The 144,179-nt window shown below is 39.1% G+C and overlaps 11 protein-coding genes across 15 annotated transcripts in view; 6 read left to right on the forward strand and 5 right to left on the reverse strand.

Moving 5' to 3' along the window:
* The first annotated feature begins 13,560 nt into the window (after nucleotides 1-13,560).
* On the forward strand, nucleotides 13,561-14,022 carry LOC104430114. Its single transcript, XM_010042877.2, has one exon. It carries the CDS (start codon nucleotides 13,561-13,563, stop codon nucleotides 14,020-14,022), a length of 462 nt encoding a protein of 153 aa, XP_010041179.2.
* A 1,177-nt stretch (nucleotides 14,023-15,199) lies between these two features.
* Nucleotides 15,200-16,168, forward strand: LOC104430113. The gene is made up of 2 exons (XM_010042876.2): nucleotides 15,200-15,682; nucleotides 15,770-16,168. Exons 1-2 carry the CDS (start codon nucleotides 15,200-15,202, stop codon nucleotides 16,166-16,168), a joined length of 882 nt encoding a protein of 293 aa, XP_010041178.2.
* A 24,219-nt stretch (nucleotides 16,169-40,387) lies between these two features.
* On the forward strand, nucleotides 40,388-41,407 carry LOC104420144. The gene has a single exon (XM_010032036.2). The coding sequence runs from the start codon at nucleotides 40,388-40,390 to the stop codon at nucleotides 41,405-41,407; it is 1,020 nt and encodes a 339-aa protein (XP_010030338.2).
* Nucleotides 41,408-48,491: 7,084 nt separating this feature from the next.
* On the reverse strand, nucleotides 48,492-49,454 carry LOC104420143 (U-box domain-containing protein 26). Its single transcript, XM_010032035.2, has one exon. It carries the CDS (start codon nucleotides 49,452-49,454, stop codon nucleotides 48,492-48,494), a length of 963 nt encoding a protein of 320 aa, XP_010030337.2.
* An 18,208-nt stretch (nucleotides 49,455-67,662) lies between these two features.
* LOC104418114 (SAL1 phosphatase) lies at nucleotides 67,663-73,604 on the forward strand. The gene is given in 9 exon segments (XM_010029345.3): nucleotides 67,663-67,993; nucleotides 68,510-68,585; nucleotides 70,393-70,466; nucleotides 70,557-70,762; nucleotides 71,798-71,811; nucleotides 71,814-72,001; nucleotides 72,249-72,347; nucleotides 72,437-72,590; nucleotides 72,993-73,604. Coding segments are annotated over 9 exon segments (1,242 nt in total). The 5' UTR covers nucleotides 67,663-67,726; the 3' UTR covers nucleotides 73,157-73,604.
* Nucleotides 73,605-76,245: 2,641 nt separating this feature from the next.
* Nucleotides 76,246-80,507, forward strand: LOC104418113 (SAL1 phosphatase-like). Its single transcript, XM_010029344.3, has 8 exons — nucleotides 76,246-76,399; nucleotides 76,799-76,874; nucleotides 77,549-77,622; nucleotides 77,734-77,939; nucleotides 78,979-79,183; nucleotides 79,408-79,506; nucleotides 79,614-79,767; nucleotides 80,121-80,507. Exons 1-8 carry the CDS (start codon nucleotides 76,334-76,336, stop codon nucleotides 80,282-80,284), a joined length of 1,044 nt encoding a protein of 347 aa, XP_010027646.2. The 5' UTR covers nucleotides 76,246-76,333; the 3' UTR covers nucleotides 80,285-80,507.
* Nucleotides 80,508-81,519: 1,012 nt separating this feature from the next.
* On the forward strand, nucleotides 81,520-86,952 carry LOC104418111 (nuclear intron maturase 4, mitochondrial). Of its 4 annotated transcripts, none has more exons than XR_005548638.1 (5): nucleotides 81,520-81,624; nucleotides 82,175-82,327; nucleotides 82,909-85,416; nucleotides 85,578-85,868; nucleotides 86,319-86,952. XR_005548638.1 is itself a non-coding variant. In XM_039307614.1 (4 exons), the coding sequence occupies exon 3, from the start codon at nucleotides 83,066-83,068 to the stop codon at nucleotides 85,328-85,330; it is 2,265 nt and encodes a 754-aa protein (XP_039163548.1). In that variant the 5' UTR covers nucleotides 81,520-81,624; nucleotides 82,175-82,327; nucleotides 82,909-83,065; the 3' UTR covers nucleotides 85,331-85,362; nucleotides 86,319-86,952. The 4 variants fall into 4 exon arrangements, 1 of the variants encoding a protein (XP_039163548.1); XR_005548637.1 differs by having other exon boundaries at nucleotides 82,909-85,362; XR_005548639.1 differs by having other exon boundaries at nucleotides 82,909-85,362; nucleotides 85,755-85,868.
* On the reverse strand, nucleotides 86,909-90,402 carry LOC104418112 (2-oxoisovalerate dehydrogenase subunit alpha 2, mitochondrial). 2 transcript variants are annotated; one of them, XM_039307615.1, is made up of 10 exons: nucleotides 90,174-90,402; nucleotides 89,954-90,091; nucleotides 89,241-89,378; nucleotides 88,943-89,125; nucleotides 88,435-88,592; nucleotides 88,242-88,341; nucleotides 87,889-88,000; nucleotides 87,664-87,803; nucleotides 87,402-87,587; nucleotides 86,909-87,204 (listed from the first exon to the last, which is right to left on the reverse strand). In XM_039307615.1, the coding sequence occupies exons 1-10, from the start codon at nucleotides 90,384-90,386 to the stop codon at nucleotides 87,037-87,039; spliced, it is 1,536 nt and encodes a 511-aa protein (XP_039163549.1). In that variant the 5' UTR covers nucleotides 90,387-90,402; the 3' UTR covers nucleotides 86,909-87,036. The 2 variants fall into 2 exon arrangements, with proteins under 2 accessions (XP_039163549.1, XP_010027644.2); XM_010029342.3 differs by having other exon boundaries at nucleotides 89,954-90,307.
* Nucleotides 90,403-107,253: 16,851 nt separating this feature from the next.
* Nucleotides 107,254-109,087, reverse strand: LOC104418110 (NAC domain-containing protein 104). The gene is made up of 3 exons (XM_010029340.3): nucleotides 108,744-109,087; nucleotides 108,163-108,410; nucleotides 107,254-107,545 (listed from the first exon to the last, which is right to left on the reverse strand). The coding sequence occupies exons 1-3, from the start codon at nucleotides 108,862-108,864 to the stop codon at nucleotides 107,381-107,383; spliced, it is 534 nt and encodes a 177-aa protein (XP_010027642.2). The 5' UTR covers nucleotides 108,865-109,087; the 3' UTR covers nucleotides 107,254-107,380.
* Nucleotides 109,088-116,599: 7,512 nt separating this feature from the next.
* Nucleotides 116,600-118,369, reverse strand: LOC120285893 (NAC domain-containing protein 104-like). The gene is made up of 3 exons (XM_010029339.3): nucleotides 118,075-118,369; nucleotides 117,493-117,740; nucleotides 116,600-116,858 (listed from the first exon to the last, which is right to left on the reverse strand). The coding sequence occupies exons 1-3, from the start codon at nucleotides 118,277-118,279 to the stop codon at nucleotides 116,694-116,696; spliced, it is 618 nt and encodes a 205-aa protein (XP_010027641.2). The 5' UTR covers nucleotides 118,280-118,369; the 3' UTR covers nucleotides 116,600-116,693.
* A 24,102-nt stretch (nucleotides 118,370-142,471) lies between these two features.
* LOC104418106 (NAC domain-containing protein 104) overlaps nucleotides 142,472-144,179 on the reverse strand; it is a 1,940-nt gene continuing 232 nt past the window's right edge. Inside the window, exons 1-3 of the mRNA XM_010029338.3 lie at nucleotides 144,076-144,179; nucleotides 143,494-143,741; nucleotides 142,472-142,817 (exon numbers count right to left, since the gene is read on the reverse strand). The exon at nucleotides 144,076-144,179 is cut by the window's right edge and continues 232 nt beyond it. Of these exons, the coding sequence (XP_010027640.1) occupies nucleotides 142,653-142,817; nucleotides 143,494-143,741; nucleotides 144,076-144,179 (517 nt within the window). The 3' untranslated portion in view covers nucleotides 142,472-142,652. The remainder of the gene's footprint in view (nucleotides 142,818-143,493; nucleotides 143,742-144,075) is intronic.

Consider the following 144,179-nt stretch of genomic DNA (forward strand, 5'->3'; position numbering starts at 1 on the left):
TTTGTAGACTTTTGGCCGTAGACCTCTGTTTGTAATTTTGTTGAATTATGATAATGTTATGTTGTGGTTTTGCTTCCTGCTTTTCTATCTCGTATTTCATTATGAGGGGTTTTATAATATGTTCCGCTTGCGCAATAATAAATTAATGGGGTCGACGACGCTACCTGGAAATGTCGCATTTGCATGACCATGGTGGGATGTTGGCACGCTCGAGGTTTGAGGCGTGACATCCCCGTTTAAGTGGTATCAGAGCATGGTTTGTGTATGGAGTGATAAGGTGTGATGAGTCATGGGATAGTTAGTAGGAAGGGCTTTTAATATGCTGATGCATGTGGTTGATAGCTGTTTGGTAGTGTGTTTGTGGGGTCACTCAAATTATAACCTGATGTTGGAATTGGAAATCGGGTGTCTATAAAGATCCTGTAGCATGAGTGACCATGAGTGGAGAACTCCATGTAGGAGGTCGATAGGACTTGTATCTCGAGGTAGGACGCTAACAAGAGTTGGTACCCGACGTAGAGCGCAGGCTTAGACCAGCGCAAGTGTGAGAGTACCGCCGTAAGTCAGTACTATGAGTGTAGCAGCACCGAATAATCCTAGGTTCGGCGGGATCGTTCAGGTGTTAAGAGTCTTTGGAAAGCATTTTGGGTCAGTAAGCTTAGGACCAAGCCACCGTTGTTGCTGTTGTTTCTACCACTGCCAGTGTTGTGATTGTTGTTGTTACCACACCTACTGAGGCCCAATTTGGAGTTGTGATCGAGGATCAAGCCATTGTATCTGAGTCAAGGTTCAATTTAGACAGAGATGGAAATCGATTGGGGAGAAAGGCTGATGTCAGAAGAAATGTGCCCTATTTCACCCAACTGGAAGAGTAGAATTGGAAAGTCAGAGCTCAACTCGATTTATGTGTGTCGTGTCTGTAAGGAAAGACATGGATCTGTTCTGTGCTGTAAGAGGGAAAGGTCTTGTTACAGGTGTCACCAGTAAGGCCATTTGATCAAAGATTGCCTGTATAGACAGATGGAACCACAACTGTTTCTATCACCACCGTTGATAAGATAGAATAGAGGAAGCATGCTTCAGGGCATTTAGTGGGATACTTGGAACGGACCTCAGTGCAAGGAAGGGTGCATGATGTCACTTGTTGAGAAGTAGATGACTCACTGATTGTGTGTCGAGTTTGTGAAAAGGATGCATGAGTCAACCTAGTGTCATAGTAAAAGGGAGCATGATTTGAATATGGCCAGCACGGCCGTCAGGTTAGGAACGGTCCGTGTAAGTCCATGAGAGTGTAAGTACTGTTACTATAGATAAGAAGCCACTAGGATGGCTAGAAGAGCATGAATGGGTTGACCAAGCATCGATCAAGGGAAGAATGTTTTTGAGATGCTTTTATCAGAGTAGTGGAGCAGAATTTTCAGTGAAGGTTATAGGATTTTCATTGTGGTAATAAGGTAATAGAAAGATGAATCTCTGACTATAGTTGTACTTGAAAGGTTTGCTTAAGTATGACTTGGAAGTCATTTATAAAAGGGTTTGGCTTAAGAAGTTTTCTATTGTTTTGAATTGTGGTAGTGATATAATTCAGTTTGTTCAGTTAGCGTGCAAAAATTTGAATCACTGAAAGTCAAAGAGGAACTTCAATCTTTGTTATTCGTCACTAAAAGTGACCTAGTTTTGGTTGTTGGTTACCGAATCTACATGACAACTGTAATGGAGGCGTTAGTTAGGGAGCTAAATATGGAGAACATAATCGTGATACAGGAGTTTTCTAAGGTAAACTCTGAAGAATTGCCGGGTTTGCTATCAGAAAGAGAAATAGAGCTCGTGATTGAATTAGCACCCGGAACAGAGCCAGTCCCTAAGGCTTCTTACGGGATGGTGTTATCCAAGTTAAAAGGACTGAAGGTGTAGATGCAGGAAGTGTTGAATAGGGGATTCATTCGTTCCAATGCATCACCTTGGGGAGCACCCGTTCTATTCGTGAAGAAGAAAGTTGGTTCGCGTTTGTACATTGATATTCTCCAAGATCGACTTGAGGTTAGGGTATCATCAGTTGAAAATCAAGAAGAAAGACATACCGAAGTTAGCATCTTGCACTTGATACGGCAGTTATGAGTTCACTGTAATGCCGTGTGGTTTGACGGACACCTTAGTTATTTGTTGGGTTTATGAGTAGAATGTTTAAGGGTACTTAAATCAATTGTGATCATGTTCATTGAAGTTATCTTGGTGTGTTCAAAGAGTGCAGAGAAGCACGAGAGACATTTGGAGAGGGTACTTCGGACCTTGAGTACTCTTGGATTTTACAATAAGCTTAGCAGATGTGAGCTTTGGATGACTCGTGTTGTGTTCCTAGGTCATGTGATTTCAGGAGAAGGAATCTCCGTAGACCTCATCCAAGATTGAAGCAGTGAACAGTTGGCCGAGATTGACTACAGTGATAGGGATCAGAAGTTTCTGGGGATTAGCAGGATATTGCAGACAATTCATAGAAGGGTTTTTAGCGTTAGCGTCACCGTTGTCAAGACTACTGAGAAAGGAAGAGAAGTTCGTATGGACAGGTAAGTGCAAGTGTAGTTTTCAAGAGCTTAAGCAGAAGCTGACTACCGCACATGTGCTGACTATTCCATCTGGTCCTGGAAGTTATGAGATCTGCAATGTTGCGTCATTTAAAAGATCGGGTTGCTTGTTGATACAGCATGAGAGGGTTGTGCATACGCATCCCGTTAGTTGAGACCTTAGGAGTTGAATATGACATATCATCGCTGAATGGAACTCTTTAAGGATTATGACTATGATATTTTGTATCACTCTGGAAAGGTGAGCAAAGTTGCAGATGCACTGAGTCGAGAGTCCTTAGTTGCATAGGTGGTACTCAAGGATTGGATCTTATTTGAGAAAGTTCGAAATTCGATTTTCAAATCTAAGGTAGGCTACCTTTTGAATCTTATGACCACATTCAAAGTTGAGCCGAAAGTTCATATCAGAATCAAAATGCTTCAGTAGACAGATTTAGAAATTCAGAAGACTCTATAAGAGAATGCAGATAAGAGAGTGGTTGATTCTCAGATTTCTGAAAACAAAACGCTAAGGTTTTAAGGATGATTGTGTGCAATTAACGATGCAGAGATTAAAGAAGAGATCTTATGGGAAGCTCATCATAGCAACTTCAACGTTGTTCAGACAGTACGAATATGAGTCAGAATCTACATCATCGGGATTGGTAGATCGGTATGAAGATAGATATCACCGAGCAAGTTGTAAATGTTGGATGTATCAATAAGTAAGAATTTGGTAATGTAAACCATGAAAGATTTTTCAAGTACTTAAGAGAGCCCTATGTGCGAGTGGAAGTATAGCATGATGGAATGTTATGACAGGCTTATTAAGGAGTCGGGAAGAGTATTGATTCCTTATGAGATTGTGGTCGACAGATGAACAGAGTCAACTCACCTTAGTGCAGCACGAAAAGATCTCGATTAGAATAGGTATACCGAAGTGTGTGTATATCATATCAATCATCTACAAGGAGTGTCGGGGATGAACTGTATTTCAAATCTAGATCAGATGTTCCAAGTTGGCAGAGCTTTCATATGGTTCTTTCTTAAGCAGTGCATAGCAGAGAGTGTAGAATTTCAATTGCTGAGATAAAGTCAGGGAAAGAAATATCGCAGGCCAGGGTCAACACAGTAGTTAGTGATTGCAGTTGTCGAGATCAATGTCAGAGTTATATCGGATCTTGCTAGAGGTTCCCAGTTCAGCAGATCAGTCAGATAGTTTATTTTTAATTAGTGCAGAGCAGAGTGTTCAGAACTCCAGTTGTTGAGTTCAGATCAGAGAATGAGAGGTCACAGCCTTTAGTCAATTCAGTAGTCAGTGGAAGCAGTTGCAAATATTAGTGACAGATTAAGGACCGCTCGAGAACCACCGAAATAAGAAATTAGGCAGTTAAGCGTCGGAAACCTTTGAATTTCAGGTCAAGAATCCTGTTCTTCCTCGGATGTCACCTAGGATAGGGACGTCTCGAATTGTTAGGAAAGGAGAGCCAGAACTATTTAAACGGCGGAATATTTCAAGTTTAGGATCAATTAAGAAATTTGGCTTTAAATGGAAAAAGAATGCAGTTTGGAGCACCGTCAGCGCCTCTAGCTGAGTGGTACCCAAGAAGAAGCGAAAGGTCCAAAGTCAGGAGTTCGAATCCCCGAGGCAGCAGTTAGCTGCTTTATGGAAAAAAAAAAGAGAAAAAAGAAAAGAGGAACCAAAACTTTTGCAACTTTCATTTTTGTAAAGATGGACAAATGCTTAGCCTTTTTGGGAATCAAGAATTTGTCTGGATAATTCAGAAATGTTTCGTCGGCACCGAGGATCTTGGATAGTAGTACGAAGCAGAATGAAGGAGTAGAATTGATGAGACGACAATACCCCACCATTTTGAAGAAGAATTTTTAATGGTTTAAATTTCAAGGACGAAATTTTTATAAGAGGAGAAGAGTTGTGACATCCTGATTTTCCAATTCTATTTTGAATAAATTGAGACGGACATTTCATTGGCACACATATAGTTATTTTCCTTGAACTGATCACTCATGGGATAACTAGTCTATCAGGTGAAGTCGTCAAGAAATTCTAATGCATCAGACTCGAGAATTTGATCAGGAAACGACCTTTCGACCGAGCTAATCTGCAAGGGTCATTACGGCACACTTAAAAATCGATTAGAAACTGGAGAAAGGTTGACTCGACGAGGCATGTGATCGAGTGTGGGTGATTCCACCAGATCGCACAATTCTCGTCGATCGGCATTGGACCGGCTTTTCTGTCGTTTAAGTACTCTGTGTCCGTATCTGAAACCTTGAGATTACCCCAACAATCAAAAGTCGCCAATGTGTTAAATATGTACATTGTGGCTCGAATTAATCAACCACATGTCAAATGCATGAAAATTTCCAAAAGCTGCTCGGTAGATCAGCACGCGCTAGTATCGTGCCGAAGTGACCTCTGCAAGTCAAAGATGTACATTATGACTTCACCTCTGCAACTCCTCAAGGCCAACCAAAGTTATCTGCTTGCTCCGTCCACCAGGGACCTGAAATTTTAATCCCACAACCGAGATGAGACATTGTCTCAGCAAATTCAACCCCTTAAACCCCTATTAGAAAGTAAATATGCCTCAGAGTGGCCTAGCCACAACATCAAGAAGACTTACCTCGCATTAGTCTTCATCTACGGAGTTAGCACGGTTTATATAATTCAACCACATGCAATTATGATAACCAAACAACTATGGCACAATCACATTATCAGAACAATTCAACTACTTGGATCGTCTCAGCGATCAATCGACTCGGCCGATTACATGTCATTCTAGCGAATCAATCGTTGTTTCCAATCACAACCCTATAGGAAGGTTTAACAACCAGTGGCAATCACGGCCCCACTCGGCACGACCTTTAATTAGGTGGTAGATCTCGGCCCGATGGGCACGACCTCTAACAGATGGTCAATCACGGCCCCACTTGGCACGACCTTTAATAGGTAGTCAATCATAGCTCCACTTGGCACGACCTTTAATAGGTGGTCAATCACGGCCCCACTAAGCACGACCTCTAATAGGTGGTCAATCACGGCCCCACTGGGCACGACCTTTAATAGGTGGTCAAATACGGTCGTTCTTCCATCAAATTTTGCCACTTGGGATTTTATAAAAAGAATCCCTATTTATCGCAATCACAATCCATTTGCCACAATCAATCATCAAATTCAAATTCTATATACACAGCAGCGATCAGCACGAAATTCGAGCAATCGGGGTCAAAAATAATTTTTCAATTTTTTTATAATAATATTATTTTAATAATTTCATAATATAATATATTATTAAAAATTCCAAAATTTCGAAACATTTAAGTAAATAAAAAAACCCTATTATGTCCCATCAAGGTTTATTATTAAATAAACTCTGTTAGCCTTTAATTAAACATGCTTTAAATTAAACAAACGTCTTAATCTAAATCACAATTAAATAAACTAAACTAACCACCTAAGCTTACTTAACTTAGACTAAGCACACTTAGGACATCATTAACCGTTTAATCAAGATTTAGTGAGCTAAACTCACTAGATTAGTGAGCCGAGCGGACAAAAACGACGGGGACGCCGAGGGGAACAACTTTCCTCAAAGCGGGCCAAGCATTCGGGGTCGGGAAGCTGGCCAAAACGGGCCAAAACTGGGCTGAGATACCCACAAAACCAGCTGCTGTTTGAGGTCGAACGGAGGTGGCTCAGCGGCGGTTCGGGCGCGAAACTGGCGAAGGAGGACAGTGGCTGCTCGAACGGTTGCTGGCGGTGGCTCTGACGGCTTTCCGGCAGCCTTGGTAATGGCAGCAACAACTGAACAAAGGTGCTGGAAGCTCGGGGCCGTGCGCAGGGAGAAGCAATGCATGATGGTTGGCCAGCGAGCGCGCGCGTGGCGGGCGCGGACGAGCGGCGCTAGTGACAAGTGACGAACGGCGACGGGCGGAGGCATGCAGCTGCTCCGACAGTGCTGTTGGCTACTCCGATGTCTTCTCAAATCTGCTAGAGCATCGAGGATGAGCTAGAGATGGAGGAGAGAGGCTGCTCAACGGACATAAAAGAAGGAGAAAGGAGGAGGCCGACTAACGGCGGTCCGGCGAAGGCGTGCAATGGCGTAAGGCCCGGCGGCTTGCTAGTCGATCTTCGCTGTTGCTGGCGTCCGAAGAAGAAGGTGAAGAAGATGGAGGAGAGAGGATCGACAGGAGAGAGGGAGAGAGGGAGGAGAGAGAAGGAGGGGACCATTTTTTCTCTTTTCTCTTTCTTTAATCCAACAAAATGGCCCACCGATGTCATGCTCCACTATCTCCAAACCTCCCACAACAATCTTCAATGGGTCCAATTCCATCCTCCGCCGTGGCATGATATCTTGTACACTAATTTCTCCAATTCCATTCAATTCTCTTCCAATTGAGTCCAATTGAAGTCCATAAAATTAATCCAATGTCACAACACTTCAATTCACATAATCACTTGACCATAGAACCAACTTAAGTCCCAAAAGCACGACTAAAGGCGGGCCTACTAAGTTCTCGAGCCAAATTAGCCATTTTCTGATTATTTTACTGAAAAACTCGGTTTGCATGAAAAATCTTCTGTATATGAGTCAATGATCCTAAAATGATTTGTGACATGCTCGAACTTCCAATTTCTGAATTCGATCTCAATTCACTGTTAATTTCACTTCGGCACGATACTAGCGCGTCCTGATCTACGGAGCAGCTTTTAGAAATTTTCATGCATTTGACTTGTTGTTGATCAATTCAAGCCACAATGTACATCTTTGACACATTGGCGAATTTCGGTTGTCAGGGTAATCTTAAGGTTTCAAACACAGACACAGGGTACCCAAACGACAGAAAAGCCGGTTTAGTGCCGATCGATAAGAATTGTGCGATCTGGTGGAATCACCCACACTCGATCACATGCCTCTATCGAGTCGATCTATCTCCGATCTCTAATCAATTTTTAATTGTGCCGTAATGACCCTTGCAGATTAGCTCGATCGAAATGTCGTTTCCTGGTCAAATTCTCGAGTCTGATGTATTAGAATTTCTTAACAGCTTCACCTAATAGACTAGTTATCTCATGAGTGATCAGTTCAGGGAAAATAACTATATGCGTGCCAACGAAATGCCCATCTCAATTTATTGAAAATAGAATTGGAAAATCGGGATGTCATAGCCTCTGTCGACGCCGCCGCATCTGTGTCTTCGGCCCATTTAATTGGTGAGTTTAGCTCATAATCCATTGATTAGTGCCTAAACTTGCTTAGGGTTGATTTAATTAATGTTATTCTAGTTTAGGAGATTTAATTAAGCTATATTAGCCCTAAGATAGATGGTTAGATGAATGGCTAAGATTAGTTTAGCTTAATCTTGCTTTATTGGCTTAATGATGCTTATGTGCTTAATTAAGCTTATTTAGCTTTAATTGATTTATTGCTTGTTTTAATTAGTGTTTTTAATGACTTTTGGATTTAATTTATTGGTTATTTAATTCTGGAAATTAACTGTTCATGCAGCCCTATTCACGCACAATGTTCACCCGAGAGTGAAAAGTTGTCTAAATTCATGTGTTTTGACCTTATGAGGTGATTTGAATGTATAAATGCATGGACATCCGCGTGAATTGAGTGATTTTCACAAAAAAAAAATGGAAATATGCTTTGTCTGAGGAACACCGAAATGGACCACCTTTAGAGGAAAATTATTTGAAATTGTATTTGCAAGCATTGTGCATTGGTTAAATGCTCAAAGATAAGAATGGAGTCTTAGTGGTGTGCTTGTGTGATCAAGAAGTGGAATCTGTCACCGACGAGAGTTTGGGGGCGATCCCCAGCGAGAGTCAGAAACTGATCGCAATAGATTCAGAACCAATGTTCCTTTTTGGGGAACTGTCTAAACAGGAGTTTTAGATGTAGCCGTACCCGATGGGACATGACGAAGCCTGATATTTATCAATAGCCTGGTGGGAGTCGGATGATCGCTGACTGGAAAATTAGCCATGGTCAGGAGGTCATTAATAACCAGAGCACGCATGAGTGTTGAGGTCGGTGATCACTGACTGTAAAGTTAGCTAAGGCCGAGAGGTCCTATATAAGTAGAATACGCGTGCGTGTTGAGATGGTTAGGCCTTATTATGGAGTAAAATTGTGTACCATGATATGGGACGTGTCATAACGATTTTACCTTATAATCGGGACACGTGCGATCGATTGACGCATGATGGGTGGCACACTAATATGCAAGAGTATATGAAAATCATGGCATCATTGGTTTTGACTATGCCCGAGTTGAGCACCTTATTTATGGCACGCACACATGAATCGATAATGTGCAAGATGTGGCAATAGCAGGTGAGATCGCTTGTAATGTGACTCGTATGTGATTGATGAACTACATCATTTAATGGCAATGTAGACACCGGCTGTCTTATGTGATATGGTCGATACCGACACGTATATTTTTTAAAATGTTTTTTTTTTAAGAAATAAATTGCAAGCTTCACATTAATATGTTGACAACTGAATCTTGTGCATAAATCCTTGAGAAATACAAAAATTGTTTTTATTATGGGTATTATTATTATTATTATTATTATTATTATTATTATTATTATTATTATTATTATTATCTTCGGTGAGTCAAATGCCAAGAGCGTCAATCAATATTTGGGTTTTGCCAGCACAACACCTTCTCCGCCTTGACTCCTAGGCCTCACCGGACTTGCACTACGCTCAACAAAGCACCACGTGTAAGCAGGGAGCCACGCGTCTCCTCCTCCTTCCCTCCCTTCTAATTCGGCTCGGAATGGAATTCTTCTCTCTCTCTCTTTTAATTTTGTTTTCCCTTCTAACTATACGCATGTGTGGTCCGATTTCTTCCACGAGAGTGGTTCCACTTTTCCTGCGATCGAAAACCGTTGATTAGGGATGCTTGATGAATCGTTTGGAACTCATTTATGAACAATCTATCGAGATTTTTTGAGAAGATAAATACTGTTGTGCTTTGATCTTTCCATGGAATGCCCTTCGACGTAGACTCCAAATTGTTGGCCTGTAACAAAAGCATCTCGATAAAGCATATTGTAGCTGAGGATACTCGATGTGACACCAAAGCACCCTATCTCATGTCTCGGCATAATAGAATTCTTTATAAGTATAAAAGTCAGCTTCTCATGGAGGCCCACAAGCATGCATGCTCACTTTCTACACTATTTCATCACTTCGATGTAGACTCCAAATCGCCGGCCCATAACAAAAGCGTGTCAATAAAACAAATTATAGCTAAGGATGCTATGCATGATGCCAAAGGGTTGTGTCTCATGTCTTGACATGATAGACATGATGGAATTCTTTATAAATATATATGTCAACTTCTCATGGAGACTCACAAGCACGCTCATTCACTTTCCACATTATATGATCTCTTCAATGCGGAATCGCATAAGCTCTACCGAATTCCAATGGCCACCATCCACTCGTTTCGTGCTGCAATGTCACTACATCAGGAGACCTGAGTAACTTCAGGCAGAAAGCAGAGAAAGCGGGACCAAAAGCTTTCTTCTCTTCTATAAGCAAATTCAATTACAGGGGATGAAACCACGTGAAGAGGTAGGGAATCTGAATAACAAGCTTTGACTCGTTGAAATTTGAAAGTCTTCCCTCTTCCTACCCTATTCTGTTAACCATTGCCATTTCTTCATTTATCACTTCACTCCGTGGTTGTTCTTCTCGAGATCCTTCAGTCATCTGAATCTATGAGTCTCTTCGCTTGCTTTGCTTCAAGAAATATCCCAGTCTCTCTCTACCCATCCATCGTTCCCTCGTTCTTGATTTCCTTGGGTTCCTCGGCGTGCCCATGAAAAGCCACCATGAAAATCAAATCGCAAAGTTAGGCTCACGCGTGGCTTAACCTCACGTGAGCTATATATTTTGGCCAGATTCTTAAATATGCTTATTTCTATCAGCAGTAAGTAAAATCCTTCCTTATTAGTGATGGTGCATCTTCTGATCATCATTATCATCGTATGAAAATTAATGCAACTTAAGATTTCATTTGTTTCGCAGAAAATAAATAATGTGAATTTTTTTCCCTAAAAATAATTATTTATATTACTTACAAAAAGAATAAATGAAAAACACCTTTATCTTCCTTGAACATATTTAGATATAAATTGTTATCGACAATATAATTTTTTTATTAACTAATTATTTCAAATGATGTAAGTATTTATTTTTAGGAAAATATTTTCCAAATCATGTATTCTTTAGTGGAACAAACAAAGGCAGAAGACTGTTGGTTGCAGCTCATGGTGTAGTTGCTTTTGCTTTACCTTAAACTTTTGAAATCAATAATGAACGTAAACTGAAAAAAAAAAAAAAAAATTGATGAGAAGATCCAAACGAGTCTTGTCCATCAATGTTTGTACGTTTTGAATGAAAGTTTTGATCGTCTAACATTAAAGACAAAAAAATAAATTTCAAATAATACAAGAAAAGTAAAAAGAAAAAAAAAAGGTGGACCAAATATACTCTAAATTAATGACACATGTAGACAAAATAAGATGCAAACAGCACCATAGAGAAACCTGCGGAAACTTTAGTTATTTTCCTCATGCTCTTTGTGCGAAAGCTTTGAAGCAAGGGAGCGAGGTTTTCTAAGGGCATGAATGGTAACTTTCTATTTCTGTTTTTTTTTTTTTTCTGAACATAGGTTTGGAATAGGAATCCATTTGGTAATGCAATTTCATTTTCTAGGATAATTTTTAGCCAGATATAAGTTTGGAACATAAATGATTTTCTACTTTTCCATTTCTTGAATATAAATGAAAAATTAAAACTCTTCCATCACTCAACCGTCAGTCGCTTGCACACCGATCATTGACTGCCAAGAAATTTTAAGGCCTACTAAAGGAATCTTTGCTTTGGGAATATAAATTTTGCGTTGTAATCAAACATATTTCTACTTACAAACTCGTCTTGGGAACATAAATAAAATCTATTTCTAGCCATAAATTGCTTTCAAGAACATGATGGTTATTATTCATGCCTTACGACTGTGAGATTTTTACAAAGAATTAGTTAATTACCTTTTTTCCCCTAGTGCGAGACATTCTTCAAGTGCTCATTTGATTCTCACTAAACTTGATAGGTTAGCTCATCTCTAATTTCAGAAAGTCCAACAAAACAATTTAAGCTCATTAGTGCATAGAAACCACATGTAAAGTTAATAATTTAAGTATGTCGAATATTGCAACAATAAGCATGGATCAAGTGCTTTGAGGAGTACCATATAATTAGCGTGAGCTCATTTGAATATTATGATCTCTATAAGTGAAACCTAACAAAATTCAAAAGAAATGTAACGTATTCTATGAATTAACTCAAGTATTATAGTGCCTCACAAAGTGTGAGCTCATTAGAATATTATGATCTTTGTAATTGTAACCATCTCAATTCACTCTCTTTAATGCATTTCTATGATTCACTTAGAATATGATGCACACTAAAAAAAGGCATGTGTGATTTTTACCTTTAGGAGATTCACGGGTATTTAATGTGTGAGCTCAATAGATCAAATTCATTAACATGATTGAGTTTATAAGTTCAATATTTATTACTTAATGATGCATTTATCATGATTTACCTCAATCTTTATCTGGTCATGAACTATATATTGTACCTTGCTCTATGATGTCTCTATTATCTTCCATTTTAAGCTCATCATAGGCAATTGTGCTCACTCCAAGTTCTTAAAAGATTTTGGACTATTCAAGTTTCATATTTATGTCTCAACAATGATGGATGTTAAAAAGCAGATCAAGAAAATGCAACTTACATAAGAAAGAATGTTCGGATCGGAACCGTATAGAAATGAAGAGCAAAGCATGTCGATAAAGCATAGCATATCATAGCCGAGGACGCTTGGGGCAATAGAATTCTTTATAGATACATATGTTAACCTTCTCAAGAAGATTTCCTGGGGCAAAGTCCCCCAAGCACGCTAGCTCAATTTCCACGCTATTTCATCACCCAAGCAAGCTCGCTCACTTTCCACGCTATTTTCGTCACCTATGATGCGGACTCCACATCGCATCGCCTCAGACGAATTCCATAGCCAACGATCCACGCGTTTCGTGCTGCGACGTCGCTAGTGGGGGAAACCCGAGAAACTTCGGGCCACACGCTTTCTTCTCTTCCTTAGGCAAAGTCGATTCTTGGGGATCGAGGAGACCGCATTGACTCGTTGACACTTCGAAGTCTTCCCTTCTTCCTACCCCACGCTGTCAGCCATCGCCATCTCTTTGTTTATCTCTTTACTCTTCGGTTGTCATTTCACGAGACCCTTTTAGTCATCCGAGGGTCTGAGCCTCTCCGCTTGCTCTGCTTCAAGAAATATCCCCGTTCTTGATTTCTCTGTGCGGAAGAAACGATGGAAAGAGACCAGCACGAGCTGCAGTTCCTTGGGTTCCTCGGCGTCTACAGAGAGAGCTCCAAGATCATCCTCAAATGGAGGAAGATCTTCGCCCAGATCACGCTCGCGCTCATCCTCCCTCTCTGCGTCGTCTTCCTCTCCCACTCCTTGGTCTCGCATCTCCTCACCTTCAGGATTCTCGACCACGAGGACGACCGGGACTACGCCTTGGAGGGCAGCCAGAGCTACAGGGACCTGTCCCACGTGCTCAAGAAGGAGTGGGTCGCCTTCTGGCTCACCAAGCTCGGGTACTTCATCTTCGTCTTTATCTTCTCTCTGCTTTCGACCTCGGCCGTTGTCTATACGGTGGCCTGCATCTACGCCGCTAAGCAGATTACTTTCAAGAAGATCATGAGCGTCGTGCCCAGAGTGTGGAAGAGGCTCATGGTCACTTTCCTCTGGACTTTCGTGATCCTTCGTAGCGTTCTTTGTGCTGGCTGTTGCGCTTTTGATCGGATGGGTCGCCATCGTGAGGGCATTTCTAGTTGGCTCTGGACTTGCGATTGCCATGTTGGTGATTCTCCTGATCTTGTACGTTGTTGTGTTTGTTTATCTCACCGTGATTTGGCAATTGGCGAGTGTGATCTCGGTTCTTGAAGATGTGTATGGAAGGAAGGCGATGGTGAAGAGCAGGAGGCTGATAAAGGGCAAGATGGGTATGTCGGTTGGGTGTTTTCTTGGTGTCCTGCTGTTGTCTGCCCTGGTTGAGGCACTGTTTGAGTGCCTTGTGGTCTTGGACTTGGTTCAAGGGATTGGAATCAGGATTGCGGTTGGACTGATCTGCTTGTTGTTGCTGCAAATGATGGTCCTTTTTGATTTGGTAGTCCAGACAGTGATCTACTTTGTCTGCAAGTCTTACCACCACGAGAACATTGATAAGTCCTCTCTGTCTGAGCATCTCGAGGTCTATCTCGGAGACTACGTCCCTCTAAAGGCAAATTCTGTCCAGCTTGAGCAACTTCATGTCTGATTTCTATATTCCCTGTGTGAGTTTGGGAGTTTTATGCATCTTGGTCTCCGTGCGATAGAAAAACTTGGAGGTCATGAAGTTATTAGTGTTAAGACAATAAAGTTTGCAGCTTGGAAATGTATGACTGTTTGATATATAATCTATATGACAGTGCGCCTTTTACAAGATGTGCTCTAGTTTTTCGTTGTTTTGCTTTTATATATGTAGAGTTTTTGTCACAATCATGATAGTAAATCTTTCCCAGTTCTAAACCGGATCAGGAAGAACAAAGCTATGGGTTGATTAGAATATATCATAAAATAGAATGTAGAACGAGTTACATAGCAAGTTCCTGTCAGATTCATTACAGGACCCATAGGAGCTTCGGTTATTGCCTGTCCTCCCATTGTGCAGATGAATGAACCGCCATGCCATTGTGATGTTGGCTTTGTTCCTAGGACAGAACAATGAAAACCCTATCAATGTTGATTGAATGAAGTTCAATATTTCAGTAATGATACCTCCGTGTGAGAAGATGATCATTATTGCATACTGATAGGAAGAGATGGCAACCCTTATATTTAAAAATGAAGGAGGCTTTGGGCTCTTTTCATTCCCTTCCTAGAATTCTTTGCATGGTGCACCATCTGGTACAAACTGGAGTCACGCTAAAATAATGCAGACAAAGAATAAAATTGAAGCATAGTTTTATTGAACAATTGTAATTTGCTGTAGTCAAAACAGAGTTATTTTATCATTTGCTCATGCTGGGCGTAGATTCTCACACATTTGAATGGCCGATTTTCCCTTACCACATTGTTAATCAATTTTAATTTTATATTTGGATTTATACTCTGAGAGAGGATAAGAAAAAGGGGGAAAGAACAAAATTTGCCGGAGCATTAGTATGACAGTATCTTTCAGTGTAGGCATATTATAACAGTGAACGACAACAGATCACCCCAGCTAGCAGCTAGCTAGGGCAAGACTTTGTCATTGTCACTGTCTTTTGTCCAAAGAATTTGTTTTGCTTATATTAAACAATGTAGATTGTAATCCATGCAGAGATGAGCAACATGATCAAACTGTCATTTTAGAAGTGAACCTCCGTAGTCATCTACAGAGTCTCTCTCAGCAACATCTGCAGAATTTCTGAACCACCTATATGGAGGACAACATAAGCCGAGTGTCAACTAAGATGGATAGTGACGAAGAGAAGCTTGGATATCTCTGGTTCCTTGGCATCTGCGAGGAGTCGTTCAAGATCATTGTCTCATGGAAGAAAATCTTCACTCAAATCACACTAGCTTTTATCCTCCCTCTCTCCATCATCTTCTTCGTTCAATTCCAAGTTTCTGAGAACCCGAAAGCAAGAATTCAATTTGAAAAATACAGACTTCATCACAGGGGAGACAATGAACGCATGGATGAATATCTATCATCCCAGCGAATAGAATTTTGGCTTATCAAAATAGCGTACTTAGTCTTCCTCCTGGTGCTTTCCCTTCTATCTACTTCTGCAGTCACATACACTGTGGCCTGCAATTACACGGGAAAGTCCATCACCTTCAAAAATATCATGTCCATGGTCCCGAAGTTGTGGAAGCCACTCACCATCACGTTCATATGGAGTTTCTTGTTCCACTTGGCCTACAGCTTATGCATGCTGGGGACTTTCTTTGTGGGAATGATGCTGATCGGTTTCTCCTCGTTTGGGATAGCAATCTGGATCATCCTCTTGATCCTGTTCTTCGTTGGGTTCATGTAGCTGAGCATTGTCTGGCAGCTGGCAAGCGTGGTCTCTGTCCTGGAGGAGGAGAACTATGGGATCAAGGCAATGGTCAAGAGCGTAAGTCTTATTGAGGGCAAGCGACAAGTCACAAGCTTCATCTTCCTGCTGCTGGTCTTGTTCTATTATGGGATCATGATAGTGTACCAGTTGTTTGTGGTGTATTTATGGAACTTAGGAATCGTGGTAGGCATCGGCACCCTCTGCCTCGTCCTGCAAATGCTCCTGTTCCTGTCCAGCCTTGTGATCCAAACAGTGATCTACTTCGTCTGCAAGTCATATCACTGCGAGAACATTGACATGCTGGCCTTGGCCAACCATCTGGAAGCTTTACTTAGTCTGAACCTCAGAGGGAAGCCACCAACGATGTCCAGCTAGAGCAAGGTCATGTCACCACCAAGGAAGATCAAGTTTATGTCTGAAGTTCAAATTGGAGTTCTCTGTACTAGCTGAATAAGATCCGAACCAACATATATGGTCCTTAGCACTAAGTTTGCAAGTGTACCTACGAGTGTCCTATGAGTACATTAGATCTGAAAGTCCTTGATGTGTTTGACGTGGGGAAAGTCAAGGAGATACCCAAATGAAATGTGCTTGTATCAAGAATCAGTACTAATAAATACACAATTACTTTCCAGATTCTTCTATTCTAACTCCTGTGACGCTTTTAAGGTGGGTGTATCTCATCTTTCCTGTTCTGATGGGTTCCTAGGACTAGCAACCCGCTTCATTTGGTAAATTATATTTTTTTTGGTGAAGAAAAATCAATTTGTGACTTATATTGTCGTATATTAAAATCAATTTGATAAATGACGTTCGAGATGTAAGCTAGATGTGGAAATCTTTCGTTGCCTTGATGTGTGTGTGTGTGAGAGAGAGAGAGAGAGAGGCTTCTGATTGATGAAGAACCTGACAGCAAGGCTTCTTTTCTGATACTGACACGTGTATAAGTTGTTGATCAAGCGCACGACATTTCTTCCATTAGATGAGGAGAAAAGACTACCATGTCAAGAGTTAGTCACAGATACTATTCATTTACATTATTTGCCGAGGATATTCTGTGAGGTCTTTTCAGACAATGAGAGGAAAAAGCTCGTCTCATTTCATCTTATCATGATTAGACTTCTCCCTTCTCTTTTCACATGGTTTACTCAAATGTCAAGCAATGACAATTCTTGACAGGTTATGAGAGATTGTGATGATATGCTATGAATTGCCACCCTTAGAAATTTCCTAAGCCGATCTGCTAGTTGCTCTGCTTACCCTTTTGCTCAGGAATGAATGAAGTTGGACACTGTAGCCAATCTCTTCAATTTTTATTTTTATTTTTGTCGAAATATTTTGATAAGTAGAACAGCTTTAATTCTTTGGACTCTTGAATAGTTTTACTGCTAACCAGAAGTTACAATTTATGACATCCTGATTTTCCAAATCTGATTTCAATCGAATAAATCAGGTCTTTCGTCGATGCATCTATAGTGTTATTCTCTTAGCCGATCACTCAAGAGATAACTAGACTATCTGGGAAAATTATTAAGGGATTTTAACGCAAAAGATTTGAGAATTCGACTAGGAATCGACCGCTTGACCGTGCTAATTTTCAATGGTCATTATAGCACAATTAAAAATCGATCATAGATTAGAGATAGGTCGATTCGATTGAGATGGGTGATCAAAATGTGGGTGATTCTACATGATTGCAAAATTCTCATTGATTGACACTAAATTGGTTTTCTATCATTTTTAGTACCATGTATTTGTATTTGAAACCTTAAGATTTTCACGACAATCGAGAGTTGCCAATATGTTGAAGATGTACATTGTGACTCGAGATAAATCGATCACGGGTCAATTGCACTAAAAATTCCTAAAAGTTACCCGATAGACTAGATCACGCTAAAAGCGCGTCGGATTAAAAATAACCGTGAATTTGAACCCAATTTCAAAAAATTGAAAGTTATGTGGTGTCACAAGCTATTTGAGGAATATCGACTCATCATCCGAAGAATTTTCAGAAATTCCGAGATTTTTACGGAAAATCGATACGGACATTGCGGAAAATTAGCAGAAATTTGTACGGGCCAAATTAAAGAAATTTGGACTTCCAAGCCGAGCCTTCGAGTGTCAAGGATTTATAGAAAATAGTTCAGGATTTTTCTTTGACAAACTTGGACTTCAAATTGGAGGAATCGGAGAAGAAATTGAATCCCAAGTTGAGTGCCAAAAATGTGAAATTCGGATTTAAGTTTGGGGCTGCATTTTTGGCATTTAAATTGGATTCTTTATGGATTCCTAAACAATAAAGTAATAGGGGACAATGTGATAAGCTTGAAGACTAAAGGGGGAACCAAGCTTTAATTGGTTTAAGATATTTTGTGGACTTTTTGGACTATTTCTTCTTATCTTCTCGAGCGTCCGCTTCTCCAATCCCCCTCCTGTTATTCTTTTCTTTCATTTTGGTGATGCTCGACTGCCCTCTGAAGCCGCCCCACCATTTCACTCCATCATTTCTTCTCCATCTTCATCCACTCACACGCCCACAACTCCGTTGGATTCTCCTCTGCACGCCACTCGTCCAAGCATCCATTTCCTTCGGTCAAGGCCCAGCAGAAGGCCATTTTTGTTGACCAAAAACTTCAACGCCTACAACTTCATCTCCGTTCCTTCTTCCACCGAGTAGTCCAGTGTCTTCGGCCAAGCTTCAACGTCCAACGAAGCCAGTTGACCACCGAAGCTGCTACCCTTTTTAATCATCGCCAGCGAAGCCTCCACGTGCGTCCGTGTCTTCTCTCCTTTGCCCGCACAAATCCAGTCAACAGAAGCTGCCTCTCGTCTCCCAGCTCAGCCACGAATTCTGCAGCTCAACCCACCGAATAGCTTGGCTTCTTCGCCGTCCCTCACACTATCCTCCAGCTGCCAGCGATTCTGTCCCACCGAAGCCCATGTCTGCCACATTCCAGTCAAATGAAGCAGCGTTGGAGACACCGAAGTTGACCCGTTTCGCTGCTCCGTCTCCGCGTGGGCTTCTTCAGCAACTTCCAGTGCTTCTTTGGCCCAGCTGAGGCCATTTCAAGCCCGCATTTGGCCAGATTCGGCCCAGCTTTCAGCAGCAGTCCACGCTAGGGGTGTCAACGGTTCGGTTCGGTTTTTTTGAAAAACCGAACCGAACCGAACCGTTAGAAAAATCTTCCAAACCGAAACCGAATCAGAATGAACCGGACCAACCGAAACCGAAATTTCGGTTTGCCCGGTTCCGGTTCCGCCTTTTTCGATTTTCAACTTTTGGTTTTCGGTTTCTCTTTGTATCTCTCTTTCGTATATCTCTCTTTGTATCTCTCTCTCGTCCTAGGATCAAACCATTCGAAGAAGGGAAGAGAAGACTCAAACCCAGATGACGACTCGAGCTGAAGACGTCTCCCTCCCCCTCACCCCACACGAGCTCGAGGCGAGAATCATGGTTGAACTGCAGGCAGAATTCACTACTCCACAAGCCCTAGACGAACAGACCCGAACCCACTGCCGAATCGACGATTCACCGCACGAATCGCATGATAAACCCGAGGAACTCGCATCGAAACACCAAATCAACACTAGCATGCGGTTCGGCAAGTGGACCGCAACCTACTGTGGCACGACTCACCCGAATTCATTAGCAATTTGGGACCGCCCCCACGAAGTTGCGCACAATCGAGGGCAGGTTCACGAGGTCGATCGGGTTGGCAGCCTTCTTTAGGTTGTCGGCCACAACCTTCTTCATCTTTGCAACAACATTTTCCCCTTCCTCTCGCGACGGCGTTCCTTCCGAGAGCGCAGCCCGTTTCCGTCGATGGTGGGGAGGAGGACGTCGAGGGGAGCAAGACATGCTCAGGCACATCCCTCAATCGGTTGCCGTCCGTGTCGCCGTCGCCGTCCTTGCCGCCGTCACTGTCCCTGTTGCCGTCGCAGTCACAGTCGCCGTCGCACCGAGAGGAGACAAGAGAGAATTAGAAATAGGGTTTGCCCTTGCCGGTTTGGTTAATGGTTTTATTTTATCGATTCTTCGGTTCGGTTCGGTTCGGTTCGGTTAACCGATAAAACCGAACCGATAAAAAGATTTCGGTTTTTAATGAGAACCGGAATCGAACAACCGAACCGAAAAACCGAATTTTCGGTTCGGCCGGTTCCGGTTCGGTTTTCGGTTCGGTTCCTGACACCCCTAGTCCACGCAAGTCTTGTGGCCCAACAACTGGGCTTGTCTTCAGTCCATCAAGCCCAGCGAAATTCAGATTAGTTGGGCCCAAAAGTCCAGCAGTCCAGTCCAACTTTGAAGCCCAGCAAGTTGTCTTCTTCAGCAGTTTTCAGCCCATCCTCAGTCAATTGAAGCCCAGCCCAAGTTGAAAACAAATCTTAGATTTGGGCTGAGATTTGTTGGGCCTGTTTTAGGCCTGGCCCAAGTCCGCCGACGCCGCCGAAAATTTAGATTTTGGCCGCCGTCGCGTCGTCGTGGTGGTGAACCGGTTTCCGCAATTAACCAGTAAGTTTATACTCTAAACTCTGCTTAGTAGGCTAATGACGTTTAAGGGGTGTTTAGATTTATTTTATTAGGAATTAGGTGGTTAGTTAGATTAAATTAGAAATGTAATTATTTAATTGAGCATGTTAGGTGGTTAGCATAGTTTAGCTAAGGCCTAAACAAATTGTACTATTTATCTATAAGGGTTCAGGAATTTCTCCGAGTCCGTATTGGTTATTAATTTAATGATTATGGCCTAGGTTAGTATTTTTAGAATTTAAATTGATTTATTTAATTAATTTCAGTAATTACTTAATTATTAATTATTTTTCCGGAAATTAGGCCGGGATAGCCGGTGACCGGAATTTCATGCTGATTGCAATGGTGTGGTTAATTTCTGCAATTAAGTATTAAATTATGCAAATTGAGTGCTTATTGGATTTTTGGTATTTAATTCTAAAAATTGTGAATTTCTAATATTTATTCAGAAAATCCCAAGTGTCGGGTTTTGGCACCGAAAATAGTTTTTGTACTATTTCAAATAGTGAGATTTCAAAAAGTAATAATATCAATTTTTCTAGGTCAAGTTGACCGTGTACCCACACACGAGTAATTTCATGTGAATTTCTAATACGAAGAAAAATGCCAGGCTCACCATTTTAATTGAAGCATTTAAGTGCAATGCATGGTGCCCTGAGCCATATTTGAGTGATCGTGTGATGGTTAAGAGAAATCGTCCGGGCTGTTAAGCTGGATGTTATCCCTATTCGAGATACCCCCTGGACAACGGGAAGCCGATCACATTAGATTTTGGACCCTATGCTCTTTTGAGAAAGCCGTCTGATAAAGAGACGTGCCATGCTCAATGGGCTGAGACGAAGCCTGGCAATGCCAAAAGACCGCCGAACTGAGAGTACGCCGTGCTATATGCCGAGATCAAAACTAGGAACGCTTAATGAATTGAGTATTGTGTTCCAATTAATTAAGCTTGAGTGATGCTCTGATTTGTGATATGAATTGTGCTGACCTGCAACATGTAGCTGAGACGAGGTAAGTCTCCTTGATTGTGTGATTGCGTGCTTAGGACGCTTCTTGGCGTATTTCCCTCCTAATTAGGGTTTAGAGCTTAGACTCGCTGAGATGATATCTCACCCTATTGTGGGACAACATTTTTAGGGTCGTCGAGTGGAAGACCTGGAACTGAGAGGAGGTGATTGGAAGCATAGGTTAGTTAGGACCGCTTCTTTTTGGAAGGCTAGTCTTTTGTAGTCTTTTGGCCATAGACCTTTGTACATGACTCAGTGTATATATAAAAGCATGTTTGTTTGTGAATCAATTGTCCTGCTTTTCTATCCCGAGATGATTACTATCAAGGGATTTCTTTTCGCTTCCGCATGTGCAATAAAATGGAAAGGGTCGGCGACTCGTCCTGGGAAGTCGCAAATTATTATCAACCATATAGGGATGGGCACGTGTTCGGGGTTCGGGGCGTGACATAATTGGTTGCATATAAGGGTGAGCAACAACTCAAGAACCAATGCAAAGTGGCCTTACTCGACCTGTTCTAGGTTGATTCATAAGGAGACTGGTCAAATTCTTGGTTCCAAAAACAAGTAATGCACTTTATTGGTTCGATTCCTAATTATATACCCCGAATCTATCAATTAGGTTTGCAAACTTGGAACATAGGACCTAACTAGTTTACCCCTAAACCTAAATAGTTCGTTTACTATTTTCTATAATAGAAAATTCTTGTTGCAAATTAAATATGCTTGACCTACTATCTTTAAGTTGAAGGAATTGTATTCATGTTTGACATATACATATTGTGGATATAATAATATGAGATGAAAAAAAAAAGCCTTGCTTAGTTCTCGAATTGACCTCAGAATTGGTTCTAGCCAGATTCTAAGACAACAAGATCAATTATTGGTTCCAAAAGCTGGGAGTCAACCATAAGTTTGAAATCTACCCACTCTTGAGTAGATCACCACTCTTGTAATTAGGGATGAGCAACCAAGCCAGTTCAATTTAAGAATTGGCTTGAACCTACCTTACACGGCCGGTTTAAGGCCAATTTGTAGGGAGACCAAAACCTAGGTATTAACCTTGACTAGTTCGATTCCTGGTTCTACCTAGAAATGAGAACTTGCAATTTGCAAGGCCTATATCATATTAAGTTGTGTGCAAATTCATGAGTATGAGAAAATCAGCAGATTAGTCCTAAATCTCTTTTAATGAATGGCAATTCAATCATATCCTTTCAATTTTAATCAATGTAGTCCTAAATTTTTATAGTGCCAATTTTAGCTTGAAAATGGTTTCACAGTGATTTAATTATCACCAGCTACCTTATGTGACACACTAGCAATTGACCATGGATAAATTTCATCAAAACACCGTTATTTTGAAAAAAAAAAAAAAATTATGAACTTTTCGAGCGTTTTCCTTTCTTTTTTCATTCCATTGTTCATCGTCTCCAACTTACTCTTCATCTCCAACCTGCGGCGTGCCATAGAGAGGAAATCACAGCAGAAGCTCGGAGTGCTCATCAGGACCTTCGAGCCCATCCCTTTCAGCAGCCTCCGTCGATTTGACCCTAGCCGAGCTCGAGGCCTCTGTCAGTTTGGCTAGTTGTTTCTTCTCAATTGATTCGGATTCAGAGGTTCGCCTGTGGATTCGAAACAGGATCCTATAGATCTTCCATCTTGCGTTCCGAGCACTACGGCATGGACAGCGAGGTGTTCGGGAAAATGCTCGAGAGGAGTGCGGTTTCGTGGAATGCCTTTCTTGGATGCCTTAGTTCAGTTCGGTGAGTTCAATGCCGCGAAGTTGTTTGAACCGGATGGGGACACGCAGAGCATGTTCATTGTCGAGTGCTTACGTCCGGTCAGATAAGAAGTGCAAAAAAAATTTAAAAATAAAAAATAAAATAATAATAATAATAATAATAATAATAAAAAAAAAATAATTAAAATAATAAATAAATAATAAATAAATAAATAAATAAATAAATAAGGAGGCAAAACGACATCATATTGAGAAAATTTGATTAGTGTTAGATTGCCAGCCATGACATATAGGTTATTCGGTGATGACTGGGTACCAATAATTTATTAAGGACTATATTGATAATATTGAAAAGTTTAGAATTGAATGGTTATCCATACAACAGGTTTAGATTGAATTGATATTGCAGCGTAGACGACGTTTTATGATTTGGCAAGTCTCCATCAGTTATCTCCACCGTGTGGTTTGACGCATGCTCTTATGTAGAATTGATCTCTCCAATTTTTAAAAAGTGATTTATTATCTAAATAAATGGTATTTTGTTTCCTAGCAAGTGCTTATTGACATTGACACCTAATAGCATCTGAATGTACTTCTGGAGGCGAACATGGTAAGGCGCGATGGGTTGGAGCAACTTTATTTTTATGGTAATAATTTAACTTTGGGACAGTTACATTGTCTCACATATAATAGGTAATCCATTATTCTTTCAATCGTGAAAAACATAATGAGTTGGACACTGCCGGTAATTGAAAATTCTTGATCAAAGCTAATGAAAATCAATCGCTTCCCCATCACCAGTTGCACAATATCAGCCTCTACCTCTCTCATTTCCTCTAATGGAGTTGTGGAGTCTGATAGGAAAAAAAAATGTTCAAGCAGAGAAACAATTTATTTTGGACAGGCACTTCCTAGTATATCACCGATCCTATAATGTTAAAGTAGTCAATAGGACTTTTATTGCTGCTAATAGCATACATGTAATTTCTACATCAATTACGCATGCCCTAAACTCATGCTATATATAAGGTAATATCTTTTATAGTTGTAATGGTGAAGTTTATAATCCTAGAGCTTGTAACACAGATACTAGTAGTGGAAGATTACCTAGTGCGACATCGTAGTTTTTCCCTTTCCTAATTTTGGGAAGAATTTTCCACGTAAAATTTCTCACTTATTTTTTCTTATCTATTTTTCTCTTTATATATTCACATTCCTACCAACTGGAATTAGAGCCTAATTTTGGCAAAATAGTGGAAGTGAATATGGATGAAGGGAAGGTGACGATTGATTGGCTCCAAGGCAAGGACTTTGGTTTTAGAATATGCATATCGAGGATATGCTATACCAGAAGAAATTGCACCAGCCTCTGTCTAGAAAAAAACCAGACTTTATGAAGCAAGAATAGTGGGAATTGTTAGATCGACAAGCTCTAGGTTTGATTGGTCTCACATTGGTGCAAAACGTTGCTTTCAATATTGCCAATGAGGCGACAATGGTGGATTTGATGGCGGCATTGTCCAACATGTACGAGAAGCCTTTTGCATCAAATAATGTATATTTGATGCATCGTTTTTTCAATCTGAAGATGGACAAGGGTGCTTCCATTACAAATCCCATCAATAAATTCAACGTGATCACAACTCAATTGAGTTCAGTGGATGTCAAATTCAATGACAAGGTAAAGGCCTAAAAGTTGGCGTGCAGCTGTGACTATAGTAAGCAATTCATCTTGTAGGAAAAAGTTGAAGTTTCAAGCAATCCGAGATTTGATTCTTAGCAAGGACATTTGCATAAAACAATTGGGTGAATTTTCAGGTACTACCTTAATACTAAAGCTAGAGGAAGAACCAATCAACGAGGGTGAAACTAGTATCATGGTAAATCGAAGTCTCAAGGGAGAAGCAAATCAAGACCATGTGGAGAAATAATTTGCTAGGATTGCGAAAAGAAAGGCCATTTGAAGCCCCAAAGAAGAAATTTCAGTATGGAGATGAAATCAAGAGGAAGAAAATTCTGTGAATGTAACTCTTGAAGAGACTCATGATAGTGATGCTTTAATTTGAGCATTGGTATCCACTTGAGTCTTGGATTCTTGATTCAAGTGCGTCATTTCACTCTACTTCGTGCAAAGAATTAATGCACAATTTTATATCTTGAAAATTTGGAAAGGTTTATCATGTTGATGATGAACCTTTAGATATTATGGGAAAGGGTGATGTTTATATAAAATCTACTAATGGCTATCAATGGAAGTTGCATGATGTCAAATATGTTCCAGGACTTAAAAGAAATCTAATATTTATAAGTCAATTAGACAGCACATGATACATAATTATTTTTGGGGATGGCTCTTGGAAAATAGTTAAAGGTGCTTTGGTTGTAACATGAGGAACAAAGTCAAGGACACTATATATGATTGAAAGTAGTAGAGAAACTGCAGCAGTTATTGAATCAGAAGCTAATTCAAATTGTGGCACAACAGGCTTGGGCACATTAGTGAATAGGGGATGAAGTTGTTAGCATCTAAGGAAAAACTACCTAATTTGAAGTCTATAGATATTGGTCTGTGTGAATATTGTGCTCTGGGCAAGCAAAAACATGTTAGTTTTTCAAAGATTGAGAGAGAACCAAATAAAGGAAAATCAGAGTTGGTGCATACAAATATGTGGGGATCAACCCCTGTGCATTCCTTGGAGGCTCACGTTATTATGTCATGCTCATTGACAACTCCAACAGAAAGGTAAGGATTTGTTTTCTGAAAAATAAATATGATGCGTTGGCTACATTTAATAGATAGAAAGATGAAGTGGAGAATGAGATTAGCTTGAAGATTAAATATTTAAGGTTCGATAATGGTGATGAGTATGATAGTAAGGAGTTTATGTGATTTTGTGCAAAGAATGGAATCAGAATGACAAGAACTATTTCCAACAGACTGCAATGAAATATAGTTACTGAAAGGATGAATATAACTTTGAATGAGTGTGCAAGAAGTATGAGATTCAGAGATTGCATATAGGATTACCCAAGACGTTTTGGGTGGATGCAATTAACACAGCAGCATATCTGATTAATAGAGGACATTTGGTTCCACTTGATTTGAAGTTACCAGAAGAAGAATGGAGTGGAATGAAGGTAAATCTTTCGCATCTGAAAGTTTTTGGTTGTGTTTTGTATTTCCACATAGATTCCGAAAATAAAGGTAAGCTTGCAAAAGCTAAAAAAATGTTTTATTTTTCATTAGATATGGTTCTAATTATTTTGTTTATCGATTTTGGAATGAACAAAATAGAAAAATAATAAGACCCGCCGATGATACATTCAATGAAAATATGTTGTATAAGGACAAATCCGTGGTAGAATCTAGTGTGAAGAAACCAATGGTGGATAATAAAGAGATTGAATTGGAGGAGGTTTCTAAGAGTGTTGTGGTTGAAATTCATGAAACTATTGCTATGGATTGTGATAAAAAAAACCAAAATAAGAATCATGTACACCTAAATCCACTTTGAGAATATCTAATAGAACACCTAAACCTATACAAAGATATTCTCCGTCATTGCTTTAATTTGCTTTTGACTGACACTGACGAACCAGTAAATTTTCCGAAAGCAATGTAGCTTAAAGATTCTATGGGAGTTAGCAATGCATGATGAGTAAGATTTACTCGAAAAAAAAAAAAAAAAAAAAAACAGAATTTGAATGTTAATTCAGTTACCATATGGGAAGAAAGCATTATAGAATAAGTGGATGAACCTTATGATAGCAAAATGTACAAAGCAAGGTTAGTAGTAAAAAGGATTCAACAAAAGGAAAGAATTGATTACACAGAGATTTTTTTTCGCTTGTTATGAAATTGACTACTATTGAGTTAGTATTGAGTATTGTTGCCACTGAGAATTTACATTTGGTGCAATTTGATGTTAAGACCACGTTCCTCCGAGAGGATATTTACATGATACAATTAAAAGGTTTTTAGGTTTCTGGAAAAGAAAATTATGTCTGTAAATTGAAAAAAAAAATTATGTATGACTTAAAATAGACTCTTAGATAGTAGTACAAGAAATTTGACAATTTTATATGTGGTAACGGGTTCACTAGAATGTGTATGGATCACTATTTTTATTTCAAGAAATTTGATTAATGCTATATTATTTTGCTATTGTATGTGAATGATATGCTCATTGCAAGACTAGCATGAGGGAGATCAACATACTAAAGCATCATATGAAAAGAGTTTGAGATGAAGAACTTGAGCGCAACGAATCAAATTCTTGGGATGAGGATCATGCGGGATGATCCAAAGGAATTCTAAAATTGTCTTAAAAAAGGTACATTGAAAAGATGCCAAACGGATTTGGAGTCAAAGTGCAAAGCCCAAAAGTACTCCTTTAGGAAATCACTTCAAGCTCTCAAAGAAGTAGTCGCCAAAGACATATGATGAGTGGGAGTATATGGCTAAAGTGTCTTATGCATCAGCTATCGGCGGTTTAATGTACTTTATGGTATGTAGGGGTGAGCATGATCCAAGTGGTGGTTCCCACCTTGGAAGTGGGTGGTTCCCACCTTGGAATTGGGAACCACCCACTAAAGACCAATTCCAAAAAATTGGAACTGAGAATAGCCCCTTAGTATCATGGATCTACCTAGGAACTAGATCAGAATTGAACCGCTGGTCCGATCCGATTCCTAGGTGGGTCCATAGAACCAGTCCTCAATCCCTACAAAATTACATTTATCAATTAATATCAAGGTAAGCCTAGTTTCTATTTTAGAGCATCAAAGCTTGTTCGATATTATATTTAAGTTGAATTGTGAGCCATTGATTTTGATTAAGATTTGAAAACTAAATGAGAGAACAAATAGACAATTCTAGTTAGCTAGAAACTTAATTTCTTCGAAGGTTATGGTATAATTCTCTTAGGGTTTCCAAACATTGGGAACATATGGAGAATAAGACTCTACGTTAAAAGTTCTACCCTCCACAAATGTTGAAGTATTAATTGTTTGATCCATATTTTGTTAATATCAACCTAATTTAATCATGGGAATGGCTAAGGAGAGACCTAATTATAGTTTTTAAACAAGTTGATGGCTCTTAATTTTGTATTATGATGACAAACTGCCCCAACATTTATGGACATCTCCAATTGGTCATTTCTTTCCTCTTCGTTTTTTTTTTTTTTTTTTTTTTTTTTTTTTTTGAGAAAGCAAGTGAATAGATTATTAGAATGAAAAAAGAAGAAGAAGAAGAAGAAGTAGGGAGTTAATCCTATTTCATATCCAAGGGACAAAATTAGTCAATAATGTTTAATAACTACAAATATACATATATGTACATATATATTTGGTCAAAAAACTACAAAATAATTAAGTAATTGAGATGGAATATATATATATACTTTATATATATATATATATATATATATATATATATATATATATATATATCAATCAGGTCTAGGTAGATAGATGGACGATTCCACACCTAGAATCGAAGATTGAACCGGTACTCACTAGTTCCGCTAAATTGAAATCAGGAATCAGATGGAGCTAATCGGTCCAATCTGGTTTGGTCCAGTCCGATTCCAAGCGATCTGAGCAATTCTCAAATCTTTTAAACACCCTTAGTGGTATGTACTCGACCATACATAGCTCATGCAATGATAAAAAGAGCACCTTGGGTTATATTTTTACCTTAGGTGGTGTTGCAATTAGTTGGATGTTTAAACTTCAAATGTGTATATCTCTCTCAACTATTGAGGCAGAATATGTTGCTATATCTAAAACTAGTAAGGAGATGATTTGGCTGAATTTTTTAAAAAAAGAAATAGGCAAGGAGCGGGACAACAATGTTCTTTTCAATGACAGTGAGAGTGCTATTTGTCTTGCAAAGAATCTAGTATTTCATTCAAGGACAAGACACATTGAGTTAAAGTATCATCAAATTCATCAGTTGGTAAATTATAGGACTTTGTCATTGAAGAAGATTTTTGGTGCAGAAAATTCAGCAAATATATTAACAAAGGTTGTCACCACTGAGAAACTGAGGCTGTGCATTGCCTTAGTTAGCGTCCATGGTAAGTGATGAGTGATGCCATAGCATTTGGACAATTTGGGCTATAAAGAAGGAGACTATAAAAAATTATTGTTGTTTTTGAAGATCAGCCTCCAAATGGGAGATTGATGGAGTTGTGGAGTTTGATAAAGGAAAATAATGTCCAAGCACAAAAACAATATATTTTAGGTAGGCACTTCTTTGTAGGTCACCCAACCTATAATGTTAAAGCAGACAATAGAGTTTTTATTGCTGCTAATGACATACTAATTATGTATGCCCTAGACTCCTGCTATATATAGGGCAATATCTTTTATACTTATAATGCTAAAACTTGTAACCCTAGAGCTTGTAACACTGATACTGATAATGGAAGATTGCCTAGTGCGGTATTGTAATTTTTTCTTTTCTTGATTTTGGGAAGGGTTTTCCACGTAAAAATTCTCGTTTGTTTTTTTTTTCTCTGTTTTTCTCTTCATATATTCACATTCCTAACATCCTCTACCTTATGCTGGACTTTCCTCGTTTTAGTGCATCATAGAATGGCTTCCAAGAACTGGTCAAGCCAAGAATGCCCTTCCCGGACAAGAGGGAAAGATATGTCCTTTAATGAGTTTTAGCTAGCTCGATTAGGCTAAGGAAAGAATCGATACGAGACAAGTCAAAGTTTCACCATGGATTGCAGGATTCGGGAACTTCGATGTCCTCGTTTACCTTACCTCTCGACGTAGGGTCAATGATCCTAAAACTAAGATGCATCTAATTTCCAAACGTGAGAAAATGCAATGAGAAATGCTGATGCAGGAATATACATAGTAACCCTGTGTTAGAGGTCGAATTCTAACGATATCGAAAGATTTTGTTCGCTAAATTTTGTAATGAGAAATGAGACTTTTTGATCTAATGATTTAGGTGTTGATTAAGCGTAATTTCGGGGGATGCGTGAGGAAAAATGGGCCTTTTTAGGTTGAGGGAGATGAAAAATGAAGGTTTTGAGATGTAAAGATGGTACTTGGCGTGGGTAGCAAAGTTGAGGAATTTGAGGAAAAAGAAATCACGCATACACCCACAGAAATGTACTCTCCCTCCTGTTGGAGAAATCTTCTTAAAGTGTTTTGAAGTTGACAAAACGTTTCTATCGCCCAGTCCGAAGGCTTCAGGGCACTCGCGTTTAAAGTCTGAAGACCTCCGGACAGCCAGACTCAAGACTCAAAGTATATCCTCATTGATAGTCTATAATCCGTTGAAGAAAGGTTATCCAGAACTGTATGTTTCGTTAAGGATTTAACCTTATCAACTGGAGAAGATCTCATGGCTGGAGAAGACATAACGGAGTCCTTTGATTGATTGAAGATTGACTCGATAATTGAAGATCCGGTGATTGCCTAAATATTATTGGAAGATTCTGCTTATGGAAACCGAGATCCTGATTGTATGGACGAACATGATTGATGGGCTATCAACGTGTTCCTTTAATAGCTTGAACAATCTTCCTAATTGATTCCGTCCAACGGGTAGATTGGAGGAATTCCTTTGGTAAGTGCCAACGGGTATGATGGCATAAAGGAGTATATAAGGAAGACTGTCTTAGTTGTTCAAGGTGTGCGCGATAGAAGAATTCCAAAGTCTCGAAGCTCCTTTTTGTTTAGACAAATCATTTGAGCGAATACTTGTATACAAAAGAGAGTCTATATTTGTGAGAAATCTTGAGGAGGTGTGGTAGAACATCTACACTTTGTGGAATCAAGGCAAAGCTGTGCTGTAACTTCTTTTGTTCATAGTGGAATCCAGCCAATAGGCTGTCAGTGAAGAAGAGTGGACGTAGGCTTGATATAAGCCGAACCACTATAAACCGCGTGTTCAATTTTCTCTTCTCTCAGTCTTACTTTGATTAACGTTTCCTTCTATTGTCTAGTATTGTGCAATCGTTGAAGAAAAATATTTTATATACCTATTCACCCCCCTCTAGGTACTCATACTAGCAATATCAATTGGTATCGAGCACGTGTACTTACTTTATTTGAAGTGTTTTACTTAGTAGTGAAAGATCCATGGCTAGTATGCTAGCACCGGGGCTGATGGAAGGGCAAAGCAATACCGGACCACCCTACTTTGATGGAAAGGATTACAACATCCGGAAGAACAAGATGAAAGCTTTCCTTCGATCAAAGGATCCTCTCGGAATGGGACGTTGTAGAAAAAGGAATTACTCTTACCACGCATCGGTCTCGAAAGAGGAAAAGAAACGATGAGACCAAGCGGAATGACTCGGGAAGAAATAATAAAGAGACAAGCACTCGATGCAAAAGCAATTTATTCCTTATATTGTGCTTTGTCACCAACTGAATATAATAGAATATCTTCTTGTGTTACAGCAAAAGAAGTTTGGGACAGATTGCATATCACCTATGAAGGAACAGATCGAGTGAAGGAAACAAGAATCAACATTCTTCTCGGTCAATACAAAGCCTTCAGAATGAAACCAGGAGAATCTATATCTGACATGTTTAGTCGTTTTACAGATATTGTGAATGGTCTTGAAAATCAAGGTCAACCAACTTCGATCCCATGAAGGTAAACAAGCTACTGCGTGGACTCTCCAGGATTGGAATCACATAAAGACTTCGATAAGAGAGACGCAAAGAATTATGCCACTATCTGTCGATGAGCTAATTGGAACTCTTCAGTCTTATGAAATGGAACGGATCAATGAAGATGAAGATCCAAAAGGTAAGAAATCCATTGCATTAAAATCAAATGATGATTCGATGATACGATTCGAAGAAGATATGGACGATGAGGAGCTTGCTCTCATGATAAGAAGATTCAGAAAACTGAATAGAAAAGGAGAAGGTTCAACTCAAAGAAACAAAGCTTTCAAAAACAGCAGACCAAGTCCGTTGATGATGAGGAACCAAACAAAGACGTAGTCTCGCTTTGAATGTAAGAAAAAGGGACACATCGGACCCAACTATCCTCTTCAAGAAGAAGAAAGGAAAAGCTGAAAAATTTCGAAAAGCTCTCAAAGCCGAAACCCGGGAGTGATACGAGTGTGAAGAAAATGATAATGAATATGCCAATCTATGTCTGATGGCACAATCAGACTCAGACTCTGGATCAAACTCAGATAGTGAATTTGAGGCAAGCAATTTTAAAATTCCTGTCAAAGTTTCTAAATACATTGATGAACTGTGTTTTAGTCTTAAGATTTCTCTCAAAAGAATTTCCGAACTGAAAAAGGAAAACTAGCTCTAAAACAAAAGGAAAATGTTTTAGTAGAAAGAGTTAAAAGTCTAGACTTGACTGTTTCCACTCTTAAAGAAAATGAATATAATCTTTTAAAAAAAAATGCTCTTTTAAAAACAGACTTATCAAATATTTCAAAGAAATTTTCAATAGGGTCTGAAAAACTTGAGAAAATTCTTTTAGCTCAAAGACCTTACTTCAATAAGTCCGGTCTAGGTATGACAGCAAAAACAATTCCCTTGATTGATTTTCCTAAAGTAAAAGAAAGAATTAAGAAAAGACTCTCGAGAGAGGCTTATAAAAATCACTTTAAGAAAGTTTTTATAAAATCTGTAGGTAGAAATGCTCTCAAATGTTCAAAATGCAACAGTCCGGATCACTTTGAAAAAGAGTGTCCTATGGTTTGGAAACCTATTAAGAAAATATGGGCTAATACTGCTTATGTTACTAACACCAAAGGACCCAAGAAAGTTTGGGTACCAAAGAAAGCTTGAGACTCTATTTTAAATGCAGGTCACCGTCAAGAAAAAGATAAAGTGGTATCTTGACGGTGGATGCTCAAGACACATGACAGAGACTCAAATTGTTTTATAAAGCTTGCTCAAGTAAATGGTGGAAAAGTTTCATTTGGAGGAACCAGCAAAGGAAGTATTGTGGGATTTGGAACTGTAAAAATTGGAAATCTCACAATAAGTAATGTTTCCTTAGTGCAAGGACTCAATTACAATCTTCTCAAAGCATTAGTCAATTGTGTGATACTTTTGGTTTCAAGATCTTCTTTCAAGAAGGAATATGTTCGGAATCGCAAAGACTCTACTCGATCTTTCATGGGTCGAAGACATGGAAACATCTATCTTCGGATATGAAACCAAATGAATCGCAATGTTTTATCTCAATTCAAGACGAAGCAAGCTTATGGCACAGAAAGCTTGGTCATGTCAACATGAAGCAATTAGTCAAAATCTCATCAAAACAGCTTGTTCGTGGACTACCCAAATTACCTTATCAAAAGACTGATCCATGCACTCCATGTATTCTGGGAAAGCAGGTAAGAAATTCATTTAAGTCAATAAATCATGTCTCTCCTAATCATGTACTACGCTTGCTGCATATGGATCTCTTCGGACCAACCAGAACACAGAGTATTGGAGGTAAGAAATATTGCCTAGTAATTGTGGACGATTACTCCCATTTTACTTGGGTATATTTCCTTGCAAGTAAGTCCGAAACCTTCTCGTATTTTGAAAAATTTGCTAAAAAGGTTCAAAATGAAAAAGGATGTGTCATCTCAAGTATAAGAACAGATTATGGAGGTGAATTTGAAAATCTAGATTTTATAAAATTTTGTGATGAATCTGGATTTAATCATGTGTTCTCCTCTCCATATACTCCTCAGCAAAATGGAGTTGTGGAAAGAAAGAACAGATTTCTTCAAGAAATGGCTAGAACTCTTTTAATTGAAAGCAAGATTTCTTCACGATTTTGGGCTGAAGTTGTTTCAACAAAGATGCTATATTCTTCTTAAGACCTATTCTAGAGAAAACCCCTTATGAGTTATTTAAAGATAAGAAGCCTATTGTTTCATACTTTCATGTATTTGGTTGCAAATGTTTTATATTGAAAAATGCAAAAGATCGAGTTGGTAAGTTTGAAGAAAGATCGATGAAGGTATCTTCCTTGGATATTCTACATCAAGCAAAGCCTTCGAGTCTATAACAAGAAGAGCCGTCTATGGAGGAGTCAATGAATGTCAAATTTCAAGACTCAACGCAAGATGAATCAAGTCGACTCATCAAGAAGAGTCCGAAACGCTCCGCACCTTCCAAAACTTACAACTCAAGAAGCATCTCAGACTCTGGAAAACCAGCATTAGGATGTTCGTGAAGATCCAAACAAAGAGAGAGATCATCAACCAGACAAATCAACAAGCAACTGGAAGCATAAGTCCAGTCATCCCAAAGATCTTATAATCGGCGAAATTAATGAAGGAATTCGCACCAGATCCAAAAGGCGAGAAGAGTCTAGTGATGTGGCTCTTGTTTCTGAAATTGAACCAAAGAACATAGAAGAAGCTTTATCCGATGAAAGCTGGATTGAAGTTATGCAAGAAGAGCTCGATAGGTTCAACATTAATGATGTCCGGGAATTGACATCCAAACCAAAAGGTAAAACGTTATTGGAGCTAAATGGGTGTTCAGAAACAAGATGAATGAGAAAGGAAAAGTCGTACGAAACAAAGCAAGACTCGTAGCCAAGGGATATACGCAAGAAGAAGGAATAGACTATGATGAGACTTACGCCCCAGTAGCAAGGTTAGAAGCTATTCGACTATTACTTGCGTTTGCTTGTTATAAGAATTTCAGGTTATTCCAAATGGACGTCAAAAGCGCCTTCCTAAATGGATTTATCCATGAGGAAGTTTATGTGGAACAACCACCAGGGTTTGAAGACCCAAAGAAGCCGACTCGTCTTCGAGTGAAAAAGGCTTTGTATGGTTTAAAGCAAGCACATCGAGCTTGGTACGACAGATTAAGTAAGTTTTTAATACAAATTGGTTTTGTCAAAGGTAAAGTAGATACGACTTTATTTATCAAAAAGGAGAACAAAAGTTTCTTACTTGTTCAAATATATGTGGATGACATTATTTTCGGATCTTCTAATGAAAATATGTGCAAGAAATTTTCTAAGTCTATGCGGGGATGAATTTGAAATGAGTATGATGGGAGAGTTAACATTCTTTCTTGGTCTTCAAGTAAAACAATTGAAGGAATGAACTTTTATTTATCAAGAAAAATATGTTAATGATCTTGTCAAAAGATTTAGACTGAAAAGTGCAAAAAGACCGACATACCGATGTCAAGTTCTTTGAAGATAGACAAAGATGAAGAAGGGAAGAAAGTTGATCAAAAACTGCATGGGAGCATCATTGGTTCACTCATTTATCTTATCGCTTCTAGACTCGACATCTTGTTGAGTGTTTGCATCGTGCTAGGTTTCAATCATATCCTAGAGAATCCCATCTCGGTGCTGCGAAACACATCATTAAATACGTTGCTTCATCATCAAGCATCGGTCTTTGGTATCCTAAGAAGGAGACTTTAATCTTCCGGGATATTCAAATGCAGATCTGGCCGGTTGCGAGTTGATAGAAAGAGCACTTCGGGAACTTGCCGTTGCTTGGAAGGGGACGGTGTCTTGGTTTTCAAGGAAACAAAGCACCGTGTCTCTTTCAACAACGAAGCGAGTATGTAGCCTTGGGAAGCTATTGTTCGCAAATTCTATGGATAAAACAACAGCTAAGAGACTTTGAAATTAAAGACTCATGCACGGAGATTAATTGCGACAACACCAGCGCTATCAACCTCACCAAAAATCCAATTCTCCACTCAAGAGCAAAGCATAAGAGATTCGACATCACTTTATTAGAGACCATGTTCAAAATGGAGATGTTTCAATTCAATTTGTTGACTCAAAGAATCAAGCGGCGGATATATTCACAAAGCCTTTGGAGAAAAATCAATTTGAGTCTATACGTTCCAGACTCAACATTTTGAGGTATGAGGATATCAAAGTCTAAAGACTTTCGGACTCGGTCTTACAAGACTTTATCCGAAAGATAGTTTTGGTACGACCGTCAGACTGTAAGTCTTTCTCTCTTGAATCTCATCTTGAAAAGGTACGATCGTCAGACTGTGTTTAAATTGTTGCTATATTTAATTGACGTAAATATTGCATCGTTTCATTTTCAAAAAGGAAGTTATTTTTGAAATGGCTATTTTTGCGGAAAAAGACAGTTATTTTGAAAATGCATTTTTTTTATTTCCTCTGTGACGGTTCGTTTATCCCTCTTTTTAACCGATCGTGCACTGTCGATTCCTCTTCACTTTTCTTTCAAAAACCCTAGAAAGCATCGATCCTCCATTCCCGTTTGTCTTCTTCGTTTAATCCTCAAAAAGTTGTCATCTTTCCTGGGAAAGTCAAGCAAGGAATCTTCCAAAACCGAGAAAGATGTCATCTTCAAGAAAATCTTCGAGAATTGCAAGGGGGACCACGGCGGATGAGTGAGGGGCCTACGCTCTTCGATCTTGCGAAGATGAAGTGACTCTAGAACAGCAAGCGAGCCCACAACATTCTCAACAGCGTCATTCTCCTCCATCTAGTCCTCAAGGCGTTGATCATCAACAACGAGGAAGAAATCATCGAGGATGCACTCGTAAGAGTTCAAAAGCCCGCTTATATTTACCGGTTATATCGTGCCCTAAAAGGAATTTGTACTCCTTTGAACTATATTGATGATTTTCTTAAAGACAAAGGACATGGGAATGAATATATCTTTCTGCGAAAAATGGAAAGTTTGGGAATTGCTCGAAAAGGGGTGGCCGAGAAACCCTTGCAAATATCCCAAGTGATCCTCGTGGATCTGGGGGCCGAATCTGTAGATGGGAATGATGATGATAAATTATACGGTCAATTTCAACCGAAAATGGGTGTTGCGGTTGAAAATCAAGGAAAAATGGGATATTTGTTCATATCAAAGGAGCAAAAGGATCCGTACTGAAATTGCTGAAGCGTGGGGTAATAAACCCTAGGAGTGTGGATTTTGATTTTCTGGATCTGTGAATATGAACTTGAGGGAAAAGTTCAGTTATCTTCAACTTGAAAAGTTCCGCTTGACTCTGAGAGGCCTATGCCGAATTAATCGCATATTTCTATTCAAATCTAAGCTTTTTGGATGCGAATAGATTCTCGTTCAGCGTTAAAGACCAAGACTATGTTGTGGATATGAATATGCTGGCATATGTGTTAGAAGTAGAAAGAGGAAGATATCAACCAATCAAAGTTTCCATTGGTCGGGCCACACTTGAACTGGTGAAGAACAGGAGAACAGATGAAAAGATCACCTACTTAAGGATGGGTGCATTCAACATCTTGCTTCACAAGATTGTGATTAATTGCCTCCGACCGAAATCAACTTCCAAGACCGATGTTTCAAGTTCGAGGCCAAGCTAATGTATGCCATTCTCTTTGGAAAAAGGTTTTCTCTCCCTCACACCTTGTGATGTTTCACATGTATAGAGCAATGATGAAGGACAGAGGTCAACTCCCTTACCCAAGCCTTGTTACGAAGTTATTCAGTCATCTAAATATTCAACCTCCACAAATCTTTTGTGTTCGACCATGCGATCATATGGTGGTAGGACTGAAAATGGTGACCAAAATGCGTTTGAAGGAACTGAGCAAGGAGTTGGAGAAATTCAAGGAGAAGACTCGCAAAATCTCATCAAATCTCTTCTCGCACTAAAAGAAAAGGGAATGAGCCCATGGTTGCTCCATCCAAAAGAAGAAGAGCTCTCCTCGTTGAGGATGAAGATGATGAGGAAGACATCACCATCTCTACATTGGCTTTGAAGAATTTAAGTCGTCCTTCCACGTAAAGAATCGGAACAAATGACGAAAGAAGCGAGAGGAGAAGGAAGAAGAAGAAATAGAAGCTGAAAAAGAAACAGAGGAGGAAAGACCTGAAGAAGAAAGAAGAGAAGAAGGAGAACCTGAAGAACACTCTTCTCCACCGTAGGCATGGAAACAAATGGGGGAGATCGGGAGAAAGGAGTAAAGTCTTCATGTCCCGATGCAAGTGAAGGAGTCATCGCTCACCAGCGGACCAGAAGATGTTTATGCATCTCGGTTTCCTTAAGAAGGTCATGAAGTTTCATCGCCAAACCTACAAGATTATGCTAATCTACCATCGTCTACATTTACTCCATCGATCGAGCCGAAGCAAGTATTCAAACCGATAATAATGGAGCAGATTTTCGCAGAATCATGGATATTCTCTTGGAGATGCGAGGTCAAATTTATGCCTTGGGATGCGAAGTTCAAAGCTTGAAGAATGAAGGTCAAGCTTCTTCTTGTTCATTGAATGATAAATTGCAAGCCCTCTCTCAGAATCAGGCAAATGCCAAGAGTGAGGAGATTGCACATCTAAAGGAAGACTTTAAAAGGCCGGGAAGGCATCGTTCGTCTATGGAAGATTTCCAGCTTGTCCGCGTTCCTAAGCAATCTTAACTTCATCTCATCCTTTTTAATGATGACAAAAAGGGGGAGAGATGCAAGATTTGATCAAAAACTTTTCATTCATCAAACTTTTAAATTGTTTGTTAGATTGTTTTGTGGTTTGAACTCTGTTTAACTTTGTTTTGTGTCTGGATGAGAACTGAACTAGACTTGGACTTGACTGCTTCTATTAACTAATATTGATATCTTATGGATGGCTTCATCATATACTTGGACTAACCTATTTTCGTGGTTGCAGATTCTAGTGTTATTCGTTAGCCATTTACCTCTACAAGATATGCATATGTGTTTGAGAAATGTTTTGCGGGTCAAAGATATCTAAATCGCAGGAAAGTTTTGTCACCATCAAAAATGGGGAGATTGTTGGAGAAATCTTCTTAAAGTGTTTTGAAGTTGACAAAACGTTTCTATCAGTCTAGTCTGAAGGCTTGCAGACTCGCTATTTAAAGTCCGAAGACCTCCGGACAGAGACTCAAGACTCAAAGTCTATCCTCATTGACAGTCTCTAATCCGTTGAAGAAAGGTTATCCGAATCGTATGTTTCGTTAAGGATTTAACCTTATCAAGCGGAGAAGATCTCGTGGCTAGAGAAGACATAACGGAGTCCTTTGATTGATCGAAGATTGACTCGATAATTGAAGATCCGGTGATTGCCTAAATATTATTGGAAGGTTTTGCTTATGGAAACCGAGATCCTGATTGTATGGGCGAACAGGATTGATGAGCTATCAACACGTTCCTTTAATAGCTTGAACAATCTTCCTAATTGATTCCGTCCAACGGGTAGATTGGAGAAATTCCTTTGGTAAGTGCCAACGGGTATGATGGCATAAAGGAGTATATAAGGAAGACTGTCTTAGTTGTTCAAGGTGTGCGCGATAGAAGAATTCCAAAGTCTTAAGCTCCTTTTTGTTTAGACAAATCCTTTGAGCGAATACTTGTATACAAAAGAGAGTCTATATTTGTGAGAAATCTTGAGGAGGTGTGGTAGAACATCTACACTGTGGAATCAAGGCAAAGCTGTGTTGTAACTTCTCTTTTGTTCATAGTGGAATCCAGCCAATAGGCTGTCGGTGAAGAAGAGTGGACGTAGGCTTGATATAAGCCGAACCACTATAAACCGGGTGTTCAATTTTCTCTTCTCTCAGTCTTACTTTGATTAACGTTTCCTTCTACTGTCTAGTATTGTACAATCGTTGAAGAAAAATCTTTTATATACCTATTCACCCCCGTCTAGGTACTCATACTAGCAATATCACCTCCCTCTCTCAGGAGCAATACTGTAGAGCCTAGAGAATATCAGCCGCTGGATATTTTATTATCATTATTACTTTAACCATAATTATTGTTCATGTAATTATTGTTTCAGCCGTGCTATTAATTATGTTATCCCACATCCTAATTTAGTTATAATAACTGTCCTTTTTCTGTAAGCAAGATAGAGCTATCTTTACCTTTGAAAATGCTGGATGTAATTTCTTTGACATGCGAATGGCTAATTTGTCCTTGCCTAGCCAATTTCTATTTTACCTCTTGGTTTCATAATCTAAAAGAGGATTAGAAAAAAAGGAGGGAAAGGACAAAACTTGCCGGAGCAATAATATTTAGTATGATGGTATCCATCAGCGTGGTCGTATCATGAAAATGAACGACAAAAATCATCCCAGATAGCTAGAATAAGCCCTTGTCATTGCCGCTGTCTTTTGTCCAAAGCATCTGTTTTGCTTCTCCAACTCTTGCCAAGAAATCACATCAAACAATGTAGATTGTAATCCACGGAGAGACGAGCGACGTATCAGATCATCGATTTTAGATGTTAACCTCCTCAGTCATCTACATGTGTATAAATATGGATGGTTTCTCTCAGCTTCATCATCTGCAGAGCTTCTGAACTGACCTTATGGAGGACCATGTAAGCCGAGTGTTAACTATGATGGACAGTGATGGAGAGAAGCTTCAACATATCGGGTTCCTTGGCATCTTCAAGGAATCGTTCAAGATCATCTCCTCATGGAAGAAAATCTTCACTCAGATCACGCTCCTTTTTATCCTCCCTCTCTCCATCATCTTCTTAGTTAAAGTCCAAGTTTCCGACCAGATGGAACAGAGAATTGACTGGGAACGACTTGACTACGGTCGCTGCGGAGACAATCGCCTGAATGATATCTTAACATACCAGCGTCTGGTATATTGGCTCATCAATATAGCATACTTGGTCCTCCTCCTGGTGCTTTCCCTTCTCTCTACTTCTGCGGTCGTATACACTGTGGCCTGCAATTACACAGGAAAGCCCATCACCTTCAAGAAGATCATGTCCGTGGTCCCAAAGGTGTGGAAGCGAGTGTCCCTCACATTCATATGGAGTTTCTTGATCCACTTGGCCTACGGCTTATGCATGCTGGGGACTTTCTTCATGGGGGTGGTGCTGATCGGTTTCTCGCCGTTCGGGCTAGCAATCTGGATCATCCTCTTGATCGTGTTCTTAGTTGGGTTCGTGTACCTGAACATCGTCTGGCAGCTGGCAAGTGTGGTCTCCGTCCTGGAGGAGGAGAACTACGGGATCAAGGCCATGGTCAAGAGCATAAATCTTATTGAGGGCAAGCGACGAGTCACGAGTTTCATCTTCCTGCTGCTGGTCTTGTTCTATGGGGGGATCATGATAGTGTACCAGATATTTCTACCGGATGGTTGGAACTTAGCATTCCAGTTAGTCGTTGGCATCCCCTGCCTCGTCTTGCTGACGTTCCTGTTCCTGTTCAGCCTCGTGATCCAAACAGTGATCTACTTCGTCTGCAAGTCATATCACGGCGAGAGCATTGACAGGCTGGCGTTGGCCAACCATCTAGAAGCTTACTTTCAGCCTGAGCCTCAGAGGGAAGCCACCAGGGACGTCCAGATGGAGCAAGGTCGTGTCGCCACCACAGATGGCCCCCTAGATCAAGTTTATGTCTGAAGTTCAAATTTAAACTCTCTGCACTAGCCGAACTGACAAACACATATGGTCCTTAGCTTTAAGTTCGCAAGTGTGCTTATGGATGTCGTGTAAGTTGTTTGATCTGGAGCCATGCGTACTTCTCGATGTGTCCGACGTAGGAAAAGTGAAAGAAATTCCAGTGAAATTTGCTTGTATCTACAATGAATGCTAATAAATATTTTCTTATTCTAACTCCTGTGATTATGTTGGGTTTATCTCATCCTCCCTCATCAGGTAACTAGCTAGGATTTAGCAACCCGCTCAATCCAAGAAATGGAAGTTGGAGAAGTGAGTTCAATGTAGAAATCTTCTGAGCAAGTGGGAAAACAAGGCTTTTCCTTGATGAGAGAGAGAGAGGGGGCTTATGATTGATGAAGAACCAGATAGACGAGGTTTTCACTCTGATATCATGACACATAATAAGAGATTGATTAAGCGAGAGAGATAGGCTTATGACTGATGAAGAACCAGATAGACAAGGTTTCTACTCTGATGTCATGACACATAATAAGAAATTGATTAAGCACGCGACTGATCTTCCATTAGATGAGACTACCATGTCAGGAGTTTGAAGTTCGCACAGATATTACTCCTCGACCTTGTTTGCCCATAGATATTCAGCGATCTTATGAATCTTTTCGGGCAATAAGAGGGAAAAGCTCATCTCATCTCGTCATGATTCAAGATTAGTGTTCCTTCCTTCTCCCTTCGTATTGTCTACTCAAATTTCTAGAAGTGACAATTCTCGACATGTTACTGAGGGATTATAAGATATGGTATGAATCGCCACGTCTAGAAATTTCCTAAGCAAATCTGCTAGTTGCTCAGCTTGCCCTTTTGCCAATGAATGCGGTTCATACCTTTAATTAGGAGAGAAACTGAAGCTCAGGAATTAGTGAAGTTGGACACTATATAGCCAATCTCTCCACTCAATTTGAACAGTTCTTATTTCTTCGGACTCCTGAGCAGTTTTAATTGCTAACGAGAGGTTATCGTATTGCCAAGCAACCAATCCTGAGAATAGTGAATTTAGGCTTTTGTTTATTTCATAAAAAATAAATAGTTTGGAAAATATTTTCTTTAAAAAAAAACCACTTTCGTTACTTAAAATAATTAATCAATTAAAAATATTTTCATTATCAACCACAATTTACATCTTGACATTTTTGTGAATGGAAAATATCTTTGATTTGTTCATTTTTTTAAGCAATGCAAGTGATTTTTTCAGGGAAATGTTTTTCAAATCTTTTATCTTTTACAAAACAAATGAGTCATTAGTCATATTAGTTTTCTTGAGAACTAACCATTATTTTTATTCTTCTTCTTCTTTTTCCTAAATACTGAAAGAGTGGCCTAGTTAAATATTGACATGAACATTGTATAATACTTTAAGTGACTGACCAGTCCTCTGTAGAAAAGATTTCTTCATACTTCACAAGTAATAATGCCTATATCATGGAACATGATCGCACTCTTATATCTTTAGAGCACAAACTATCTCACTAAGGTCCTTAATAAAGATGACCAGAAATTAGAAGTCAAAGTTTCAAGAAATGAAAAGAGAGAAATAAGATTTCGTGTGACATCCTGATTTTTCAAATTTGATTTCAATTGAATAAATCAGGCCTTTCGTTGATGCGTTTATAGTGTTATTCTCTGAGCTGATCACTCATGAGATAACTAGACTATTTGGGAAAGTCATTAAGGGATTTTAATGCAAAAGACTTGAGAATTCAACTAGGAATCGACTACTCGACCGTGCTAATTTGCAAAAGTCATTACGGAACAATTAAAAATTGATAAGAGATCAATGATAGGTCGATTCGATTGAGATGGGTGATCAAAATGTGGGTGATTTCACTTGATTACAAAATTCTCATCGATCGGCACTAAATTGATTTTTATCGTTTTTGGTATCCTATGTCCGTATTTGAAACCTTGAGATTTTCACGACAATCGAGAGTCACCAATGTGTCGAAAATGTACATTATGACTCAAGATAAATCGATCACAGGTCAATTGCACCAAAAATTCTTAAAAGTTACCCGGTAAACTAGGTCACGCTAAAAGCGCGCTGGATTGAAAATAACCGCGAATTTGAACCCGATTTCAAAGATTGAAAGTTCTAATGTGTCACAAGTTATTTTAGGAACGTCGACTCATTCTCCGAAGATTCTTAAGAGATTCCGAGATTTTTACGGAAAATCAGTTCGAATGTTATGAAAAATTAACAGAAATTCAGATGGACTCATTTGAAGAAAATTTGGACTTACAAACCAAGCTATATGGCGAAAGGGACTTGTAGAAATTTCGTGGATTTTTTCTACATCAAAATTTGGACATTAAATTGGGAATTTGTTGAATAATCTGAATACCAAAGAGTGAAATTCGGAGCTTGGACTATGGCTGCAATTTTTGTCATCAAAATGGTTAATTTTGGGTTTGATTTGTTGGAAAGTAATAGGGGGACATGTGTTTAATTAAGGAGATAAGATTTGCTGATATTGGGCCCCTCTTTGAGCTTCTCCAACACGTCTTCTTCAATCCTTACCCTCCGCAGCTCCTTTTTCATTTTTCCTGTCCTTCTGTTTCGGTTTTATCTTCTCATTTCCTTCGAGTGCCCCATTCTCTCACACATCAACTCTCCTCCATCATCATCAGTTCTTGCCCTGTTTTTTTTTTGTTTTTTTCCTTTGTCCTTTTCACCAAGCCATCAACGCCTTCAGCTCATGTTTCGTATCCACCATTGGCCGAATCCCCAAGCCTAGTCAACCAAGAGTCCAACAAACCAGTTTTGTTGACTCCTCTTCGTGTGCCTCTCCACGCGTCCTCCACCTTGGCATTACTTCGAAACTCCACCCTTGCCGCTTCCACGAACCTGCATCCACACGGCCTCTTGTTCTACGGCACCGAGTCAAGCCCAAAGAAGGATGGCACCGAGTCAAGCTCCATTCCTCACGAAGGAGCCACGAACGTTGACGTGCAGCTCCATTCCTCACGATTTCAGCCGAGCGTTCCACCGCCGTTGTCCGCATGCCAACAGTTGCCTCCGTCTGCTTCCTCTCCAACTCGACGCTACAGCCCCACTCACTGAGATCTCCATCCACGAGCAGCTTTCCACCAAATTGAAGCCGCGGATTCATTTTGAAGCCCACCAGCCACACGCTCACTTGAAGCCCAACCCGTGAGCAGGCAGCCCACAATTCGGCCCAAGCTTCAGCCCAACAGTTTCTTCAAAGCAAGATCAGCCCAGTAATTTGAAGCCCACTTTCAGTCAAGCCCAGTCTCGAAAGCCCAGCAAATCCAGCCCGCAAAGCAGCCCAACTTGGGTCCAACCCAAATCAAAAACAAATCTTAGATTGGGCCGAGATTTGTTGGGCCAAGTTTAGGCCCGTTCCGAGTTTCTTCGACGCCGCCGCAATTTAAGTTTCGGCCGCCGTCGCGCCATCGTCGCGGTGAACCGGTTTCTACAATTAACCGGTGAGTTTATACTCTAAACTCTGCTTAGTAGGCTAATGACGTTTAAGAGGTGTTTAGATTTATTTTATTATGAATTAGGTGGTTAGTTAGATTAAATTAGAAATGTAATTATTTAATTGAGCATGTTAGGTAGTTAGCATGGTTTAGCTAAGGCCTAAATAAATTGTACTGTTTATCTAAAAGGGTTCGGGAATTTTCCGAGTCTCGTATTGGTATTCAATTTAATAATTTTGGCATAGGTTAGTATTTTTAGAAATTAAATTGAATTAATTAATTAAATTTCGAAATTAATTAATAAATAATTATTTTTCCGGAAATTAGGCCGGGATAGCCGGAACTGAATTTCGTGCGATTGCAATGGTGTGGTTAAATTCTACAATTGAGTGTTAAATTATGCAAATTGAGTGCAGATTGGATTTTGGGTATTTAATTCCAAAAATTGTAAATTTCTAGTATTTATTCAAAAAATCTCAGGTGTCGAGTTTTGACACCGAAAATAGTTTTTAGTACTATATGAAATAGTGGGATTTCAAAAGGGATGAATATCAATTTTTCTGGGCCAAGTTGATCGTGTACCCACATACGAGTAATTTTATGTGAATTTTTAATACAAAGAAAAAGGCCAGGCTCACTATTTTAATTGAAGCATTTGAGTGCAATGCACGGCGCCATGGGCCATATTTAAGTGATCGTGTGATGATTAAAAAAAATCATCCGGGGCTGTTGAACTGGACGTTATCCCTATTTGGGATACTCCTGAACAATAGAAAGCCGATCAGTAGATTCTAAACCCTATGCTCATTCGGGAAAGCCGTCTGATAAAAAGACGTGATGTGCTCAATAGGGTAAGACGATGCCTAGCAATACCAAAAGACCGTCGAACAGAGAGTAGGCCATGTTATATGCCGAGATCAAAACTAGGAATGCATGATTAATTGAGTGTGGCGTTGGAGCTTATTGTTGCTCATGCTCTCATGATGTCTGGGATATAAATTGTACTGACCTGCATAATGGATCTGAGACGAGGTAAGTCTCATTGATTGTGTGATTAGGACGCTTCTTGGCGTATTTCCCTCCTAATTGGGGTTTAGAAGCAGACTCGCTGAGATTATATCTCACCTCGTTGTGGACAACATTTTCAGGGTCGTCGAGTGGAGGACCCGGAGCCGAGAGGAGGTGATCGGAAGCGTAGGTCGTTAGACCGCTTCTTTTTGGAAGGCCAGTCTTTTATAGTCTTTTGGCCATAGACCTTTGTACATGACTCTATATATATATATATATAAGCATGTTTGTTTATGAATCTATTGTCCTATTTTTCTATCCCGAGATGATTACTGTCAGGGGATTTCTTTTCGCTTCCACATGTGTAATAAAATGGAAAGGGTCGGCGACTCATCCTAGGAAGTCGCAAATTATTATCGACCAAATAAGGATGGGCACGCGCTTGGGGTTCGGGGCGTGAAATTCGGTGGGACTTTTTAACTTTGCCCCAAATGCGAGTGATTGAAAAGAATTGAGTAATTATGATCTACTCGAAGTGAATGAACTGTCGGGAGTGCAGTAGAAACTTGCTATCTTCACTGGGTAGACTACCAAGAGAGCCCAATTTGAACCCATTAACATATTTAGTTAAATCTCCTTTCATTAGAGTACTTAAACCAACGATTTATGGGCCAATCGGGGTATTAACTATTGCACATCACGTCAATTTTGCCATTTTGGACTTTTCTATGCGAGCATCATCTCAACACAAACACGTCCAGAAATCAAGACAATCACAATAATGGACATTAATGGTTTGTAGCCTTAGAACAAACAAATTCATCCATTTCTGAAACCCCCAGAATTCCATAGTTACTTTGGAACATTAAAAGCCCCGTATAGATGGTACAATGCCCTCGTGATTTTTTTAAAAAATCCTTGGAGACAAAAAATAATTAAATTAAAGATTGAGTTTCAAGTGGACAGTCCGTTCAGATTTGTACTAACGCCTTAAACGTGGGAGTCAATCTACAAAGTAGAATGAAACTTTGTCGTTGAGCCACATTATTTTAAAGCTCCATTCCCTCTCGCTTTCTTCCTGTTACTAAAAAATCAACCTGTTTTGCATTCATCAAATATGGAAGGGCCTAATTACTTTTTAGCTTTGATGTTCTTAAAAAATTAAAAATGGTTTCATATATAGGAAAAGGTTGGGCGAGCCTAAGCAAGCTCCATAGATTTGGGCGACAAAAGGTTCATAACAATAGACATAGACTGGTATTAATTAAGTTATTATGAAGGTTAATACCACAAAAAACTCATATCGGTGTAACTATGTTACATTTACACCAAACTAATTTTTGTGTCATAAAACTCTGAACTGATATGTTTATGCTAAATTTATCCAAAAGAAAAAAAAAAATCCTTGATTTATTACAATTTGGAGTAACTATGGCATAAGTGTTATAATTTGGGGCAAATGTGGGCACGAGTTTACCAATTCAAAAGTTTTTGTGACACAAAAATTAATTTTAGAATAAGCTGTGATACGGATGTATTAGTTCGGAAAATTTTTGTGATAAAAAAATTAATGTGAGGTAGATATGACACTATATACCAGTTGAGAATTTGTCTATAGTATTATCTCTCATTATAAATGTTCACATTCCTAGAGGGCCCAATGCCCATAAGTGAACACATAAGTCAAATCTTTTGGCTGGAAAGCTCAGTGAGAAGAGGAAGCCCATATGATCACCACCACCAATAAAAAAATCTAATTGCAAGAGGACCAAAGCCATTTGAAATGCCATTCTGAAGTATGAACGATCGATTGACATTCGCATATACATTTCTAAATATGAATCATGATTCATTGAAATGACAGTGGACTTACAAAGTCGTAAACTCCACTTTCTAAGCAATGCACTCGAGACACATGAACTTATTTCCAATCGTTTATGCTTTTGAGAGAAAAAAATACCTATCTCAATGTAAGAGCTTCAAGCAAATCATGTTACTAACAGATTGCTCATATTGATTACTACCGTTTGCTGCACTTATGTCACTATATGACATTATGTAGTAACCATCCCCCGTTTCACATTTACAGTCCGATTCACACCCTGAAGGTAAATGTTAAGAGTGAGTTCAGTATGCATTCCATACATGGTTTTCACGACAGGGTCTTTTGAGAAAGTCCCATATTTGTCCACTATTTCTGTTGTTAGGTGATGCAAACGATGAATTTCATCGGTGGCCACTACATTTTTGGTGGACTTCATAGTTAGGTCATTGAACTTTGATTTCAATAACATGATGCACTAAGCTTTTATTTCTTTGCGATTGATGTTTTTCTATTGGAATCTGGCCAAATTTCTCAATAAGATGCTAACGTAGCAGACGCGACGCGTGGCCAATTTATGTGGATGCCACGTCGCTGTCACGGGGCCACAATGTTGACATTGTGCCAAATAGAGATTATTGTGAGTATAAGATTGGTCTGGTAATTTGTGGTGACATTGCATGTAGGATAATCGAGAAAAATAGTTAGTAAAAAAACACAAAATAGAGATTAAAAAAACTAATTACACATTGTATGGTACTATGCATGTTTTTTGTTCATAGTCCGTTTGGATGATCTAAGCAGTTTGAGAAGCATCCTGGCCTTCGTCTTGGTCGTATCAGCACACTGGCTCTGCAGAAGCAGCAGCAACTGAGTCAGAGCTCCTGCTTTCAGCGCAGCTTCTCTTGCCTCTGATGAATCGTAGCACAAGAGGATGAGCGAATTCACTGCGCTATCGCTTCCTTCAAGATCCGATATTCTGAACAACGTCTTGACCAGAGCACTCGTTATGCCCTGCGGTTCATCAAGAATTGCCTCTTTCGCCTTCTCGATTCCTAGAAGATGCTCGAGCAATCGCATCCCCAACGGCGCCGCTGATGCTCTCTCTTGCGTCTTGGCATGTAGGATGTATGCGAGGAGTCCGTTGATTAGGCCTTCTCGCAGCAAGATTTCTCGGATTGATTCCACAGAGCATAGAGACGATATGGCCTTAATTGCCGCCTCAGAGACCTCAGGCTTTTGGTGGAGGAGGAGGATCATCCCACGTATGAGTCGGAATCTGTGGCCAAGCATAGTGAAGAGCTCTTTGGTCTGGAAAGACGATGACATTGTCTCGACAAGTCGGCACAAACTGATCTTGGTGGTGACTGTTCCGTGCTCGAATAGTGCTAGAAATGATGACAATTTCGACTGTTCTTTGAGCATATTGAGACACTGAAGCTCACCTAGGTCCAACAGTTTTAATATGCAAGATAGAGCTTGGTCCACAAAATGCACGTGATCAGGACTTGGAGCGGAAGGCGCTCTTGATTCCGCGTACCCGAAAATTAGTTCCAACAGCATCGGCAAGAATCCCAACCGGAGAAAAGCAGCACATTTCAAGGGAGATTCTGCGGACAAAACCTGGATTCTGCGAAGTGTATGAACCTTGTCAGCCAAGGTGGACTCAGGGGACTCAAGGCTGTGTCTCAAGGCGATGAGGCCACGGTCAGGATCGATCATCCCACCGGCTTCGCAACTCAATTGGAGCCACTGCTCAATCAAATGCCGGAGAGTGTGGTTGGGACGACGGACGGGTCGTGGAGCCTCTGCATTGTGACAGGGCAGGTGAGGTTACCGGCAGCGAGCCACTTCTCTATGCTTGACCGGTCATATGTCTGCCCTGTGCACAGAGTGACCGGGTCAGTGAACAAGTCTAGGCTAATTGGGCATCTGAACAAATGGGGAACAGCCATTTCTGGGTCTTTCATGAGGAATTTGGATGAGCCCAAATTCTTCAATCTTTCAGATAAAGCAACAAAGGAACCCACAGAGATGGGGGGGAAAGACCAGAATGAGCAATCAATGTGTGAAGAAGCAGATCATAGTGACAATCCAGAAACAAGGAAGAAATGAGAAGGGCTGCTTGGCTTGAAGGCAGTCAGATGAAATGAAAACAGCAAGAAACAAGCACTTTATGAGGAAGTCGAGGACAGGATACAATACACCCAGAAAAGATTACAGCTATACAGAATTATTGTGGGAAATTCTCTCTCTCTCGCTCTCTCTTTCTCTCTCTCTCTCTCACCCACACACACACATATATGTAGATATATTTGTTTTGCATAAGGGAATATTTATGAATACAGTTCGGTCAAACTGACCCACCTAGAAAGAGTTAATGGGGCGTTGTCTTTGAAGTTTGAATCTGCCCCACATGAGTTGAAAATGATAGGGCATGATGTTGTTTTTTAAAGGAGAGGTGCTGGCTTCATTAGTGTGATGAGAGGTGCAAAAGCAATCATCCTATATGAATCACCTTGTGAAAAAGGGAAAAAATAAAATTGTAATATTTTTTTATTTTATTTGGTAAGGAATAAAATTGTAATATTGATCTTGGAGCAACGTCTTAAATAGAACCAATCACAATAAACGAACAAAGAGAGATTTTTCATTTTTGGGTGCAATTCACAAATTCTTCATATATGATTGGCTTGGTATGATAGAACGAGTCTAGATAATAATGAAACATAAACTGGACATCACTGATTCATTAAGCCATGATTGTTTTTGCATAGAAAGGAAATGATAAATAATGCATCGTTCTCACTTGGACGGATATGATCAAAAGTGCCCAACAGCAGATAATATTTCTTTTTCAATAACAACTCGCATTTTTGTTAATTGTTAAAATATTAGTCTTTACTTAGATTTTTTTCAAGAGATACAAATAATATTTTTTTAACACAATATTTTTCAAATTACTGATTTTTCGTCAAATGAAAGCATCGAATAATTGAAATTTGACAATTATTTAGTCATTTGCTTTTTGGGAATTGGAAGAAAATGCTTTGAAATTTGGAATCTTTGAAAAAAATATTATGCTTCGGATTTCTGGAAACTAGGGAAAATTTCACAAAAGATAATGTGCTGACTTTGGCAAAGAATTTTCAGCTTTTTCAATACATCTTTTTGATGCAAGAATCTTTATATTGGATTGATATAAATGCCCAAAAAGAAATAGTGGTATATACATGTGCATGCATCTAGAGAAGAGAAAAAAGAATAAACCAAGAATAGAATTCCATCAAGTGGCTCTACGCAATCACTCTTTTGAATGCTCACACCTAAATTCAGTATTGCTTCTTGTAAATTTATGATCAAATTTCACTTTGCATCTAGTTTCAATTAAGGACATGACTTAATTAAGAATGTCTAGTCCCTAAAGAATAACTGAGAATAGATTATTCCATATTTCAAAGTAAATAAAAGTGATTCATTAATCTCTTAATTGATAATTTTGCACAAAGAGAAAGAAGAATTTATAAAACATTGATTCCAGCTACTAATCATTGATCTAATTGGTTTTGAGGAGCTTAGTGTTTGATTCAATTCACAAATTGAACTGTCAACAAGATCTAATTTGAGACCCAACTTGACTATGTATGTATTTTGTACTATTCCAAAATTGTACCAGTGACTCAAAAATACCTTCCACCATAGATCCGTTCATAAGGGGTTATTTAAAAGCCTTCGTGGCGTTGCTCATGCACACTACCATGTTAGAGTCTTAATGGCTTCACTAGTTCAAGTTTAGGTTATTGAAAATCTTTAAGGTGTTAATGTCTTATAGGGATAAGTTGGGATTTTTGGTATTTTTATTACCCGATGATAATGATGGTACTATTCATTATTATAATGAAATATCCCCATTTAGATATATTGGATCTTAGTTGTTTTATTAATTAAAAGCCAAAAAAATCCTAAATTAGTGACCTTGATATATTTCCACGCTTAGTATTAGACGAAAAGATAAGTCTAAGCGCAAAAGGGAATGATAGAGTATTTAAATATTGAATCCAGCCTAAAATCTCTCGCTATAAATGTTCTTCTTGGTAAAAGGATATTGGCAATAGGAATACCCTTGGTAAGTTCAACTGTCTAGTACAATATTGCAAAGAATAAACTTTGAATTTAGGATAAAATTTACCTTTTAATCGAAATCCTTAGAGGGAGATCAACGGAAGTGAGTACGCTAAGCCAACCTAAAGTTTTTTTTTTTTTTTTTTTTTGGCTCCTTTTGATGTCTAAATTGGGAAAAAGGGCACCAAAATCAAGAGAAAGAAGGGGATAGAAGCGGAATTGTTGAGTAGGGTGAAGATAGAAAATTTTGAGGAAATACTTGAAAGCGGAAATTTTTTCAGGATTGGGCATAAGAGGATAACTTAGCCAAAGACACCCAGCAATATCGGGAAAGTGGCGTCGAATTTCAACTTCCTAGACTCAATTAGAGACCGGCCAAGCAAAAAAAAAAAAAAAGACTCAATTACAGCACATATCTCATCAGCCAAAAAAAAAAATGAAAAGTATAGAGGTGGCTGGGCTTGAAAAACCCAAAAGGGGCCAAAGAAGACACTAGACCTCTTCTCATGCATCGACAGGTGTGCACTCGTCATTCCTTTGTACGGAGCAACAAGAACAAGTCGACCTAATGGGATCATTGTACCCACGACCAAATAATATGCTACATCGATGAAATCCTCGAAAAAACTTTGATAGATAGGTGACAAAAGAGGCACCAAGAGAGCCAATACATAAAAAAGTGTAGAGTGTCCATCATGAGTGACCTCTCCGGAATCTCGATAGAATGTGGTTATAAACTTGGTGTAAGAGAATTCTCCAACTGTCATAAACTTAAACTATTGGCACTTAGAAAAATCATATAGGTCATTAATACTCCATAGAAACGAAGATCGATGACACTAGCTAAATTGAGAAGAATGATCAATATTGGTCATAAGTGATAAGTTATGTGACAATTACTGGCAGCTACATAATGTAGTTTCAACTATGATAAAACTGACTATGAACGATGATTATCGATGATCATGAATTACAGTTGTTAATGCACGATGGCAAATGGTCAATGAATTTCTCACTTCAATGACAAAACCAATATATTGCTAGTTATTAAATTTGGCTTAGTGGTGGACACTAGGAAAAGAACAAAGGGGATAGTGAAAATGTCGATTAACATCATGGATATCAAGCTATGGTGGCACGACCATGTTGCACTTCAGGGTTGTAACCGCTTATGGAGAGGATTAACATGCAACTAGAAAGCCAAGAATTGCAAAGACGCAGTTGTAACTACATTTGAAGTATCAACAACTCATACGTAATCAAGTTTAATAGGCTAAAGATGATGTATGATTATTAGCGGATAAAGACACTAAAAGTGCCATAAGTTTTGCATTGTACTCACTTAGGTAACATAACTCTTTTTTCAATCACTTGAGTAACATGATTTCTTATTTTAAAAAAATTATTTACTTGAGTGCTATAAGTTTCAATCGATTACTTAAATATCATAATTTTTAAAAAACGTTGACATAGGTATTGGAAATTCAACGTGGCCTAACACTTGTGATGAATTTTTTTAAAAATCATGCAACTAAAGTGATTGAATGAAAAGTTATATGTAACTCAAGTTATTGAAAAAATAAAAATCATTGCACTCATGTAAACATCGATATTCAAGTGATCGGAAAAAAAAAAAGTTATAATACTTGAGTGAACGTCATACGAAAATTATAGCATTTATGGTGTCATTTCCCTAATTATTAGAAAGGGATCCATCATCAAGAATAAATATTTCAATGTACTTTTATCAATTCATTAGACTCCATTTCTTTTATAAAAAATGAATAATTTGGAAAATTATTCACAAAAATAATCATCTATTTCACTTACCAAAATGAACAAATGAAATATATTTTCATTCTCCACAAAAATGCTAAATATAATATATTTTTAATAATGAAAAAATTTTCTATTAACTAATTATTTTAAATGATACAAGCAACCATTTTTAAGAAAATATTTTCAAAATTATTTATTTTTCGCGAAACAAACATAGCCTTAATATTAATGCCTTTTCAGTTTTCATCCTTTACAATCTTTCACCTTTAAATTCATTGTTCTTCTTCTTGGTTACACCGATTGAATTCCTATACAAAATCACCACTGAACCCATCTCGTGAAAAGTCAAAAATCAACTTTTTGGTGAAACACTTGGGTCAACAACACCCTTTTTTGGTGAACCACTTTTTATCACAGCTTGATTTGGGGAGTCGTCTCTTGATCTTCGAGCAATTGCGCAACTAAGGTTTGGTCATTATAATAAAAGTTTAAATCTGTTTGGTCACTAAAAAAAGATTAATACTACTAAAACCTCAAACTAGTATAAATGTGCCAAAGTTCATCCAAACTAAATTTTGTGTCATAAAAATTCCCAAACTGGTGCATCTATTTCCCATTTGTCCCAAACTATCTAACTAATATATCCATGCCACATTTACTAAATTGGAGTAAATATAGGATTTTTTTTTTTTTTTTTTGTTGGGGGGTTAAATGTGGCATGGGTACACTAGTTAAATCCTAAAAAAAAATTAACCAATTTAATCTTAAACATTTTATAATTACATCAATTTAGTCCATCCAGCCAATTTCGATTGTTGGCCGGCCGACAAACGTTGACATAGCAATTTTTGTTTTATAATTTTTTTGAATTTCTTTATTAATTTTATTCATTTTCTTTTTCCTTTCTTTTTCTCATTTTTTTCCTCCTTTGGCTTCTTTTTTCTGCAGCTCACCGATGAGCGTGGGAGGGTTGCCAGAGCGTTGCCAGTCACTGTGGAGAAAAGAAGCCAAAGAGGAAGAAGAGAAAGAAAAAAAGAAAAAAAAAAAGAAAAAGAAAAGGGAAAGGAAAAAATTAATAAAAAATTTGAAAAAAATTTATTTTTTTTTTCAAAATTGCCAAGTCAACATTGGCCAAACAGCCGGCCAAAATTAGTCTAATGGACTAAATTGGCACAATTACAATAGATTTAGCCCTACAAAATTTAAGACTAAATTGTAATAGATTTAGGATTTTTTGGTAATTCTCCCCACCAATTTGGGGTAAATATATCTTTTTTTTTTTTTACAAAAATTAATTTGAGATAAAGGTGGCATAAAATGCTAGTTTGGGAGGGTTTTGATGGTATTTACTCTTAAAAGAAAGTCCTGATCAGTATTATCCAGTAGGACTGTGTCTAAGTCAACAAAATTCGTAACCTCTAGTTTATGCTCTCTGTCCTCCTCTGTTTCTTCATGCTGATGGCATTCTATTAGAAATGGAATATCGAAATTGCGATTATTTTAACTTCTTTCCTGTGGGATTCTTTGGGGGTTGAAAGAAAAAGTATATGCCCCACCACTGGTGCAATTTCTATGGAAATAATCATCAATCCCATGTCTAGTCGGGTTGCCATGTTGGATGTTTTGCATGCCAAATCATGTGCTTGAGAGTAAAGTCTTAATTAGTAATCATGGTACGCTGTTAAATCAGGGAATAATGGCATTTCATCATCGCCGCAAGTAGTCAATTTTTTTCATTATTGAGTGGGTTAGGTCTCATCCTATACCATAAGTCATGTTATTTTACTATTTCTTTTCACTGACATGAACACACTATGAGATTCTCAAGATTTTGCAGCGAGGGAAAAAAAAGGAAAAGAGATGAAAAGATTCACAAAATTAAGCGCCCATTGTTTTTGCGGATTAAGGCAAGTTCGGCTAGTCATTTTGCCGTATTTTTTAATAAACGAAAATTGAATTCTAGTTATATGCTTTCTATATACAGTTGTTTACAGTTGTATATATACATACAAGGTCTTCAGGCTTCTTGTAAGGGTGACGCCCCATTGTTAATGCATTTGCTGTATGTACAGAGAAATTTCTTTAGTAAGTGTCACAAGTTTCAATTGGATATTGAAACAAGTAAAGCCCATGTTTTGAACAATTGACCGTTTTAAACATACGATTAGAGGTGGCAAAATGGGTTGTGGGTTAGATTTAGATCATTAAAATTGTATTATATGAGAATGGATCAAAATGGATTGAATGAGTTAGGTCTAACTCATTTTCGACTCATTTGAACCCGACTCAACCCATCAATTTGACAAGTCTATGTGTAATAGAGAATTACCACCTTTACTAAGATTTCTTTGTATAAATAGCATTGCTTGGATGCATTTCTTTGTTGACAATGGTTCATCACATAACCATTTAAAGAGTTGCATTTCTACATGGATGCATGTGACATCAAAGATTATCTTCTATATATTATGTTCGCATATATTATATTATATGTAAATAAAATTACATATTAAATTTAAAGTAAAACATCATTAGCATGTCCTAAGCCCGGTCATGAGCGTAGGTCTACCAAGCCTGACCTCTATGGACTCGAGCCCTAGCACTAGGGTTCCAAGCCCCGCCTCGTTGGGCTACTACCAAGGGCCTAGGAGCAAGTGTTAGGATTCATGTGCCTAAATATAAAGTTTTTGGTTTAAGTTCCCTTACCTAGTCATATTTTGGAAAATCATGTCTGATTTTTAAAGAGAAATCATTTTTCTAAATCTAAATATAGATTTTCCTTTGACTCATTTTCATAAACAATTCAAAAGCCATTAATTGAAAATATTTTCTTGAAAATATTTTATGCTAAACAAACGGAGACCAAGGATGCATTTGTTTTGCAAAAAATGAATGATTTAAAAAATATTATCTTAAATATGATCGCATGAATTACCTATAAACATAAATGAATAAAAATATTTTTATTATACATGAAACTTTTTAGACATAAATTATTGTAGATAATGAAAACATTTTTAATGACATAATTATTTCAAGAGATATAAACGATTTATATATATAAAATATATATTTTCCAAATTATTTATTTTTTGCGGAATAAATGGAGTCTAAGTAATAGAGATTAATTTTGGCAAATCATCTTTATCTCTCATGAATAAATATTTATTGATGCAGTTCAGTCAAACTGACCCACCTAGAAAAAGTTAATGGGGGGCATGGTCATTCAAGTTTGAATCTGCCCACATAAGTTGAAAACGGTAGGTATGTTGTTTTTGAAAGGAAAGGTGCTGGTTTCATGAGCATGATGAGAGGTGCAAAAGCAATCACAATAAAGAACCACCTTGTGATTTGGGAATAAAAATAAAATTATAATTTCATTTTTTAGAAACGTTAGTAGAACCAATCACAACACATATATGAAGTGAGAACTATCAAATCCTTCATGCATAGTTGACTTGGTATAATGGAATGAGTCTCAATAATTGTGAACTATGAGATGGATACCACTCGTTATCAAGCCATGATTGCTCACATTCAGAAAGAAAATGATAATTACACACGGGTCTCACTTAGGTGGATATAATAAAGAATACACAACATAGTAGATATCCCAACGCATTCATATTTCATTTTTTTTTTTTTTATCGGGGCTGAATCAAACTAAGAATTGAAAATTCATTTCTACTGAAGGACCCTAGAATTTGTGATCACTCCATACCAAACTTAAAATTCTCTAAGGAAGAGATAGAATAGATTCTGACCAAACTTCATTCAGTTGAATTGTGAACTAAGATTTTCTAGATTATGTTTTAAGGAACATTTAGCAGTCAAGGAGGCGACTTTGTATATAGGTTAGAGATGATAATTCTAAGTTTGAAAAGGCTCCAAAACTACAAACATCTATTTCACAAAAGATTGATAATTTGAAAATAGTTTTTTCTAAAAAAGTTTTGCAAAAAATGATGGTTGGTATCGCTTCAAAAATTAGTCAATAAAAATATTTCAATTTATCAACAATAATTTACAATTGAACATCTTTGTTGACGATTTGTTAATTAATTTATTCAGCGATACAAACAAACAAGGAAAATGTTTAAGTTTAATCTTCCAAACAAAACCATTCCAATGTGAAGTAAGATTTTGGAATCTTGGGGAAAATAAATCATGCACCAGATTTTTAGAAACTACTATTTTCAGCATTTTCAATTCATCTTTTTGACGGAGGAATCTTCAAATTTGGATTGAAAATGATGGACAAAAAAGATAGTGATGTATACATAAGCATGCAGCTAGAGAGGACCAAAAAGGAGGAGTTTGCTCGAACCAAAGAATAAATCCATGCTCTACGCAATCACTCTTTAGAATTCCCACGCCTAAAAATTTGGTTATCCCTCTTGTCAATTATCTTCATTGATTATAGATTGATCTCGATTGATTACCATAGAAAATGGCCAAGAGAATTGGACAAGAAAAAATATGAAATAGAGTGTACTATATGGCCACAAGATCAGTATCCCATTTCTAATAGAATGCCCTAAGAAGCAAAAAGCAAAGGAGGACTGATGGCCTGAATCTGATATAAAACGATGATGATCATCTTCCTTGATTGATCCTCATTAATTATAATTGATATTGTAATATCCAGTTAGTTTATATAGTTATGCTGCAAACCCTGTAAACATGCTCGTGGGGTCTTCATCGTCATGTCAAAATATACACAAATTTCAGAATTTCGCCTTGTTGCATATCATTTCTCAACACCAGTGAGTCAAGCCATGGCGCCTCCTCCTCCTCCGCATCCACACTACCCGTATTGGTATCCGCCGTATCCATATGCGGCACCTTCGTATCCGTATCCACCGCCAAAGGCGCTCGTGTGCTCTAAAGCGGCTCGGCCTCCGCCTCTGCCGCCAAATTGGCATTGGCGTGGGTGGGTATTCAGAAGAGTGACTGCGTAGAACATAGATTCTATTTTTGGTATAGAATATGTATGTATGTATGTATGTATGTATGCATGCATGCATGCATGCATGCATGCATGGTATGTATGTAGGTATGTATTTATGTGCATTAATATCAATCCCAATTTGAAGATTCCTGAGTCAGGTAGATGAATTGAAAAAGCTGATTTGAAGATTACTGTGTCAAATAGATGAATTGAAAAAGGCTGAAAGTAGTTGGCCAAAAGTCACCACATTTTCTTTTGCGAAATTCCCCTAATTTCTAGAAGCCCGGTGCATAATTTTTTATCAAAAGATTCTCTCAATTCTTATTGAGATGCCTTTATTTAGTGGAAAACGAATAGATTGAAACTAAATTTATTTTTAAAAAATAAAAATAAAAATAAAAATAAATTATTTTATTTAAAAATAAAATGGGGCAAGGGAGGCGGCTGAGGGCGCCACCTCCCCACCGTTACCGGGAAGGGCCGGTGACGGAGAGGAGGGTTGGCCGGAATCATCGGGCCCTAGCCAGGGACCGATGACCCTAGCCAACCAATGGCGAGGGCCCACGAGCCCTCACCCAAATCCGGCAAGAGTCAATGGCCCTCGCCCAAATTCGGCAAGGGTTGGTGGCCCTCACCCGGCCCGAGCCAAGGGCCGCCGCCTGTTGGGGAGTCGCCTCGGCGAGCTGCAGCCCTTGGCCCGATCGGGCGAAGGCTCGTAGGCCCTCATTGCCGATCGGCTGGGGTTGCGGACCCTTGGCTAAGGCCTAGCGATCCCGGCCGACCCTACACCCTCTGTTGTCAACCCTTCCTGATGGCAGTGGGGAGGCAGCGACAATGAGGACTCAACCCTTAGTCACCTCTCTTCCCCTTTTATAAAAAATAAATAAATATTCTTATTCTTATTTTTAAATGGTTTAAATGAATTTAATTTTAAATTAATTTTTTACCACGTCAACACTAAAACGATGTCGTTTTCGCATTGGCTAGCCACGCCATTGTGCAAAATGATGCCGTTTTGCACTTATTTCACCGAAAAATCGCAACGTCAGTATTTTGGCCGGATTAATACTTAAGTGATTCATTTTGCTCCGATTTTGGCACTTAAGTGTCGTTTTCCTAATTTTTATACTTAAGTGTCATTTTGTGTCAAGTTTTGGCACTTGGGTATACTTTTTCTCTTTTCAATTTATGTGGACAGATTCGAATTTCAATGACAATGCCCGCATTAACTTTTTCTAGGCCGGTCAGTCCTCATGTAGTGCTTCTTTCTTGGTGCTTTCATTTCATCTTGACTTCCCTCCAAAGCACGATCCCCCTTTTTGATTCATTCCTAGTTTCTGGATTGTCTCCATGATCTGCTTCTTCACACATTTAACTGCTCATTTCTGGTCTTTTCTCCCCCAATCTGTTTGGCTTCTTTGAGAAACTCACTTTCGTAATTCCCCCTCCCCCGGAAAAAAAAAAAAAAAAAAAAAAAAAAAAAAGCAATGTGAAAACTCATTTTTGGATCATGATTCGGCCGAGGCATGGTTTCAAATGTCCTATATTATAGAAACAATCTGTACGATCTTTCCCACCGTATAATAAATTCAATTAAATAAGATCATAGTTACTCAAAATCATAAAGATTACTATCTGATCATTAAAAAAAAAATCACAAGGATAAAGAGCAAATCTCATCGCATTAATAGGTTTTCACCTGTCCTTCGTTCCAATGGAAAAATAAGTTAGTGCAAACAGAGTCAAAACTTGTAAAATTGTAACATCTAAGGAAGTTTATATTTTTCTTCTCATCTCTTTACCTTGCTTAGTTTATAAAAAAAATTTGACCGAAGTCATAGAGTCGGACCCCCTAGTGAAATCTTCAAAAATAAAAATAAAAAATAAAAAATAAAAAGTTTACATTGACAGCATAAAAAAATTAGTAGCCAAAGTGGGTTGGCTCAGCCAGTGAGATTCGAACTCTCTCTACTCCATGTTCAGGTTCAATTCCCACTGCCGACATTCCTATTTGGTGGGCAATCTGTAAATCCACTATAAGATCTTCTAGGCCTTCGGTATGCCCTGCTCTTAGTACAAGGTAACCTCCTCTTGTCCTAAAATTTTTCATATATATATAACCAATTTTATAGAATCTTTCTATCTCCTCGTGCGCAAAATTATCCCTTGAAAGATTAGTTCACCAATGTTTGTTCTTAACGTCGTGAATATACTCTTTTTATTTGATTGCCTAAATAAAGCATGAAATAATTCTTTAGGAGGCTGTGAACAAAACTTAGTATCAAAGCCTTATCCATTAGCAAGCCAATCATTTCCAAAAGTTAAGTCGCTAGACCATTCCATTTCTCTCAGGATTGCGCATTATCTTCCTAAACTGATCCTGATCTAATTGATTCTATCTGATATTGTACTATTTCATTAGTCTAAATAGTTATCCAGCAGAGCTTATGAATGGGCTCGTGGACTCTTCATTATTAACCATATTGAAATACACACATTTGAAATTCCTCTCTTCCGCATATTATTCCTTAGCACCAGAAATTAAAGCTATGGGGTCGTCCTATTCATATCTGGAGTATCCATATCCGGAGCCTCCTTATCCGTATCCACCACCAAAATGTTGTTTGTATTCTAAAGCGGATCCGCCACTGGCACCGTATTGGCACTCGGTTCCATCTTCGAAGGTGGCGTGCGCTCTGTACGTATGCTGCAATCAAGGATCATCGCGAGTTACTCGACTGGAAGACGTCCAGGTTGTGGTCCGTCGCGCCCGTATCGAGCCTGAACCCGAAAGCCGAAGCATCCGTTATATCCGCTATGATATGTAGATGCCATAGCAAAGAAGGTCAGGCTCGAGTTGAGTGAAATGACCCAAACCCTAGCCATATAGATGGATTCCTCTATTTATTCTATGGGTCCTTCAAGTTTATAGCTGACTGGCAGTAAATAATTGTTTATCGTCATTGGGAATATACTGGGTTTTCATTACTTTGGTTCTTCTGTAAATTCAACGATACAGTTCAAATGCTAGCTAACCCCACATTGTACATCTTTCATCTAAAGAAAGATGACAAGAAATATGGGATTTGCACTCGATTGTGCACTCGGATATACAATAGGTGCCCAAGAAAACTATCTAAATTAACCAAATGTTACAATATCAATCACAATCAATCAAGATTAAGTAAGATAGATAATGCGCAATCCCAAGGAAATATTATTTCTAGCATTACACATATAGAAATCCGATGCAAAGTGAAATTTGGTCATAAATTGACAAGAGGCATAGCCAGAATTTTAGGTGCGGGCATTCTATAGAGTGATTGCGTAGAGCATGGATCCTTCTTTTGGTCCTCTCTTAGATGCATGCCCGTGTTTGTACACCATAACACTGCCTTTTTTGTGCATTAATTCCTATCCCAATTTGGAGATTCCTGCATCGAAAAGATGAATTGAAAAAAGGTGAAAGTGGGCCAAATGTCAGCACTAGATGAGGAAGTCAGGGACACGAGACGATTCACCAGAAAAAGATTGCAACTATGTGATTTAGAATACTGACAAAACAAAAAAAGTGATTCAGAGTAATTTTGTAGAAGAGCATATAGAATAATTATGGAAAAAGTGATTCAGAGTAATTTTGAATAAGAGCATATAGAATAATTATGGAAAAAGTTATTCAGAATAATATTGTAAAAGAGCATATAGAATAATTGTGGAAAATGCTGGCTCTCTTGCTCGCATAAAGGAATATTGTGAATGCATTTCAGTCAAATTGACCCACCTAGAAAAAGTTAAGGGAAAATCTTAAATAGGGATCTAAAGTATCATTCTTTTCTCAAAAAATGACTTGATGTGGAGTTTGTCTTAAATAAGGACCCAAAGTAGTCATTTAATCTCAAATGAGGACCTGATTCGTCGACTTGCGTATAGATATATCTTCGATTCACATTCTGATGGGTTGGTTAGGGATATTTTCATCCAAAAAATGTTCTTTTTTCTTTTTCCTTTTCCCCTATTCATTTTCTTCTTGATCCCATCCATGGTTCTCCAGGGGGTGGGGGGTGGGTGATTGGGGGAGGGGTGTGGGTGATTGCGCTTTGTTAGGGGATTTCAATCTCTTGGCTGTCTCATCATCTTCTTTGTCAATATTGAAAATAGGCATTGCCCAAATCAAGAACACTGGAATTGGGGAATGGCCGGTGATCGGCCTTGTTTAGGGCCAATGAGGGCTCAAAGTGTGATGTCTTGAAATTTGAGCCCTTTTAGGGATGAATAAACATGAATTTCGTCAATGCATTATTGGTCGATCTCACTCGGAATTGATCACTCACAAGATACTGACCTTGAGAGGAAAGGCTAATGAGGACATAACTCATGCAACTAAAGAACTTGACCTGGGAAAACGACTTAACCGTAAGACTTGCGTGAAGACGATCCTATAGATAGGTAGGCCGATTTTAGGGACAACTTTAAGTCAATGGCACGACGGGTGATTCCGTTTACTATTAACAAACTCATGAACGACCCTATGTTGATTCTCGGTAATCGTGTACTTTGAAATAATAATCTATCATCTGCAATTTCATGTAGTCAATGATGTCCATATGTTGAGATGTCTTAAATGTGGTTTGACACGAATCAGTTACGCATGAATTCTCGAAGCCGTCTATCAGTTTAAGTTGTACCAAAATGGCATTAGGCGAAATTGACATGGCATGAGAATTCAAGATTGGACTTTGAATTTTTGGGAACATCCGGGAAGGACCTTTGGATGATGCTACTTCGACAGCCGACAGTGCCAATTGAGCCGAGTAAATGGAAAAAGGACTTACAAAGTGAGGAATCGAGCCTATGAGGACATGGGCCGGGCAAGGCTAGTGTAGGCCTTAGGCCCAAGGTGGGACTGCCACCATGATGGGCCCAAAGTAAGCAAATGAGCCCATTGGACCCAACCAACCATTTTACATTCCAAGTCCATTGTCTAACCTTGAGCCATTTTAAGCCCAACCAATTCCCGAGCCCGTTCCTATTAATTTCCAAGCCCATTTCGTAAGCCCGCCCTTCATTTTCAGCCCAATGCCCAATGGAAGATTAGGAATTGTGCAAGGTGGAAATGACCATTTTACCCCTAGTTGTTGTGAGGAAAGTCAAAAAGAAGAGAGAGAAGATGATGTCACTTGCATAGGGACTTGAAGCATGCATTGAAGGCCCTTAATGAGGCTTGACATCCAGCCCTCACATCACTCTCTCTCCCCTCCTTTAGCTCCCCCATGATCGAACCTCTCTCTCCCCTTGTTTCTCTTCCTTCCTTCTTCTTATCATGATGACATTTCTCCAAAAACCTAAGTTGTTTGTTGCCTTCCCGTGAGAATCACCACCGTGCTCAGGACATCCAAACCGTACGGATGGTGGTGGCTGCTCATGGTCGGTCGAGCCGCCGGTGACCACGGCCAGCCGGCTATAAAAAGCCGCTAATTGGATTGCCTAGTAACTTGCCCGCCTGCACCGTTTCATCATTTCAGTTGTTTTCCTCCCATTCTGACCCAGCCTATGCCTAGCCCAGCCACCAGCAAGTCCCCCTTGACCCCTAGGTGCTACCGATCATCGACCAACCACTCACCGGAGCTCTAACCAACCCACCTAGCTCATTTTCTCCTCCGGCAGCTAATTTTTCAATGTTTTAGTAAGAGGCAGATGTTGTTGCTGCTATTTCAGCCTTAGGATAGCTATGGATCTCTATGGTTGAGTACCTAGTGCATCACCTTCGTCGCCACCACCGCATACGTGTCTCCGGCCCACTTAACAAGTGAGTTTACCCCCATAATCCTTCTTTTAATGCCTAAACTTGCTTAGAGTTGGTTTAGTTATAGCTAATTCTAGTTTAGGAGGTTTAATTAAGTTCTATTAGCCCTAAGATAGGTGGTTAGATAGGTGGTTAAGATTAGTTTAGGCTAATCTTGCTTTTTGTTAATTAATTATGGTTTGTGTTTAATTAAGCATGTTTTACCTTAATTAATTGGTTGTTTGTTTTAATTAATGATTTGCTTAATTTCTAAATTTAATTTATTAATTATTGAATTTGGGAATTATACTGTTCATATTGTATTGTTCACCTATTCACGTGCACTATTCACGCGGTACTGTTTACACACACACACTGTTCATGTGCATTGTTTATCCGTGAGTGAAAAATTATCTTATTTCATGTACTTTGGTCCTATGATGTGAATGTGATGTGTCATTGCATGGACATCCGCATAAATCGTATGGTTTTCACAAAAAGGGAAAAATGATTTATCCAATGGACACCGAAATGGACCACTTTTATAAGAAAGTGATTTTAGGTTGTATATGTAAGCATGTGTGCATTGGCTAGTGCTCAAAGATAAAAAGTAGTGGTATGCTTGCATGATCACTAAATTGAACCCACCACCCCGATAGAAGTTCAAAGGGTGATAGTTGTTTTACCCGCCGCCCGACAGGAGTTCAGGGGGTGATAGTCCGATTTATTGGAGACACCAACAGTGGTTCGGTTGTAGCCTTGAGGGGCAGTAATAATCGGAACACATGTGAATGCAAGAGTGTATGAGAAATATGGCATAATTGGTTTCGATTATTCATGAGTTGATCACATTGTTTATGGCATGCACATATGAATCGATAACGTACAGGGTGGGCAATGGCCATGTGAGATCGCTTGTGACACAACTCGTATGTGATTGATGCATTACATCATCTAACGGCCATGTGAATTGCATATATTGTGCTAAGATATAACGTGCAGGGTATGACATACCGAGTAAGGTTGCATGTGAACTAACTATTTGATTATTGGTTGGTCCCAACTATTGTTATTTATTGGTTGTTGGTCGTCGGTTTGTTTGTGGGGTGGTTTTGAGAAATACCCCGACTTGAGTTGGTGTACTAACCGGAGCTTAAGGGGAGGACTCGCTGAAATTTTATCTCATTGGTTATTGTATAACCACTTTCAGGCCCTTAGAATGGTGCACCCGCTGGTGCGATTTATGATCACAAAGGACTAGGAGACCATCGTGACGCGCCACCGATTCTCAGGTCGGGCGCATCTTTACGAGAAGTATCTCTCCACCATTTGGGTGGATGAGGGACTAGGGTAATGGATACCCCATCGGTTCCTGGCATGGTCATTTGGGAGGAAGATATGTTGATCGGTCCTCTATAAGGTTTTGACGGGCTGCTTGATAAGGGCCCTGAGGATGCCGACTGGGATCCCATGAAGTTATACCCTCCTAACGATGTGGTGGAGAATCCTGCCTCCTCTTCACCAAAGATCGACCCGAACGCCTCTGATTACGACTTGAGCTTGATTACAACTGATTACTACAATAGACCCCATTTCAGGCATCGGGATTAGGGCACGCACACTTGGGTCTTTGATGGACCTAGGCACAAGCATCGAGGTACCTAGCCAAGCCTCGATGGACTTGAGTGTGAGCGCCTTGTTTTGTAAATAATTAAAAACGGAAAGAAGTTTTGGGCCAATTGGAATTAAGGAAAAAGATTGATATAGAAATTTTGATTTAATTTCCTTAATTGAACCTGCACGTAAGGGCACCAACAACCCAAGCCTAAGTGCTGGGACCTAGGCACAGCCTTTGTGGACCTAGTTTCAAGTATCGAGGACCAAAGCTCAAGCTTTGGGGCACCAAGCATGGCCTTAATGGACCTAGGCTTAGGTGTTAGGGATCTGACCTTGGGTATAGGGATCCCGTGCTTGGCCTTTGTAGACCCGGGCCTAGGTGTCGGGGCATCGAGCATGGACACAACCACCAAAGCTTTAGGCTTGACCTTGATGAACTCGAGTGGGCATCGAAGGGTTATATATGGGCACTAAGGTCCTAGGCTCAACCTCAATGGACCTAGGCACGAGTGCCAAGGACCCAAGCAATGGGACTAAGGTTGTAGGCTCAGCCTCGATGGATTCATGCCTAGGCACCCAAGACCTATTGAGGACATAGGAACTAGCGTTGGGATTTCCTTGCAAAGCATAGAGTTTATGATTCAAGCGCCGATATATAATCATATTTTAGAAAATATTTTCTAATTTTTTTTAAGATGAGATCATTTTTTGTTGACTCGGAAAACATTTTGCAGTTGACTCATTATCTAAACCGAATGAAATGCCACAATTTAAGTAAGTTTTTTGTTGACTAGCCAATCACAACCTTTGCCAAGGTTGCAAGCCCAACCTCGATGGAGTTGTGCCTAGGCACCATAGGCTTGTCAAGACATAGGAACTAGGATTAGGGTTTATGTGCCAAAGCATAGAATTTCGGGTCCAAACTTTAATACCTAATCATATTTAGGAAAATGATTTTCGATTTTTTAAAGATGAAATCATTTTATTGAATTTAAGTATAGGTTTTCCAGTTGATTAGGAAATCATTTTTCGTTGACTCATATTCCCTAGTAAATTAAACGCTGGAATTTAAGTATAAGTTTTTCTCAACTAGGCGATCATGACCTTGGCTACTAAAGTTATGGGTCCAACTGTGATGGACTTGTGTCTAGACACCAAAAACATGTCGAAGACCTAGGAACAAGCGTTGGAGGTGCAAAAGCATAGAGTTTTGGATTTAAGCGCCAACATTTAGCCATATTTCAGAAAATAATTTTCAAATTTTTAAAGATGAAATCATTTTCTGGAATTTTAGTATAGGTTTTCCACTGATTGAAAAAAAAAAATTCGGTCGACTTATTTTTTTTTAAGGTCAAAAATTGAGAACAATATCTTTTTTTTTATTTCATAAAAATGAATGATTTGATAAAATATCTTTTTCAAAAGTGATAATCTATACCGTTTATAACTTTAATTATCGATTTTGTAGGTATTATCAATTATCTTTACATCATCACGAAGGATTTAAATCTATCTCGTTCATTTATTTTTTTAAAAATAATACAAACGTTTATTTTTATTCGAAGTTCTTTTTCGAAACATTCAATGTCCACCGGATCAGATGAAGACATTTCGACGAGGCAACGGTCCGCCGTGTCCTACCCCCGGGGCCCGGACCGTTCACGAGAACCACGACGTTTCGATTCCGGAGCCCAGCTTCCGAGGATCGGGCGGGACACGTAGGTTGTAAAAAGGAACAGCGCAATGGCAACCGCGGCCGTGTCAGTGACCTGTCTGAGAGCAGTGGTTGCCTCCTCCTCCTCCTCCTGCTCGTACTCCTACTGCTACTTCTACTCCCGCCGCCACCTGCCCACCACCTCTCGAACACCCAAATTCGCCAAACCCCATTTCGTCTCCCTCCCCTCCTTCGTCGCCTCTCGGCCTCTCGTTGTTGCCGCCGCCGCCATGTCGTACGATAAGGAGTTCGCCGCCGCCAAGAAGGCCGCCTCCCTCGCCGCGCGTCTCTGCCAGGTCCCGTCTCTCTTTCTCTCTCTCTTGGGTCGCATTTCGTTTTTTTTTTTTTTCCAATTTGCCAGGGTTGAGTTGCGTTGTTGGATGTTTGTGGGCGCGGCTGGTTTTGAGGTTTGACTCGATTTGTGATCGTGGGATTGAATTGATGCCCGCCTGCTCATTTGGGTGATTTTTCGTGATGTCGGGTCGAATTGCTAATGCTTATGCTCTGCTTCGATCGAATGAATTTGGGAAATTGGGATGAACCTTGGTTCTTATACCCGGCTTTTCTGCTGATGAACAAACCAACTTTATTGGTGTGATTTTGAAAGTTGTGGCAGCCGCGTAATCAATTGAAATTTGTGACATTCAAATGAACGTTTTTTAGGAGATATGGCACTCGAACAGTTAGAAAAAAAAAGTTGTGGCGCTCAAGCGAACGTCTGCCACTTTTGCTGTGCTTATCTCTTTTTTTCCCTTAGTGAGGGATGATGTTCTCTTTACACAGGTATTTACTCACTGTTCTACCTATTGCAGAAAGTGCAAAAAGAACTATTGCAATCGGATGTTCAATCGAAGTCAGACAGAAGTCCGGTCACGGTGGCAGATTATGGTGGGTCCTCAATGCGATATTTTGTTTTCTCCTTGGTTATCTTGATCAACGGTATGTTGTATAGGTATATAGCTTCTGAAGGCAATAATACAGACGATAACAGATGCCAATGTGGAGATGGGCATTTCTGGAATGAGCATTAGAATCAGGTTGTTCAGTGGAATCACAAGCCCTCAGTAACTAACTTCCATTGTATACATAGAGAACTCCTGTGCTTGAAAGTACTTGACATTTAGTTAGACCAAGATTTTGGTAAAATTTGGAATTAGCGAAATCCTATGAGTTGCTGCTCATAACTGGATAATCAGCCAGTCCTCTGACCTGTTTCTAACACTGGGATAAGCTTTTTGCATCTGATTTGTCTTTCAAGAGCTCTTTAAGCCGGTATACCTATTGTAGTTGGATTTTCTTTTTTATTTAAATTGTCTAATAATTCTACCATTGGCTTGATGATCTTCAAATTTTCTACGAGAGAAATAATTCTAGATGCAAAATGTTCCATTACTCTAGTGAAGTCAGGAGAATGCAGGCAATTGTCATGCCGATGTTCTTATGTGTCCTTCTGATCAAGATGGCTTACAAAGTTCTCTTTTTGCACAGTTGCCTTAAGAATCTGTGCATTCCAGCCTTATTTCTCATTGCCTAATCTTCTTTGCTTTCTTGTTTATTTTTCACGCAATTTCTGGTTAGGAAAAAGATCATGTCCTTCAGAGCTATTGCTTTATTTGAATATTGAGTTGCTCAGCAAGTGAATCATAAACCAGTTGATAATGTGCTGAAATGCATCCTAGAGGTCGGAAGAATCTTTCCTTTTCCTATTTGAAAAACGGAAAAAAAACTATTTCTATGTTCTTCAGGATTAGACATTTTTGCAGATCAAACGCAGTAGAATAACCCTTGACACTTTTTAACTGAAGATATGCAGGAGTTCATTTTCCTCTGTGTAGGATTTAGAGTCACAAGGAGCTTAGCTGAATTAAATAGAACAGTTCTAGCTGTCATATAAAGGCCTTGTCCAGCACTTCTTAGAGGAAAATAAGATAGCTCATGCGGTCAATCTGACCTTGTTGAGTGCATTATATATACACCGTAGACATTGAATGAAAATGGAATGGTCTGACTCACGCATGAGAGCTTTTAGGCATGACTTGTGGAGGACCATGATAGATTCCTGATGGGCATGAACATGATTGGATTTAACCTAAGTGCTTGATCTTTTTGACTTACTAATTGTCCCACTCTGGTGAAAGAAGCAAGCTTCTGATTAACTGCAAAGTATGTTTGCCGATAATGTGTGACTGTGACATTTGGTTATCGAAGGGTCACACTATACCAGCTTGTGGAGAAGCTTTAACCTGTGCATCTTGGCTGTGCTTCTCATTTTCTCCTTTACCTTTTGTCTTATCTTCTCTTTATGGCACCAACCTTTTGTCTTATCTTATTTACCAGAAAATAGGCAAGTTAGTGCATGAGTATCTGTTTGCTTGTACATGTTATAGGTTGCTTGGGGTAATGCATCTGGTCATTTGGACAATCAGTCAATGCTTGTTCGACTGCTCAAATTTCTTTAGTTAATACACATGTAATCAATCCTTTAAGCATGTGCATACCTGAGTTCCCAAGTTGTATACTTATTTGAAGAAGGCACACCTAATAGGAGGATGCATAGACCTTTCTCGTCTATAACATCATATAATATAAGTATCCATCTGTTATCCATTTTTTGTTATGTCCGAAGACAGTAAATTGCTATCCTCCTTCAGTGTTTTGGCCATAATGGATCGATTGTTCTGTTGCTGGTTGACAGGTTCACAGGCTATAGTTAGTTTTGTGCTGGAAAGAGAGCTTTCCACTGAACCACTCTCTTTAGTGGCTGAGGAGGTTAGTATGTTAAAGCATAATGGCTAGTTCTGGTACCTCTATTTTCTGATAACATTAAAAATCATCTTCAAAATCTCTCACTCCTTTCAGGACTCAGGAGATCTTCGCAAGGATAGTGGAAAAGACACCCTCCAGCGCATAACAAAGCATGTCAATGAAACTATTGCAACTGATGGTTCATACAGTGCTTCTCCGCTATCGCCAGAAGATGTACTTAGGGCAATTGACACCGGGAAGTCAGAAGGTGGTTCTTTTGGTCGACACTGGGTCTTGGATCCTATAGATGGTACAAAAGGGTGAGAAACCTGTTTTGACAGCATGTGCTCGTCTTTTATTTACAACTGTCCTCTATTATTTCCTTCTCCAAAATCAGTGTCTGAGGATAATATAGGGCCTTCATGGAAAAACTCTTATGGCAATTTTTATTTATTATAAATGGAATACGCTCTGGCATAAGGTTATTCAAGCCTGACGGATGGTGTTCATCAAAATTTTGAATAGGGAAACTGCTATAAAATGGCATAGCCATTGGAATCCTGAATCCCGGACTCAGCGGAATACACAAATTTCTTTCTTTTTCTTTTGGATATAGGTTTGGCAGTTCTTGATAATTTTGGTAAGAAACGTTGGCACACGATGTATTATCTATAGAGCCAATCAGTACTTACATCAGTCTTTCTATTGTTTAAGATTTTCATATTCTTTTATTTAGAGTTTTCTCATTCATGAACCCTTCATTCTCCACAGCTGCTAGTAGCTGAGAAATTGAGAACTTCTCTTCGTTTCAATTACTAATTGCTAAATTAATATTTTCATCCTCCTTTCCTCAACAAGCAGTGGCAAATCAAACATGTATTAATTCTACTCTGTCTCTATCTGCTGCTGTTTCTACGTACCAAGGTTTTTATACTCAGTGTTCATTGGTGTGTGTGGAACAGATGTTTTCTGTATTAGTGAACAAGTGTTTTGACAGAATTTCTTCTACTAATTGGTGCAAAGTTTTGGTGTGAAGAATCTTTTGCCATACCGCAATATCTGGGTGATGAATGGGCATTTTAGGACTTTTGCGGACTGAACTCAGGCAACACTCATTGGATAAATAATTAATGGTTCTTGGCACTCCAGGAAGTCTCTTTAACAGATATGCAGGCCATTGCACAGTAACAACTACTCCTTATCATTTGTATTCTACAGTGTTGTGGATGCCTCATCATACAGTCAATTTACTTTCGTATTCTATTGTAACTGCTATGATGAAGTTATTACTACTGTTGCCAACTCATTAGGTATCAACTAGTTCAGAAGGATTTATGCAATGAGATTACCTGCAGGTTTTTAAGGGGAGATCATATGCAGTAGCATTAGCTTTACTAGATGATGGGAAAGTAGTATTGGGTGTCCTGGCTTGTCCAAATCTTCCGTTAGCCTCTATCGCTGGAAATGTGACATCGGAAAATGCTGTTGGCTGCCTTTTCTATGCGAAAGTTGGTTCAGGAACTTTCATGCAGTCATTAGATGGATCTTCACCCGTGAAGGTTGGTAAAATTTTCTTCTACAATTTATCATGCAGATACATATCAGTATCCTTGGTTGAATCTCAAAAAAAAAAAAAAAAAAAAAAGGAGGGGGGATTCACTGGGAAAAGTTGCCCAAGGCCCTGTTCTCAAGTGCTGCAGGCAGTGACCTTTTCTCATATAATTTCTCCCTTATCCTTTGGCATGTTCTGAGTCTAACTGCTATTAAACTTTGAGAGGAACATCACTTGTTCGATAAATGTTCCAGGTGCACGTCAGTGATATTGGAAATTCTGAAGATGCATCATTCTTTGAATCATATGAGAAAGCACACTCCATGCAGGATTTGACAAGCTCCATTGCAAGGGTAATATCTCTCTCTCTCTCTCTCTCTCTCTCTCTCAAGTGCAGCATAATAATCTTCAAAAGATCTCTGAGGAAAACTCTCTGTCGCAGAAACTTGGTGTCAAAGCCCTGCCAGTGAGGATAGATAGCCAGGCCAAATACGGGGCTCTTTCCAGAGGTGATGGAGCAATATACATGCGCTTCCCGCACAAAGGGTACCGTGAGAAAATTTGGGATCATGCTGCGGGGTGCATCGTTGTAACTGGTACAGGAATTTCTCTCTAGTGCTTTCACTTTTTAGGATGATTAGTCAGCTTTGAAATTGTCATAAGGCAGGAAGATGCATATGCACCATCTCTCTCTCTCTCTCTCTCTACATATATATATATACCTAATTTACGGAACTTACAAAACTCATGGGTTGGGTAGCCCTATTGTATGGATATTGGCTACTCTGTCAATCAACATACATACACCTTCCAACCCGATCACTTAATTTTGCTCAACTAGACATCTGATGCATCCTAACGCGATTTTTGCAGCAAGGCACTTTTTGCTTGCTCGCTGATGAAAGTACTAGAAAGCTTTTGTTTTGTCCCTTCAAGAATAAGAGGAGATTTATGTCTTAGTTCTTGCGTTGAATGAGACCATCTGTTATTAATCGCAGAGGCTGGAGGAGTGGCAACGGATGCAGCAGGGCAACCTCTGGATTTCTCCAAAGGGAGATACCTTGATTTGGACACCGGGATTATAGTTACCAATCAAAAGTTGATGCCATCACTCTTGAAGGCAGTAAGAGAATCCTTGGAGGAGAAATCCTCCTCATTGTGATGCTACTACCCTACTCTTTTAGCCCCAGCCCATCAATGCAACCCGGGCAATGCGACAGGAAGGATGCGGTCCTTTCTATTTTCTGTCAACAATCAAATTTAACTTAATTTCAAGGGAGCAACTGAAGTGTAATAAGAAAAATGGAGATAAAAGAATCATTCATCCGACATCATAGTTTGACATCATCATACAAGTTGGGATTATGAATGAATTCATTCCATCTGCCGAAACTGAGAATGGTAATAACGGCAAAAGTTGCTCTGAAATTTACTTCAGCTGAGAATAGTTCACCTGTTTGATCTTCACCTTTGTTGTAGAAGTGAAAGGCACAAATCTCTCCTGTCCTTGTGTAACAACTACTTCAGAAGAGTTGTTCGGCCTTTTACGCTTCCTGGCAGAGACAGAGCAGTGGATCATGAACTTTGACGAATGCATAGTTGCTAATGTATTCCGGAATAAGTATGATAGGTTTTTGTTTAATTACATAAGTAATATTAAAGCCAAAGCGCACTAAAAAAGAACATGAGGTGAATGAAAAGCTGGTCTGGATTCTACTTGACTGCTAAATTGAGTTGACAAAGCATGTTTGCCGCTTCTCTTTGGAAGTCAGCTTTTTCATTGAATTTCGTTGTCCACATTAGCATATCCCCTTGGTATTGGTCAAAGAAAATTAGTTTGTCCTATATTTGATACGAGGGAGAATGTTGCAAGGACCATGGTTATAATGAGTAAAAGTACAGGGACTATAAAATATATGGGGATTAGACACAAGCCTTGGGATGCTCAGGTCTCTATGCATCAAGGGCTTAGTTCCGATCGGTGGTGTTTCAAGTTCCATCATCGGTGACCAAAAATTTAGGTGTCGGAATCTCCGATCCGAGGGCCAGGAACTTGGGTTTGAGGGCATGGGGACCTTATCCAGTGTCGTGGCCTGAACCCAACACATGCTCCCTAGACCGTGGCCCGGTGCAGGAGGTCTCAATAATCCGATGGATGACGCTGCGACTAGACAAAGTCCTCGAGGGCCTCAGGACCCTAAAACCCGAACCCACAATTTTTGGAGATTTTTTATGTGATCCTGCCCAAATCTGTCTAGCCAAAGCCAATAGTCAAGACCATATTATTGAATGCCAAAAACTTGAAGCGTCAAAACTTGACATGAGAGGATATTTAAGTGTCAAAAGTTACAAAACTAATACTTAGATGCCATTTTAAAAAAAAAATGGAATACTTGAATGCTAAATCTATCATAGGTGGCCAGAAATCTTACATGAAATTTTTTTAATAATATAACTCACTTATGTAGCACGTTGGAGAGTTAAGTCAACAATGAAGAACCAAAAGGATGGTGTTTGTCCTTTTTTTTTTTCAATTTTAATATAAATATTAATTAAAAAATATTTAAAAATATTTATTAGAAAAAAAGATAAAAAGGAGGAGGCAAGGCGAGGATTGAGCCCTCGCCGCCGCCTTCCCCCTTGTCGTCGACCCTCGCTTGGTGGGCCAAGAGTAGTGCCCACTAGGATCAAGAAGTCGATTGGGGTCACCTAGCTTTGGCCGAGGGCCGATGACACCGGCTGACCTACAGTAAGGGCCTGCAAGCCCTCGCCAAATCTAGGGTGAGGGTCTCTACCCTCCCCCAAATCCAACGAGGGTTGTTGACACTCATTCGGTGAGCCAAGGGCCATCGCCCACCCATTGCCACTAGTTGGCTAGGCTTATCGGCCCTTAGCTAGGGCCCAAGTGACCCCATCGACCCTCCCCCCACCATCGTCGACCCTTCCAACGACGATAAGGGGAGGCGACAACGCAGGCCGAGCCCTGCACTTGTAATCTTCATCTTCTTCCTCTCTTTTTTTTTTCTTTTTTTAATAATATATAAGTAATTTTAGTTTTAAATTTGATTTAATTAATTTCTATATTAATTATCTATCTACATCAGCAATAAAATGATGTCATTTTACACTTGCCTTGCTGAAAAATCACCGTGTCAGCATTTTGGGCATATTTTCTGGCCATTGAATTAACTAATCAATTTTACTTCGATTTTGATATCGTTTTCATAACTTTTGACACTTAAATATTCCCCAATGCTAATTTTTGACATTCCAAGTATTCTTTTGTCCCATATTGCCTAAACTCAACACTTGGCATGGACATGGGACCTGGAGCCTGAACTCCAGCATCTTGACGCAGGTAGATCCTTGGTGCTCGTTTCAGGACCTCAAAGCTCGGACTAGGACTTGGCACAAACACAGGATGCCAAGACTCATGCCCTAAAACCTGGACCTCAATGATTTGACTTGAAACCTCGACTGCCCCCAAGACCTTGAAAACTAAACCCACGACCTCGAATGCCGGACCGAAGGACTTGGCACCCAAGACCTAGACAACTTTAAAAAGTCGAACTTGAGACCTTGCAGCACAATAGGAACTTGGCATAATGAATACAAAGAGACTCGAATGGCGGACTTAGGCCTGAGACTTCGACATCCTGAACTGAACCTAACTCCATGATGGCTGGTCTCGCTTTAAGTTAGATACATTACAATCGATCTATAAGAATGGTCTGCAAAATAATTGCGCATACGTTTTGTACTAGGCGTTGAATGTAAATCTCATTTGACTAGATCCTCAGTTGCAGAGCATTACTGACCGGTTCTAGTGCAGTTCAACATTGCTCGCTTTAAATTTGCTGTACCTTGAAACCGTGAGGAGGAGCATTTTACCAGCATGAGGTGCTGTAAGCGCTTTACCACTACGTTGCATTATGATGTGCGATCTTGTGAGCATCGGAATGCCCATCTCGTTGACTGTTTTAAGGAGCATGACTCGCTTTCGCCATCATTGAGAATGGGGGCATAGGAAACTCTTCGAGAACCAGAACGGCGACAGTGCGAGGTCCTCTGTTTCTCACGCTCGGACCTGTTCGTTCATGAACACTCACAGACATTTCAATTTCTCGAGGGACGTGAAGATGCCGACCGCAAAGTCCTGAGTCAAGAAGCAGGTGGACACGGAAGCAGGTGGACCGCAGCTACTACAAGACAACGACTTTGGCCGTGTCAACTCGCCTTTGGAGAGAAGACCATACAAGACCCAAGTTCGTCAACCCCACATCTCCTCTCCGTCAACTCTCGGTCTTCGATCGTCTCCTCCTCCTCCTCCTCCTCCTCCATGTCGTACGATAAGGAGCTCGCCACCGCCAAGAAGGCCGCCTCTCTCGCCGCTACTCTCTGCCAGGTCTCGTCTCTCTCGGAAGTGCTTACGAGTGGGCACTGAACCCATGAGAGCGGTTGAGGCATTCGTGCTCTCGATCGCTCATGCTCCTGCTCTCCTTCATTCGAATGAACCCGGAAGTTATTCTCTCTTTCAAAGAATTTTATATGGATAATCACTCGTTCTTATCATGGCTTTTCTGCTGATGAAAAGGGTTACTTTTGTTTTCGAAATTCATTACTGTTACTTCTTGTTTCTTTGTAGCATTCCTCAACTTCATTACTATTAGCTCTCATTTTTTTCTTCCTATTATGGGATGACGCTTCTCTTTCAAAATGGTCACATGAAGTTGGTAGGATGTTCTGTTTTGGAGAGATGCTTACTGGGTTCGCCGGTATTTACTCACTGTTCTATGTATTGTAGAAAGTGCAAAAAGCATTATTGCAATCAGATGTTCAGTGGAAATCAGACAAAACTCCTGTCACAGTGGCGGATTATGGTTGGTCTTCAATACCATATTTTGTTTGCTCCTTGCTGGTTATTTCAATCAATAGAAGTTGCTCCATTTTATATTTACATGTATATCTTCTTGAAGGCGACTATATGGACATAGGTGTTTCTGGAATGAGTTATGTATAAGTCAGGTTGTGCTGTGGAATCATAAAAGGCCTCAGTTAATTATATCTATTGTATACATAGAGAACTCATGTGATTGAGAGTACTTGACATTTCGGTGGACCAAGATTTTGGTAAAATTGGAACACTCGACAGTTATTAAGCGAAATCCCAGTGGGTTGCATATTGTAACTGGATAACCAGCCAGTTAGTTCGTGATTAATCCTTGTGCTTCTACATTTTATAGGCTGCTTGGGGTAGTGCATCTGGTCATTTGGACAGTGAATGCTTTTTTGATGGTTTAATCTCTTTACTTAATACACATTGAATCAATCATTCAGTCAAGGAAGCATGTTCATTCCTGAGTTTCCAAGTCGTGTACTTATTTGGAGGAAGGCACACCTAATAGTAGGACGCATGGACCTTTCTCAGTATCACATCACATAAACCAAGGATTCATCAGTTATCCATGTTTTGTTATGTCTGAAGAGAGTAAATACCTATTCTCCTTCACCCTTTTGGCCTAAATGGAGTGATTGTTCATTTGCTGGATGACAGGTTCACAAGCTATAGTTAGTTTTGTGCTGGAAAGAGAGCTTTTAGATGAACCACTCTCTTTAGTGGCTGAAGAGGTTAGTATGTAGTGAAGAAGAAAGCTTAATGGTTAATCATGTCGTGGTATTCTGTTTTGTTATATCTGATAACATGGACAATTCATCTTCAGGTTCTCTCACCTTTTTCAGGATTCAGGAGATCTTTGCAAGGATAGTGGAAAAGACACCCTCCAGCGCATAACAAAGCTTGTAAATGAAACTATTACAATTGATGGTTCATATAGTGCTTGTTCTTTATCACCAGAAGATGTAGTTAGGGCAATTGATCATGGGAAGTCGGAAGGCGGCTCTTTTGGTCGACACTGGGTCCTGGATCCTATAGATGGTACTAAAGGGTGAGTGAACTATTCTGAAAGCGTGGGCTGATCTTTTATTTACAACTTTCCTCTATCGTTTACTTCAGGAAATTTCAGTATCTGAGAGCAATATAGACCCTTGGTGGGAAAAAACTGTTATGACCATTTTTATTTGTTTCTAAATGTAAAACTGTCTGCATAAGGTAACTAAAGCATGAAGGATATGTTCATCAAATTTTTTAAAGAGAAGATGGCATAAAATGGCCTAGCCCTTTGAACCTTTTGTCATAGACTCAGAGGCATAAGCGAATTTTTTCTTTGATTCTTGGATACAGGTTTGGCATTTCTTCTTGATTTTGGTAGGAATTGTGGGCACAAGAAGTGATTTCCATATTGCCAATCAGTATTAACATCAATTTTCTTTTCTTCAAGATTTTGAAGTTTCCTTTATCCCAAAGTTTTCTCATTCATAAAAGAATCTACTTCTTGAAATCCTTGTTTCTCCGCAGCTGTTTGTAGCAGAGAAGTTGAAAATTTCTCTTGTTTCAACTACTGATGGCTATTGAATATTTTCATTCTCCTTTCTTCAACATGGTGGCATTCTTCTCTGTCTCTATCTGCTGTTGTTTCTACGTGCCAAGGTGTTTCGACTTGATATTCATCGGTGCATGCAAGATGATGTTTTCTGTATTTACTGAACAAATGCTTCAAAAGAATTGATCCTACTTATTGATGACAAGTTTGGTACAAAGAATCTTTTGCCCCACAGCAACTTTTTTGCGATGACTGGGCATAATTAGCACTTTTGCTGACCAGATTCGGCCAATACTCATAAGATAAATAGTTAATAGTTCTTGGCACTCCAGGAAGTCTCTTTGAAAGATACACAGGCCATTGCACAATTTTACAATTACCTACCTTAATTATCATTCGTATCCTTCATCCTTGTGGAGCCTCATCACATGGTCAATTTACTTTTGTGCTCTTTTGTAACTGCTATGAAGCTTATTACTTCCTTTTGCCAGCGTTAAATATCAACTGGTATGGGAGGATTTATGCAATGAGATTTACCTTGCAGGTTTGTAAGGGGGGATCAGTATGCAGTAGCATTAGCTTTATTAGACAATGGGAAAGTAGTTTTGGGTGTACTCGCTTGCCCAAATCTTCCATTAGCATCTATCGCCAGGAATGTGCCGTCAGTAAATGCCACTGGCTGTCTTTTCTATGCACAAGTTGGTTCAGGGACTTTCATGCAGTCGTTAGATGGATCATCACCAGTGAAGGTCGTTATAATTTCTTCTCGTCAATTTCTTTCCACCTTTATCGTGCATGAATATCGGATTCCATGGTCGAGACAAAATGAAAAATAATTAACAGGTTCACCTGGACTGGGTGCGCAAGGCCCTGTTCTTGGGTCCTGCAATGTCTCCCTCATCCACTGGCATGTTCTGAGTTGTAACTGCTATTGAACTTCGAGAGGAACATCACATGTTGAGTATAAGTCCAGGTTCATGTCAGTGATATTGGAAATTCGGAAGATGCATCATTCTTTGAACCATTTGAGAAAGCACACTCCATGCAGGAGTTGACAAGCTCCATTGCAAGGGTAATGTCTCTCTCTCTCTCTCTCTCTCTCTCTCTCCCTCTCTCCTCCAACATTAAGTGCAGCATAATAATCTTCAATAGATCTCTGAGGAAAACTCTCTGTTGCAGAAACTTGGTGTCAAAGCCCCGCCGGTGAGGATAGATAGCCAGGCCAAATACGGGGCTCTTTCCAGAGGCGATGGAGCGATATACTTCCGCTTCCCTTGTAAAGGGTACCGTGAGAAAATTTGGGATCATGCTGCTGGGTGTATCGTTGTTACTGGTACTAAAATTTCTGTCTAGTAAGAATGATTAGGCAGCTTTGAAAGTATCAGAAGGCAAGAAAATGCATATTTGTGATCTCCCTCTCCTTTTTAATATACAAAAGTTGCTGAACTGTGGTTTGGTAGCTCGTGTATGGATAGTAGCCACTCTGTCAATCATCATTCATCTACCATTTTTTCGCTCAATTAGACCTTTGACGAATCATATACGCAGTTTTAACAATAATAGCCGGTTGCCTTTCTGCACGCTCATAACTAAAGTACTAGTAAACTTTCGTTTTGTCCCTTCGGGAGTGAGGAGTTTTATGTGTTGGTTCATGCGTTGAATAAGACTCTCTTCTCTGAATCACAGAGGCCGGAGGAGTGGTGATCGACGCGGCTGGACGACCTCTAGATTTCTCCAAAGGACGACACCTTGGCTCGGATACTGGGATTATAGCTACCAATCGGAAGTTGATGCCGTCGATCTTGAAGGCTGTAAGAGAATCCTTGGAGGAGAAGCCAACCTCATGGTGATGCTGCTGCACTACTCTTTTTTTATCCCTGTGGCGTCAATGCAACCTGTGCGATGCGGCGGAAGGATGCTGTCCTTTTGTCTTCTGTCAACAATAAAATTTAGCGTCATTTCAAGGGAGTCAACTGAAGATTGCATTCCCTGTATAATGTGCAGAAACTCCATCTTTTGATGCCCTATAAGATATTGAATCCATTAATGTATGGTGACCGTAAAATAGTAAAACTGGCGGAGACCGTCTTGCACCTTTAAGTTAATGCAGTGGCACACACATCGCACACGGAAGATAATCATATTGCAAAATGGGATTTAGCTGTTAAATCAAACTTCAGACTTAAAGGTGCTAAAGATAGCATTATCTGGTGTGATACCAAACTTATTGATAGCTCTTATCATTTTGTTGGCCACATGTTGATAACAATGTAGGAATATTAACTTTTTCAACATGAGAGTTCCATGATATTATTCCCATTCTTTATCGACCCATGGCCATCGACATTATTATGTACATACTTCCAATTCTAGCCTCATTATACTTGAACGGGCTCTGGCATGTGATGTCGCACCGTGGACCTCTTTTTCTCATGTTAGCGTCATTGCCTCCTCATGTAGCCTATTCTACTTGACAATGCACCAAATAATTTAGTTTCATATGGTTCAAATGACCTTCGTGACACCATTGGCATTGATCTTGAGCTAGAATGTCCTCTAGACATCGATCGTTTCTCTTTGCAAAACCAGTGATTGGTTTTTTTTTTTTTTTTTTTTCTTTTGGGGACAAGCGTATCATATGGGAAATCATCTTGATAGGGATTCGTTTCCGTGTTCGCCCTTACAATTCTTCCCAATCATTGGGTCATTGTGTCTTGATTTGAAAAATATTTTCGCAGAAAATAAACAATTTGAAAAATATTTCCTAAAAAATGATTACCTCTACCCGTCGAAATAATTAGTTAACGGAAAATATACATATTACAAACAACAATTTATGTTCAAATATTTTCATAAACAATGAAAATATTTTTTGTTCATTCACTTATTTGAATAATATAAGAGATCATTTTTTTATTTTTCAAATCAAAAATAAACGGAGTGACAATGTAAAATTAATTTAAAGAAGCACAAAAAATTATTTTTACGACAAGTCCTTAATTAGTAAAAACAATTTTTTTTTATTATTTTCGCGCAACCGGGCGGGGCAACTCTCCAGTAAGCATTATATCCGCCGCGGTCCGGCTCTGTCCGCGCGGCGGTCGTTAACGGTATTAACTGTGGTCGGAAAGGACGGGCAACCGCCAGCTTCCCTTGGTCGGCACGCTCGGAACCGAACATCGCTCCGCCGGTTGGTCTTCGTGCCGTTCTCTTCCCTGGCAATCTGTTCTTTCCCTCGTCTTCGTCCTCTGTAAAACCCAAAAGCGGAATTTGTTGGGGAAGCTTCTCATTCTCTGCATCTGCTTCCGTTTCCTCTCTACTTTCCCTGTCCAGTTCTTATGCCAAATGGGTTCTTGCCAAATGGGTTGTCTTGTCGTCGCGCCGGTTCTTCGGACGCGAGAGTTGCTCGGTTAGAAGGAAAAAGAAGAGTCTTTCTTGAGTGTGTTTTCGAACTTCTTGCGTGAATGCGATTCCCGGGTTTGATCGTGACTTGCCTGTCTGAGAATTACTCCTTATCGGTAGCTACGGTTGATGTCATCTGGCTCGGAATGGTGGGAAAGGTGGGTTTTTGTCTGACTGAAGAAAAATGATTGTTGCGCCGTACCTGTTTGACATTATGTCCATGCGAGGACTAGCTTTAGCATGGCCCGTTTGCATTTTCATCGTCCATTCTGTAGAACTTTAATTTACGTTTTTACCTTATTTTCCAATTTTCTTTTCTGCCCTTTTTGTCTGTGTAGAACTGCTCCTTCAAGAATGCGGCATGTGTGTATAGTCTACAAGAGCGATGGCATTAGTGGGCTTGCGAGGCATTTGCAAGAGAAATCTGCTTAAACTTGTTGATTTGCAGAGCGTGAAGTTTGTTGGCATCTGCTCGTCCTTGAAAATAGCTGGTAAGGTTCTCATACACAATGAGTTGCTGCAGTGTCACAGGCTTCACTGTGCTCGGACAACTTATCAAACTTTACAAGTGACCTCATCTGTTCTCCACATTAAAATGTTGGAACCATTTGATGAATCATCTGTACAAATAGTGATGAGCTCTTTCTAAATGAATAGTGTGGCGTGTTTGTCAGGTGAAGTGGATTGGTATAGTCCTGTGAAAGGATATCAGTTATTGGGAATCTTGAGTTGATGGTTTTTGAGCATATTTGGATTGACTTTTACTTTTGACTTTCTGATTAAATTAAATCTTTCGGCACATGCATTTGACTCCTTGTTTTTTTAACTGAAACTATCATGACCTATAGATGACTTACGGAAAGCATAAATAAACACACCCTCTCTCTGGTTCTTTTACTTGTTTTTTTTTTCTTTTTTTTCCTGGTAAAAGCATATCTACAAGATGTTTTGCAAATGGGGGATTCTGTAAGCTGTTGAATCCCTGCGCTCATGGTTTGTTTCCGAAGTTGATCCTTAATGAGTTTCGCCTCTCATGCTATCACTCAATCTAGAGAATCATTCTGTTCTGCAGGTACACCAGATGAGAGGACAATAGCTCATGCAATGTATTCCGCCTTTCCAATATTAAATACTGTAGCTGATGACGTAGGAAAATTGACACTGGCTCAAGACTTGGCGGTCTTATCAATGAATCTTCCAATCTTGAAGAGAGAAAGCCCAGAGGCCGCATGGAGCTTAAAAGATTTCTTGAACTCCGTATAAAGAAGAGGGTTAAGAAGCAATATGTGAATGGGAAGTTCCATTTTCTCATGGAAAATGTTATTGCCCACCCAGAAACTCTTGAAGATGCTTACAGTTGCATAATGCTCAACTCAAGTGTTGATGTTTCAATGACTAAACCCAACATATCTTTTGTATCCACAGCTAAGGAGCTCTATTCAGGGAGTTTTGATGTCAAGGCAAATACTTACTCCATCTCATCAAGGGGTGCAAAGAAAGAAGTTCTCATTCTTCCAAATTTGAAGCTGAAAGTTGTTCAAGAAGCTATCAGGATAGTCCTGGAAGTTGTCTATAGGCCTCATTTTTCCAAGATATCACATGGTTGTCGAAGTGGTAGGAGTCACTCCTCAGCACTAAAATATATATGCAAGGAGATTTCAAACCCTGACTGGTGGTTTACATTGCATTTGGACAAGAAAATGGATGCTTCAAATTTTGCCCAACTTGTCTCGATTATGGAGGAGAAGATTGAAGATCCCCACTTATGTACCTTCATCCAAGGCATGTTTGAGGCACATGTGCTGAATTTGGAGTTTGGGGGCTTCCCAAAAGGTCATGGTCTACCCCAAGAAGGTATTTTGTCCCCTATATTGATGAATATTTATCTTGACCAATTTGACCGCGAATTTTTTAAATTATCGATGAAATATGAAGCTCTTAGTTCTGGTTCTGATGCTCATCAAAGTGGATCCCCTTCAACATTGCGTCGTTGGTTTCAAAGACAGATGAAAGCAAGTGAAGTAAAGAACATTATCAATGGGAAATCTGAAGCAAGTGAAGTAAAGAACATTATTAATGGGAAATCCGAACCGAGTGAAGTAAAGAACATTACTAACGAGAAATCTGACATAAGAGTTTATTGCTGTCGCGTTATGGATGAAATATTTTGTGCCGTTTCTGGATCTGAAGACATTGCCAATAATCTAATGCATGAGATTATGAGTTATATGCGGAATAGTTTATACCTGGAAGTTAACAGTCTATCTGGAGTTTTACCATGCGATGGACCTCATGGAATTCGCTTTCTGGGTCTTCTGATTACAAGAAGAGTGAAGGAAAGTCCGGCAGTAAGAGCCGTTCACAAGTTAAAAGATAAGATCAAGCTATTTGCTTTGCAGAAGGAAATTGCTTGGAATGCTGGGACAATTCGAATTGGACGAAAGTGGTTGGCTCATGGCTTAAAAAAGGTTAAAGAGTCAGAAATCAGGAATTTGGCTGATGGAGGCTCAGTTTTAAGCCAGATATCTCGCTACAGGAAGGTGGGCATGGAAACGGATCACTGGTACAAGAATTTGTTGAAAATATGGATGCAAGATGTAAATGCCAAATCTGCAGAAAGTGAGGAGATAATTTTATCTAGATACGTCGCTGAACCTTCTCTGCCTAAAGAATTGATTGACAGTTTCCGTGAATTCCAAAAGCATGTAGATGAGTATGTGTCTTCTGAGACTGCTTCCACTCTTGCTCTTTTGCCCAAGTCTTCCAACCCTATCAGCACTACAGAGATTGAGGCACCTGTTCATATCATAGAAAAGCATCTTTTACGATATGAGGTGACAAACTCAAGAGGATATGCTCGTTCTGCAAACCCACTTATATTACAAGATAGTGACAAAATTATTGATTGGTTTTCCGGTATTGTTCACCGTTGCCTTAGATGGTTTAGTGAGTGCAACAACTTCAATGAGTTAAAGCTGGTAGTTTGTGATCATGCAAGAAAGTCTTGTATCCGAACTCTGGCATCCAAATACCGGATGCATGAAGACAAGGTAGAAAAACGATTTGATGCAGATTTAGGAAGAATTCCCTTAACCCAAGAGTTGGATCAAGATGGGGCAAATGAACCATCAGATTCTCACGTCTTTAATAATGATGAGTCCCTAATGTATGGAATTCTATATTCTGGCACCTGTTTACTATCTCTAGCAAGAATAACGAGCCAGTCACGACCTTGCAACTGTTTTGTTGTGGGTTGCTCATCTAGTGCACCAAGGGTTTATACCCTTAATGTGATGCAAAGGCAGAAATTTCCAGGATGGAAGACAGGTTTCTCTGGTTGCATTCACCCCAGCTTGAATAAGAGGCGGTTTGGGTTGTGTGATGAACACTTAAGCGACTTATATCTGGGTCGTATTTCTCTTCAAGCTATCGACTTTGGAGCATGGAAAGTGGATTTTCAACAAATAGACAGCGATAATATTGGAGAAGAATAGCTACGGTTACCACTGAATGATCAAGGAAGCAGGTATTATGCCTTGTATTGCTTAATGTGTTGGCAAAAGCTGGTTCTTCTCATTTGGTATGTACAAGGATTTTCTTTTCACTATTACATACGTTATAGTATTTGCTCTCGGATATTCATTAGCATAAATATGTTCGAGACATTGCTAGCACTGGTTAAGTGTAACTACCTGTTGCTTGTCCCTGCACTCACTACCAAATACTTTTTGTGTTCATCAGCCTTTTACTGCGTCGGTCGTCTGAGATGAGGATAGAAATTTAACTCCAACAAGCTTCTGCTTTGGCATATGTGTTAGAACCTGCAAAGTACGTCAACCATTTCTGTGCAGAATGAGGATGATTGCCTTGTGGCAATGCTGGTTGATCCTCTTCCACTATTAGATTCTTGTATTGCAGCAAAATTCAGTGAAAGAGGGAGAGAACAATTACAGTTATCTATCTGCATGTCGTTTCCAGCATGCAAGAGACAACAACGACAACAACCTAGATGAGCCTGATGAACTTTCGAAGGTCATTGTTCTGCCATGTAGATTTTCTTAACCCATAGATTTTGCATATTGCTGTGGCATATAGATAGTCGAGATGTAACTATAAAATATAAACGTGACACTTGTAAAGTAGTATAGTGTATAGTACAACTATTTTATCATAAGAACTTTTGCGCTTGATTATAGCAACACATTGTAACATTTAAAAAAAAACTTTACAACATGTTAAAACGTTTTTCTATTGAATTACAATGGCGTCATAAAGCTGTATGGTACAATGGGTGTACTATGGAAGAAAGTGTGCACAATCTTACTATTATTGCCCTATCCTGAATATCGTGTCAGCGCCTTCTACTTTTAGTGTCATCTCCATTTCGGCATACTGTGCTTATTATGATTGTTTACTTTCTCGGTTTTTGTTCGACAACTACATCTCTTCGCTTTAACAAAATTATCTGCGTATAGGGTACAGAAACGCACAGAAGCTAGAGAAGGCACACGTCTTCCATCAGAGATTCATCCTGTTCCTGGAAGAAAATTAGTGACAACCATTTATCTCTAGTTTACATGGCTAGCAAGATCATCAAGACCCTTACTTAAGGATGAAGCCATCTACATGCACTCCCGCACGGTCATATATTTTGAGGAAGTACTGGATCGTGCTGCTTAACATGTTTCACTGTAGCCAAACGCTCATCGACGCTGGCACTCTGTCTAGATTCTCGAGAACCAAATTGATCGGTGGTTATTCATGAATCTTTTTGATCGTTTCCATCAGAATTTGATGCCTCGTTCTCCAGCATCTCCGAGGGAATTCTTATAATGGGTAGCTGCACAGTTGTACAGTTGTGTCATCTTCTCAATCAATTTGGTTTATCAGTTCTCACTTTCCTCTTCATTTAAGAGCCTAAATAGTCCTATTTCTTTGAGATAGCTATTTATGCCAATTTACTTCTTAGTAATATACAGAACACTCTACACGATAAAGTTTTGACTTCTTTCAACCGTTTTCTCCCTTTTCATCTACTGATTGTTACCCTGAAGAATGTTAGAGTAGCAATGTAAAGTTGCAAATGAAAGGGAGAGCTGATGGATTATATTGTACACATGAAAGAGCCCTCGAGAATCACATTTTTTGCAGCGAGCTCCGAAGCAAAATAACACCCATTATTGTTATAATTCAAACCCATCTAAACAGGAACCTCCCCTGGATAATCTTGTGGATATCTTTTGATGGTTTCTCTCAGCAACATCTCCTGTTCTCGGAGATTCGATGGAGGCAGATCATAAACATCTGTGAAAAGGTCAGAAACGGGTGGCTTCTCAACTCTCTCTGCCACTTGAATTGCATGTAATAGCTGCATCAGAAGAGCAAAAGTGTACGATTCTGCAAATTAGTTATTTAAAATGAACAAAGATAAGAGATCTTAGGTTGCTGAACAATTGCTAGAAGAAATATGCAGAATTTGTGATCAAAAGCCAAAAAGAGGCTCTGCTCGGCAACTAATGTACCTACAACTATATGTGAGATTCATTCTGGACAGACACTGAGTACCTGCTTTCTAACATTGCTTCTGAGCTCTGACTCAGCCTCGTCACTCCACCAACCATTGCTTTCAATCCATTTCCTAAGTCTACTCACAGGATCTCTAGCTGTTCGCCACCATTCGATTTCATTGGCAGGACGATATTTGGTGGAGTCATCTGACGTTGAGTGGTGCCCTGCTCGATATGTCAGGGCCTATCAACAGCCAAGATCAGTGGAAATTCCAATTGGTAATGGGGCCTAAGAAAAGAAACGAGTGAACCTGTCTTACTTCAATCAAGATGGGTCTCTGTTCACCAATTGCCATGTCACGAGCAGCTCGAACAGAACTATACATGGCAAGAGCATCATTACCATCAACCCGGATGCTGCGTACTCCATATGCCGGACCTCTAACAACAATACCATCGCCTGCAAATTTGTAAAACTCCATTATTAAAAATTTAACAAGATAAAATAAAGGCCAAGCAAAACAAACAGTGGAAGCCCTGTATACTTCGGAACTGATCTGCAGTCGGCGTACTGATGGCCCATCCATTGTTCCTACAGATGAAGATAACCGGGGCCTCCCGAACAGCTGCAAAATTTATAGCAGCATGGAAATCTCCCTGCCATGGCATAGTTGAGTATTAGGAAGCAATTAATAATGATAAATCTGCTAATTTTTGGTGTCCAGAGGATATAAAATATGATAATTGGAAAATATAGTCTCTTTTACAGACTTGTCTTGAAAAAGATCCTAGATAGAATGGACCTCACATATATAGAACAGGACGAATTTATGCATTTGTATTGCCCTGCTCTTAAACCTCAGAAGACGCCACAAAAATGTGAAGAAGTTATATTTACCTCACTAGTACCACCATCTCCAAAATAAGTGACAGCACAAGCATCTTTTTCATCCATCTTCAAAGAATAGGCTGCACCAACTGCATGGGGAATTTGTGTACTGTTGCATGAAATGTAGGTGCCTTTAATCTCCAGGAAAAGGGAAAATTAAGTTCTTCAACAGTAATGTAACATGCAGAAGCTTGTATCTTACGCAATTGTTGATGAAACAGTAAAGTAGTTTAGCTTGTTAGACCCATAATGAACGGGCATCTGTCTGCCCTTTCCATAGTCATCTCTGTTTCCAAAACATTGATTTGCAAATTCTTGTAATGTAAATCCACGCCAGAGGAGAACTCCAGGTTCCCTGTACTGTATTGATCAGAAAAAGCTTCAAAATCAGCATGTCTGTCTCACGTCTTGAACGCCAGATAAACAAGTGAAACGAGAGTTTGGCATATTTTAATAGTTACATATCAAAAAGAAAAACAGATAAGCTAAATCCCATTCTTTTGACTATAAATCATTCGTATTTCAGTTTTAAGCCATCAAACATTCTGTTCTGATCGTTCCAATCATACATTGAAGGCTTTGAGCCATAGTTGATTCCAATCTTCATGGACTCACGTTGTTATGAAATTCTTTTTAACAATTGTGCCATAAAGTGACAAGTCACCTCAAAATAATGTAAGAGTTGGACATTTGGGTGCATCAGATATAACCTGGGGGAAAACAAGATCATCAAATGTGAGGGCTGCTGCAGATGCAATGTTAATAGCTTCTTCTCCAATTGAGGTCACATAAAACGAGATTCTTCCTTGCCTTTGTGCTTCATAGAAGATATTATCCATTGTTTGAAGAGTAACCATCTCGCTATACATTCTTACAGCAACTTGCTCGCTGACCTAGTTCAATCAACATCTGTAAGACTAAAACATACACAGTGGAAGGGAACAAAGGAAAGTCTAATCCACCAAGAAATGCTACAAGCAAGATGATCTATTTGTAACTGGGCGATACCTGTACGAAGCTGCCGTGAACTAGCGGCTGACCATCTTCATCTAGTACCCGGTAGCAATGTGCCCTCTCCTCGGGAGATTCAGATATGAAGCTCATCTTAGGTGTGAATGCAACTTTACCACCAGGAAAGTCCATTGTCTGCGCAAAACCAAACATCTGGTGAATTGGCTAACGCACACTGAATTGCAAAGTCTAACTTTTTACTGAGAATCGAAAAGCTGAGCTTTTGCAGTCTTCCAAGGAGAAAAGCTTCACAGTAAAAGTGGCAATGTTACATTCTACCAACTGGTCATAAAAAAGTTGCCCTTTTGCCACTTCTATCCCCATATCATATTGGCTAGCTGAAAATACCGGTTATTCAGACACATTCAAGATCAAATGGAGTCGCCTCAAGAACTACAGAGACGGATATCTCATGGGCCATGGTGGCTGAAGAACACTAGACACGAAACCAGACATACTAACCCGTCATACTATTCTTACATGAATAAGACAAACCTGCATGAGGTGCAAAGTTAAGATCTTTGCCATTTCTCGGGTGTGCAAATAACATAAATGAATTGGAAAAGGTTTCTTCTTCAAGAAATTATGACCCAGTCGGATCGTGTTCCACCAAGCGATCATCTCTCATAAGCATGGAAAGCAACCAAACGAAGCATGCCCATGAATTGATACACCTCTAAGTTCCCATCGCAGTAACCAAAAAATTTTACCAGATTGCCACTGGCGAACCGCGGGAGCTTCTCGGCCACGGTCGACTCGAAGCGGCGAGGGGAGTAGCGCGGCGTCCTGCCGACCCAGCCGGCGCGCGGGCCGCCGATCAACCTCGCGAGCCAAGAAGAAGAAGGAGCCACCGCCGCCGCCGCCGCCGCCGCAGACATCGGCGCGCCGATCAAGGGAGCCGGCGCCGGGCCGCGGCTCCGCCTCAGGAGCTCGAACTGGGACGCGGCGCAAGGCTTCCGCCGGCACAGCGCCATGGGAGCCGATGCCGGCGAAGACGGTCGGAGTAGAGAGAGAAAGAAGAGAGAGAAAGTAGAGAGAGAGAGAGGGGACTGTACGGGAGTCCGCCGGTCGGGAGGAAGGAAGGAAGGAGACGACGCGCTTTTCGGAGGAGAGCGGCGGGATGATTGCGGGACACGTCAGCATTTCCCCCCCACGTGGCTCGGCGGTCGGGGAGCGATGACGTGTCAATATTTTTCTCTGTTATCCACTCCAAATTCCCAAGTGAAAGGTGGAATCTCCATGCTAGATCGCGCCAAGAAAAAAAGCACAAGGACTATACCTATGATCTAAGTAATATTATTATTGTCACGCGACACACGATACGATATATATGGACACATAATTTCTTTTAAAATAAAGGATTTAGATACGTGAGGACATATTGTGTGTTAAATGTATATTGTTTTGATATTTATTTTAATTAAATTAATTTGATTCAAATTCACAAATAATAAATAATAAAAATTTTAAAATGAATTTACACTAAAAATATTAATTTATCATTTATTAATATCATTTATTATTTCAATTTGATAAATTCAACTTCATTCCAATCATCTATAAAATTTGGAGAGAGAAAAAACAAGCAATTCACATTCGAAATTACATGTCAAACGTGTTGAAAGAAAAGAGAAAAAGAAATTTGGGAGGGGGTGATTTATGTATTATAAGAAGTGAGAGCCAAAAAGAAAAGAGAAAAGAAGAGTATTTTTTCTTTCCTATTTATTATTTTTATTATTGTTTTTTAATTTTTTTCACATATATATATTTTGATCTCTCGTTTATTGAAAATTTTTATCATGTGTTGGAAATTTGTATGTCAAAATTCCGACTTAAGTATCGAAGAGTGTTGGCAAAGTTGGCCAAGTATCCGATTTTTCGACATGTGTTGACCGAGTGTTGGAGAATGTTAGACATGTGTCGAAGTGTTTGACACGATATAAAGACTTCTGAAAAGTGTTGGTGTTTCCTAACTTATGACAAGAGGCTTTTGGGAATGCACTAGTGAAATTTTAGGATTTCCATGGTTGAAGAGATATTGTAAGCTTGATTTCAAATTAGTTTTGGGAAAAATTAGTTTGGGGATGGTTGATGCGGAGGAGCATCGGAGCTCGGGAATCCCATCAACCGGTACACAAGATGACCTTGCTCGAGGTACTCCTATCAATTAATCGAAATCCCATCTGTTGATCATGCAAGCAAAGGCGAATTTCAATCGCAACATGATGCAATGGGTCCCAAAATGCCCAAGATGAAGGTTCTCGAACGTGAAGAGTGAATGCAAATTGAAGGGCACGGTCGGTGGCTGAATTGCCAAGTTGGATAGCCAAAATTCGAGTTCTTGTGTATTTTAAATGCATTATCTAATTCCTATATATTTTATGTTTGGTTGCTTTCTATGTTATAATTCCTATAAAAATAAAGGTAAATTCTTAAATGTATAGATTCATTTTTGAATTTGTTAATACATGAGGTTTCCTCCTCAAGTGAACAAATTTTTTTAAGTTTCCGTTCGTTTCGCGGAAAATGTATCATTTCTAAAATATGTTTTTTTTTTTATGAGAATAACAATATTTTCCGGTATTTGGATAAAATCTTAAAAAGATCAAGGAAAATATTTTCTAAACTTCACCACCTAGACATGCATTGCTTTACCAACCAATATATTCTTTAAATTTGCAGTTACCTTCAAGGCCATTAATGAGGCAAACTTGCTTTGTGTCTCTGTTCCCTCGTGATCACCAAACACCCATCCCTATGTAAGAGTTCAACAAAGTTTTTCATTGAAACCCATGTTACTTGTGGTCAGATCTTGATAGGATAAGCTTACGATGATTATGGATACATAGAAAAGATGTTTAGAACACTACCAATCTTACCAAAATGAGGTATTTGACATTCTTTAGAAGCTAAATTTTGCTTAGTGAGGCATGAGGAAGGGAGAGAGTTCATAGCTTCAGATCTAATAAACAACATGCAATTGCTTTAGAACAAAAGACAAGCATTCTTTAGGTTGAAATGCATAATCAACACTAGGATCACTAGTCATAGAAAGGCCAATACAAATTAATCTTACATCAAATATCAGCTCTCGAAGTACTAATAATAACATTATAAAAAGAAAGAACACTTATGAATATTTTTGCAACAAAGCTCAAAAAAATTTATCACTAATTATGTTCTCCCCTGTTTAGAAATTTATCAAAATTATTGCATTCTTTAATATTCAGAAAACTGATCTACATTGCATCCACAATCCTATCCTTTTTTTAAGCTCATATCTTATTTTCCCCCTTCTCCTCTCTTTGAGAAAGTTGGATTCTTGGATTTTCTCTTTGAAATTCCATTTGTCTATTCATCTCTTCCGTGATAGGGTTATCGGGATCAAATCCTATGATAAAATTTTGAATAATGCAACAAGTTAAGGCAACATCGATATGTGTTCCAAATAACAAAAAAGGGTCAGAATCCAATACATGAAAATGCTCTTGACGCAGATTGACTAGTTCCTTCTCATTTTCAGGTGGATGATCACTGAGCTCCTTCAAATGATATCTAACACCACAATAGAGAGAGATGATGCCATTATGGATTCCACAACAAGCATCGACATATATTTTACTACAAGTTATAAATAAGTTTTTACTAAGATATTAAGCTCAATTCAAACATTGTGTATAAATTCCATTTTCTTACCTCTAGGATGTTTAATCCATCCGGCTTTCAAAGTGCATCAGATAAAATATGTGAATCATGTGCACCGGCTAACACATTAGAGATTCTCAAGTCAATGTAATAGTGGCTAATACATTTTGTATGGTTCCATCCTTCCGACCACAAAATCTTCTTTGAATTTCAAGAGGAACTAATATACATACATGAGTTCCATCTATTGCTAAGACAAAATCCTAAAATAATCAATATAATTACCAACCAAATACTAATGAAACTTCTCGAGCAATGCATAAAGACTTACATTTACAGTAGAACACAACAAGTTACTTACATTGAGTGTCTTATGAAGCTCTCAAAAAGCATTCAACATCATCCATGTTTAATTTCTACAACGAGTATTGCCACTATATAGAACACGATTCATATACAACTCTTTCTTGTCATCCTGATTCACATGAGGCTCTCTCGGTATATGGTTCTCAAAATGATTATAATCATCCAAAAACTAGTGTAATAACTGTCATTATTATTGCAACATCACCCATTATCACCACTTGGATTTTGTTATCATCCATCTATATTGAAGCACGCGGATCATGAAACACAAAATGCAGGTGAAATACTAGAAGGATAATACTAGAAAAGCCATAAACGCATGGGACAATAGAAGTTGTTTCAAAGACAGCACAAATGGCTTTTCAATGTATGTGAATGCATACATTCGGTCATATTTCTACATGAACAAAATAATTAGGTATCTTCTTCATCTAAACCTATTATAAACAATATACTCCTAATAATTCGAACTTCATCCGAAGCTAGAACAACGTTCCTAAAATCAAATCCCCAATGCAATAAACATTATGAAGCTCGTTGATAATCACTAACAATGTACTCAAATAGTGAGATGGGAGGGGGAAGCTAGATGGTTCTCCCTAGGGTGATGTCTTTGCAGTGAATGAATAAAAGATATGCATGAGACATCCCAATGTAAGTCTAACAACATGCCCACTATAGTGAGATTTTGGCCTTAAACACATATAAAGTGTCATATCTAATAACAACAAACTGCATTCTAGTGAGGCATGAAAGATGGTAACTCTGTTTACCAACTAATAGATCAAGCAGAAAAGACAAGTTCACAAATTAGAAAAAAGTAAAAGAGAATATGAGTTGTAAGCAAGGAGATGGTCTAAGATAAATCCCCAATGTCCTATTGATGGTTACATCATTTCTCCAGCAACCAAAAGATAGAGCCCAACTCTGCCAAGCCACAAGAAACTTCTCTGCTCAATTCCATATTTATACACAAGCATACCATGTTAAAGACCAAACCATTTAGCCCAATAGCATGAAGTAAATAATAATAAAAAAAACTTCATTTTCTTACCCAAAACAAGCATACCTGTTAAGTTATCTTCCCTCTTTTTTTTCCCAATCAACACATACATCTTTCAATGTTCAATTATCTTTTAGAACCAACAAAACAAAAGTAGCTCCAAAATGAAACCGATGCATCTTTTATCTACCTTGAATCCTTTAGCCTAAAACACCCATATAATTGTAGTTTATCTAGGTGTGATCCACAAACTAAGATGGTTATAGCCATCACATCATAAAGGTTTCGTTTCAAATTAATAGTATGGGATAGCACAAGCTACTCTAGAAACGTAAAACAAATGAAGAGACCATATTCCATATTCAAAAAACAAAAGAACTACACATTGTTTGTCAAGACAAAAACAAATGGTAGCAGGGCCTTCCATGGCATTAGATGACTATACATGAAGGGGGAGATCCAAACAGAAAATTGGATGAATTGCCAAAACTGCTAATAGTGCCAAATGGAAAGACATTGCTATCAAACTAAACTTGAAGAGCTGGTTTCTGCACTTTCCCTTGAATCAACTACTAAGCAAAGAGATCAATTTACAAAATAAGAACTAATTACAATGATTATCTCATAAATGATGTCTCCATGGGACAAGATTCGGAACAATAAGAAGTGCAAGGGATGAGATGAAAAAGACCTAGGTTGGGTGAGAAAGATGGGGCAAAGAAGCAGCTCTAGAGAGAGGAGGAGAGGAAGCACGAGAAAGAGAAAAAACAAAGAAAACACATGAGTGCGAGTGAGAAACATTGGAAATTGATTCCCAAATTTAGAAGGACATTTTCCATTGATTGGAAAATATTTCTTTGAACACATATTTCCCACCCCAAAAAATTTGGAAATTATGGAAATTTTTCCTCAAAACGAACTGATATATCTAGTTCCTTATTAAATTCGCTTCACTTGTGAACATTGAGTTCTTCATCCTTAGTTGGTGGATTGTCATTTTATGTCTTGGTGGTGAACTTTTTAATCTCTACCTTACTTCATCCAAATACACTTATCCATTGTACATTTATCATCCTTTAATTTTCACCATGCATAAAGTTAGTATTGGTGCTTTAAGGTTGAACTCGTTTTTAGTGATTCCTTATATCATCTATCTTATATATTTGTGTTCTATAATAATGATTAAACCGATTCTTAGAGGCTTAAATTTGGAACAAACCGATAATGAAAGGCATGACCATGCTTTAGAGGATCTCCAGTGACAAATGGAGCGAATCCCCAACCTCCTAGAAAATCAAGTGAGATAAGAATAACTACAGAGACCTTCGATTCATCATCCATGCCATGCTAATCCCAAACCTAGTATAAACACCAATGATGAGCCCATCAACGCTAGAGACAACTCTAGAGATTCATATTATCAAGTTAAAAGAAGAACTAGAAGGCATAAGGATAATGGTGACAAACTCAAAATCTAGGTGCCTAAATTTTGGGAGTAGAGAGAGAGAGTAGAGAGAGAGGGGACTGTACTGCAAGAGAACGGCGGAGATTTTGGGAGTCCATCGGTCAAAGGGAAGGAAGGAAGGAAGGAAGGAGACGATGCGCTTTTCGGAGGAGGGCGGTAGGATGATTGCGGGACACATCGACACTCTCCCCCACGTGGCTCCGCGGTTGGGGAGCGATGACGTGTCATGTTATCCATTCCAAATTCCCAAGTAAAAAGGTCGAATCTCCATGCTAAGATCGCACCAAGAAAAAAAGCACAACGACTGGGCCTATGATCAAAGTAATACTACTACTCCAACACACGATATGATATTTATCGACACATCATTTCTTTAAAAATAAAGAATTTAGATACGTTATGACATTATATTTTATATTTATTTCAATTAAATTAATTTGATTCAAGTTCACAAGTAATAAATACTAAAAAGTCTAAAATGAATTTACACTAAAAATATTAATCTACCATTTATTAATATCATTTATTATTTCAATTTGACAAATTCAACTCAATTCCAACCATCTATAAAATTTGGAGAGAGAAAAAACAAGCAATAAACATTTTGAACTTACGTGTCAGATGTGTCGAAAGAAAAAGAAAAAAAAAATTGGGGAGTGATTTATGTATTATAAGAAGTGAGAGCCAAAAGAAAGAGAAAAGAAGAGTATGTTTTTTTTTTTTTTATTTCCCTATTTATTATTTTTATTATTATTTTTCACATATATACATTTTGATCCCTCATTTATTGAAATTTTTTATCATGTATAGAAAACTTATATGTCAGAATTCTGACTTAAGTATTGAAAAGTGTTGGCAAAGTTGGCCAAGTATCCGATTTTTCGATATGTATTGACCGAGTGTTGGAGAATATTAGACATGTGTCGAAGTGTCCGAGATGATATAAAGACTTCTGAAGAGTGTCGGTGTTTCCTAACTTATGACAAGAGGCTTTTGGGAATGCACTAGTGAAATTTTAGGATTTCCATGGTTGAAGAGATATTGTAAGCTTGATTTCAAATTAGTTTTTGGGAAAAATTAGTTTCAGGATGGTTGATGCGGAGGAGCATTGGAGCTTGGGAATCCCATCAATCGGAACACAAGATGACCTTGCTCGAGGTACCCCTATCAATTAATCGAAAGCCCATCTATTGATTGTGCAAGCAAAAAGGCGAATTTCAGCCGCAACATGATGTAGTGGGTCCCAAAATGCCCAAGATGAAGGTTCTCGAACGTGAAGAGTGAATGCAAATTGAAGGGCACGGTTGGTGGTTGAATCGCCAAGTTGGATAGCCAAAATTCGAGTTCCTGTGTATTTTAAATGTAGTATCTAATTCCTATATATTTAATGTTTGGTTGCTTTCTATGTCATAATTCCTATAAAAATAGAGGTGAATTCTTAAATGTATAGATTCATTTTTGAATTTGTTAATACATGAGGTTTCCTCCCCAGGTGAACAATTTTTTTTTTAAGTCTTCATTCGTTTCACGAAAAATATAGCATTTCTAAAAAAAAAAAAAAAATTCATGAGAATGACAATATTTTCCGGTATATGGATAAAATCTTAAAAAGATCAAGGAAAATATTTTCTAAACTTCACCACCCTAAACATGCATTGCTTTACCAAACAATATATTCTTTAAATTTGCAGTTACCTTCAAGGCCATTAACGAGGCAAACTTGCTGTGTGTCTTTGTTCCCTCATGATCACCAAACACCCATCGCTGTGTAAGAGTTCAACAAAGTTTTCATTGAAACACATGTTACCTATGGTCAGATCTTGATAGGATAAGCTTACGATGATTATGGATACATAGGAAAGATGTTTAGAACACTACCAATCTTACCAAAACGAGGTATTTGACATTCTTTAGAAGCTAAATTTTGATTGGTGAGGCATGAGGAAGGGAGAGAGTTCATAGCTTCAGATCTAATAAACAACATGCAATTGCTTTAGAACAAAGGACAAGTATTCTTTAGGTTGAAATGCATAATCGACACTAGGATCACTAGTCATAGAAAGGCCAATACAAATTAATCTTACATCAAATATCAGCTCTCGAATTACTAATAATAACATTATAAAAAGAAAGAACACTTATGAATATTTTTGCAACAAAGCTCAAAAAAATTTATCACTAATTATGTTCTCCTCTGTTTAGAAATTTATCAAAATTATTGTATTCTCTAATATTCAGATAACTGATCTACATTGCATCCATAATCCTATCCTTTTTTTTAAGCTCATATCTTATTTTCCCCCTTCTCCTCTCTTTGAGAAAGTTGGATTCTTGGATTTTCTCTTTGAAATTCCATTTGTCTATTCATCTCTTCCGTGATAGGGTTATCAGGATCAAATCCTATGATAAAATTTTGAATAATGCAACAAGTTAAGGCAACATCGATATGTGTTCCAAATAACCAAAAAGGTTCAGAATCCAATACTTGAAAACGCTCTTGACGCAGATTGAATAGTTCCTTCTTATTTTCAGGTGGGAGAGATGATGCCATTATGGATTCCACAACAAGCATAGACATATATTTTACTTCAAGTTATAAATAAGTTTATTACTAAGATATTAAGCTCAATTCAAACATTGTGTATAAATTCCATTTTCTTACCTCTAGGATGTTTAATCCATCCGGCTTTCAAAGTGCATCAGATAAAATATGTGAATCATGTGCACCGGCTAACACATTAGAGATTCTCAAGTCAATGTAATAGTGGCTAATATGTTTTGTATTGCTCTATCCTTCCGACCACAAAATCTTCTTTGAATTTCAAGAGGAACTTATATACATACATGAGTTCCATCTATTTATAAGACACAATCCTAAAATAATCAATATAATTACCAACCAAATACTAATGAAACTTCTCGAGCAATGCATAAAGAGTTACATTAGAATGCAACAAGTTACTTACATCGAGTGCCTTACGAAGCTCTCAAAAAGCATTCGGCATCATCCATGTTTAATTTATACAATGAATTTTGCCACTGTATAGAACACGATTTATATACAACTCTCTCTTGTCATCCTGATTCACATGAGGCTCTCTCGGCATATGGTTCTCAAAATGATTATAATCATCCAAAAACTAGTGTGATAACTGTCATAATTATTGCAACATCACCCATTATCACCACTTGGATTTTGTTATCATCCATCTATATTGAAGAACACGGATCATGAAACACAAAATGCAGGTGAAATACTAGAAAAGCCAGAAACACATGAGACAGTAGAAGCTATTCCAAAGACAACACAAATGGCTTTTCAATGTATGTGAATGCATACATTTGGTATGCAAAATGCTCATGCATCCATTTGGTCATATTTCTACATGAACAAAATAATTAGGTATCTTCTTCATTTAAACCTATTATAAACAATATACTCCTAATAATTCAAACTTCATCCAAACTTAGAACAACGTTCCTAAAATTAAATCCTAAATGCAATAAATATTATGAAGCTTGTTGATAATCACTAACAATGTACTCAAATAGTGAGACAGGAGGGGGGAGGGGGAAGCTAGATGGTTCTCCCTAGGGTGATGTCTTTGCAGTGAATGAATAAAAGATATGCATGAGACATCCCAATGTAAGTCTTGAGAGTGCTAGTATGAACAAAATAAAGGAGTTAGGGAAGAGAATAAGAACACAAGATTTATAGTGGTTCGGCTTAATCCAAGCCTACGTCCACTCTCCCACGCTAACAGCCTTCTTGGCTGGATTCCACTATGCAATCAACAAGAGATTACAACTTCGAGTGCAAACACTTAGTAGTAGATCACACTATCTCACTAAGTCACTCTTTTGGTATTTCTCTCACGATTACAAACGTTTAAGCTCTCAAGAGACAAGTATATGATCTAAAGTCGCTCAGACTTTGGAATTATAAATTATACGCTCCGTCTCTTACTTGCTCATCGGTCCATAATCTCCTTAAATACTCCTCCACTTCCAAACTACCCGTTGGACAGCATCCCGGAGAATCGTCTTCCAATATACCCATTGGACAGCTACGTATCTAGAAGATTTGGTAGCCGTTGAGTGACAAAGGTAAAATCCCAAATTGATTCCGATCGCCCATACAAACGAAATCTTGGTTTCCATAAGTAAAGCTTCTTCGTATAGAAAGTTCTTGTCTTCAACATCCAATTGTCAATCAATTAGATTGAATCAATCAAATCAATCTTGATGTGGAATCCAAACCCCGAGATCACTAGCCGTTATATGATTGGGCTTGAGTTACGTTTCATCGAATCGGATGTAAAGTCTGAGTCTGTAGACTTTACAATATGGGTCTGTAGACTTTACAATCGGGTCGAACATATCTGCTTCGAAGCAGATTTAGCTTTAAGGTCGTACCCGGTTCGGCTTCGGCATAGAGTCTGTTTTCTGGTTCAGCATTCACGTTCAGTCTGGAATTTGTCAGAGTGAGTAGACTTCTGATGTAGAACAGACTTTGACACTAAATTCTGGTAGTCTTCAGACTTTGAGTCTTGAGTCTGGCAGTCTTCAGACTTTGACACAGAAGTCTGGAAATCTTCAGAATATATTTTGGACATGTGTTACGTTCAGTCTTACGGTCGTCTTCGACTTTGATAATATCCTTTACATGTTCTAACATCTGCATGGTCTATTACTTAACCATTAAACATGTTAGTAGCCTTTGATTTATTTTGTCATCTTCAAAACATCATAAGGGATTTCCTAACAATCTCCCCCTTTTTGATGATGACAAAACAATCTCTGAATATGCAGATTTGTAAACATGCTTTTATTAATTTAAATCAAAGGATATCAGAAGATAACAAATAGATTGAGCATAATAATATTTAGAAAATAATCGCAGCTCAATATTATGCCATAGATAATATAATATTAACCAATCAGCACATATGCATATTCATAACAATCTCCCCTTTTGTCATAATCAAAAAAGCGATAATGATAGTTCACGTAGAGAATATGACATATAATTTCAAAAGATCAGCTTTTATAAAGTAAATCGAATATTGAAGATATGCAATATAGCTCACTTCGATCATATATATCAGCAAATATTCAATAAAAATCACGGATGCATCATAAAATGCACGTACCTTTTTGTCATAATAATATCAATAAGAGATTTGTTTAATGACAAAAGGTAATAAAAGATGCACTAACCGGATTTTTAGAATAAATTCTGACACATTTACCTTTCCTTCCATCCATAATAAGATCATAATCAATCCAAAAAGATTTTTCCATAATTGATCAATGCTCCCCCTCAATTTGTTGCCTTTTTGAGATGATCACGATTCTTTTCCTTTTCTTTTGGATTTGCTTTCTCCCCCTCCAGAAGATAGAATAAAATCTTCATGGTTTTCTGATCGAGTTTTCCAAAATCCATATGGAAGATTCTTTTGTGACCTGCAAATTCTTATATAACAGATAATAATCTTTGCAAAAATGTCACGTAATATCTTCCTTTGATTTGCGGATCAAACTTGCTAGATATAATAAATCTTCTAAGAATATAGCAAGAATATCCATGAATATGCAGTAATATATTTCGAGATCAAAGTGATTTCCTTGAGCATAAATTTCAGATATGCATTTTGCATAAGGAAAATAGATATTTCTGTCACGTGCCAAAATTGCAATATCTTATATTTATGACAAAATATATTCGCAATATAATAAACAATCATCCAAAATGCACGTACAAATTTGCAAGGCGGGATGATAAAAAAATTTCTCTTACCCAGGTATATGTTTCAAATATACCATTGATAAAAAAATCATTACCAATTGTCGCAGGAGATATTTTCTGATTGCACCAAAATTTGCGTAGATTCGCAATCATCCTTCCCTAAAGAATTTCCTGCAATCAACTCATTTCCTTTTTGGTATCCATTAATTTGGATCCTTCCATGACGTTAGAGCAGAATATATAATCTCCAAATATTCTTTCTTAATTCATCATAACAAAGTATTCAAAGAAAGAATATTATGCACAATGATATTTTGAAAAATAAATTCTCACTTAGTCATAATATGATAAAAACAGAGAGAATAAAATTAAACCAAATAAATTATTTTGTCTTTAAGCATGATATCAAAAATGATCACACGTATCAAATTAAATTTCGAATCACAAAAACAAATCATGCAATTCTTTCTTCAATAAAACAAAATATGATCATTATAAAATCTGAATCAATCAATGATATATCAAATTTCAAGCATAATGAGAATTATGTGCCCAAAAACATTCCTTACCAACTTCTTCTTTTCCTTTATTTCCTCGATTTCCTCATCGGATTCTGAGTCTGTGTCTAAGTCAGACTCTGATTCTGAGTCTGTGTTTGAGTCAGACTCAGATTCTGAATGTGCCATCAAGCATAAATTTCCTTGCTCATCATCTTCTTTTATTGTTCTTTTCTGGCCATTCTGCTTGTATTGTCTTCTTTCACTAAACTTCTTTCCTTTTCTACTTAGCTTTTTGAATTTCTCGATCATAAAAGCAAGCTCTTCGTCGTCCATGTCATTTTCTGAGTCTGTTTCATCAAAGACAGCATTAGATATTAAAGCGATGGACTTCTTACCTTCGGGATCTTCATCGTTAAGTTGCTCCACTTCATAGGATTGAAGAGTGCCGATCAATTCATCAACGGTGAGTGGCATAATCCTTTGAGTCTCCCGGATTGAGGTCTTGACATGGTTCCAATCTTTTGAGAGACCTCGCAAGAGTTTGTTGACCTTCATTGGGGAAGAAATTGGATGATCTTGATATGCCAAACCGTTTACAATTTCTGTAAAACGATTAAACATATCTCCAATCGACTCTCCTTGCTTCATCTTGAAGGATTCATATTTGCCGAGCAAAGAAGTTTACTTTTGTCTCTTTTACACGATCGGTCCCTTCATATGTAACATGAAGTTTATCCCAAACTTCTTTTGCTGTTTCACATGAAGAGATTCTGTTATATTCAGCAGGAGACAAAGCGCAATATAAAGAATAAATTGCTTTCGCATCAAGCGCTTCTCTTTTGGACATCTCCATCCGAGACATAGGAGCGATGGGGTTGATTCCTCTTTCCACAACATCCCATTGTAAGAGATCTCTGGATCTTAGGAATGCTTTCATTTTGTTCTTCCACACGTCGTATTCCTTTCCATCAAAATATGGTGGCCTTGTGTTGCTTTGCCCTTCCATAAGTCCTGGTGCCAACATACTAGCCATAAAGAATCTTTAACTCAAAAGTAAAAACACTTTTATAAACTGAGCACTTGGCTCTGATACCAATTGAGAGTGCTAGTATGAACAAAATAAAGGAGTTAGGGAAGAGAATAAGAACACAAGATTTATAGTGGTTCGGCTTAATCCAAGCCTACGTCCACTCTCCCACGCTAACAGCCTTCTTGGCTGGATTCCACTATGCAATCAATAAGAGATTACAACCGAGTGCAAACACTTAGTAGTAGATCACACTATCTCACTAAGTCACTCTTTTGGTATTTCTCTCACGATTACAAACGTTTAAGCTCTCAAGAGACAAGTATATGATCTAAAGTCGCTCAGACTTTGGAATTATAAATTCTACGCTCCGTCTCTTACTTGCTCATCGGTCCATAATCTCCTTAAATACTCCTCCACTTCCAAACTACCCGTTGGACAGCATCCCGGAGAATCGTCTTCCAATATACCCATTGGACAGCTCTGTATCTAGAAGATTTGGTAGCCGTTGAGTGACAAAGGTAAAATCCCAAATTGATTCCGATCGCCCATACAAACGAAATCTTGGTTTCCATAAGTAAAGCTTCTTCGTATAGAAAGTTCTTGTCTTCAACATCCAATTGTCAATCAATTAGATTGAATCAATCAAATCAATCTTGATGTGGAATCCAAACCAGATCACTAGCCGTTATATGATTGGGCTTGAGTTACGTTTCATCGAATCTGGATGTAAAGTCTCGAGTCTGTAGACTTTACAATATGAGTCTAGACTTTACAATGGGTCTGAACATATCTGCTTCGAACAGATTTAGCTTTAAGGTCTGTACCCGGTTCGGCTTCAGCATAGAGTCTGTTTCTGGTTCAGCATTCACGTTCGATCTGGAATTTGTCGAGTGGCGGACTTACGATGTAGAACAGACTTTGACACTAAAGTACGGTAGTCTTCAGACTTTTAGTCTTGAGTCTGGCAGTCTTCAGACTTTGACACAGAAGTCTGGAAATCTTCAAAATATATTTTGGACATGTGTTACGTTCAGTCTTCTGGTCGTCTTCTGACTTTGATAATATCCTTTACATGTTCTAACATCTGCATGGTCTATTACTTAACCATTAAACATGTTAGTAGCCTTTGATTTATTTTGTCATCTTCAAAACATCATAAGGGATTTCCCTAACAAGTCTTACAACGTGCCCACTATAGTGAGATTTTGGCCCTAAACACATATAAAATATCATATCTAATAACACCAAACTGCATTCTAGTGAGGCATGAAAGATGGTAAATATGTTTACCAACTAGTAGATCAACCAGAAAGGACAAGTTGACAAATTAGAACAAAGTAAAAGAGAATAGTAGTTGTAAGCAAGGAGAAGGTCTAAGAAAAATTCCCAATGTCCTATTGATGGTTAAATCATTTCTCCAGCAACCAAAAGATAGAGCCCAACTCTGCCAAGCCACAAGAAACTTCTGCTCAATTCCATATTTATGCACGGGCATACCATATTAAAGACCAAACCATTTAGCCCAATAGTTTGAAGTAAATAACAATGAAAAACTTCATTTTCTTACCCAAAACAAGCATACTTGTTGAGTTATCTTCCCTTTTTTTTTTCCCAATCAACACGTACATCTTTCAAGGTTCAATTATCTTTTAGAACCAACAAAACAAAAGTAGCTCCAAAATGAAACCGATGCATCTTTTATATACCTTGAATCCTTTAGCCCGAAACACCATATAATTGTAGTTTATCTACGTGTGATCCACAAACTAAGCTGGTTATAGCCATCACATCAAAAAGGCTTCGTTTCATATTAATAACATTGGATAGCACAAGCCACTCTAGAAACGCAAAATAAACGAAGAGACCATATTCCATATTCAAAAAACAAAAGAACTACACAATGTTTGTCAAGACAAAAACCAAATGGGAGCAGGGCCTTCCATGGCATCAGATGACTATACATGAAGGGGGAGATCCAAACAGAAAATTGGATGAACCGCCAAAACTGCTTATAGCACCAAATGAAAAGACATTGCTATCAAACTAAACTTGAAGAGCTAGTTTTTGCACTTTCCCTTGAATCAGCTACTAAGCAAGAGATCAATTTACAGAAATATGAACTAATTATAATGATTATCTCAGAAATCATGTCTCCATGGGATGAGATGACACCAATCGCAGGCAAGGCTCTCCTTGCCTAGATCTAGGCTAAGCCGCCTCGCCCGTAACCCTAGGCGAGGCCGAGCGAGGGCCGCAACCCTTGCCTCCACCCCAGCGATGGTCGCCATGGCCTCGCTACTCGTGGGCGAGGCCGCCTTTGCCCACAGCAAGGCCAATGCGAGGTTGGCCTCGCTTAGTTCCGAGCAAAGCCACCTCGCTAGCGGCCCTAGGAGAGGCCGGGCAAGGGCCACGACCCTCACCGGCAGCTGACGAGGGCTTTGCGGCCCTCACCCAGTGGCCAATGAGCCTCACCAAAGGCTCGCCCGGCCACCGCCGGAATAGTCCAAGGAAGAAGGGAGAAAAGAAAAAGGAAAATTAAAGAAAAAAGAAAAAAATTAATAAAAATTCGAAAAAATAATAAAAAAATAATAAAAATTGCCACATCAACGTCCAACCACCGAACAACGTCCATGTTAGTGCCAACCGGCCAAAATTGACCAGATGAACTAAATTGGTACCAATATTAAAAGGTTTATGACTAAATTAGTTCAATTGAAAAGTTTATGACTGAATTGGTACCAATGCAAAGGTTTAGGAATTTTTTGATACTTTTCTTGAAGTGAGGAAGAAGCATTATTCTCACTTAAGTCGAGTTTTCAAGTCTTGAGGAAATAACAGCTTTATAATAAGATGGAAAAACATCGGTCCTCATCTTCAAGCATTGTATTCCTTCACTATGATGTTTACAAAAAAGAGGACCTTCATTGACCAATCCTAGGTGGAATTGATGTAGACATGGCCAATCCTTAAGTTCTAATGTAAAGAGCTTCCATAGTCTTGCCTTTTTCTAGCGGTGACTTATGAAGAATTTCAACACCATCATGGCTCCCATTACTAAATGCATGAGCAAGAGATCTTTCAAATGGTCCAAGGCTGCTACGATGCCTTTGAATCATCAAACAAAAACTTTATAGGTCTATTGTCATAAGGTATTTATAAAATATTTGATGTAGAATGCGATGTGAGTGGAGTTTGGCATCGGCGTTGTTCTTTTACTAAGCCCAGAAATATTTTTAGTGAGAAGTTGACAGGGTTAAGGAAGAACTTTTCCTCTTGTGACAGAGAGTTCTATGCCATCATGAGAGCTTTTGATTACTAAAGTAACTACATGAGGCCTAAACAGTTTGTTTTTCATTTGAATCATGATGCTCTCAAACATATTAGTAGGCAACACAACCTCAATTCGAGATATGCCAAATGGGTAAAATTTCTTTAATTGTTTCTTTCGCCTTGAAATATAAACCTAGCAAAACTAATGTTGTAGTAGATGCACTATCAAGAAGATATTCAATGCTTGTCGTTCTTGATTCTTAGGTTATTGGCTTCAATTTGATCAAAGAACTACATTATTTAGATCTACAGTTCTCTTCCATCATCCTTAATCACAAACACTGAGCTCATGGTACTTATTCAATCAATGACAGATTTCTTTTAAAGGTAATGAGTTATGCATGCCAAAAAGTTCTTTTAGAGTTTTTGATCTGAGAAGATATTTGATGTTGGTTGAGAGTTTTTGCAGTAAATGCACCATTAAAAAGATATTCCATGCATGCTGATTTTTAATTTTATTTTTTCAATGAAATTATTGAAATTAACAGTTTGACTCTCCTTAACCTTAAACAGTTGAAATATTTTAGGGTATTTAAATATTTGAAAAATAAAAATCTTTTCGTGATCTTTGTGAAGCATAAATAGTACTTTCATTTTAAGATATAAAAGGTGAAGTGGCCGGTAAATATTTGCCCACGTTTTAGGTTGTATTGATCTAGAAATTGAGTAAATACTCGCCCGTTGATCGTCATCATTTAGTCATATATGCATCATTCAAATTTAACATGTCTATGTAACGGACAAAGAACAAAAGTAACCTAACAAAATGAGTAGCCTACCAAAGACTATTGTTTGAGAAAAAGTCAAATAGCAAACCAATCATTCCGATCGACAAATTAAACAATGGTTAGCTCAATAGTGTAAGTTAGGGTAGGGCAAGAATTTAGATAAGAAGACCATATAAATACATCACAGCAATGCCCAACCACTAAAAATTAACTCGTTAACTCGCTAACACGCTGACGATGGTCTGCATTATTACTAAAGATGCCTCGCATAGTTTATGTATATGTCATGGGTATGAAAATGTTCGACACGGACATGCGTACTTAATCTCCCGAACTTATATCATCAAGATCCTCGTCTAATAACATAAACATCTCGTCCATGTACGAGAGATCAGTCTCACTATCCTCATCTCCTCCTGAGCGTAAGCTTTGTCCATGACTTGTCTTGCTTTCATGAACTCGAGACAGAACCAGCGAACCGAGTTCCTGTCACATGTACAAAAAATATGACAATACGTTCTAAACTCCCCAAGTAAGCACTCAAGAATTTAATCAATGTCGAATCTCATTTGAGCTGTGATACTACGCTCTGTCGACATGCCCATAAACCAGAAATATTTCACTGGTGATCACTGCAATTTGGGGCATCCGCAAAGAGGTCACTGGACTGTGATTCGGTTGCAGGACATGCATTAAGTTTTCATTTCTTTTTATATTTGTTGCATTTCTAGCGAAGTGTCGACATGGCGACCCTTGTAGAGCTAACATGTAAAGTCCAAGTGGATGCCACCTTTGAAATTTTTTAATATCTCGGGCTTGGGTGGTCTCTACTTGGACCATATGCCCTGTCGCCTCCATATCAGCACTTTGCTTGAGAAATAAGTCCGAGTTTACAGTCAATTTGCCTTGGTTGCAAAAAGAAAACCGAAAGCTTATCACAGCAAATGATTGAAATCAAAATCAGGCGACATGATTGAAAAAATGTGTTGCAAGCGAAACTTTTTTACACATGGTGTACGACAAACGAAGTCTCGTGAAGTTTTTCAAAGATATATCAACTGACAATCTAACTTTCAACATTTCTAAGGAATTTTTGCACTCACTTGTGTTGGATTAGCCAATTGATGGAAGGACATGAGATGATACTCCTGCATCATCCAATTTGTCTCTTGACCTGTTGGAGCCTCTCCAATGTGGAAAGTCAGAGATTTCTTCATTCCTATCATTTCTCCAGCTTCACCAAACACTGGCTCTTCCATGTCTAAATCTTTCCAGTACCCATTTTCCGTAATTCGATTGTTCATCATTCTGCTGAAATAGAAGTAGTGGGTTCCATTCCACAGTGCCTTTCCTGTGCATTCAAAATCTAATTTCAGTTGTCGAAGCGGAACTGATAAAAGAATTCTGTTACAGCAAATCAGACATGATGATATACCTGTTAAGATATTAACCCGGCAAATCTTTGCCAAGTTACTTTTAATAGTCATTTGACCGAAGGAAAAACCATTTACTCTCAAAAGTCTCGCCTTCGAGATCTTGACAAGCCCATCATAAGATATATGAAGGCAATCGGAACTCATTTTTCTATACCTCTTTATCCAAAATTTCTTCTAGCTAGGGCACTGCTTCCTACTAAGCAACTATACATATGGAACAGAAGCAAAAATTGCTCTCTCTCGCTTACCGTGGAGGTCCCAAGGATCATGGTGGTGAGACTTGAGATCAGGAACCAAGTGAAGCATAGAGCGAAGACACAGAGGCCTGCTGCTTCTTGGGACGCAGAAAGTGAAGGACAAGTTCTTCATCCGTCGGCAAGAACCGAAATCCGGGTGGTAGTTTCAGCATCTTGCCATCATCTTCTTCCTTTTCCTTTATATCTTTCATAATCACAAGCCAAAACCAGCAAAATTGAGCAACTGCTGATTATCCTACGTATAGTAGTTCTTGATGATCTTTCCTTTCTTTACTAATTTCTCTGATTGAAATCCACACGCGTCTATATATGAACAGAGAGAGAGAGAGAGAGATAGAGAGAGGCGGTTCTTGGAGGGCTATGACATATTGAGTGGAAAGGCAAGTACTGACATTGCATGTCTTTTAAAGGCAACAAGAGGAGAGAGTTGGATGATCTGGGCTGATCCCTCTTCTTGCCAGTAATTTTTTTTTTTTTTGGTAAAATTCTTGCCAGTAATTTTTCCCTTCTCTTATAATCCAGAAACACAATTATATTATGCTTTCTTATTTCTTTTTATGGTCATTTTACAAGGTTAAAATTAATTACCCTATGATACTCATTTGACTATATATCTAATAATTCAAGCTTTTGAGTAGCTTTTAAATTTTAAATAATGGATCTCATGTAATGGATATATTATTTACATGGTGCAAGAAGTCAATCATTCTTTAATAAAGTGATTGAGTGCTAGTACAAAAAAAAAAAAAAACCCACTTTTTATCTTTTGATTCTTGAGATTGTGAATGGTGACTTTGTTGTTTTCTAAATATGATAAATAAGATACTTTCTCTATATAAGCGTGCCATGATCATACATGGTATTGTGTTAAATTGGTGTCAGTTCACTTTGTGTCCATGTTACAAGATATATGAGAGAAAATATGCTTGACTCATGATCTTTTTCATTCAAAACTAGGCTTTAATCTGCACAAGAAGTTTGGTGAGCTGATAGATTCATCGAATAAGTTGCAAAGACCTTTTCACGATTCACACTCCTTATCCTCAAGACCCGTGTAAGGGACAGCATAACATATTTGAGTACTAGGGTTTAGTTATGCGATGAGCTTTCTTCGTAAGATTAGACTCAATCTACTAAGATTTACTAATCTATGACACAGGACAAATTGACCGCAGTCCAACTCATTGAAATCAAGTTCTTGCTTAATTTATTTAATGGGTCAGTTCAAAGGTCAGAAACCGAGCCTAATGACATGTAGTTTTCAGTTCGGAAAATACAGAATCAATCACGAGCCAAACTGACTAATTCAGGAGATTAAAAATTCGACCGGTAGGGGTCTGTGTATCATTTCTCAGGTAGGACCAAATCAGGGGCAGACCCCTACTTCGAGTGCGACGGGGAATCCAATCTGAGAGCTTTGGTTTGGTTATTTTTGAGGTTTGTGACAAGTTTGTCGACAGCAATCTAATATAAATAAAACATTCGTACGAACGAAAAATAAAATTGCGCTAAAAGACAAAAGCAGAAAAAGCTCTTGATGATGATGTGCAACTAAACTTCAGGTTTCGTCCGAATCTCTAGTTTGGGGATTAGTTTGGCCGTTTGCGAAGAATTTAAAATGGGATAAGGAGCTGAAAGTAATCAACTTTTGATGACCGAGACCGGATGCATGACATTCGAACTAATCTTTTGGTTTCATTATTTTCTTATATAATATATATATATATACTTTTTTTTTTTTTTTTTTTCAAAGTGGAACTGCTCCTTGAGAAGGGCTACATCCCATGTACAGGACGAAAATAAATCCCTTCAGTTCAAATGAGTGTTTTTCATCATCATCATGGATGGATATACACCTTAAATGACTAATATGATATACCTAATAAGTATCTGTTTAACTCAGATAGGTGGCCCGACCATGAAATTATTCGTACTTGGCGGTTATAAGGAGAATTGAGCTTCTATGTCATCAAGAATTGTCCAATTCCACTTGTTCAAGATCAAATATCTGAGTAACTTGCCATTAATGTCAATTGCTTTTCTCAAATTATCAGTGTACCCCAGGGTTATTAGCTATCAATCTTCTTGCTTGATCCAAGAATTTCTTCTTTGCATGAAGTTACATAAAATCAAACTCAAATCAAGTGATATTACTTAACTCTCAGCCAAACAGAAGTACACATTCAACGAGGGTTTTTATCTTGGCAATCAACCCATCCACACAGGGAAAAAAGCATAGGTGACGAGTCCAATTTTGAAGTAATTGAACTGTACATACCCTACTCATAAAGTCCAAAAACACTTTCAAGGGTTTTTCGGAGGAACTATGAAAAAATCTTCAAGGAATAGCTTAAGTATCATGACAAGTTTCGTGCACCATGCATGCATGAGTATGAGCCTTTAACTTTCTTTGAAACTCCAGAACCGGACACCCTAGCGGGCGCAGGTGGAGTGTGCTCTTGTTGTAAATGCGATCTCCTTTCGTACGTTTGACCTTGCTTCAATCATCCCTTTTTTCTACGCGTCGATATCTCGCGCACTCCATGACCAGCCCCTCCCCTGTGTCTTCTCTTTCTCCAGACGCATCATTTCAAAAGGTCTCACCAACTAAAGCAAGCAACAGTTCCGGGTCGAAGTGACCTCTAAAGCAAGCAATACCATTCTGAAGCTGCTGTGAACTAGTGGCTGACCATCTTCATCTAGTACCCTGTAGCACTGTGCCCTTTCCTCGGGAGACTCAGACATGAAGCTCATCTTAGGTGTGAATGCAACTTTACGACCAGGAAAGTCCTGTCTGTCCAGACCAAACGTCTGCTAAATTGGCTAACGCACACCAAAATGCGAAGTCTAAATTTTTAATGAGAATTAAATGCGGAGCTTTTGCAGTCTTCCAAGGAGTAAAGCTTCAAAGTAGAGTGGCAATGTTACATTCTACCAGGTGGTCATAAAGAGTGCCCTTTTCCACTTTCATAGCCATATCAAATTGGATAGCCGGATATATTGCTTATGCAGACATATTCAAGATCAACTGGAGTCGCCTGAGAACTACATAGACAGATATCTTATGGGCATACATACACCAGTTCCCATGGTTGCTGAAGAATATTGGACACGAAACCAGACATACTCACCTGTCATACTGTACTTATTTGAACAAGACAAACCCACCCAAGGTGCAAAGTCAAGATCTTTTGCATTTATCGGTTGCGCAAATAAACATAAATTAATTGAATTTTTTTTTTTTTTTCTATAAGCAATCAGAAGCTAAACAAAACCAATTCACAAGGAAATTAGACATATCCGAGCATCACAATGCACAATGGTGACGCTGAAGACAAGGCAGTCTTTCTGTATGACAGTTCACGAAATTGAAGAGGATGGGTGTATCTGTAATGTACACAGTGATGGGGTTTCACCCCTATTTTGATGGAACATAGTCACATGCAAAGTCAAAATGCATCTTTTAGCCAGTATTGCAAAGTCGTACTTGTTTTAAGTTTTAATCCATTTAACGTGACGTGGACCATATTTCAATCGTATACCAGAAAGCTTTATAAAGAGATGAATTTCGATGGATTATGTCAGTCGTTAAGTCAACAATCACAGACCGATACAAGTTCATACCAAAAAGTGCAGAGCTTGATGGAACTTAGAAAAAGAACATCACCAACTTTCGTATTTTTAACGCATTTCGCACTTCCTTTTTGAATGACTATAAGTATGCAAATGATCATTCAATTCCTTGGGCTCCGTGTTCCCAATAGCAATCAGACTAACGTAGTCACAAACCACTTCATGGGCCAGCTATTTTCACCATCCGACAATTTCGAACAGCATTCCGAAGCTTCAATCTAATTTGTCCCGTTGCTAAACAGTTAAGGCAGGCGATAAGCATCAACTCTAAAGAGAATTACAAATTCGATGATAAACATACTGAGCAGTAGCTCTCAAAACCAAACTTCAAGCACAATGCAGCCAAGCTCGAGGCCACAAAGGGTTCCACCGAGCGATCATCTCCCATAAGCATGAAAAGGGACCAAACGAAGCGTGCCCATGAATTTAACACCTCTTAAGTTTCCATCGCAATTATCAAAAATTTTACCGGATCAACTTCGCGAGACAAGAAGAAGAAGAAGCAGAAGGAGGAGCTGCTGCAGACTTCGGCGCGCCGATCAAGGACGACGGCGCCGGGCGGCTCCGCTTCAGGAGCTCGAACTGGGACGCGGCGAGGACGGTCGGAGTAGAGAGAGAAAGAAGAGAGAGAGAGAGAGAAGGGACTGTACTGGCGAGAGGATGACGGAGATTCTGGGAGTCCGTCGGTCGGTGGGAAGGAAGGAGACGATGCTTTTTGGAGCAGGGCGGCAGGATGATTACGGCACACGTCAGCATTTACCCCACGTGGCTCGGTGGCGGGGGCAGATGACGTGTCATGGCATCTATTCCAAATTCACGTGCGACTGTTGCAAGTGAAAGGTCGAATCTCCATGCTAGATTGCTCCAAGAAAAAGCACAAGGGACTGTAGCTATGACAAGAAGGTCTTGGGAGTGCACTGGTGAAATTTTAGGATTCAATGATTGAAGAGATTACTAAGATTACTAAGCTTGATTTGGAATTTCGTTTGGAAAAAATTAGATTGGGGATAGTTGATGTGGGGGAGCATTGAAGCTCGGGAATCTCGCCAATCGAAACACAAGACCTTACTTGAGGTCCCCTATCAATTAATCGAAAGCCCATCTATTGATCGTGCAAGCAGAGGGGAATTTCGGCTAAAACATGATGCGTTGGGTCCCAAAATGTCCTAGATGAAGGTTCTCAAACGTGAAGAGTGAATGCAGATTGAAGAGTACGGTTGGTGGTTGAATTGCTAGGTTGGAAGTCGAAAGTTGAGTTCCCATGTGTTTTAAATGCATTATCTAGTTCCTAATTCTTTAATGTTTGGCTGGTTTCTATGCCATAGTTCCTGTATAAACATAGATGAATTCCTAAATGTAAAAATTAATGTTTGAATTTGTTAATACATGAGGTTTCCCCCTCAAGCGAACGAATTTTTTAAGTATCCATTCATTTCGCGGAAAATGTAGCATTTCTAAAAAATGTCTTCTTAGGAGTCATTTTTCATAAGAATGACAATATTTTCCAGTATTTGGATGAAATCTTAAAATGATCAAGAATAATATTTTCTAGACTTCACCACCTGGACATAACTTTACCAACCCATATATCCTTCAAATTTGCTCAAGGCCATTGACTAGGCCAACTTGCTTGGTGTCTCTGTTCCCTTACCATCACCAAACACCCATCCCTATGTAAGAGTTCAATGAAGTTTTTCTATCAAAATCATGTTACCCGTGGTCAAATCTTGATAGGATAAGCTTACGATGGTTATGCATACATAGGAAAGATATCATAACATTACCAATCTTATCAAAATGAGGTATTTGACATTCTTTAGAAGCCAAATTTTGATTAGTGAGGCATGAGGAAGGGAGAGAGTTCACAGCTTCAAATCCAATAAACAATATCTAATCGCTTTAGAACAAAGGGCAAGCATTCTTCAAGTTGAAATGCATAATCGACATTGGGATCACTAGTCATAAAAAGGCCAATACATAACAAACTTACATCAAGTATCAGCTCTTGAAGTACTAACAATAACATCATAAAAAGAAAGAACACTTATGAATTTTTTCACAACAAAGCTCAGTAAAATGTATCATTAATCATCTTTCCCTTTGCTTAGAAATTTATGAAAATGCGTTCCTTAATGAATGAATTTGTGTTTCAAGAGGATTTACCATGAAAATTACCTCCCTTGAAGGGAATTGAGCATCAAATCAACTCACTTCACGGCACTTCTCTCCTTAACGGGGTTGCCTATCACTACAATCCAAAGGAAATCAAGAAGTTACAAAGGCAGATGGACAAGCTAATTGTAGGAGGATATGTAAAGGAAAGCATGAGCTCTTATCTGGTTTCAGCCTTACTCGTGTCCAAGAAGGATGGTTCTTTAAGAATGTACGTAAATAATGGAACCATCATCAACATAACCAGTAAGTACAAGTAGTCCATACCTAAACTTGATGGAATGCTTAATGCATCATATAATTGTCCCGTATTCTCCAAAATCGGTTTGAGGAGTGACTATCACTAGATTGGAATGAGAGAAGGGGACAAGTGGAAGGTAGCCTTCAAAACCAAAAGGGAACTCTAAATGGCTAGTTATGTCATGTGGATCTAATGCTACAATCACCTTCATGAGGCTTATAGATGAAGTCATTTGTCCTTTTATTGGTTCCTTTGTGGTTGTCTACTTTAATGATATTCTCATGTAGAGTAGGAACAAGGAAGAGCATTATTCTCACTTAAGACAAGTTTTCAAAGAATTGACGAAATAACAACTCTATATTGAGATGAAAAATGTCGGTTCTTATCTTCAAGCATTGTATTCCTTCACTATGATGTTTACAAAAAATGGGACCTTCATTGACCAATCCAAGGTGAAATTGATGTAGACGTGGCCAATCGCTAAGTCCATTTCTAATGTAAAGAGCTTCCATGGTCTTGCCTCTTTCTAGTAGTGACTTAAGAAGAATTTCAACGCTCTCATGGCTCCCCTTACTAATGAGCAAGAGATCTTTCGAATGGTCCGATGCTGCTACGATGCCTTTGAATCATCAAACAAAAGCTTTATAGGTCTCTTGTCCTTGCCCTTCTAGGTATTGATAAAATATTTGACGCAGAATGTGATGTGAGTTGAGTTGGCATCGGGGTTGTTCTTTTACAAGCCCAAAAATCTTTTTAGTAAGAAGCCGACGGGGTTAAGGAAGAACTTCTCCTCTTATGACAAAGAGTTCTATGCCATCATGAGAGCTCTTGATTACTAAAGTCACTACTTGAGGTCTAAACAGTTTGTTCTTCATTTGAATAATGATGTTCTCAAATATATTAGTAGCCAACACAACCTCAATTTGAGATATGCCAAATGGGTAATATCTCTTTAATTGTTTCTTTCGCCTTGAAATATAAAACTAGCAAAACTAATGTTATTAGATGCACTACCAAGAAGATATTCAATGCTTGTTGTTCTTGACTCTTAGGTTCTTGGCTTCAATTTGATGGAAGAACTCCATTATTTAGATCCAGAGTTCTCTTCCATCATCCTTAATCACAAACACTGAGCTCATAGTACTAATCCAATCCATGACAAATTTCTTTTAAAGGTAATGAGCTTTAGATGCCAAAAAGTTCTTTTAGAGTTTTTGATCCAAGAAGATATTCGATGTTCATTGAGAGTTTTTGTAGCAAATGCACTATCAAAAAAGATATTCCATGCACGCTGACTTTTAATTTTATATTTTCAACGAAATTATCAAAATTAACGGTTTGACTCTTGTTAACCTTAAACATTTGAAGTCTTTTAGGATATTCAAATATTTGAAAAAAAAAATCTTTTCGCGATCTTTGTGAAACATAAATAGTACTTTCATTTTTAAATATTAAAGGTAAAGTGGCCAGCAAATATTTGCCCACGTTTTAGGTTGCATTGATCCAGAATTTGAGTAAATACTCGCCCATTGATCGTCATCAGTTAGTCATGTATACATCATTCACATTTAACATGTTTAGGTAGGGCGCAAAGGACAAAAGTAGCCTAACGACATGAGTAGCCTACAAAAGGCTATTGTTTGAGAAAAAGTGAATTAGCAAACCAATCATTTCGATCGACAAACTAAACGATGGTTAGCTCAATAGTGTCAGTTAGGGTTGGGCAAGAATTTAGATAAGAAGACCATATAAATACATCACAGCAATGTACAACCACTAAATTAACTCGCCAACATGCTGACGATAGTCTGCATAATTACTAAAGATGCCTCGTACAGTTTATGTACATGTCATGGGTATAAATATGTTCGAATGTACGACACGGACATGCATACTTAATCTCCCGAACTTACATCATCAAGATCGTCGTCTAATAACATAAACATCTCATCCATGTACGAGAGATCAGTCTCACTATCCTCATCTCCTCCTGAGCGTAAGCTTTGTCCATGACTTCTCTTGCTTTCATGAACTCGAGACAGAACCAGCGAATCGAGTTCCTGTCACATGTACAACAAATATGACAATGCATTCTAAACTCCCCAAGTAAGCACTCAAGAATTTAATCAATGTCGAATCTCATTTGAGCTGTGATACTACGCTCTGTCGACATGCCCATAAACCAGAGATATTTCACTGGTGATGCAATTTGGGGCTTCCGCAAAGAGGTCACTGGACTGTGATTTGGTTGCAGGACATGCATTAAGTTTTCATTTCCTTTTATATCTGTTGCATTTTGATTGGAATCCCACGAAATTCCTAGCAAAGTGTCGACATGGCGACCCCTGTAGAGCTGACATGTACGGTCCAAGTGGATGCCACCTTTGAAATTTTTTTATATCTCGGGCTGGGGTGGTCTCTACTTGGACCATATGCCCTGTCGCCTCCATATCAGCACTTTGCTTGAGAAATAAGTCCGAGTTTACAGTCAAATTGCCTTGGTTGCAAAAAGAAAACCGAAAGCTTAGCACAGCAAATGATCGAAATCAAAATCAGGCGACGTGATTGAAAAATGTGTTGCAAGCGAAACTCTTTTACACATGGTGGACGACGGACAAAGTCTCGTGAAGTTTTTCAAAGATATATTAACTGCCAATCTAACTTTCAACATTTCTGAGGAATATTTGCACTCACTTGTGTTGAATTAGCCAATTGATGGAAGGACACGAGATGATACTCCTGCATCACCCAATTTGTCTCTTGACCTGTTGGAGCCTCTCCAATGTGGAAAGTCAGAGATTTCTTCATTCCTATAATTTCTCCAGCTTCACCAAACACTGGCTCTTCCATGTCTAAATCTTTCCAGTACCCATTTTCCGTAATTCGATTGTTCATCATTCTGCTGAAATAGAAGTAGTGGGATCCATTCGACAGCGCCTTTCCTGTGCATTCAAAATCTAATTTCAGTTGTCGAAGTGGAACTGATAAAAGACTTTCTGTTACAGCAAATCATATATGATGATATCCCTGTTACGATATTAACACGGCAAATCTTTGCTAGGTTACTTTTGATAATCATGTGACTTCAGGAAAAACCACTTACTCTCACAAGTCTCGTCTTCAAGATCTTGACAAGCTCATCATAAGATGTATTAGGGCAATCAGAGCTAATTTTTCTATACCTCTTTATCCAGAATTTCTTCTAGCTAGGGCACTGCATCCTACTAAGCAACTATATGTACGATAATAAAGCAAAAGTTGCTCTCTCTCGTTTACCGTGGAGGTCCCAAGGATCATGGTGGTGAGACTTGAGATCAGGAACCAGGTGAGCATAGAGAGGAGACAGAGAGGCCTGCTGCTTCTTGGGATGCAGAAAGTGAAGGACGAGTTCTTCGTCTGTCGGCGAGAACCGAAATCCAGGTGGTAGCTTCAGCATCTTGCCATCATCTTCTTCTTCTTCCTTTTCCTTTACATCTCTCATGATCACAAGCCAAAACCAGCAAAATTGAGCTACTGCGGATTATCCTATATATGGTAATTCTTGATGATCTTGCCTTTCTTTACCAATTTCTCCGATTGAAATCCACGCACGTATTTATAGAGGGGGATGGGGGGTTGGAGAGGGGGAGAGAGAGAGAGAGAGAGAGAGGGAGAGGGAGAGAGAGCGGCGGTTCTTGGAGGGATATGATATGTCGAGTGGAAAGGCAACAAGAGGAGAGAGTTGGATGATTTGGGTTGATCCCTCTTCTTGCCAGTAATTTTTCCCTTCTCTTATAATCCGGAAACACAAATACATTATTCTTATTTATTTCTGTTTATGGTCATTTTACAAGGTTAATGTTAATTACCCTATGATATTCATTTCACTATATATATAATAATTCAAGCTTCTGAGTAGCTTTTAAATTTTAAATTTAAATAATGGATCTTAGGTAGCGTATATATTATTTACATAGAGCATGAAGTCAATCTTCTTTAATAAAGTGATTAAATGCTACTACAAGTAAAAAAGAAACCCACCTTTTATCTTTGATTCTTGATATTGTGAATGGTGATTTTGTTATTTTCTAAATATGATGGATAAGATGCTTTCTCTGTATAAACGCATTATGATCATACACAGTATCGTGTTATATTGGTGTCAATACACTTTGTGTCCATGTTACAAGATATTTGAGAGAAAATATGCTTGACTCATGATCTCTTTCATTCAAAACTAGGCTTTAATCTGCACAAGAAATTTGTTGAGCTGATGGATTCATCGGATAAGTTGCAAAGACCTTTTCACTATTCACACCCCTTATCCTCAAGACCCGTGTAGGGGACAGCAGCACAAATTTGATTACTAGGGTTTAGTTATGTGGTAACCCTTCTTGGTAAGATTGGACTCAATCTAATAAGATTTACTAATCTATGACACAGGACAAATTGACCGCTGTCCAATTCATTGAAATCAAGTCCTTGCTTGAGTTATAATGGGCCAGTTCAAAGGTTGGATACCGAGCCTAAAGAGGTAGTTTTTGGTTCGGAAAATCCGGAATCAATCACGAACCAAACTGACTAATTCAGGTGCTTGGAAATTCGAGCTATATGGTTCTATGTATCATTTCTCAGGTAGGACCAAATCAGGGGCAGACCCCTACTTTGAGTGCGACGGAGAATCCAATCTGAGAGCTTGGTTTAATTATTTTTCAGGTTTGTGACAAGTTTGTTGACAGCAATCTAACATATAAAAAACATTCGTACCAACGAAAAAAATTGCGCTAAAAGACGAGCGCAGAAACAGCTCTTGATGATGATGGGCAACTAAACTTCAGGTTTCGTCCGAATCTCTAGTTTGGGGATTAGTTTGGCGGTTTGCGATGAATTTAAAATGGGAGAAGGAGCTGAAAGTAATCAACTTTTGATGACCGAGAGCGGATGCATGACATTCGAACTAATCTTTTGGTTTCATTATTTTCTTATATAATATATACGTACTTCTTTTTCTTTAGTGGAACTGCTCCTTGAGAAGAGCTAGATCCCATGTACAGGACGAAGATAAATCACTTCTGCTCCAATGAGTGTTTTCATTATCATCACGGATGGATATACTCCTTAAATAGCTAAGATCATATACCCAATAAGCATCTCTTTAACTCTATGAATAAGGTAAAACGCAAGTTTATAAACTCAGATAGGCAGCCCAAACATGAAATTATTCATACTTAGGGTGTATACGGAGAATTGAGCTCCTATATAATCACGAATTGTCCAAATCCACTTGTTCATGATTGAATATCTGAGTAACTTGCCATTAATATCAATTGCTTGCCTCAAATTCTCAGTGTACCCCAGGGTTAGTTATTAGCTATCAATCTTCTTGCGTGATCCAAGAATTTCTTCTTTGCATGATGTTACATAAAATCAAACTCAAATCAAGCGATATTACTTAACTCTCAGCCAAACAGAAGTACACATTCAACTAAGGTTTCTTTCTTGGCAATCAACCCATCCACACAGGGCCAAAACACAGGTAACGAGTCCAATTTTGAAGTAATTGAACTACACATACCCTTTTGCTATAAAAAAAAAAAAAAAAAAAAAAAAAAAAAAAAAAAAAAAACTATACATATCCTACTCATAAAACTCAGAAACACTTTCAAGGGTTTTTCGGAGGAACTATGAAAAACATCTTCATGGAATAGCTTTAGTATCATGACAAATTTCATGCACCATGCATGCATAATTATGAGTCTTTTTAACTTTCTGTAAAACTCCAGAACCGGACACCCTAGCGGGCGCAGGTGGAGTGTGCTCTTGTTGTAAATGTGATCTCCTTTCGTACGTTTGACCCTGCTTCAATCATCCCTTTTTCTACGCGTCGATCTTTCGGGCACTCCATGACCAGCCCCAACTCTGGGTCTTCTCTTTCTCCAGACGCATCATTTCAAAAGGTCTCATCAACTAAAGCAAGTAACAGTTCTGGGTCGAAGTGACCTCTAAAGCAAGCAATACCTGTATGAAGCTGCTGTGAACTAGTGGCTGGCCATCTTCATCTAGTACCCTCTAGCACTGTGCCCTTTACTCGGGAGACTCAGATATGAAGCTCATCTTAGATGTGAATGCAACTTTACCACCAGGAAAGTCCATTGTCTGTCCAAACCAAACATCTGGTGAATCGGCTTATGCACACCAAAATGTGAAGTCTAAATTGTTAATGAGAACTGAAATCCGAGCTTTTGCAGTCTTCCAAGGAGTAAAGCTTTTCAAGTAGAGTGGCAATGTTACATTCTACCAAGTGATCATAAAGAGTGCCCTTTTCCACTTTCATCACCATATCAAATTGGATAGGCGAAAATACCGATTATGCAGACACATTCAAGATCAATGGAATCACCCGATAACTACATAGACAGATATCCTATGGGCATACATACACCAGTTCCCATGGTGGCTGAAGAATATTGGACACGAAAGCAGACATAGGGTGCGTTTGGAAAGACTTTTGGGGAAAGTCTTTAGGAAAATGTAAAGATCTTTGAGTTAAATGTGTTTTCCAAAATGCAAACTGTGTTTGGTAAATTATAATTTAAAAGCCCTTTGTGAAGTACCTTTGAGCAAAATAGCGTTTGGGGGACAAATGACTTTTGTAAAAAAAAAATATCAAAAGAAAAATAAAAAAAAAATGAAAACCAGCAAAGGCAGGCGGCATTCCACGACTGGCGGCGACCCCCGGCGACCTCCGGGCGACCTCCGGCGACCCGGATCCGGGCCGGCGACCCACCGCGCCGCAGGTCGCCGGCGACCCATCTGGTCGCGCGTGAAGGTTGCGGCCGGCGTGGTCGCGACCAGATCTGCGACCAGATGGGTCGCGCGAAGGTCGCGACCTCCGCGGAGGTCGCCAAGCACGGCCGGCGACGCAGATCGCGTCGCGACCTCGCGAAGGTCGCCCGAAGGTCGCGGCCGGCGACCCATCCGGTCGCAGCGCGAAGGTCGCGGCCGGCCACCGGATCTGCGACCAAATGGGTCGCGGTCGCGACCTTCGCGGCGACCTCTCGAGCGGGGTCACGCGACCCTCGCCGAAGGGTCGCCGGCGAGGGTGGTGCTGGCGCGGTCGAGGGCCAAGGCGTCGCAGTGGTCAGCTGGCTCGGGTGCCGGTGCGGGTGGTGCCGGCGCGGCCGAGGGCCGCCGGCACAGCTGGCCGGCGCGAGCAAGGTCTCCCGAAGAAGATGAACAAGACTCCAAAAGAAGAAGACGATGAGAGGGCAAAACCGGAAAAACGAAGAAACAACAAGGATAATTTGGGAAGAAAATTTTTTTAGCCCTCGCCCTCAGCATTTTCGGCATGCTGAAAGCCCAAGGCAGCCTCCCACCTGCCTTGGGCTTTCAGCCTTCACAAGGCTGACATTTTGCAAAGGGGCCTTGAAAATTCTTTGCCAAACACCCCATACTTGGCTCAAAGATCCTTGGGGCTTCAAAGTAGCCTTGAGAAGCTACTCCCAAACGCAGCCATACTCACCCGTCATACTATACTTATTTGAACAAGACAAACCTGCACGAGGTGCAAAGTCAAGATCTTTTGCATTTCTCGGTTGCGCGAATAAACATGAATTATCACCAAGCTGGATCGCGTTCCACAAGCGATCATCTCTCAGAAGCATGAAAAGCGACCAAACGAAGCATGCCCTCATGAATTAACACCTCTAAGTTTCCATCGCAGTTATCCAATTTTACCAGATTGCCGGCGACGCCGTTGGCGAACCGCGGGAGCTTCTCGGCCACGGTCGACTAGAAGCGGCGAGGGGAGAAGCGAGGCGTCCTGCCGACCCAGTCGGAGCACGAGCGGCAGATCAACTTCGACAGCGAAGAAGAAGAGGAAGAAGGAGAAGGAGCCGCTGCAGACCTCGGCGCGCCGATCAAGGAAGACAGCGCCGGGCGGCTCCGCTTCAGGAGCTCGAACTGGGACGCGGCGTGCTCGAGGGCGCCGCGAGGCTTCCACCTGCACAGCGCCATGGGAGCAGATGCCCGCGAGGACGGTCGGGGTAGAGAGAGAAAGAAGAGAGAGAGAGAGAGCGGACTGTACGGCGAGAGGATGACGGAGATTTTGGGAGTCCGCCGGGAGGAAGGAGACGATCCTCCCCGGGTGGCTCGGCGGTGGGGGCAGATGACGTGTCATGGTATCTATTCCATGCAAAAGAAAGGTCGAATCTCCATGCTAGATCACACCAAAAGAAAAAGCACAAGGACTGTACTATGACAAGCAGCTCTTGGGAGGGTATTAGTGAAATTTTAGTATTTTCATGGTTGGAGAGACATTATAAGCTTGATTTCGAATTTCGTTTGGAAAGAATTAGTTTGGGGGATAATTGATCCGGGAGAGCACCAAAGCCTAGGACTCCTCTCGACCGTAATGCAAAACCTTACTCAAGGTCCCCTATCGCTTAATCAAAAGCCCATCTGTTGATCGTGCAAACAGTGGCGAATTTCGGCCGCAACATGATGCAGTAGGTCCCAAAACACCCAAGATGAAGGTTCTCAAAAGTGAAGAGTGAATGCAGATTGAAGGGCATGGCTGGTGGTTGAATTGCTAGGTTGGAAAGTGAAAATTTGAGTTCCCATGTTTTCTAAATGCATTATCTAGTTCCTAATATCTTTAATGTTTGGTTGATTTCCATGCCATTGTTCCCGTATAAACAGAGGTGAATTCTTAAATGTATAAATTCATTTTTGAATTTGTTAATACATGAGGTTTCCTCCTCAAGTGAACAAAGAAAATGCAGCATTATTAAAAAAATATTTTTCTAAAAGTCAATTTCCAAGAGAATGAGAATATTTTCTAGTGTTTAGATGAAATCTTAAAAAGATCAGGGAAAATATTTTCAAGTCCTCACCACATAAGCATGCATTAATTTACCAACCCATATATTCTTCAAATTTGCAGTTACCTTCAATCCCATGATAAAATTGTGAATAATACAACAAGTTGAGATAACATTGACATGCGTTCCAAATGACCAAAAAGGTTTGGAATCCAATACTCGAAAACACTCTTTCAATGGTAGTTCTTAGAAATAAATTATGCAAATTGAATAGTTCCTTCTCAAGTTCAAGTGGGCAATCATGGAACTCCTTTTAATGATATCTAACACCACGATATGGAGAGATGATGCCATTTTGAATTCCACAACAAGCATCAGCAAATATTTTACTACAAGTTATAAATAAGTTTATTACTAAGATACTAAGATCAATTCAAACATTATGTATAAATTCCATTTTTTTACCTCTAGAATGTTCGATCCATCCAGCTTTCAAAGTGCATCAGATAAAATACGCAAATCATGTGCACTAGCTAATACATAAGAAATTCTCAAGTCAATGTAATAGTGGCTAATACATTTTGTGTTGTTCCATCCTTCCAACCACGAAATCTTCTTTGAATTTCAAGAGAAATTGATGCATGTACAAGAGTTCCATCCATTGCTAAGACACAATCCTAAAATAATCAACATAATTACCAACCAATAACTAATAAAACTTCTCAAGCAATGTATGAAGACTTTTTTTTTCTTTCCAAATTTTATACCTTGAAATACGGATAAAATTTTGACTATGACTTATCTCAAGAGGAGTTGAATTGCTTATCTTTTTCACCACATGTTTGTATAATTTCAAATTTGCTTGCATGACGATTTTTAATTTTTCCAATATCATTAAATAGCATGGCCCTGGGGCTAAGGTAACTCAAGTGGGAGAGCCTTGTTATGGGTAACCTTATTGCATAGTTCAAAGAGCACTTGTGTATGTGATGCAAGTGAACATGTATGAAAAAGCTGTCATAAAGTTTTGAGGGCATACTAACGAACAACTGAGTCCTCTCCAAACCACAAGAGATAGTTGCCTATCATACGGCTCACCAACTTCGCTTCCCTCTATGACTCTAAACCTCAAATTATGTCCAATAATATGGCAAAATACCATAACTTGCTCCCTAATAATACATTTACAATAGAACGCAACAAGTTACTTGCACTAAGTACCTTATAGAGCTCTAAAAAAGGATTCCACACCATCTATGTTTGATATCCATATACAACTCTCTCTTGTAATCCCAATTTACACAAGGCTCTCTTGGTATGTGGTTCTTAAAATGATTATAATCATCCAAAAATTAGTGTGATAACTGTCATAAGTGTTGCAACATAACCCATTACCACCAATTTACACAAGGCTCTCATGAAATACAAAATGTGGGTGAAATACTAGAGGGGTAATACTAGAAGAGCCAAAAACGCATAGGACAACATAAGTTGTTTCAAAGACAGCACAAACGGCTTTTCAACGTATGTGAATACATACATTGGTATACAAAATACTCATGCATCCACTCAGTCATACTTCTATATCTACATGAAAAAAAAAAAAAACAATTAGGTATCTTCTTCATTTGAACCTATTATAAACAATATACTCCTAATAAGTCGAACTTCATCCTAAGCTAGAAAGACGTTATCCTAAAATCAAATCCTCAATGTAGTAAACATTATGACGCTCGTTGATAATCACTAACAAGGCACTCAAATAGTGAGGGGGGAAGCTAGATGGTTCTCCCTAGGTAAAAGAGTGATGTCTTTGCAGTGAACTAATAAAAGATATAAACAAAACATACTGATGTAAGTTTTACAACATGTTTACGATAGTGAGGTTTTTGCCCTAAGGACATATAAAGTATCATATCTAATAACACCAAACTACATTCCTATGAGGCATGAAAGATGGTAACTATGTTTGCCAGCTAGTAAATCAAGCAGAAAGGGCGAGTTCACAAATTAGAACAAACTAAAAGAGAATAGTAGCTATAAGAAAGGAGATAGTCTAAGATAAATCCCCAATGTCCTACTGATGATTAAATCCTTTTTGCAACAACTAAATAATAGAACCCAACCTTGCCAAGCCACAAGAAACTTCTCTACTCAATTCCATACACAAGCATACCATGTTAATGACCAAACCATTCAGCCCAACAGCATGAAGTAAATGACAATGAAAAACTTCATTTTCTTACCCAAAACAAGGAGTGTCAGACAACTAAAGTGTCAAAACTTGGCACAAAGGAACACTTAAGTGTCAGCAGTAAAAAAATCCACCAAAATGCTAACGTGGCAATTTTCCGACGAGGCAAGTGCAAAACGACATCGTTTTGCACGGACGTGCGGACCCCTAAAGTGCCATAACTTTGCATAAATAGACACTTAAGTGCTATAACTTACGAAATGTACACTTAAGTGCCAAAATTGGAGTAAAATGGATCACTTGAGTGCCGATCTGGCCAAAGTCCGGTAAAAATACCGACGTGGCATTTTCTGCGAAGCGAGCTCAAACGACGCTGTTTTGCGCGCCGACGTGGCCAAATAATGCAAAAACGGCGTCGTTTTCGGCGACGTGGTAAAAAAATAATTTAAAAATTAATTAAATTAAATTTAGTTAAAATATTAAAAAATAATACTCGCGAGCCCTCACCCTAGATCGGGAGCTAGGCCAACGAGCCCTCGCCCTAGATCGGGGGCCGGGCCAGGGCCGCGACCCTCGCCGGATCTGGGCGAGGGCCGCCGACCCTCGCCGAATCTAGGCGAGGGCTGCGAGCCCTCGCCACCGGCCACGATTTGGGGAGGGTCACGGTCCTCGCCTAGATTCGGCGAGGGTCGCAGCCCTTGGCTCGGGCTGGTCGAGGGCCGTCGACCCTCACCGGATCTGGGCGAGGGCCACAAGCCCTCACCACCGGCCACAGATCTAGGGAGGGTCGCGGCCCTCGCCCAAATCCGGCGAGGGCCGGCGACCCTCACTGGATCTGAGTGAGGGCTGCGACCCTCGCCGCCGGTCGACCAGGGTCATCGGCCCCTGGCTAAGGCCCGGCGACCTCGGCCGACCCTCCCCCCACCGTCACCGGCCTTTCCGGCAGCGGTTGAGACCCGATCCTCGTCACCTCCCCCTTTTTTTAAAAAAATTTTAAAATTTTTTTGTAATATTCTAACTAAATTTAATTATTATTTTTTTACCACGTTAGCCTAAAACGACGCCCTTTTTGCATTATTTGGCCACGTCAGCATGCAAAACGGCGTCGTTTTGGGCGCGCTTTGCCGGAAAAATGCCACGTCGGCGTTTTAGCCGGACTTTGGCCGGAGTGGCACTTAAGTGATCCGTTTTTCTTCGAATGTGGCACTTGAGTGTACCTTTCGTAAGTTATTGCACTTAAGTGTCCCTTTGTGCCAAGTTATGACACTTGAAGCGCTCTTTTATTGTTTTGCACGCTAACATGGCTAGATGAGTGCAAAAAGACATCATTTTGCTGCTGATGTGATAAATAATTAATATAAAAATTAATTAAATTAAATTTTAAACTAAATTTATTTAAAACATTTAAAAATTGTGGCATCCTAAAATTTCATGGCAATTTCTGGAGGCATTACAACCTATGAAAAGGTGATGGAAGTGTCATTGATTCATGTTGTGATCATTAGACCAAAGAATTGTAATAGATTAAGACTGAGTACTTTAATGGAAGTGTATCTTGTGTTCATGGGTAAATCAAGGTTGGTGCTATAGGACAATTTGATAAGGAGGATTTTGTTCTTGACTATGCACCTTATAGATTTAATTCTTATGGTTTAATGTTGCAAGTTTTTGGCCATATTATTTTGTGATTTGGTATTTATTTAAGTAGGAAATTAAGGTGGGATTATTTAGAATGATGGTGGGCTGGATAATTAAGAATCAAACCAGCCCATAGCCCCACCATTCGGCCATTTAGGCCTGGCCCGCGAAGCCCAAAGGAGGAGGAGCTGCCGTCGACCAAGGCTAGCCCAAACCCAGCCGGATGAAGCCCCTCTTGCATGAAAATTGCCAAGTGTTTCTCCCTTAGAGCCAAGTGGCGCCGGCATGCAAGATCAATGATTGTTAATCATTGAAAGGAAGAAAATTAGAGAGGAAGAGGGGGGCGGATTAAGCGAGGAAAGGGAGAGAAAGAGAGGGGTGCCGCACGAAGAGAGAGAGGAGAGAAAGAGAGAAAGGAAAGGAAGAAAGGAAGAGAGAAAAGGGATACCGTGCGTGCGAAAGGGAAGGAGGAGGTCCGTTCGCTGTCGTGCGTGCGCTGAGTCCCGCCGTCGAGCTGCCTTGCCCCTCAGTTCGTCGCTTGCTGTGTTCGCTTGGGCTAGAGGCAAGCAGAGTCCATTAACCTACCATTTGCTTGCTGTGCTGTGTGTGTAGAAAATGGTTAACTTCAGTTGTGGTGAAAGTGATGAAATTTCGAAGCCCCGGGAGAAATTTGTGGCCTAGCATGCTGTTTTCTGGAAAAATCAGTCCGACCCTTCATGATTTTGTGAGCTGCATGCAATTTTTTAGTTGGAATCTCGCTTTGATCTCTTAATTAAAGTTGTACAGAACATCTTGAGAAGTAACATACTAAAATTTGAGATAAAACAGACAAATATTTCTTGGTGAAACGATTTTCCTTTATAGAAATTAGATCTGGAATTTGTTGTGCTGACCTTTAGTGATTTCGTGGACTGTAAAGTAGATTTCTTGTGAATATATTACTTTTATTTCTTAATGAAAGATGTAGAGGACTTCTTGAGGTAAAACATATAAAAAATTTAGAGGAAATGAACAAAAATAGGTCGGTGAAATCGTTGTCCTTTGAAGAAACTGGATCTGGGAAAATGCTACCTCAACCTAGTATGATTCTGTGATTTTTTATAAAATCATCCATTTAAAATATGATCGTGTGTCCTTAATAAAAGTTGTAGGTAATATTCTGAGGAATAACATACTAAAAATTTAGAAGAAACGGACATATGTAGGTTGGTGAAACGAGTTTCCTTTGAAAGAAGATAATCTGGAAAAACGACACCGAGAACATGAGGAATTAATCGTCTATATCTATTAATCTAGAACGATTTCGGTTTCGATTTCTGCATGAGATATTTAAATTTAGGAATTTTCTATAACATATCAAAATTTTAGAATTTTTGGAGTTCCTTTGGGTATTTAATTTAAATTATTTCTGAAATTGTGCAAGCTGAAATGTTGAAATTTTGAAAACTGTGATGCATGGACCGTACTGTTTTGTGTGAGATTCTTTTGGTATGGTGTTTTTCATGAGATATCTGCCTTTAGGTCTTGTCTATAACATGTCAAGTTTTCAAAATTTATTAATACCATTTACTAATTTTTCTAGAGTTTTAACTAAAGGAGTGCATTCTGTTTTATCAGAAAATTGATGCGTTTTCAAAAATAAATGAATTTTTCCATGTGATGTAATGTTTTGAGTGGTTGATTTTGCTGCACATGTGGTGACATATGGCATGTTATATGGCATCAAAAGCTGGTTGAGACCCTTGATATTATTGCATCAAATGCCATGTTGAAATTGAGATACATGTGTGAATATAAATTGAGATAATAACGAGACCATCGGAGGTGTGAGCCGACAATGCCCCGGGAGTGTCGGGATGCCCGGAGTGTGTGTGCCGGATGCCCCAGGAGTGTTGGGATGCCCAGAGTGTGTGTGCCGGAATCCTTGGAGGTGTGTGCCGGGGGGATTCCTCGTGATGCTAGTTAAAGTACGAGATGCCCGAAGTGTGCCGGAGGCTCCTCGCAATGCCAGGTTGGATGCGAGCGATAAATTAAGTGATGCAAACATTGGTCCCTGGGAAGAAAATGATGTGATCTATTTGAAATATAAAGATCGAGAATTGAATCATGCGCATGGATGTGTGCATATGGCATAATGATATATGCATGGTTGTCTAATGATAAGTGCATGGTGGGATATGCACGTTGCATAATGATATATGCATGGCTGTTTAATGATGAGTGCATGGTGGTTTATGCACGCTGCATAATGATATATGTATGGCTGCTTGATGATATAAGTACAAGTGCATGGTGAATTATGCATGTCGTATGGTGATGTATGCATGATTGATATGTGTCTTATTCATGATACCTTAATTGTTCTGTTTGACGCATTGTGTAGTTTGGTGAATCTTTATTGCTGAGTGGTTGTACTCACCCCTTTAGAGATTAACATTTCAGATTAGAAAGATGCCTCTTTCACCAGTCGTGCGTGGTACCTACTATGGCATACCTACTGATGTTGATGTGGAGTGCACGGAACACATCTGTGTCGGTGCCCCTGGTTTAGTGTTTGTCCGAGTTTGTGTCTTGGTGATGTACGATGTGGATCTTGCTAATGGCCCGGTTATCCAGGAGTTTTTGTTTGTCCATATCCGGCGTGATGGAGTGATGCTAGGGATGCTACTGCCGCCGCCGCCCGATGCATCGGGTTGGATGTGATGGCACGTATAGCTGGTGGGAGCTGACACTTTTTGGGGATAGCCAATGCTTGTTGATGGAGGGTTGTACATATTTGATGTAGGGTCGAGTTCTCTTTTGAGTTATAACCAAGTATAGTTAGACATCTTGGCCTTTTTGCTGTACTGACCCGAAATATCAATCGTGAAAATATAAATAAAAGTGACTCGGCTTTGTCTTTTCATTTGGAGCGTAGGTGGTGTGCATTGCATTATTGTTATTGTAGTAAGGGATGGTGAGACTCGTTTATACTTCCGTTGATGAGCTGCGCTAGGACCTCGAAAAAAAAAATCTCTATTTAAAAGGTATCAATCTGTGAAGTTGTAGGAGATCGAGTAATAGATACCTGTGGCGACCTCAAGCAAATCGAGGGTGCCACAAATAAAAATAAAAATAAAAAGGAGGGAGGAAGCACACGGTTAAGCGATGAGCCCTCGCTGCAGCCGCCTCCCCACAATTGCTAGGAAGGGTCGGCAACGGTGGGGGGACAATTGACCGGGGTCACCAAGCCCTTCCTTTTTTTTTAATTTAATTTAATTTTGTATTAAAATTTGAATCCGCGGCAAAACAACGTCATTTTTGCATTTATTTGCTAAGTCAGCTCTTCAGCGAACCATGTAGGTGAACAAAAAAAAAAATTACCACGTAGGATTTTTGGTAGAGTTTGCTGAAGGTGGCATTTAAGTGTTAATTTCCTAACTTTTGGCATTTAAATGTTCCACGTACCAAGTTTTGGCATTGGGGCTATACTTCTTCCCCAAAACAAGCATACTTGTCGAGTTATCTTTCCTTTTTTTCCTAATCAAAATGTACATCTTTCAAGGTTCAATTATCTTTCAAACACCAACAAAATAAAAGTAGCTCCAAAATGAAACCAATGCATCTTTTATTTGCCTTGAATCCTTTAGACCAAAACACCCTTATAATTGTAGTTTATCTACGCGTGATCCACCAGCTAAGCTGGTTACAATCATCACACCAAAAAGGCTCTATTTCGTATTAATAACATGGGATAGCACAAGCTGCTCTAGAAATGCAGAATAAATGAAGAGACCACAATCCATATTCAGAAAACAAAAGAACCCTACAATGTTCGTCAAGAAGGAAACCAAATGGGAGTAAGGTCTTCCATGGCATTAGCTATGTAGCACCGACACGGATACGCGACACGCAACACGACACGACACGCCGACACGTCATTTCTTAAAAATAGAGAATTTCAACATGTTCCGACAAGTTATATGGCGGCATGCTTAACACATGCAAGTCAGACGGGAAGTGGTGTTTCCAGTGGCGGACGGGTGAGTAACGCCGCGAGAGTTATTTGTTTCCATCTCTATTCTTCTACCAATAATAGCTATTGGTATTTATCCAGATTTCGTTCTTATTAAATATATTTTTATATATAAATACGTAAATAATAATAATTGTCGCGACCTCTTTTTTTTTTCTTTTCGGGCGCCCGCATCGGGTACGAGCGCCTAAGGAGGCTAATGGCTCGGCTGAATTTAATTATGCCCGGACTCTCCCAAGTCCACCAATTCACGACTTTAATAGTCCGAGTTTTTAACTCAGTAAATCAATTTTTAAATTGGAGTCGCCACTAATCGATTTGGGGTGGGTCGATTAGAAACCAAGTTAAGTATCGGGAGAAATACTCGCTCCCGCGCAACTGAGAAATTAGGATCGGGAACTTGATTTACACTAGCTAATCACTATCTACCCTGTCTTGTTTTAATCAGGGTTTTTGGATGTTCGAGGATTTTCCATGCATTTTTTGGAGGAAAAACATTTTTGAGTATTTTTCATTTTTGGACATAAAAGGGATTTTTTGGTATTTTTGGAAAAGTACAAGTCTTTTTAGCTTTTTCTGAATTTTTTTGGCTTTTTCATGAATTTTTGGCTTTTTTGGAAAATATGAAATATTTTTGATTTTTTTTATTTTTCGAAAAATAAAATATTTTTTAATATTTCTTGATATTTTTGGAAAATAAATTATTTTTTGATTTTTCTCGATTTTTAGAAAATAAAACATTTTTCAACAATTTTTAATATTTTTCGATTTTCTGGAAATTAAAACATTTTTTTAATATTTTTTTAAATAAAATACTTTTGATAAAATATTTATTATTTTATATTAAAATAATAAAATAAAACCGACCCGGGCCAGCGATCCGAATGAGGACGGGCCCGCAACGCGGGCCCGACTCGGTTTTTTTCGTCTTTTTCTTTTTTTATTTATTTTCTTAAAAAACAAGCCCAGCCCAAATAGATCTATTTTCTAAAAAAAGGGCCCGGCCCATATGCGAATGGCCCAAGCTGGCCGAAACCCTACCCGGGTGAGGTGCACCTGACCCGACTCTGACCCGGTTTCCGGCCAGCTTGGGCTTCGCGAAACCCTACCCGGTTTTGCGAACCACGCCCGACCCGGCTCGACCCGACGCGGGATCGCTGGTTTCTCCATCCGTCTGCGGCGCGGGTGGAGGGACTGGGGACGTCACCGGACAGCGGCACGGAGCCTCACGACGGCAGCGACGTGGCGGACGGTGGTGCGGCATTCGACGGCGACGTAGCGGGTCTCCTTGGTCAGGGGTTAGGGTCTCGCGGAGGGAACGATGGTGACGACGACGACGACGGGTAGGGGAGGTGGCCAAGGTTTCGAGCAACGGCGACGATGCGTCTGGGGGCGGTGGCGGCAGCTACTATTACCTGTTTGCAGCAACGGCGCGACGAGGGGGTGAACGGTGGCGGCGACAGGGGGCTGTAGGTGCAAGTGACGACGGCGGGGTAGCGACAGCAGCTCCTCAGTTTCCAGATCTGGTCTGGCGTTGGCGGGTCAGTCGCGGCACGGCGTCGGGGCGGGGGACAGCAGCAGCAGAGCCGCGGTTGCAATGGTGGCGCAGAGCCTCCGGCTTCACAGATCTGGCGTTCCCTCCTCCGGCTCCCCTCGCTCAGCCCCTTCACCCGCTCAGATCTCTCTCACTCAGGCCAAATCCGAGCCTCCACCGGCCGGATCTGACCTTCTCGGACTCGCTCGCCGGCGGCCTCCCCCGAAGTCTCTCAGTGGGAGGTCAGCCGAGCTCGCGACCCGAGTTCTCTCTCGCTCGCTCTTCGATTCTTCCCCCGAAGTCTCTCAGTGGGAAGATCTCGAAGCTCACTCCTACCGTTCATCGACGAAGGTGGTGCCCTTTTATAGGCGAGGGAATCCGGTCGACGGAGCTTCGACCGCCGGTCCCCTTCGCGCGCCGGGCGGTTCTCCTCGGCTCAACCGGCGTCCCATCCGAGCTCATCCAGCGAAGCATGCTTGGCATTGATGGCGCTTCGCGATCTTATCTTCTCCGGCCGACGTCGGCCTACTCCCCTCGGCCGTAGGCCGTCCTTCGCGCGCGTCGTCGTCTTCTGTGCGCGTGAGTTGCAGAGGCGTAGGGGGAAGAAGAGGAAAGAAGGAAGAAGGAAGAAGAAGAAAAGAAGGGGCCGGGCTTTGGGGAAAATGGTTGGGCCTTGGGCCTGCGTGGAAAGAAAAAGAGGGGCTTGGGCTGGCTTTTGTTTTTCTTTTGGTTTTACTACTTTTTGTTGTTTTTTTTTTTTTTGTTATTTGTTTTGTTTATTATCCGAAAAAAGAAAAACAAAGATTAAAAGAAATTAAAGCCTAACTAACCAAAATTTTAGGTGTCAACAACAACAATAACAATAATAATAATAATAATAATAATAATAATAATAATAATAATAATAATAATAATAATAATAATAATAATAATAATAATAGCCTAGAATTAATTTACACGAAAAATATTAAATAATATCATTCATTATTTTAATTTGTTACAATAATACACTAAACTTAGAGGAAAAAAACATTGTTTAAAGAAAATGTTGAAATGATATTTTTAAATTTATTTATTTATCATATATAGCATTTTTTTATTACTTCTTTCATAGTAAAAGACTTTTTAAAAAATAAAAAAATAAAAAAATTCTAAAAAAAAAACAAAACAGAAAAAAAAAAAAATTGACGCCATGCATGTATATTTATAGCAATTTTAGTACTTCTTTTATTACTTCTTTTGTGTATATTTATATTTTGACCCCTCAAATATTAGAAATTTTTAAAATTGACCCCGCGCGTGTCGGAATTCTGGACTCGCGTGTCGGAGAGAGTTGACCGCGTGTCGGATTTTTCGACACTCGTTGACCGCGTGTCGGGACGTGTCGAAGCGTGTCAGACACGTGTCGGAGTGTCAGACACGTGTCGGAGTGTCGGACACGACACGAAGACTTTCGGAGAGTGTCTGTGCTACATAGGGCATCAGGTAGCCATACATGAAGGGGGAGATCCAAATAAATAAATAAATAAAATTGGACGAATACCCAAAACTACTAATAGCGCCAAATGGTAAGACATTGCTATCAGACTAAACTTGAAGATTTGTTTCTGCACTTTCCCTTGAATTAGCTGCTAAGCAAAGAAATCAATTTACAAAAAATAAGAACTAATTACAGTGATTATCTCAAAAATCGTGTCTCCATGGGATAGAAAGAAGCGTAAGGCAGTAATGGAGGAGGAATAGCTCTAGAGACGAGGGATGAGATGAAGAAGACCTAGGTTGGGTGAGAAAGATGGGGCAAAGAAGTGGCTCTAGAGAGAGGGAGGAGAGGAAGCATGAAATAGATGGGAAAACGAAGAGAGGACATGAGTGTGAGGGAGACAGATTGAAAATTCATTACGCAATTTAGAAGGACATTTTCCACTGATCATAAAATATTTTCTTTGAACACTTATTTTCCTCCGAAAAAACCAGAAATTACATATACGAACATAAATATTCGATTTCTTATTAAATTCACTTTGGTTGTGAACCTTGAGTTCTTCATCCTTAGTTGGTGGATTGTCCTTTTATGTCTTGATGGTGAACTTTTTAATTTCAACCTTACTTCATTCAAAACACATTTTCATACACTTATCCATCATACGTTTATCATCCTTTAATTTTCACCGTGCATGAAGTTAGTATTTGTGTTTTAAGGTTGAACTCATTTTGAATGATTTCTTATATCATCTATCTTATATATTTGTGTTCTAAAATAATGATAAACCAGTTCTTAGAGGCTTAAATTTGGAACAAGCCTGCAATGGAACGCATAACCATGCTTTACAGGATCTCCAACGACAAATGGAGCAAAGCCTCATTCTCCTAGAGAATCAAGTGAGACAAGAATAGCTACAGAGACCTTCGGTTCATCGTCCATGCCATGCTAATCCCAAACCCAATATAAACACCAATGATGAATCCAACAACACTAGAGACAACTCTACATATTCGAATTATCAGGTTAAAAGAAGAACTAGAAGGCACAAAGGATAATGACCACAAACTCCAAATCTAGGTGCCTAAATTTGAAGGTAATCTCAAGTCAGATGACTTTGTTGATTGATTGAATGCTATTGAATGAATATTTGACATCAAGTTATACTTGGATGAAATATGATGTTATTGCTATTCTTAAGTTCAAAAAGTATGCTTTACTTTAGTGGGAAAACCTGCAAAATCAAAGAATAAGGGAAGGAAAAGGTTGAGTCAATTCTTGGAAAAAATTCAAGAAGCTTATGACTTGCTTGACAACTACAAGCAAGATCTATCTTTCAAGCTGAATTCTCTCAAGCAACATGAGATCAACATCGAAGGATATATTAGGGAGTTTGTACAACTCCTCCAAAAATACAACAAAAATACAAGAGCAAATCATCGCTTGCTTCTTCAAAATGATGAATAGGGAGATCACAAATTTCGTTGAGTTTTAACCATATTGATTCTTTGAAGATGTTTGCAAGCCGGTGATAAAAGTGGAGAAAAAAACTAAAGAGTGGCAATAGTTTTTTAGTGAAACCTTCAACAAAGGGGACATCCTTCTTTAAGGGTTCTTCTTCTAACATGACTAAGAATACTTTAAAGAAGGACAGAGAAAAAGAGTGGCAAAAGTTTTTCAGTGAAACCTTCAACAAAGGGGACGTTCTTTTTTAAGGGTTCTTCTTCTAATATGACTAAGAATACTTTGAAGAATGACAAAGAAAAAGAGAAGTCCATGGGATTTATCAAAGAATACCACAAAATATTTTGAGGTGCAAATTGGAAATGCTTCAAGTATCATGGTTATGCACATTTGCAAGTTGAAAGTCCTAACCGGAGAATCATAACCTTTCAGAAGTGATGAAGAAAATTGACTTGGAGCTTCAAGAAGTTGAGTAAGGTCTAGATCAGATTGAATTCAAATTCGAAGAGCAAGATAAGATTGTGGAACAAGCTAATGAAGATGACTTGTTGATTACCTAGAGGGCGTTGCTCCAAAGATGAAAGAGTAAAGGAAGAACATCTTTAGAACCCGTTGCGCCATAAACGAGAAGGTGGTGTAAATTGATTATCGATAATAGGAGATGCACCAATGTAACGTCCACAACTTAGATAGAAAAGTTGAAGCTACACACTTCTCAACATCTTCAATTGTACAATCTTCAATGGCTTGACCTTCAAGAACAAGTTCTTGTATCAATTTTCAATTGGTAAAAGTCACCAAGATTAGGTTCTATATGATGTTACTTCTGTGGATGCATACCCTTCATTGTTGTGGAGTCCTTGACAATTTGATAAGAAAGTTGTGCATGATAGACATATAAAAGCACTTACTCATTTCACAAGGGACAGAAATACATCATGTGACATTCTGATTTTCATATTCTAATTTCGATTGGATAAGTTGGGCTTTTCATCGACACGTCTATAGTGTTATTCTCCAATATGGCCACCCAAAAAATAACTAGTCTATCCGGTAAAGCTGTTAAGGGATTTTAACGCAATAGACTTGAGAATTCAACTAGATTGCAACTACTCGACCATGCTCATCTACAAAAGTCATTACGGTACATTTAAAAATCGATTAGAAATTAGAGATAGGTCAGTTAGACTAAGGTGTGTGGCTAAACGTGGGTGATTTCACTGAATTGCAAAATTCTCGTCGATTGGTACTAGACTAATTTTTCTATCGTTTTGGTACCTTGTATCCATAGTTGAAACCTCAAGATTTTCACGAACACCGAGAGTCGCCAATGTATCGAAGAGGTACGTTGTGGCTCGAAGAAAATCGACCACGGGTCAATTACACTAAAAATTCCTAAAAGTTATCCGATAGGTTAGGTCATGCTAAAATTGCGTTCGGTTGAAATTAACTGCGAATTTGAACCCGATTTCAGAAATAAAAAGTTCTATTAGGTCACAATTTATTTTAAGAATGTCGACTCATCTTTTGAGGAATTTTTGACGAGTTCGGGATTTTTACGGAAAATTGATTCGGACGATTCGAAAAAGAACGATAATTCAAATGAGCCAAATTGAAGGTACGTTTGGCCTCCTTAGTGAGCTATTTGGCGAAGGGAAGTTGTGGAACTTGTGTTGGCTTCTTCCTCAGCAAATTTGGACATCAAATTGAGGAATGGATGAAGAAATGGAAGTTCAATTGGAGAAAATTCGTAGGCCTGAGGGGCTGTTACATTTTGGTCTTCATTTGAACTTCAATTGGGACAAATTGGTGTAGAAATTGATCTTGAGTGATCAATTAATTTTGTTGGTTGAAGGTAAGCTGAAATTGAGGATGATTAAACACCCATTCAAGATATTTTTGTTGACTTCAAACCTCCCATCCACAGCTCTCGGACGCCAGCTGCATCCCCTCTCCTATTTGCACATCTCTCTCTCTCCGTTCGAAGCCCATGCATGAAAGGGGTCCCCTGGCCGACATTCCTTCTCTCTCCCTTTTCTTTTATTTTTCTGCACATTTGTTTCCCTTGGCCGACACCCCCTTTATCTCTTCCTCTTCTGCCAGCAAAGCACCGAGGTCTTCTTCTTCTTCTTCTTTCTTCTTATTCTTCTTCTTCTTCTTCTCTCTCTCTCTCTTGCCCGCACCCACTCCATCGACACCCCCTTAGCCACTTCTCTTCCACTTTCATTTTCCCCTGCACGTTCTCTTCTCTGCCATCTCCACCATCTTTTGCCCCCATTTCCCTACAGCTTGGTCTTCTTTCCTTCAAGGCAGCTCCTCCACCGAAGTTTGTAGCTGCCACCTCACCAGTCAACTTCAGCAGCCCATGGACCACAGGCCTTCACACTGTCCGCGTGCCTCCCACCGACAGCGCCCACGATCTTTCCCCCCCTCATCGAACAGCCCAACAAAGTGACACCTGCAGCCCCACTTCCACCGATCCAACCCCACGACCTTCTCTTGCTTCCGCCGATGTCCACAACTCAGCCCATGCACGTCCAGCCCATGTCCTCCTCTCTCGAAGCCGCGACCAACAAGACCCGCAACGCAGAAGCAGAAACTCAGCTCAACCGTGAGCTTTGTGGGGCTGATTTCGGCCTCAGTTTGGTCCCCGTTGGTGCCGTCGCTTCGGAATTTATCTCCCGTCTCCGCATCGCCATCACCGTGGACTCACCGGCTCGCAAATCCGATGAGTTTACTCAAACTCTACTTAGAGAGTTAATTATGCTTAAGGGTTGATTAGTTTAAGTTAGTTAGGGATTATGTGGTTACTTAGAATGGATTAGTGATTTAATTACTCATTTATGCATGTTAGGTGGTTAGAGTAGTGTAATTAACAAGTAGATAATCTGTAGTATTTATTTAGATAGGTTCAGAAATTTTCCAGACCCATCTCGATATTTAATTAGGCTTTTCCGGCCTAAGTTTACAATTATGGCATTTATTGGTATTTAATTAATTAATTTTGGTAATTATTTAACTAATTAATATTTTCTGGAAATTAAACCGGGATAATCGGTGATCGGAATTTCGTGCTGATTGCAATTGGGTGATTGGTTTATTTAATTGAATGCTAGATTGTACAAATTGAGTGTTGTTTGTAATTTTGGGTAATTATCCCAAAATTGAATAATTTCAGTAATTAATTAGAAATTATCGAGGCATCGGTTTACAACGCCAAAAATGCTTTTAGACACTATATAAATAGTGGGATTTTCTAAAATAAAGATATTATATTTTTTGCTCAGGCCAACCGTATACCCACACATAATTATTTTTATCGGGTGCATTTTAACACAATGAAATTTGGCCAAGTTGGGTATTTAATTGAGAAATTAATGTGCGAAGCACAAGATCCTTGGCTAGGAGTAAATTATCGTAGTTTAGCTTAGGTGAGCATTGATTGGCTTAGATGAACAATATAGATCTATAACAGATTCGGGGAGCATTAACACCAATATAGATCTATAGCAACTTTGGTGAGCAATAATACATTAGTAGCTTCGGTGAGCACTTTAGATATCAGCTTCGGCGAGCATTACAGTTATTTAGCAGCTTCGATGAGCAATAATTGATATAGCAACTTTGGTGAACAATATAGACATTAGCTTTGGTGAGCAATGATATATATATATATATATATATATATATATATATATATATATATATATATATATATATATATATCAACTTCGGTGAGTTAGACCATCTATTTCAGCTTAGGTGAGCAGTGTTCGAATCGATCAAGTTTATAGATGGTAGTGAATGTATTGAATTGAGTAATTCGGTTGATCGATGGCTTGAATTGATTTGGTTTGAATTGAATGGTTGAGCATTTGAATTATACTGACTTGCAGGAAGAAACTGAGGCAAAGGTAAGTCCTCTGATCTGTGCTTGTGCTTAGGTAGCCCTTGGGGCATATTTCCTTCCTAGTCAGGGTTTAGGGGGTGGAATTGCTGAGACGTTGTCTCACCCCGTCATGGGGCTAACATTTTCAGGTCCCTAGGGTGAAGAACTCAGAGCTTGAGATGGAAAGGTCAGGAGTATGTGTGGCTTAGAAGTTCTTTTTGGAGATACACCTCCTATACTTAGACCCTAGAGTTGACCGCCATTTGTAATTTATAAAAACTGGATTGTTTGATTTGAAATTTATTGTCATGCTTTCCTAATCCCATGTATATTTCTGTCAGGGGATTAGTAAATTCGCTTCCACATGCGCATTAAAATAAATGGGTCAACAACACATCCTGGGATGTTGCAATTTAGTTGACCACCAAGGGATGGGCACACGCTTGGAGGATCGGGGCATGACACATCACCCTTGTATCTTTATGTCTCATTCGTAACCCACAAAAATTGGCCTAGAATTTGAAGCACAAGAAAACCTTTTTCTTGAATGAAACATTGGTTGAGAGAGCCATTTGCAATAAAAGACTGTTTTTGCCTTTCTTACGGTTGACAGCCAAAAAAAAGTGAAAAAGAAAGACCTTTGAACCTGAAAATTTCCTTAATGAATGAATTTATGAGTTTCAAGAGGATTTACCATGAAAATTACCTCCCTTGAAGGGAATTGAGCATCAAATCAACTTACTTCATGGCGCTTCTCTCCTTAACAAGGTCGCCTATCATTGCAATCCAAAGGAAATCAAGAAGTTACAAAGGTAGATGAATAAGCTAATTGTAAGAGGATATGTAAAGGAATACATGAACTCTTGTCTGATTTCAGCCTTACTCGTGCCCAAAAAAATGGTTCTTTAAGAATGTATGTAAATTGTTGATCCATCAACAGCATAACCAATAAGTATAGGTAGCCCATACCTAAAGTTGATGAAATGCTCGATGCATTATATAACTCTCCCGTATTCTTCAAAATAGGTTTGAGGAGTGACTATCACTAGATCAAAATGAGAGAAGGGGATAAATGGAAGGTAGCCTTCAAAACCAAAGAGGAACTCTGAATGGCTAGTTATGTCATGTGGACTATCTAATGCTACAAGCACCTTCATGAGACTTATAGATAAAGTCATATGTCCTTTTATTGGTTCCTTTGTGGTTGTCTATTTTAATGATATTTTCATGTATAGTGGGAGGGAGGAAAGGCATTATTCTCACTTAAGACAAGTTTTCAAAGTCTCGATGAAATAGCAGCTCTATACTAAGATGGAAAAACGTTGGTTCTTATCTTCAAGCACTGAATTCCTTCACTACGAATTTTACAAAAAATGGGACCTTCATTGATCAATCCAAGGTGGAATTGATGTAGACGTGGCCAATCCCTAAGTCCATTTCTAATGTAAAGAGCTTCCATGGTCTTGCCTCTTTCTAGCGGTGACTTATGAAGAATTTCAACGCCATCATGGCTCCCATTACTAAATGCATGAGCAAGAGATCTTTCGAATGGTCCAAGGCTACTATGGTGCCTTTGAATCATCAAACAAAATCTTTATAGGTCTCTTTTCCTTGCCCTTCTAGGTATTGATAAAATATTTGATGTAGAATGTGATGTGAGTGGAGTTGGCATCAGTGTTGTTCTTTTACAAGCCCAAAAATCTTTTTAGTGAGAAATTAATGGGGTTAAGGAAGAACTTTTCCTCTTATGGCAAAGAGTTCTATGCCATCATGAGAGCTCTTGATTACTACAGTCATAAATAGTGGCCTAAACAGTTTGTTCTTCAGTTGAATCATGATGCTCTCCTTATATTAGTAGCCAACACAATCTCAATTCAAGATATGCCAACCGGGTAAAAAAAAATTAATTATTTCTTTCGCCTTGAAATATAAACCTAGCAAAACTAAGGTTTTAGTAGATGCACTAACAAGAAGATATTAAATGCTTGTTTGTTCTTGACTCCTAGGTTCTTAGCTTCAATTTGATGAAAGAACTCCATTAGTTAAATGGGGAGTTCTCGTCCATCATCTTTAATAAAAAACACTGAGCTCATGGTACTTATTCAATCCATGACAGTTTTCCTTTAAAGGTAATGAGCTTTGCGTGCCAAAAAGCTCTTTTAGAGTTTTTGATTCGACAAGATATTCGATGTTTGTTGAGAGTTTTGGTCACAGGTGCACCATTAAGAAGAAATTCCATACATGCTGATTTTTAATTTTACTTTTTCAATGAAATTATTGAAACTAACAGTTTGACTCTTCTTAATCTTAAACATTTGAAAACTTTTAGGGTATTCAAATATTTGAAAAAATAATCTTTTCGCGATCTTTGTGAAAAACATAAATACTACTTTTACTTTTGAATATTAGAGGTAAATTGGTCAGTAAATATTTGCCCACGTCTTAGGTTGCATTGATCTTGAAATTGAGTACATATTCGCCCGATGATCGTCACCATTTAGTCATATATACATCATTCACATGTAACATGTTCCGGTAAGGGGAAAAGAACAAAAGTAACCTAACAAAATGACTAGCCTATCGAAGACTATCGGTTGAGAAAAAGTGAAACAGCAAATCAATCATTTCGATAGACAAACTAAACAATGGTTAGCTCAATAGTGTAAGTTAGGTTAGGGCAGGATTTTAAATAAGAAGGCCATATAATTACATCACAGCAATGTACAACCACTAAATTAACTTGCTGACATGCTGATGATGGTCGGCAAGATGCCTCGTATAGTTTATGTACATGTCATGGGTATGAATATGTTCGAACGTACGATACAGACATGCATACTTAATCTCCCGAACTTATATCATCAAGATCCTCGTCTAATAACATAAACATCTCGTCCATGTACGAGAGATCAGTCTCACTATCCTCATCTCCTCCCGAGCATAAGCTTTGTCCATGACTTGTCTTGCTTTCATGAACTCGAGACAGAACCAGCGAACCGGGTTCCTGTGTACAACAAAATTTGACAACTCATTCTAAAATTTCCAAGCACGCACTCAAGAATTTAATCAATGTTGAATCATATTTGAGCTCTGATACTACGCTCTGTCAACATGCCCATAAACCAGAAATATTTAACTGGCGATGACTGCAATTGGGGGCATCTGCAAACAGGTCACTGGACTTTGATTCGGTTGCAGGACATGCGTTAAATTTTCGTTTCTTTTTATATTTGTTGCATTTCGACTGGAATCCAACGAAATTTCTAGCTCCGACCAAAAAAAAAAAAAAAAAAAAACGAAATTTCTAGCAAATTGTCGACATGGCGACCCAGGTAGAGCTGACATGTACAGTCCGAGTGGATGCCACCTTTAAAAATTTTCTTATATCTCGGGCTGGGGTGGTCTCTACTTGGACCATATGCTCTGTTGCCTCCATATTAGCACTTTGCTTGAGAAATAAGTCCGAGTTTACAGTCAAATTGCCTTGGTTGCAAAAAGAAAATCCGACAGCTTACCACAGCAAATATCGAAATCAAAATCAGACAACGTGAGTGAAAAATGTGTTGCAAGCGAAACTCTTTTACACATGGTGTACGATGGACAAAGTCTCGTGAAGCTTTTCAAAGATAGATTAACTGACAATCTAACTTTCAACATTTCTGAGGAATATTTGCACTCACTTGTGTTGAATTAGCCAATTCATGGAAGGACACGAGATGATACTCCTGCATCACCCAGTTTGTCTCTTGACCTGTTGGAGCCTCTCCAATGTGGAAAGTCAGAGATTTCTTCATTCCTATAATTTCTCCAGCTTCACCAAACACTGGCTCTTCCATGTCTAAATCTTTCCAGTACCCATTTTCCGTAATTCGATTGTTCATCATTCTGCTGAAATAGAAGTAGTGGGATCCATTCGACAGTGCCTTTCCTGTGCATTCAAAATCTAATTTCAGTTGTGGAAGTGGAACTGATAAAAGACTTTCTGTCACAGCAAATCATATATGATGATATCCCTGTTACGATATTAACACGGCAAATATTTGCTAAGTTACTTTTGATAATCATATGACTTCAGGAAAAACCATTTACTCTCACAAGTCTCGTCTTCAAGATCTTGACAAGCTCATCATAAGATGTATTAGGGCAATCAGAGCTAATTTTTCTATAACTCTTTATCCAGAATTTCTTCTAGCTAGGGCACTGCATCCTACTAAGCAACTATATGTACGATAATAAAGCAAAAGTTGCTCTCTCTCGCTTACCATGGAGGTCCCAAGGATCATGGTGGTGAGACTTGAGATCAGGAACCAGGTGAGCATAGAGAGGAGACAGAGAGGCCTGCTGCTTCTTGGGATGCAGAAAGTGA

The sequence above is a fragment of the Eucalyptus grandis genome, chromosome 2 (genome assembly GCF_016545825.1).
Source record: "Eucalyptus grandis isolate ANBG69807.140 chromosome 2, ASM1654582v1, whole genome shotgun sequence".
Taxonomy (NCBI): domain Eukaryota; kingdom Viridiplantae; phylum Streptophyta; class Magnoliopsida; order Myrtales; family Myrtaceae; genus Eucalyptus; species Eucalyptus grandis.

Bases quoted from the DNA above. Each gene is read 5' to 3' on its own strand.
- LOC104430114 (XM_010042877.2), top strand. From the start codon at position 13,561: ATGTTGGTGATTCTCCTGATCTTGTACGTTGTTGTGTTTGTTTATCTC.
- LOC104430113 (XM_010042876.2), top strand. From the start codon at position 15,200: ATGGATAGTGACGAAGAGAAGCTTGGATATCTCTGGTTCCTTGGCATC. The intron at 15,683-15,769 runs GTGGGAATGATG...GGGTTCATGTAG, and splicing joins GCATGCTGGGGACTTTCTTT to CTGAGCATTGTCTGGCAGCT.
- LOC104420144 (XM_010032036.2), top strand. From the start codon at position 40,388: ATGGACAGTGATGGAGAGAAGCTTCAACATATCGGGTTCCTTGGCATC.
- LOC104420143 (XM_010032035.2), bottom strand. From the start codon at position 49,454: ATGATCGATCCTGACCGTGGCCTCATCGCCTTGAGACACAGCCTTGAG.
- LOC104418113 (XM_010029344.3), top strand. From the start codon at position 76,334: ATGTCGTACGATAAGGAGCTCGCCACCGCCAAGAAGGCCGCCTCTCTC. The intron at 77,623-77,733 runs GTTAGTATGTAG...CACCTTTTTCAG, and splicing joins TCTCTTTAGTGGCTGAAGAG to GATTCAGGAGATCTTTGCAA. The intron at 77,940-78,978 runs GTGAGTGAACTA...TTTACCTTGCAG, and splicing joins CCTATAGATGGTACTAAAGG to GTTTGTAAGGGGGGATCAGT.
- LOC104418111 (XM_039307614.1), top strand. From the start codon at position 83,066: ATGGAGCTTAAAAGATTTCTTGAACTCCGTATAAAGAAGAGGGTTAAG.
- LOC104418112 (XM_039307615.1), bottom strand. From the start codon at position 90,386: ATGCTGACGTGTCCCGCAATCATCCCGCCGCTCTCCTCCGAAAAGCGC. The intron at 89,126-89,240 runs GTATCGCCCAGT...TGATTGAACTAG, and splicing joins TTCACGGCAGCTTCGTACAG to GTCAGCGAGCAAGTTGCTGT. The intron at 88,342-88,434 runs GTAAGATACAAG...TTCATGCAACAG, and splicing joins ACTGTTTCATCAACAATTGC to TACACAAATTCCCCATGCAG.
- LOC104418110 (XM_010029340.3), bottom strand. From the start codon at position 108,864: ATGAAGAACTTGTCCTTCACTTTCTGCGTCCCAAGAAGCAGCAGGCCT. The intron at 108,411-108,743 runs GTAAGCGAGAGA...TTGAATGCACAG, and splicing joins TGATCCTTGGGACCTCCACG to GAAAGGCACTGTGGAATGGA. The intron at 107,546-108,162 runs GTGAGTGCAAAA...TACATGTGACAG, and splicing joins AATTGGCTAATCCAACACAA to GAACTCGGTTCGCTGGTTCT.
- LOC120285893 (XM_010029339.3), bottom strand. From the start codon at position 118,279: ATGAGAGATGTAAAGGAAAAGGAAGAAGAAGAAGATGATGGCAAGATG. The intron at 117,741-118,074 runs GTAAACGAGAGA...TTGAATGCACAG, and splicing joins TGATCCTTGGGACCTCCACG to GAAAGGCGCTGTCGAATGGA. The intron at 116,859-117,492 runs GTGAGTGCAAAT...TACATGTGACAG, and splicing joins AATTGGCTAATTCAACACAA to GAACTCGATTCGCTGGTTCT.